This window comes from Balearica regulorum, chromosome 3, assembly GCF_011004875.1.
Source record: "Balearica regulorum gibbericeps isolate bBalReg1 chromosome 3, bBalReg1.pri, whole genome shotgun sequence".
Lineage (NCBI taxonomy): Eukaryota > Metazoa > Chordata > Aves > Gruiformes > Gruidae > Balearica > Balearica regulorum.
The window spans coordinates 104,375,456-104,519,634 of record NC_046186.1 but is presented as its reverse complement, the minus strand read 5'-3'; the positions used below and the strand labels follow the sequence as shown (position 1 = coordinate 104,519,634).

General features: G+C 42.1%; 2 protein-coding genes and 1 long non-coding RNA gene across 3 annotated transcripts in view; all 3 read right to left on the bottom strand.

Moving 5' to 3' along the window:
• Positions 1-10,883: 10,883 nt before the first annotated feature.
• Positions 10,884-27,828, bottom strand: LOC142601314 (uncharacterized). Its single transcript, XR_012834917.1, has 3 exons — positions 26,657-27,828; positions 13,022-13,183; positions 10,884-11,262 (listed from the first exon to the last, which is right to left on the bottom strand). It is a non-coding gene; the product is annotated as an uncharacterized LOC142601314 (long non-coding RNA).
• Positions 27,829-59,357: 31,529 nt separating this feature from the next.
• TGFB2 (transforming growth factor beta 2) lies at positions 59,358-123,523 on the bottom strand. Its single transcript, XM_010312837.2, has 7 exons — positions 122,624-123,523; positions 80,399-80,562; positions 65,988-66,120; positions 65,759-65,869; positions 63,212-63,386; positions 62,489-62,642; positions 59,358-60,573 (listed from the first exon to the last, which is right to left on the bottom strand). The coding sequence occupies exons 1-7, from the start codon at positions 122,964-122,966 to the stop codon at positions 60,415-60,417; spliced, it is 1,239 nt and encodes a 412-aa protein (XP_010311139.1). The 5' UTR covers positions 122,967-123,523; the 3' UTR covers positions 59,358-60,414.
• A 13,545-nt stretch (positions 123,524-137,068) lies between these two features.
• Positions 137,069-144,179, bottom strand: part of RRP15 (ribosomal RNA processing 15 homolog) — a 22,957-nt gene continuing 15,846 nt past the window's right edge. The window contains exon 5 of the mRNA XM_075749284.1: positions 137,069-137,662. Within this exon, the coding sequence (XP_075605399.1) occupies positions 137,510-137,662 (153 nt within the window). The 3' untranslated portion in view covers positions 137,069-137,509. The remainder of the gene's footprint in view (positions 137,663-144,179) is intronic.

Sequence of the window (144,179 nt, the reverse complement as noted above, 5' to 3'; positions counted from 1 at the left end):
TCCTAGCTCTGCTCCTTCAGCTTCTTCAGCTCTAGTGCTGCACAGGCGGGAGGGACTCGGTTCAGCTGGCTTCACACACCAATCAGCAAAAATGCATGAACTGTCCCTAAAGGCCTTAAACCACATTTCATTGAAGAAAACAGAAACACAAGATCTGGCCCTCTCCCTCTTAATGGTCCTTGGATTTTCAGTGATTACCTAATTTAAGTCTTCAACACTAAGATCATCCTCTGATACTCTGATTTAATAAAACCTTCCTCCGAGAACTGAATTAGAAGTGCCAAAAGGGACAGCTTATGAGGCAGAATGCTACTGACTATGAGTAAGGGTGTTAATATCTGGCATTATGCTGTTTGGGACACTTTCTCATCTATGACTTGTGCTGCTCTCTTCCTATACGTGCAGCGTTTGGCTCAGTTGTGGCTCTTGCGGTGCTAGGGAAAGTGGGTTTCTCTACTGCCTCTGGAGCATCCTTAAAGACAAAAGCATCCCAGAGTCAGTCGTGGTCCACTCATTGTGCTAGGAAAAAGGTTTGCTGGGCTACGACTAGCCTTGTCTCAGCATACACTTGCCCCAGGTGACCATTGCTGCCACAGCACAACCTGGAGCTCCATCTTCCCTGTCCCTTTTGCCCACCCGCCGCATGGAGGAGGTGATGCAGCTCTGCAGAAGCTGTGTCACCGCCTGCGTGGGGGGAGATGGCACAGGGAGAGGAAGGGCCAGATGTTTCCCCTTATAACTCCACCGCTTTGTGTGGTCTAGCTACGTTGCCATATGTGTATTAAACGTTAAGACTATGTGGCTGGTACACTTAAAAGCATTTAATCTGATTAAAAAATAGGGTCCTCCAAAGTCTTTGTAGCTGTACTAGTCTCTTTATAAAACGTCGACGTGCTTTAAAGTTTCGTCAGAGATGAAGAAAGAACCAGAAGGGTTTATGTCCACAAAGCAACCCTAACTTAGCTGTTATACATATCACAAACACGTAATATCTTTAAATAATTCGTGATACTTCCTTCATTCTGCATTTCAAAACAATGCTGTACATAGTGTTTGACTTAAGGAATAAAATAAAGTGCATTTATATACTAATAAAAGGCCAGAGAAGAATGCCTCCCATTTTTAATTTGACTTTCAAAAACCAGCTGTGATTCTTTTGCATTCCCTTGAATGATCAGTGTATAGCAAATGAATTAAATTCTTATTGATATGCTTTTAAGTATATGTCTAAAAGCATTTGCAAAGTGAAGGTAACTGCTGTCTAGGTCAATCCTTCACTGTTAAATGGCTATGTTTCCCAAAGGTATTGTCTGTTCAGATTATACCATCTTCCAAAAGGTGTTGACGTGAGGAATATGATTGTCTAATCCAGTAATGCCCTGCTTGAGGTAATTTTTGGTATTGCCATTAAAAATAACAGGAATCATATTGTGTCAACTCTAGAGCCCCCTGAAGAGGCTAGAAATTGTAGGGTGCAAAGGAAATTATAAAGTAAAATGAAGATAAAGTACAGAGAAAGCAGCTGACCAGCGCTCTTGCACCCCACTGGACTCCACCGACTGTCACACTCACACTGCCACACCGGTGAGTTTTTAGACAGTGCATCTGCCAGACAATTAATTTGTTAATTAACCAGTCTGATGTGCACGTTCAGGCTGAAATCAGAAAAACTGGATATGAACAGAACAGCAATGACATTTTTTTGAAAGCTGAAAATTACATTTGTGGGTTTTTTCAGTGGAGGTTTTCCATTTTTCATCCATCTAGAAGCTGGTGAGGGTGTCCTCGCCCTGGCGCCTGCCATGAGCTGATCTTGTCAAGGCTTACTGCAGCTGTTTGACTGCTGCCAGTTGCAGGTCAGGGCTAATAGTGCGATGTAGATCTGGCTCTTCTCCTTACCTGCCCTTCAGTCCAATGCAACAAATGCCCTCTGCTAGGATTTGGGGGCAGGAGAAAGGGAAACAGCTGGAGCAGGACCCAAAAACCAGCAGAAGATTATTTTACCCAAGACCTTTGCGATTTCAGAGGGAACTATTTCTTGTTGCTCACCTGGTCCTTAATAAGCTGCAACGTAAACCTACAGGAAAGGCTTTGTGGTTTTCAAAGTGACTATGCTGTACATCAAAAGTTCTTGATGAGACAGATGGTCTTGGGATAGATGGTCCAGAAGTGCTGGAAGCATGTAAAAGGTCTGTACATGTGTTTTATGGACCCTGAGCACACATACAACTAAATGTAAAGAGATGGTGTCAGTGAGTTATTGACCTCCATGGAGCAGCTAGGAGAAATCACACAGCAAAAGCAGATGTTCCATGCGTGCAAGTTCGTGGGCTGAACTATGACATTTTTCAAATTCTCTGATTTGTTTTGTAGGGCTTTTTTTTTTACTGCTCCTGCAACAATACCTTATGGAAATTTTTCTGCTCGACAGCTAAAGAAATATCTTTCCTTTGGTTTTCCACTTCTTGTGGTTAATAAAAATTTTGAGCTAAAAAGATTTTAATTTTCAAAGCCCTTCATGCTCATGAGTGTGTGTGCAGCAAAGCTGAAAAGCCTGCGGTAGCACAGTGAATGTTATGAAGGTCCCCCATTAACCATGTCTCCTAATTCTGTTGACTTTTACATATTTTAAAATGTTATAATTAATTTGTGACTGAATAAGTTCTTCTGCTCAAAACATCTGAATCTGAATCAAGCAGTACATTTAAAATGGGAAGATGTTTACAGTATAAATGGATGGTGCCTGGGGTCTCAGCATCTTGAACCTATGAATGCTAGTGATCCTCACAGCAACAAAGATTGAAAGACTAGATTTTCTCAGAAAAAAACTTTGGAAATTTTGCTTGTGATAAGAAATCTCTGTATCTCTTTCAGTGAAAATCAAGATTTTCTCACAATTCCCTTCATGGTCACATCACAATAGAAAAAAATTGCTGGAAGAGGTCAGCTGTAGGTAATACAGCCACCCTTTGGCCAGCACACAGAGAAGTGCAGAGAGCGTCTCCAGGACTACAGTACGGACGGCAGCGGGGGCTAACGAGCTATGGTTTTAAGGATCAGTGGGTCATTCACACCCCTCTGTGGGTATCAGCACAGATGGGGAGCTCTTTAAAATACACTCAGCTGTATAATGAAGGAGCAATGTCTTGACACGTTTCCCAGTAGCCCCATCCTGCCCTGGTCCTTGGCTGGGGGTGGTGGGACAGGCTGGCTGCAAGACCCTGCCCCATGGGAAGCCCCCCCGGTCCCTGTGCCCTGGCCCCAGGGAACCACTGGCCCACACTGTGCCTTGACAGCTTTAATCATAAATGATGCTTTTTTAATCCAAACTCATCTAAACCAGGGTGTCTCCACCCTTTCAAGGACCACACAGGCAGAGTGATTTGCCTTTTCCCCCTCTTTTCCCATCCCCAGAAAGCTCCCCCACCTCCCTGTCAGCTGCTCATTCTGAAATGTCTATGTGGAAAATGTATGGAAAAGGCAATACTGAAAGCACTTGCGTTAATTTAACCCGTCACGTCTTGTGATTTCACAGGTGGAAGTCAGCATTGGGCGATCAGGTAGCTTCAGGCACTTTTCAAGCTGTAGGTGCTTTTCAATCATTTAGGGAACAATTGCTGTCAAACAGCGGGAGGCAAGTGTGGGTTTACTAAGCGGAGCAATATGTGCTCCTCGTTGGAGGATCTCACAGCACGACGGCGAAAATATGAATATGTTTTAAGTATGATCATATAATTGATGTTACTCGTATATTATGTATGACAGCAGTAGTGCATAATGCTACTTAAGATCCATCCTAAGGTGGATTTTGAAGCCATCTCAAAGTATTTGAAGGTCATAAACACCACACAGGGAGACAAATTACCTAGGGCAGTGTAATACGATTATAACAAGGAGAACCACGATGCAATGGAACAAAGTAAAATTCAGGCTGCATATCAGGAAAATTTTCCTAACAGCAAAGTCTATTAGCCTGTGGAATAGCCTCCCAGGGGAAGCAGTGGAAGCCCCACAGCCTGAGTCATTTAAAGCTAGACTAGAAAACATTCGAGAATAATCCTGAATTGGCAGAGAATAATCCTACATTGGCAGGGAGATGGAAAAGATGACCTAATAGGTCTTTTCCATCTCTAGCTTCTATGATTCAACCAAGGTATGTTGCTCTGTGTTATGTATTGGGGCATGCCCAGCCCATTAACTCCAAGTTCCACTTCAAAGTGGAAATCTTGAAATTTTACTTTGGCTGCAACTAACTTTGCCATTTCAGCAGACAGTGAGAGCTTTGTGTTCCTAAAGCATTTGTTCATTTTTAAGGCCTACGTAGAGAATGAGAATATTAACAATAAATTTAGAACAAGCTGTGGTTTCTTTTAAATGAGAAGGATCTTTTCTTTTTCGTTTGATTTTTTTTTTTTTTTCTTTTCTGGCATGGTACTGTGAGAGGCAGCCCTCTGAGCAGGTTCCAATTTTATCTACATATTTCCACATCTGTTCCCATCATTATCATGTTTGAGTATCTTATGCTTATAGTGTTTCAGGGAGCCGCACTCAGTTCATGAGCAGGCCTGAATTTTGCAAATGGATGAGCGTTTATAGGCATATGAGTCCATATATAACATTGCTGTTCCCACAGCTGTGTCAGTTATATATATTGACTCAATGGACCAGACTCTCAACTTTGTGTAAATCACTGCAGCACTACCCACCAAGGAGCCGACTGGCATGTTTTATTGTAATAATGTGACTTTTGATGTGCTGCTGCTAAAATGCACTTGGAACAGATCCTCTAACTGGCCAGGTTTACCTTGCATCACTTGCACACTACAATGCGAATGCAATCTGCCCGGAAATGGCTTGTAGGGCATGATGTCCCCTGCCAGGCAAGTTCTGTGCTTCCAGAAAACTGGAAGATGCATCACAGCTGCTTCCCGAGCCCTCTGCAGAGTCAGGGAAGGACCAGGGCCAGGGCTGGCATCAGCCAGCAGAGCTCCACTCCAGTAACACTCACGTGGTGGCATGGCTCTCTGATGCGGAGCAGTGGGGCATGGAAGGGGCAGGGCACCTAGTCCATGGAGTCCCGCTGTTGAATGTACTCTGTGAGAAATCACCCCTTTAACATCTGTTCCTAAAGAGATGGGTCCAATGCCCAACCCGATTTCAGCTTCCTCTCACTATTGGAAGGTGACAGGAGAGATCCAGTCCCTCACAGACTTGACTGTATCAAGGTCTTCAGCTTGGCCTAGAAAGGAGAATAAGTTCTGATACTGATGCTCTGTACTAGCTATATTTGACTCAATAAAAGCCACTTGTTTTTTCTTGGTGAGGGAAACACTTATCCAAGACCGCTGTGGGTATTACTAAAAATTCCCAACGTCAAAACTGGATAGCTTCCTAGTTCAGAGTTACCTCAAAAGTGTGTCTACAAGGCTGCCTCATGCTCTAACCCTTGTGGAGTCCATGGGCTGCATGAGTGTGAGAGCACTTAGCAATTATTTACAAGACTGCATGTGTCATGCTGGAGGAGTGAATATCCTGATACTTCTCTAAGCATCCAGATCTTCATTTCACTCTTCTCAACCCATATGCTGAACAAGTGACATCTGGCTCCTCTTGTCTTTATAGCACTCATTTCTCTCTGTCCTTTTCCAAGAAGGCCCTTATTTTTTGGAATAGCTTTACTGAAATCACAAAATTTAAAGATCCAAAAATTTTTGCTTCTGATACTGCATGAGAGAAAAATGGATGAAAGGGAAGCTAGACTAAAATGAAATAACCTTCTCTTTCAGGAAACGTATGTATCAGTTCAGAGGTGTGGTGTGCTTAGGCAAACTACTGCATAATCTTTCTCTTTGCTCTTTCCCTGCTTCTTTCCTGTCACCATCCCTTCTTCTTGTCTGTCAACTTACATCAAATTTAGACTACTTTTCACAGTAGAGGTCTTCTTTTTTTATAGGATGCCTGACACAGTTGCAGATACTCAGTATCTAGAGGGAGAGGGAAATAACAACTGTCCCAGGGGTCTCCAGCTGAAAATGTGTGCTTTGCACCTGCTATTGCATGCTGGTTTCGACAGGGAGCCAGGTGAGAAGTCCAAGCTCATAAAGAAAATTTTAAAAGTCAGTGCATTTTCTAGGTAGCAACATAAACATTACATCTGGCTCCCTGTTTCTTCACTAGATATTTCAATGTCGAGTAAAGGTGGGATTTTTTTCAACCTCTTCTAGTTTTGGCAGTGACTTCAGTGGAAGAGGGGTTATTCCAGCACTGAGCCCATTTGGAAAATCTCACCTGAAATAATCAAATATAAATTAGATATCCAGGATATTATCTGCCACATTCAACATCAGTTGCAAGTGGATCAAATTTAAGTCCAAAATAGGAAATAGTAACCTGGAACACTGCTTGCTCTCAAAGCAAGCTTCAGTGCCAGGCCTTGCCTCAACTCCAATTGCCAGGTCAGGAGTGGTAACGCAATATCATTTAGGTCTCCGTGCTACAGAATAAAAGCTTCTCCATGTGTTAAACTTTTACTGTTTGACCGACTGATGCTGGAAATAAGCACTTGTTAATGTTAGAGTGATAACTTGCAGCTTTTGCATGCAAGGAAATTTAACAGCACTAACATTTAGACTTTAAACCATTTCTGTGAACCAACGATGCTTTTGGGTGTGAAAGAACTGCTTAAATTAATGCACTAACATATACTTTCAAAGTCTGGAAGTGAAAATTCTACATAGGACAGTCATCTTTCCTAAACCGGGAGTAGTTGCAATTACAGTGTTATGGAACCAGATTGGACTCTGATCACGCAACAGGGTAACGTCAATTGCTCATAAATAACTTTGGAAAAAACAAACTCGGAATGAGTGTCATACATTCCTGCTGCAATGTATCTCTGCAAAACTGTTGTTGTGCAGAGTGTTGTTATCTGACAAGAGAACTTAAAGAAGGAAGAACATAGAGTCTCCTCAGTTTTAACTGCAGCGCTTGCTGCTAATTAAAAACTGTGAATGGTGTTTGCCATAATACTAATTTACGATAGCAAGCCTTTATTAACATAAATATTTCATTGTTCAATGAGGACATAAAAAAAATAAATTGACATTTTGGCAGACATTCAATGTTTTTGGGATCTATTTTATAAGATATTTTACTGATGAAAATGTGTCTTAAAGCCTTAGCAATATGTTTGGCTTTGGTCTTTGGCAGCAGAAAAGCAAGAATCTGAAAGCCAGAAATGTCCCCAGAGCACACATCTATATTCCTGCTGTAGGTCTTTAGAGTTCTCCTTTTACAGACAATTGGAAAAATGTTTCAGTGGCTGTTTTCTGATACATTTTGATTTGTATATGAGTAAATCTCACGTTTCTTCTGTCAGACATTCCCATGTTTTATCATATTTTTCTTAAATAATTTTCAAGAAATTGCATTAACTCTTCAAGCTGACAAGAGTAAATATTGGTATGATAAAAGTTTAACACTGATTTCACAAATACCACCATCTATTAACTTTCTGGGGAATTTTGTGTTGAGTAATGAAAAAACAGAAGGGGAGAAACATCTATTCACAAAGAACATTCTACTTTGAAGGGAAGTTTATGGAAGGCATCATGTGTGGTTGCAGAGAATATTTGGCAATATGTACACATTAAACTTTCCCAGAACTTTCTATATCTGCATATGTCTAAAAATAAGGACACATTAGATAGCATCCTAATTAAGCAGATTATGAGTAGAGCTTAGCACTTTCTTAAAAGCTTAATATAATACAGTGCTAACTAATGAATGACAGAAGATTAATTCTATACACTGAATATATATTAGAAATTCTCTTCTCTGAGGCAGTTTTCCAGTGAGAGAGAATAGCTTTCTGTACTGCTGGTCAACACTTGTCCGAAAGTTGAGGTATATTTACTGTGGTATAAAAATCAAGAAAGGGAACTAGCACTCAAGAGTCATCAAAGCAAGTGCAGAAAGGGCAATGGGTCAAAAGTCAGGAGAGTTCATCCTGATTTTAACTTTGCGTTGATGTCGTGATTTGGATTCTCCATCAACAATATCAAAATTTGGTAGTCAGGTCCACAAAGAGCAGGTGAGTCAATTCTCAGCCTGGTAGGATCTGCTATATTTTCCTGAGCAAGCCCTACACCCATGTTGTAACTATTCTTTTTGTTTGCTTATTAGTTTAATTGTTAAATTTTGTGGCAGAAACAGTCTTCCACCATTACGTTCAAGTTTCTGGCGTCTAATTGCCTAATATATTTAGGCATTGTTATTCAAAATTCTGCTTTAAAACATTTTTTCATAATTTTTTTTCCCCCCTAAATAAAAATCTAACTAGCTAATGGCTTAAATGAAATCGTCTGGCTATTTTGTTTGGCTTTCTGATTTCTGCTCTCTGACTTCTGCTCTTTTGGGGACAGTAGTGCTGAGTAAATTATTGCAAGACCACCTTTCCAATCTCTTTTTCATACACAGTCATCCAGAGCATTAAAGCTTGTTCTGTAACAGGAAAGGAGCCTAGTGACATCTTTTTAATTAACAACAAACAATATTCTAACTAATAAGGCGTGTGCTTACTCTTGCCACTCTGTTTCCATGTTACACCCTTTCCTCTCACAGTTCTGTTTATTTCTTGGACAATATATTCTCTGCAGCACTGTCTTTTCCTGTGTTTTGAAAGAAACGATGCCAATTTTTCACTCTTGTAATTTAAAGAATGAATACTTTTTCAGAAGTAAGTAAAAAGAAGAGCATTGCGAAAGCAGGGAGGTGGAAGGGTTTTTCTTTGTGCTGAAGTGACTTGCAGCCTGTAACAGATGTTTTTGCAGCAGCTGAGAAGAAACCAAGAGCTAAACAAAGAGGTATTTAACTTCACACTACATATGCTTGGACAATAGGGCCTTAGGCTTCAAGTCTCCAGATACTTGCATGCATTTAAGCAAAACATTCCAAAGGATGCATTACATATAATTTGAATGCCAGGCAGAATGATATACAACCCCAGGCTCCCCTTTTCTAAAAGCTGAAGTAAATATTAATACTCAGGTGTTCATGCCAACAGTGCAGAGGTGAGAAATAGCAGGTGACTGGAGAGGCTACCTAGCACAATAAACCCCATTCTGAGCAGGAAATATTATAGCCCCCTGGAAAATACTAATCGTGCTAAAATCTGCTCGGCCAGCTTGCTATTGTTTGTTATGGTGGCTCATGCAGAACGTTACGATATTCTTTCTGTTCCGCTGGCAGCTTGGGACAGGAGAGTCTGAGCAGCATTCAGGTGGGCACAATCTATCCTTTACCTTTTGCAAACAGGTTGCAAAACTCTTAATGGAAACCTTCCTGTACAATAGGTGAATATGAAATTCCCCCTCAACCCCAAAGCAGACAGCGCCTGGGGCGCACGATGTCTGTTTTAGTGGGTGTGTGCACCAAATCTCACTCAAAGGTACTGTGCTCCTTGATAACATAGTTAGGGTGGCCTTTCAGAGTTGACATTTATCAGGTATTGGATCTCCTTAGCTCAGAAAAGGTTTTTTATCTAAGGGCTGTGCTGATTCTGAATTGGGTCACTTATTTTTATGACAAGCTGAAAGGATGAGGAAACTGTAACAACTGCAAGAAATGTTGCTTACACTATTCTGTGGTGTTCAGCACATTATTAAGATAGTTTCTGTTTGATATAGTCATGGAGCAGAAGCGAGGGTGAAAATGAAGGAGCAGAGTTGTGCGCCAAAAAAATCTTTAATATTCTTCAAACATATATGATCTGAAATATGTCATCATCATCTGTGTCATTAAGTGCTTGTGGGAGATTGCAAATCTTCAGGCAAGTGCTAAATGCCGTTTTCTGTTTTCTTCTAAGTCAGTTAAAGAATTCTCTCAAGTGTGGAAAATATAAATCTCATTTACGTATGGTAGGAAAATTTGTATTGGCTTCTTTTCCACAGAACCACAGAATTGCTGAGGCTGGAAGGAACCTCCAAGATCATCTAACCTACCCCCAGCTCCATCAGGATCCCCAGGAGCAGGTGGCCCAGGCACGTGTCCACTCAGGTTTGGAATATCTCCATGGAGATATTCATTTAAATAGGCTCAGCCATGAAATAAAACAAGCCTAAACCTGTGGAAAGCAAGACACCTGGCAGGAAGTATGGTGAACTAACAAAAGAGGGAAAACTACTGTGCGCAGAAAAAATGCGTATCCTGTTGTTGTCTGTAAGGACAAGGGGAGGCAAGTGCCTGAGAACCGCATCTATTTTGTATAGAAAACCTGCCAGAGATGTATCCTTCATCTCTCAGGTGCTCTTGAGATCCTCATGGAACGAGGTACGACATTCGAATGCAAGCACCCTGACACAAAGCCTGGAAATGCCCAAGATCGTGGTGAAGGCAGGAATATGCTCATCAGCGTTTCTCCTTAGGATGGCACGTTGCTATCAAGAGAGCTTGTATCGTGTCCGCCCCCTTCCAGAAGATGCTCCCGGTCACTTATCTTGCACCAACAGCGTGGGCTTTCCATAAACACAGAGCACGGTCATGGGCAGAGGAGGGGGACTGCAGCTGTGCAGAAGATAGCCTGGTGCTGACAAAGTCTGCAAGGTCTGTGCTCCGGCACGGGGCTGCGACATTGTCCATTGCTCCCTGCATGAAGATTTGGCTGCGTAGGAGTTTAGCTGTGCAAATGTGCATCTGTGCAATGCCCTTTGCAAGCAGCAGTCACAGAAATCCCACTGTGCCCTGAACAGGCTCTTCAAACAGGAGTAATCATGTGTTTGGGTGGTTTGTTTTGGGTTTGTTTTTTTTTTTTTCTGTTTGGTTTGTGGGTTTTTTTTTCACTCTGAATGTAAACCCCTTTTAGAAGTAATTCTCTGTGAAAGGCATTTTCTTAGGAGAAAAGTCTTCCTGTATTTTACTTTAATAGAAAACATATAAAGTACATGAGTTCACATTTCTGCAGAAAGTAGAATACAATGTTACAAATAACTTTATGGAAGCAATGCATCTGAAAGCAAAGTTTGAGTAAGGGCACATAAAGGGTTACAAGCACAGGTCTCTCATCATGTGAGTGAATAGCTTGTGACATTTGACTGTAAAAATGTGAGCTGACTAAATACCTAAATATCTTTATTGACTGAAGTCAATGAAATGATTGACTTTCAAAGTGTACAGGCTGGCAGATGGCATCTAAAGGGAGTCTCATTATGTCTGAAGAATATCTTCCAGCTGGAGTGATGGCATCCATGACATGATACTTTCTACCTGAAAGAAAAGAAAGAACTAAGAAAGGGGAAATAGGAAGGTCCTCTCTGTTGAAGCCATGAAAGAAGGGCAGTGTTACAATGGAAAATAACATCAAAATGGTTTAAAAAGCACTAAATTTTTTCCATCACACAGATTTCAGTAATCATGAATCAAACTGTTGTGCAAACATACATCTGGCATTATTTCTTTCAGTACTGAGTGCCTGCATATGTCTGAGTATATGACACTCCATGCTTGTCAAAGGTCCTCAAACTTTTTCTAACACATCAGTTCAGTGACAGCACAATTGGCTGAAGAATAAGCATAATTAACAATGGCATGTTTAATATTGTTTTATGATTGCCTTCTATTAAAACAGGTTCTTAAGAAAGCATGACAACACTAACAATCGTAATTACCAGCTTAGCTGGACATGCTACAAATGTTCGACCAGAAAGAGAGATCACTTCCAGGTGCGACAGGGGATTGCATTTCTTACTGATTCTGGGTGAAGAAAATTGAGGTTGCATGTGTGTCAGAAAGTTGCATACAAAACAATACTGAATTTTCAGAAATAATGATGAAACCAAATGTCTTTGCAAGTCTGTTTTTAACGAGTACGGGAAGGCAGCAGTGGTAATTTCTGTAAGCATATTGTGTTATTTATTCTCTACGCAATGACACAATAAAAAGATTGAACAGCTCCAGCCTTAGTGGAGGCAATATGCAATACTTCACTAAACTGGTTCCCTGGAAGTGTTCTGGAAACTTCGTCATTATAGACAGGGACAAGGGTAACTAAAGGACTTACAGCCTGTTTAAAGGATAATACACAGTTCCTCTATGCTAACAGCTAGTACAAGACTTCTGGGGATGAGGGACTACGGGGAAAATATAAACCTCATGACTGCACATCACAACAAATAGAAGTGTGTTAGAGGTGAAGGAGCAGGATGGAAATGATAAAGTGCTATTCATGACATTTTTTCTGTATGTATGTCTATCAAATACAAATTACGATATCAGTAGGGATGACTGGAGGTTTCTCAGTTGTATGAAGGCACCCAGGTTTCTGTTGGTGGCCCAGGGAGGATATGGGTGGGAGTGAGGACACTGAGGAGACAGCTGTGGTCCACAAAGGCGTGTGGGGATGTGGGTTGTGGAAGAGCTCTCTTTTTCTGGGATTTCCTCTTTTTTTTTCTCCTTGAACCTGCAGCACAGGCCCTTCAGTCTCAGTCTCCCTCTCTGTGTGGCCTCTTCCTTATCTCGTGACCTACCACCATCCCTGCCGTACTATCCCTTCCTGTGCGTTACCATTCTGCCTGGGCTTCCTATCCAGCTCACAGGACAAAGAGGGAAGGGGGAGAGGAAAGGGAAGAGAAACGGTGTCATCCTGCTGTGATGCCCGAACACTGTTTGGGTGAAGGAGAGGTGGAAGGAGTGTGGGTACAGAGAAAAAGATGGGAGAAGAGGAGGAAGCAGTTCCATGGGAGTTCAGCCGCTGTGGGTAGAAGCAGGGAGTGCCAAGCCACCATCCCTGCCCGCTTGCAGTGACCCCTCTTGCCCCCCATCCCTGTCCCCATCCCCCCTCTTGTGCAGAACAGCAGAGTTTGAGGGGAACACGCACACAGATACCATCATTCAGCGTAACCCTGTCTTCTTGGGTAGGCTCTATCAAGGTGCCACTAGTGAGGTTTCTTGCTGCCTGAAAGCCTTTTGGGATTATTGCACCACTCCATAGCTGAAGAACAGCAATCCAAAGGTCAGGGCCCTGTACCTGCCGAGGAGCCTGGGTATGAGCTGTGGCTTGTCTGCTGGGCAAGTCCCTTCAGTCTTCTGTTTGTTTCCTGCCTCAGTTTTCATCTGCCAAGTCTATTCAGACTGCTGTGCTCCTGAATCAGGGTTTGCATGCTAGCTGGCGCAGTCATCTCCATTCAGGCTAGGATAGAATTGGGGAAAAAAAAAAAGAAGAAAAAAATACATTATCCAGCCTGAATAAATTAATACATGCATAGCAAGTAGATGTGGTGGCCCTCTTCTTGCCACCAGTCAGAACTGGGGTTCATCAGCTGGAGTCCTTGCCAAGTTTAGGAAATATAGGTAGGAATCAGTTACTGAGAAAACGGGGATTTAGCCCATGCAGAGCTTAGCAGAAGAGGAAGAAGACTCTTGAAGTGGACCCTGATTGCCACAACAAGCAATATGGTGTGGGGAGCACACTTGTGTGTGACGAGTTCCTGTCAGAGCTCTGCTTCGCCCCTCACAGCTGCACTTGCAAGGCAAGATTGATCAGTGTCTGTATTTTACACATCAATACAATGCAAGCACAGCCTGTGTCATCTTCCAGTACCTCAGGAGATAAAAGATTACTGCTGCCAGATAATCAGATAAACCAGGATGCCTTAGGTAACAAAAGATAATTGTGTTATGCAGTAAATCAGGTAAAGTTAGATACCCATTAACAAGTGTATTTGGCATCAATTAGCCAATTTCATTTTTAACATATAGTGTTAACTTTAATTTACAGCCATAAAGTGTTATTTTCTTATCCAGTAGTTATATGCTGTCTGAGGTTTACTGACTGTGGACAGAGGAGGTGAATACACAAACTCATGCATGGTAAGCTACAGGATTTGTCCTGTGCATTGTCCCAAGAAAGTTTTAATACCTCCTCAGTTCTTATTTCTTTTAAATAAACACCAAAACAAAACAAACAAAAAACCAAACAAACAACACCCACCCCCCCCAAAAAAAAAACAAACCAAAAAACAAACCCCAACAACCAAAAACCCAAAACCCAACCTGTCACAAATTACCAAAAACCCTGTGCATTGCTGGAAATTCCTCACTTGCAAAACTTTCAAAAGTACACGCATGCCCACTGAAAGTCCTTCTGGGCTGAGGAAGATGGATTTCCCTGGAAGTGATCAGCGCTGGGCCAAAGTCTAATTCTACCAAAGAGACGTCGAGTTAACATAACTCTTTCAGAAATTTTTAAACGAAGTGTACCTGATGTGTGTATGTTGAGAAATTTGTGTTTAAAAAAAAAATAAAATTGAATTTGAAAACTTTTAAAACTATAAAAAGAAATTTCCAAAGAGTGAATTATAGTGTTGCAGGAAGGGGAATATCTGTGCATCAACCCCACTCTGCAGCACGCAGCCAGGAGTGCCCCACAGTGTCTTGTGAGGCCTGTGTTGTCAGCGGTTCCTGAACATTCCAGGTGGACAAGGCCCTTCATTTTCGGAGCAGAAGGATTCAAATTCTGTTGCATATATTACTGTGAAATGGCTCTTGCGTCCAGTGCAGTAATCATAGTTCCTTCAGAGCCAGTTTCATTAATTGGCTGCAGGCTTTTAGATTTTATTTGTAGAGTTTTTTAATGTTTTAATAAACCTTAAGGCCTGATTCTCATTGCTATAACAGCTCCAGTATTAAGCAGACACAAAGCCTGTCTGTGTACCTGCCGCAGAGGTAGCAACGACCCTGGTAACCTAGCTCTGAATTACAGCCACGCTAGCACATTAGTGTATATGCTAAGTTCTCCCCAGAGCCTTCTCTTCTCCAGGCTGAACAATCCCAACCTCTCAGCCTGTCCTCACAAGAGAAGTGCTCCAGCCCTCTGATCATCTCTGTGGCCCTCCTCTGGACTCGCTCCAGCAGATCCATGTCTTTCCTGTACTGGGGCCCCAGAGCTGGACGCAGTACTCCAAGTGGGGTCTCACGAGAGCAGAGCAGAGGGGCAGGATCACCTCCCTCAACCTGCTGGTCACACCTCTTTTGATGCAGCCCAGGACACGGTTGGCTTTCTGGGCTGCAAGCGCACACTGCCGGCTCACGTTGAGCTTCTCATCAATCGATATCCCCAAGTCCTTCTCCTCAGGGCTGATCTCAATCCATTCCTTGCCCAGCCTATAGTCGTGCTTGGGATTGCGCCGACCCACGTGCAGAACCTTGCACTTGGCCTTGTTGAACTTCAGGAGGTTCACATCAACCCACCTCTCAAGCCTACAAGGTCCCTCTGGATGGCATCCCTTCCCTCCAGCGTGTCAACTACACTACACAGCTTGGTGTTGTCGGCAAACTTGCTGAGGGTGCACTCAATCCCATTGTCCATGTCGCTGACAAAGATGTTGAACAGCACCAGCCCCAATACTGACCCCTGAGGAACGCCACTCATCACTGGGCTCCACTGGGACATTGACCACAATGAGCCGTTGACCACAACTCTTTGAGTGTGACCATGCAGCCAATTCTTTATCTGCCCAGTGGTCCATCTGTCAAATCCATGTCTCTCCAATTTAGAGACAATGAAGTCATGTGGGACAGTGTCAAATCTTTGCACAAGTCCAGGTAGATGATGTCATTTGCTCTTCCCTTGTCCACCAACACTGTAACCCTACTGTAGAAGGCCACCAAATTTGTCAGGCACAATTCGCCCTTAATACAGTTGTGTTGGCTGTCACCGATCACCTCCTTATATTCCGTGTGCCTGAGCATAGCACTGTGTGCTAACACCACTCTGGCACTCATTCATCAGTGTCTCCGGGAGGTGAATGCCGCTTCATGAATCACCGGCCGACCCGGCTTCCTGCAGCACCTTCCCCTCAGCTGCCTGGCCAAGCCCTGACCCAGCGCCTCCATCCCAGCTCACCAGCTGCTCTGGCTGGCGGCCACTCTGTTCCCTACAAAATGCAGTTTTGTTTTACGAGAGGTAGACAGCTGTCAGTCACTTTGTGACTTTAAACAGCCTCTTTAATACCTAAAATAGTCTGATAATGTGCAAACTAATTTGAGGACATCAATCTTTACGGCAAAAAATACTTACCTTAGCATTTAGAGAAAACTGTATGAACCATTAGCTTACCTCGTTTAAACAACCAACGAAGAAAGGGTTAATAGAACAAGCCAATAATTTATTGAATGTTTTTTTGCAAAAATTGTCTCTACAACTTGAGCAAGAATTCCAATTCTTCTGTTGCCTGGCAGAGACTAGACAGTTCCTTGTGTATATTGTTTTGTACTCTGAATATATTACAAATTAACTGTTAGGTGTTTGGAACTTGCAAAAAAATCTATTTGAAAGAGAGCCTGGCAACGTGAAATGTGATTGGGGGGGGGGGGGGGGGGGATAAAAAAAGTTATGAATATTATGTTTTTAAACCGGAATCTTGTTGGCTTTTCTTTAAAGTCAGATAGTCATAAATGACTTGACTGAAAGGATAAATAATGTTTGTACTGCACGTTTGGATACAGAATGCCACCCACAGATCAAAGATTATACTCACACAAATTTGCAAGCCTAAATGTGAAGTTATATTGTGGACTGAGAAGCCAATCTACTCACATGTGTGCAATCCATTTTTTGTAGATACCTAACATTATTTAGATGAGAAATTTTTTGGATGAAACCTTAAAGAAACAGCTAAAAGGCTGTGACTGCAATGAGTATTGATGCTGAGTTCTGGCTGTTGTTCAGAGACAGGACATTACAAGACCTTGAACATGCAGGACAAAAGAGTCCCTGTGCTGGGAGATGTTTAGCCTCTGGGAAGCTTTGTGAGTATGAGCAGATCGTGCTGTCCACTACGGGGATGCAACCGAGCTGGAAATAAAGATGGGATGACAACTTGCTATGCAGTCCTGTGATAATCAGAGGGGTTTAAAACTTCGCCTTACATATTATTCACAAATTAGTTGAAATGCATTTGCACTGAATGTTGAATTCTCACCACATATTCTTCCAATGTGGAAACATATAAGTGCCAATAATTGATGAAAACTAGAGATACACAAATACAAAAAGTGAAGGGAGATGATGTCCCAAAGACTAGACTGTGATGACTGGAAAAAAAAAAATTAAAAACAAGGGTATGGGATTCCCTTTCACATACAGTATGGATTCTTGAAGTACTCCCAAGCTGTCCAACTGGCTGAAGATTAAAGAAGACTGGATGGAAGCTCAGTCTCTGCAGAGTTCGCCCTGGGTATTGTTTACTTCTATCTGTGGGAGCTAAAGCCACAGCAGACACAGACACAACAGTGTCCAGTTCACTGGCGCCCATTAAATGGAATGTAATATGAAGGTGTGTACTACTGCTTGTCAGTTTTAGATTTGGATAAACCACATGATATGTGATGGCAGCAGGGAGTCTGTGTATATTTAACATATATATATATATTTAGATCATTACTACCAGAACCAAAGCTCCTTCTGGAATTGGCAGGAGAACAATGTAAAATGATTCACCTAAAACTCAAAATTCACTAAATCTCTTTTTTTCTTTCCTTTTTTTTTTTTGGCAACACTTCCCAAAACTAGAGGAAAAATTTTTCCAGTCATTTGAACCTTTTTTTTTTTTTAAAAGTAAAAACTTTCAAAAATTCTCAACATGGATAAAACTCCAACATTCCTTAGACTTGCAAAACTAAGGTGGAGGTTTCTTAAGAACTGTAAAAAAGTATTTCCAGGCTAGCTTTTCTTATGAAATTTCAGTAAATCTGTTCAATAGGACTTTTAACCCTAGCTAGAAACAGAGATTACAGACTTAAATGCCTCGGAATAGAATGACAAATAGTTTCAGGGAAAAGTATTCAATCATGCTTTAAATTTCTTGGAGGATAAAGGTGTGACGTATCAATACAGGATAGGAATGATCTATATAGCCTTCCATAATCTCTGTGCATTAAAAATCAATGCAAGAGTCTGCTGAGTGGCTACACCATGGCACCGCATAGCCAAAATAATTTCTGTGCATATCTGTTTACCTACATTAAAGTCTAACTTCCTTTCATGTAAAAAGTGAAGTATGTGGATACTTAGTGCATAGTGGATAAATTGCCATCCATGTCTAACAATTTTATTTACAACTTGAGTTCTTGGCATCCTTTTATTTATCAAGCATTAAAAAATCATTCTTCAGTCCCTTTTTAGTGAGCTACTCTCTGTTTATCTATGACCTTTGCAAAGGTTTACACCATAACCAAGTCACAGTGCCTGCTAGCTGCTGTTCTACGTGGTTTTCATCTTATCTTTTGGTTCTTGGGCAGAAAGAGTGATCCAGCAACAAGCCATTCAAATAATTAATTTAGTTTGTTTTCAACAGAGCTAGCTGCTTTGCCAGGTAGCTCTTAGGTTTCTTCACTGGAACTAAGAGCCTAAATAATTCTTGTTGTTTCATGATGATGAGAGTTGCAACACGTAAGGAGTGGTGGTGAAAGAAGTGTCTCCTTTTGGAAACACTACAAGGTCCAAACAGCAGCACAAACTAACAGAACCGGGATTTCTATGACATTAGAAGTTCCATGAACCTAAAAAAATTTAATTTCTTTTGGTGGCATTTATGGCTATCTATGGTCTCCAAATGCTATCCCAGAGCAAGGACAGGCCAGCATAAAGCTACTTACAAATTACTTAACCAGATCATTGCAGAGTGCTCTCCTTCTTGGGTAGTTACTTCTTAATTACTGGATCTAGAGCAGCTTGGGACAAAAGCCACCAGTACGTGGACTACCATGGAATTATACCTACTTCCCTTGAGTCCGAGTTTAACTCTCTCCTTTAAATGTGCAATGGATATTAAATAACTAGTAGCAATATGCTTTACTTGGGTGAACAGTGAGCCTTATAAAGGCATTATGAAGGCTTTGGTCTTCAGATACACACTTCAGTAATTGCAAATATGTAGCCTACCATATGCGCTACCTGGTGCGGAACAGGAAGGGAGATGTTTGCCCATGTGTGAAAGCAAACACATTTGCCTGTTCACGGCCACTGCAAACACTGAGAAGCTCACGCACATACACACATACACATGGCACTGATATAGGATTCAAAACTTTGCTTAAACATTACCAAAAGATAACACTTTAATGTATAATAGAATACAATATCCCATCAATATGGGGATATTAAAAACAAGTAGTGAATGAAGAAGATGATGTCTTATGAGTACAGTAAATTCCAGAGTTTTAAATATACATTGTATGAGCACTAGAAAAGCTGAGACCTAAACACGTTCCTTGTTGTTACTAAGAAAGAGACGGGAATTAGGTTGCGCACAGCCAAACAAATAAATAAATCTATAGCTTTTCACTGTGGTTCCTAACAAAAAGAATTGCTACTCCTACGTGTTCTGACAATCTGGTGCAGTGCCTCTAATGAGTCATTGGTATTAGCTCCACATTTGGAGACTATCCACACTGTCTACACCAGGGGACCGATCCTGCAATAGCACTGCACATCTGTGAGACATAGTGTGCCTTCCATTATCATGGTTTTAATTGGCAGTTGAAAGTACACAGTTCCTCACAGAACCAGACCCGAACAAGTGTTTATAATATAAAACATGGGAAAGCAATTTGCCTCCAAAACATTAGTATGAATTGCTAAGTGATCTATTACAGCAAAAAACACAGAACATTAGTGCATGTTGGAAGGAAGAAGCCAACTACACCGTACCTTTTAAATCAAAGCAATAGGTTCACAAGGAATGGTGTACACATGCAACAAGACTCATCACTTAAACCTGTCATCTCCCCAGACATATGGCTATCTATGTTTCAGGCTTACATGGTTCAGGCTGTGTCTCTTTAAATAGTATTATTTTGTGTGACTTTTTTTTTTTTTTTTTTAGGATACTGGACATACTAAGCCACTGGGGTGAAGCTATAATACAATACGGTGTTCATATACTGCTGACAGACAGTACGAATAGACCAGTCCAATTTGTTGTTGATGTTGTTATTGCCTCTTCTAACCATTGGCTAGGATATCAAGGTAGTGTTGCTCTAAGAGTAGACATATGTCCAGGGCTTGCTTGATGGGCTAGTGTCATTTCTCCATACCTGATCCAATCGTGACCCTGAAGAAGACATGCTCAAAAGTAAGGGCTGTGAAGACTGTTGGTCAAGTTGGTAATGAAGGGTAGAGAGAGGAATTCATACTTTCACAAGCTCCTCTTTCTCTCTTTCTTTTCTGCTCCATATTTGAAAGCTTGGGACTGTAATCAGTGTATTGGATTTGTTCTTGTACAAGCACCCAGGGGAATAACCCAGGGGAGAAAATGTCTGGGTACATAGTGAAAGAATATATGCTGTCAACTTTAAAAAAACCTGAAAATTATGAGTTAAGCCCAAAAAGTCATGAGATCAGTGTGGAAATTACATGGGCTTTTGTCTGTATGTTAATAATATGTTTGGGATCATTGCATTTGATGCCTTGTTTTTGAGATTTTAAAATGACTTTTTCAGACAACTCCTCTCCCCATGCCTCCCAAAATACTCAGCTCAATGTGTTTTTCTGCATATAACATCCTGAAGCAGAGCTCAAGACAACAAGTAGGTTGGTAAGGGACAAAGGCTATTGTTACAGTAAATCTTCACCCAAGCAGGCTGCTCAGGCATGCACTCCATCACAGCAGCCTCTGCTTTCCTTCCGTGGTTCCTGCTGCGTCATCACTGGAGATTGGTTACCCCTTCCACCCTCTTCTCTCTGGCAGGTACTGACTTTGCCAGGATGCTGGGAAGTGGGATTTCAAAGCAGAGATGAGAAGACAGATTCCCGTCTGCTTCAGCAGTTGGGCATGTGTGTGTAGAAGAGCTCCCAAAAAAGATGACAGAAACTGAGGCTTATTCCAGAAGTGTTTATGTTGCAAGAGGTGGTTCTAAGAGTCTCCCCTTAGGATACTTCATGTTTGTGATCCACACCCTTATTCAACGGCACAGTGCTTTGTATAGCCTACAGGTTATGAAAATGAATCTAGTGCTGTCCTTGAAATGAAAGCAAAGGTTTTCATGCAACACCATGATTCCAGCTCCTGGAAAGAGAGTCAGTATCATGAGAGTCCAGGTAAAACTGAGAGTAGGAAACAAAGCAATACAGGTGGGGATCGAACTTCATCATTATTCAGCCAGGGACAGAATAAATTTGTTAGGACTACACTGTGACAGCTAGGACTGCTGCAATAGCATACGTGAACTGCAGTCCCTAGGGACGCATGTAAAGAGGATATTTTTCTGAGGTGCCACTGGCATGTGCTGTTCTTTTCCTCCTCTGTAAGGGTGGCCCTTTAAAATCAACATATACTGGTAGTTCTTGACCTCTCTAGGATCAGCCACGATGGCCAGTTTGGGAGGGAGCCAAGCCTACACCCATTCCCTGACCTTCTTGCACATCTGCTGTGAGGAGAAGTCCGCTCCCAGCAATCAGGGTCCAAGGCCTGTTTAACACATACAGTGTAACAAGGAGATTTCCTAATTTTTCTTACTCCTGCAGTCCAAGTCACAACCGAGTCCCAAGAGTTGTCTTATTAGAAAGCCGAACTTATTACTGACATTCCTTTTACTTTAAAAGTTTAATTCAAATAGTTTTCTGCAAACAGCAAGTTTTCTCCCTTCAGTATAAAGATCATACAATGTGCTGCAGAACAAAAGAACTAATTTTACAAAATTAAACATAAGCAAAGACTCATCCACGTGACTTCTGCCTAATCCAGCACATCAGCATGTACTGATAAGCAGAGCTGTGATCTCAGGTTTTAGACCCATTCATTTTAAAGACTAAGCATTTGATTCCTTCTCGCTGAGCTCTGTGAAGAGATAACTGACATCGGTTTTCTTTGTGTCTTTGCAGTTGTTGTAACCTCATTATTCTTTGAATTATCTTGGCAGTTAGTCATTTTTTAGGTTTAGTTGGTGCCATCTCGTCTGTAGAGCTCTACGGTTGAAAGTACAACACAAAGAAAGGTCACAGCACAAAAGCAAGTCAGTCTCCATCTTCTAGCACTTGCAGGACTCCTCTTATTTCATAATTGTTCATTTTCTACTACTTGCTTTTGTTTCTTGGCAATTGCATGATTTCATCCTGCCCATGCAGCTCATGTGGATGTCCCGTGAATGCTAGAAAAGTTCCCTTTCTTCCTTCATGCTGCCTGTTTTTACCATTTCTACTAGAGCTCTGTAATAGGGGTGAGGTAACACACCCTCATGACTCAAAACCAGCTAATCTCCAAAAGCACAATAACCGAGAAGCCTAGCATATATTGGCTTGTCGCTAGAAGCTGATATTCAGCAATGAACTATGAGAGGATTTAAGCAAAAGATTTTGCCCTCCTCCCCCCACCCCTGTCTCTCTTTAGAAAATAAATGTCTGATTCATGCAAAAATAATGTATGAACCATTTGCACTGCATTAAAAAAAATCTGCTTGTTATTCTGAGACAATTCTGCCTTCTTCTGCCTGGAATCACACTGCTCTGCCTCAGATAACTTAGGGGTGAGCCAAAATATAGGGCGGTATTTGCCAAAATATAGAAGCTAAAATTACACAAATGTCAGGATAAAAATGGGGAAATGCAGTTTCTAATAGGCTTTAGAGCAACTGCGAGAGCAGGAGCAACATTCCTACAACAACTGCTTCCCAGTGGCAAGTATCATTTCTATACATGCAGTAATTGCCATTAAATGTTATGCTATCACTTGCCAACAGCATCTACAGAGCGGTATCAGCGTGACCGCAGCATTCCACTGCACTTAAAATAGAAATTAGCAGCGGTAGGTTCATTCTTATGGTCTAAGGGTGGGTAATAATTACCGGCCATGGCAAGGTCATTCCATGTGAGATGGCTTCTTTGTTCCATGTCCACTGTGAGAGGGAGGAGGTAGCTGCACTTACGCCATCTCAGAAATTCACACCCTTGCATCTCCTTTCGTAGCTCCATCTGCCTGTCAGATGGAAACTGTCCTACCAGAGGACTGCTGGGTCATCAATATTTGTGGAGCACTTTTTTCTCATGAGATGCAAGGAACTCCAGAAATATAAAGTATACATAATGCAAATTACTGAGTAGACATGCTCGACCTTCTATTGTTTTCTGTGTTTAATTTCCATCTCCAGCTGAATTCAGTGGGTTTTCAACATATGCTTAATGTTAAACAGGCTTAAAGGCCATTTCTGAATTGTGATGCTTTCTAAATTAGGAGCCCCATTAATTGCTCATCTTGCAGAATGGAATTTAATTTGTTTGGCATATTCTAAATCACTTTCCAGGAATATGTTAAATTCTGATTATGTGCATTCCCAACTTCTATAAAACTCTTTTTGCACAGATTGCTTTCTTCTTCGTAAATCCCTATTGGATTCATGAGTTCTTATTTCATTTCATTTCTCTTCATATATTTTTAAGCCTCTGAGGTCTAAGTTCACTTCTGAAGTCAAATAGATGAAATGCTGTTGTGAAATTTTGAAAGTGACAATTTTCTCTATCACATAAATGACCATATTTCCTGTTATTTATTTTATGATACTGGTATTTCACTCACACAATTTTTTCTGTACCCATAAAATTTTCCATCTGGGATATAATTTTCTAATCCTTCTGTAAACCCATGTATTTTGTTTCACCTCTTAAAGAAATTTAATATTGTCAATCTGCAATATTCTCTCTTGGAGACAGACGATCTAAAGTTTACTTCTCAGTAAGGAAATCATTGGCACACAACCCACCTGCACACATCCCACCTGAGAATGAGGAAGGTGTTACAGTTTAAGTTATTCTCATATGCAATCATCACCATATGCGTGAACTTCTTGTGGTTGAAAATAGTCTTTTTTTCCATTCAAAAGAAGAAAGTGTGGGTATCCCTGGAATTCTTTTGCATGGTTAAGAACAGAAGCCAGTCATGGCCTGACTGAGCAAAATAAGAAAAGTGAAGTAGTTTTTCTAATAGCTGAAAAAAGTACAAAGCTTGTACTTTTATTGTTTTGTCCCAGAGGAACAGTGAAATCTATATAGCCAGAGACCATGCAAGAACAAAAGCAGAGGCATCATGTGGATAAAGTTACATGCTGATAATAACTCATGTGATGTTATTTTATTATTGACAGAACAAAATGGGAATCATTTCTCTTTGTTACGTCAGTGTTTCCAGTGGCTTTATGATATAGGCCTTATTTTTCCCTGAAACAACTTTGCAGTTCAGTTCCTTCTGCATATAGTAGGACTCCATTTGAAATTTCCTTTTTTGTTTTTCCTAACAAAAAGTTTCTGGATCAATTTCTCTTTCTTTTTCCTCCTTTAGAAAATACTAGTTATTTTGCCACTAATCCTCAAGACTTTTATGTCATCCAGAGAAATGTTTGTTTGGAAAAGTCTCTTAGTGGTAGTAAATTTACTACCCTGATATTATAAAACTGTTTGAGAGCATTCGGTTAACAATGATCCAAACATGTTCTTTGTCGAGGCTACAACTCACTCCAACAGCTGAGGCAATGACGAGGGAAGGCAGGGAGAGTCAGGATTAGGGATGAAATGTGTTCTCGAAAGGGCTGCCTGCCTCCGCTGCCTCCTGGCATATTATTATAGGGAGCTGTGATCGAAGTGCTGAGTGCCACAGCGGTGATATATTTGCATTTCACCAAATAATATTAGATACATATGGTGCCCTTCACTGTGAAACTTTACCCAAAGACTTCAGAAACCTGAATTGACTTCAGTCAATTTTTTTCCTCAGAGAAGATACTGCACACTAGTTTTACTGTACTAATTTCAGTGGAAGAATTTCCAAATTGTTCCAGGAGTAAGAGACAAGGATTAGTTCTCAGCCTGCTCCGCAAATATTTTTGCTTGATGGACTATGGAGATACTTAAAGTAGCTTTAATTGAATTATCTCAGGTACCAGAAGTAGTCTAGCTGGAACAGCATGCAGCATGGTATAGGCTAATTCACATTTGCAGGAAGCTAGGGTTATTAACTTTTCTTTATTATTTGTTATCTGGTATGACAGAACATTTTGCAATTCCAATTAAATGGGGCGTTTTAAGATTATGCTAAATGTTTTGCTCACTTAGAACCTTGAAAACATCTTCCAGCTTTCAGCAGCTTATCTAAAGACAGCAGTGTGCAAAACAGAAAGGTAATAAAATACTGAGTTTCAGGGGATTCAAAATCACCTTCAAATTCGTGTTCCTGTTGATAAACAATTTTTAAAAAATAAACTGGGAAAGGAATTTTGAAAGATCCAAAATATTTCATTCTGGAATTTTTTAACTGAGTTTTTTTTAAACTTGTCATTTATTTACACTTTAAGAATCTGAAAATTCATTGGAACACTTAATTTCAAGTTACATAAAATATTTTCCAATGGACCACAAACACATTTCTTATTTTTGTGTGTGATTTGCACATCATCAAAAATACATCATCAGTAACAATGAATTCCTATTGTGGAGACACCCAGCTCAATCCAAAGCCTTTCTCACCTCCAGCAACTCTTTGAAGCCAGACAGAAAAGCAGAGGGATTTTACTGGAGAGTGGGAGGGATGCATATGGGACGGTGGAGGGTAGAGGTTCTGTAAGAGGAGGGTCAGCAAAAGTGGAATGATGAGGGTATCTCACTAGGTGAATATGAGAAGTGTCATGCTTCTCTCACTAATTCCTTAAGACAAGTACATAGTACTGAACATAAAAATTAAATAACAATGGTCACTGCTCTCTTAAACTGCTCAGAAGAGTCACTGAGTCAATTCAGTTGAGAAATGAAAAAAACCTTCTGAAACTGCAGCAAAGAAGCTAAATTCAGGAAATCTTCCCAAATTCTGTTCTTTATGGCAGGACTGTAGAAATATTTTTTTTTCCTCTGAGGCTTTAAATTGTCTTCTGAAGAATATTGTTAACAGAAGGAAATCATCCGTTGAATGACTTTTAACAAAGCACTATTTGGCTTGTGCAGTATTCTCAAAGACATGTAGAGTTTTCATTGTAGTCAGAATATTAATATATGAAATTGTAATAATGATTTATTAATTAGCTGAGACTGTCATCACACTTTTCTATAGCTAATTTAAATGGCAACCACATTGGAGTCTGTTTTGTCTCATGTTCTCCCTTTCAGAAAAATCAAGCAGAGACACTTAGTTGGCCATCCGAGATACTTTTATCTTTGCCTTCAAGGACCCTGGGGGAATGGAAACAGGGAAAGAATATGGAAAGAGGATTTGTACCTCATGACTTTGAAACTTTCCTTTAAGCTCTGCATTTTTCCCCCTCCTTTTTCCTGTTCAATAAGATATCAAGAGAGAAAGTGAGCAAGGGGGGTGGGAGGGGAGAGAGAAAGGAAAAAGCATTGATTTAAACTTTTTCCAATGTCTAAACACTCAAAACAAAAGAATTATCTTTTAAGTTTTTCTGAGCCAGGATTAGATATGGATTTTTCAAACTATAAAATGAAGAAAGAGAGTCTGGTTTTCATATATTTACAGCAATCATCTCCAATCAGTAATTAAAATAAAGCAGGGGAAGGAAGAAGTTTCAGTACACAGGGAAGCAGTGTCCCTAAAAACACCCAGCTGTATAGCAAAAAGTGTGTGCAGAAACAGATGCTGAGTCAATTAATTCAATTTCCTCCACTTACCATGCTTGCCAAGGTAGAAGACAGGGAGAGAGCTTATCATGTCACAGTTCATGCCTAAAATATATTTTTAAAATTTTCAAAGTGTTCCGTGGAGACTCAGTAGTGACTCTTGTTCTTAGGTAGTTACTGAAGATATATGGATGCAGTGAACGCTGAATTTCAAACAGGATCTACTAAAAGCTGGTCTATCTTGAAACAATAGTCTTTATTTAAATCCAAGTGCTCCTTTAATTTAACTCTGACAAAGATTAGCAGAGAACTGGAGAATGAAGCAAGTAGATGAGAGTAGATGAGTAGGATGAACAGGGAAAACACACATACGTTCATGAGTCACATCCAAATGCTCCTGCCTACAACGAAGGTGGCAGCTGGGCTACTGGAACTTGTTTTCAGTGCTTCGTCTAACCAAGGAACAGAAGACTCAAATATTAATTTTGAAAGAAGGTACTCAGCTTATTTTTCCCCACAGTCAAGCAACATTCAAAACTATGCTTACCTCTGACTACAATGAGGAACTCCACAAAGCATATGAGATCACCGAAGGCATTTTTAAATACATATATAGTTACTCAGCATTAATGAAATATCTTGAAGTATCAGGGAATGAACGGCACTGCACCATTGCATCCTCCCCCTGCTAGGAGCTATGGCCCTTGGGATCGGCTCTTTCCTATTACACAGTCTAGCAGACACAATCATAGATGGTTAAAGCATCCCACAGATTTGTACTTTGTCCATAACCTCTTCCCATGTTGTAACAATTTGTTACTCGAGTGTAAATCTGATACTTTTGGCTTGAAAACAAAGTGTTAGACAATCTGCAAACATGAGCTCATCACTTTGGGCAAGGTGAAAAGGGTCTCTGATGTGGTATACTCATTGTTGGCCCCCAGATATTAGTCAAAACTCTGAAAGGAAACCAGTTTTTAACGTGGTGTCTATTTTCCTTTTTGTTAGCCTTTTTTCTGTCTCTGACTCTTTCACACTTCAGTATGTAGCCACTCTTTTCTTTCTCTTTGGTTTGTGTGTGTGTTATGATTCAGTCTTCTAGCACGTATTATCAAGCAGCTGTGTCTTGTAGGGAGTCTGTGGTAAACTTGACCGAGGAGGGATCTTATTTCATCATTTCCCATACTCTACCCTTGCCTTTCCCTAGTTCAAGCAGTCTTCTCTAGGAGGAAACATTTACAGATGCTGGGGGGGGGAAAGTAGAAGAGCATTAGACAGCAGGAATTCCTTCCCATTCCTATACCCAGAGCAACTGCTTCATGCACTGCTGCAGTTTGTTGCATCAAGCAATCTATGTAATTGCTTTATATCACAACCCATGATCCGTCTGGAACCAGGCTTTCCCTTTGGCAGACACAAAGCCTTAGCTCTTCCTTACACTAGTAAGAGACTTGTAGTCTGCTCTCCGTACGGCTCTGATCAGCTAGCACAGAGCTCATGGTGTGCTAGCCACTGGCAGGAGGGAGCTGCTTCAGTTTTGCACTGCACATTTTAACTTGGAAATACTATTGTTATTCACCACCACACTTTTTCCTGAAAAGGATGACAAACTCACCCAAGCTAAAATTCATCACATCTGTAAAAATCCCGACATTTCCTGAACACATGATTTTTGGTGAAATCTGGTTAAATTCTCCTCAGGCGATCGACCAGAGCTCAAGGTTTTTTTCATACATCAGACTGTGCAAAGTGCAATATATTCCATCTCCAACTACAAACAGTACAAGCTTTTGTAAATCATGCTAAGGAGACACACAGATGCACAAAGTTCAGGTATCCAAATTTTGATGAAAATCCTAGAGCAAAAAAACCCCTCTTCTTTATACATGATGTCACCTGACTCTCAGTTTTGTTTTGTTTTGTTTTTTAAAAAAACACAAACAAGCAAGCAAGCAAACAAACAAAACCTTGACATGACCTTTGAGTTCGAAAATACATTAATTTTTTTTTTAGTTTAACTCAACTATTTCATTTTTCCCTATCTTGTACCTTTTTCCAGCCAAGTCTGCAAACTAAGATATCTGAGGATATTTTTTTCTTGGGAGAAGAAAGTCTAAACTCAGTACTGGAATCCTGTTAAACAGGACTACTGCCTCTCTGAAGACTTGTTACACTCGGGTTCTTCCTCACTAGATCCTGGGCTTATCAGTTAGAGAGGACAGCCACAGCTGGCCAGCCTTAGGTAAACCAGATAGCGTCAACAAAGCTCAGCTCTTACTATGACTGGAAAAGTCTGAGATGAACTGTAAGTCAGCAAAGCCTTAGGTGTCTTCCATGGAGACCTCTCAGTAAGGAAGATTGCTGAGACAGAACTACTGCAAGAGACATGAGTTCTCCTAACCGGTTTACTGAAAGCCAATAAACTTGGATCAGAAGCTGGCAATAGATACCCTTATACATTAATCATTTTCCAACACCTTGAAGCACAATAGCATGTCACTAATAGCATGCGTGTCCAATGTTTAGAAAAAATAGGAAACATCTGTGGTAATTCTGTGGGACTTGGCTCCTGTATGTGGACTGCTGTGATAAAAAGCATTGCACCTGTATAGCGGTTCTCTTTAAAGTCTGTGGGTCTGGAGGTCTGCTGTCTCTGTCTCAGAGTATCCCCTGCTTAAAAGCGTATAGTCCTGGGAAGAATAGGAAAGGGAACATAAAAGAGGGAGGACAGGAACTTGAGCTGTACAGCTACCTATAAACGACTATTAAAAAAAATGGTCTTATCATTGTCAAAGGAGGGGCTGAGATAGAGCGAAAACTATGATGAAGTGGAGATTTTTTCAAATCCAAGTACAGCTTCAAGAAGAAGAGTGTGGAGGCTCTGTGCCTGTGTGAGTAGGAAATGGCCTAAGGGATCAGGCTAGAAAGAGACTCGGAGAGAGGTCGTCTCTCTCAGGCTCAGGGTCTAGGCTGGGAATGTCATGGACTCCTGCTAAGAACTGGGGAAACAAAAAGAGAAACAGAATTCAAATGAAGCCCTAAACCCAGGAAAACCTGCAAATTATAGAAAGGAATCATCAAAGAAGTTATTGTGGGGGGGGGGGTTTGTGAGACCTTTATGAAAGCGTGTTGTTTTACAGCTGCTGTACCTGCAGAGGAGGAAGTGAAGGATGGTAGCAGTGCAGCACCACGCCACAAGATGGCAAGAACCAGAAGCTGACCTCAAACCAGAATTCAGCTAGCCCAATGCAATTATATTAAAATTTGAAGATCCAAACTACCAAAAATATAACGTTAATGAAACTGGAGGTTGTTTCAGTTTTCTGTTTTGTTTTTTTCTTTGTTCTTTGGCCTGTGGTTTTTCAGACAAAAATCTAATCTTTAGATGGAAGTCATGAATACCCTCTGCAGTGCAATCTCCTCTGTGTCCTCCTAATTATCTGTTTCTTTGTTTGAAGAAACATGGGAAAAATCTTGTTTTCTCTGTCACCTCTTCTTAGTTTCTTTCACCTCCACTTTCTTCTTTTTTTTTTTTTTTTTTATTTCATGCCATACTTTTTCTGGTTCTCTCCTGAACTGTAAATTTAATAAATTCTCATCCTTTTTAACAGCCTTCTCACGTCCATGAGCATATGTACTTGCTGTGTCCCAACATCTTCCTTTTTCTCTCCAGCACCAAGTGAAAGACCACTCCTTTGGTCTTTAGGGGATGCTGAGTCCCCAAGCTAAGAGCAATCATTCATTGTCAGATCAGAATCCAAGCTATGAAAGTTCCAGGAACATTATAAAAAGCCACAGCTCCATTCATGGTTTCAGTTTAGGTCTTTGGGGACAAATGTCTACATTGCAAACACAGCAAGTCCACATAGCATTAAGATTCTTGGTCCTGCCTCAATACAGCAGTTGCATTAGATCATCTCTTGCAGTCTTCTTCCAGTGGTATGGTCCTCTGATAATTAGCAAATGTGTTGATAGAGTCAATGCAGAGGCCAAACACCACAGAGGAGCTGCTCTCCTCCCCAAGGGTTGGATTGTGGCTGAAATGAATTGAGAGTGTTAGACAGTTTGCACAGTTGCATGTCTTCTATGAATAAAGACAAGAGATACTCTGCAGCTGGCAGGTTTTACCAGCTCCACATTTACATGCAAAATACTGTTCTCAATGAGGTTGGACTATATGACCTCCTGAGGTGTTTTCCAGTCTCATTTATTCTATGAGTCTATGAAAATTACATTAAAATTACATTAAAAAAACAAGGATACCATAGAAAGCTTTCATTTCATTCAAATGACCTGATTTCTTCTTAATAGCCTCACTAGGGAATTTCTGAAAATGTTGAGAACGAAATTTTCCCCATCTCTGCTTCGGCAGGTGACAAATTCTGGCAAAGTAACCCTCAAGCAGGAACCGGCTGCAGCTCTCACCGTGCCTGACTTTGCAACCCTGAGCTCACACTGAGCGGTGCTTGCTCCTCAGAGTCGTTCCATCGAAGCCGGGGCGAGTCCAAAGTACACTGCCCATGCTGTGTGTCAGGTCTGCGTGTGCGGTGTGTAAGGGCTGAGGAATCTGGCACCCAGCACACACGATCTGCTGTACGGTCAGTCCCAAGCCCAAAACAAATACAATTGGTGCACTTTAAACATCTCGCCCCCTTTGTGAGCATCTAGCGACTACAGCCTTTATTTGTGTGCCAGCCTTTTCACACCGCCTGAAAATTTCAAACAATTTCATAGCCATGGGAGTGCTAATTAAAACATTCAGCAGTTTTACTGTCTGAGCAGTGTAAATATGATGTAAAAAGAAAATTAAAGAGCATTTACACAGATGCATACTTGTTCATTGTAGCTATAAAATCTAGCTGCAGGGACCTGGCAAGAGCAAGGGTCTCTTATTCTTCAAAACAAGTTATTCAGCAAAAAATTAGACACCAAGCTTTAGCTTGGAAAAGTTATTCTTTGTTAGGTTCATTTTTTATTCATTCCTCCAAAGCCACATTTCTCCACTTTTTTCCTGGTTTATAATATTGGTCACTCGATTTACTGCTGAAACGGGTTAAGAGAGAATTTGAAATAAACTATTTGTTTCACACTCTTGAGGTCACAGTCCACACACAAAACTTTTTTCCCTTTCACTCATGCAACAGCCTCTTTTGGGCAGTGAATCCCCATCACAGGGAATAAAGTCCCCTGAAATATCAGTGACCCGCTATGCATAGGACAGGGAAGGCATTCTCAAGAATCTTATTTTCCAGTGCCGGTTGATGTTTCAGTCTGGGATTTCAAGAACACCAACTGCAGTTGTTTACACTGCAAAGAAAGGAGCTTTTTGATCAGGGGAAGCTGAGTCACTACTCCCTGTTAGTTTTATCATTTTGCAGAGAGCGAGAGCTGATGCCTGATCTTTCTCTGACCTTTTATTCAAACTTTTTTTATTACATTCCCAGGCTGTTATATTCTGTTTAATCATGTCTCTTTGATACTCAGAAGAATCAAATACTTTTTCGTTTGGTGTTACATGATGTCATAGGCAAAAGAAGCATAAATCGCATGAGGTTACCCTCCGGTCGAAACGGTTCACTGAGAGGATGAGACTCAGTCCTAGAGATTTTTTCTGGGTCCTGAGCTATTTTCGGGGGGGCGGGGGGAGGGTGAAGGGGGGAGCTGGCTTTTTGTTTTGTTTTGTTTTGTTTTCCCACAGACATTGTAAGACAAACAGACCATGGGTCAGGTAATATAAGCAACAGACTGCAAAACCATTGCCAAAAATTATAACCACCCAATCGTCTCTGATAAATGATAAAAAAAATCATTTAAGTGACACATATTAATAGTATTGAATTCAAAACACTTGTTTTGACATCCAGATGTTGGAAAGTGCCATATCCTGATTAACAAAAATATTTTCTGGTCTTTCAGATCTTCCTTCCTTATTTTGATCGCAATTCAAGTTTTGGAGAAATTCTTTCCCACTACTGTCCACTGATCACATCACTGAAGTATTTCAAAATTTTAACTCGTTTCCTATAAGGAAAAAATTGAAAGCATAACCACAAATATTTATGTTAGTGTCAGTGCTTATTATTGGAAGTTTAGTTCAGTCTGCTGCAGTGCCATTGCAAGAGCATACGGCATGTGGCATCCAGCTCCTCCAGGCATTTAAGAACAGCATCAACAAGCACGATCATTATAACCTGGGAAAGAGAGTATCCCAAACAGAAAGGTGTGAGCAACATGCAGAAATGTGCCCATGCAATTGCTTCCAATTGGAAAGCTTTGAAAAGGTATGGCAGTACTACCAACAGGAATGAACTCTAGGCATAAGCCGGCTTTGGAGTGCCTTGCTCATGGAAAAAAATGAGAGAGCAAGATTTCGATGTTTACTCCTTCAGAGCAGGCACTGCCACTCGTGATGCAGGTAGGTGGATGCTTAGCTGTCTGCTGTCTGCTACTACATCAGAACCCAGATTTTCCCTGTAAGATGGTGGTAAGGGAGGGGGGAATTTCAAGGAGAGGGAATTATGGCCACCATACAGTAAAGCCTGTTTGGATTTCAATACTTTCTGATGATAGAGCAGGTAAGTGGTGATATTCCCAAGTTTATAAAATTTTATTGACTGATAAGATGAGGGATGTCTTTTTAACATGAAAGCGTCACTGGTGATCATGATGTCAACTTGTGTTTCCCTAGCTGAATGCTGCGTGGCTCTTCTTGTGGTTTCCCATCCTTGTGGGGATGGCGTTACTCTTAATAGTGATAAGAAATGAAAGACTGCTACGCTACTGAATTCTACAGTAATAATGGGGAATATAATTATCTAACAGAAATAGGTTTGGGATAGAAGGCTTAGTAAGGTTTCCACTAGCCTGTCTACTTTTCTCTTCCTTTAAATATGGGAGCTTAGATCCCAATGTTATCCCTGTGACAAAAGATCCTCATTGTAATCTTACTGCTGTAGCTGTAGTCTTACTGCTAACTGTATTTGATAAATAAAGTGAGGGTTTATGCAATGTTCTAGCTTGCCTTTTATTCACTGTCTCTGGCTGCTTTACAACAAAGGCACACAATGCTCCCCTACTGCAGGAAAGCCTTCTCCCATTCCTCCTTCCCAGGTGGATAATCTCTTTTCAGATGGGAAAATAAAGGCCCTTCTTTTGCCAAAGGTTTTCAAATCTACCAACAAAGGGAGCTAACTGCCAGGAAGTTATTGAAATACAAGGGCAATAACAACAACACAGACAGCCAGCATCTCAGTAGCCTGACCAAAAGCCAAAAGAAGTTTAGGGCATTGTCAAGAACAGAATTCAAGTTCCCACCCATCCTCAGATCAGAGCCATAACCACAACTACATTCAATTTCCCTATTTAATATATTTTAATACATTTTCACCTATCAACCAAGCAGCCTCATTTTCTGGAATTTTAAGGTTTATGGCCCATTTCAGTTTCTTCCTTTACTTTATGGGAAAGACACATTGCAAATATTGGGCCACGACTCGCAAAGTCTTGTCCTAACCTAACATGACTGAGCAGTGTGGGAGGAGGAAGTAATGACTTCCCCCTGACCTGTGTAGCTGACATGAAGTCTGCCAAGAATCACAGCCTCTTTGCTCAAGGGAACACAGGAGCAACTCTTCAGAGAGGAGGCGGGGAAGGGGGGGGGGGCAGAAGGGGGGCAGAAGTATGTCTCTACCCCCTCCTGTGCTCCATGTGGCAGAAGAGAGTGGCTGCACCACTTAAAAAGAAGTAGTAAATTCCTCTCCACCTTTTCCCCCCATCAGTAGTTCGCTTCTGAAGGGTGGGGTGGTGTAGCTTTGCGCTGCTGCCGCTTCCCGGATTGGTACGGTTGCAGTGCCCACAACATGGGGTAGCGCATAAAATGCGGAGTCTAGCCCATTTGGAAAAGAAAATGGTTTTTCCTGCGTGGCCATAAAGACAGAGCTGTGCTGTAAGGATGGAATTTCACAACAGAACAAAAATAAAGCACAGTGCTGTTCCAGAATTTCTCCATTCTTATTCTAAACAGTAATAAACCCACCTCCCAAACCCCAGTCCGGACGAAATATTAGCATTCCCTCCACTCTGGTTACAGCTCACATCCCTCTTAATACCTCTTGCTCTGCCATGAACTATTTGTATAAGAAAGGCTTATGTTTGAACTGGAATTGGCACAAATAGTTACCCATTGGATATTCCTTTTCTGCAGAAATCTGATCTCTTTCAGTGCTTCACAAATCACAGAATCCACTGAGGAAGAAGCCTGTGTTTTCTTCTTCTCCAAAGAGAATAAAAAATCGTCAGTAACCCTGACAGCTTCCTGTAGTGTGGCTCTCACAGCTTATTCCAGATGAGCTGAACATTAAACTTGCCATAAAAATGTTATGGTGGGAGGATGTATCTCCCACAGTACTCAGAAATTATTTAGTGAGTTTTACCATCATCACCCTCAGGCTGTAACCATTTCCCAGCTCTTCTGAGAAGTGAAAACAGGAAGAATAAACTTAAAAACAGACCATAACAATGACAAATAATAGCAGCAATTACATAGGCAGCAAAAATGACCCAAACTGAATACAGAAATGCCCATTGCTTCTGTGTGCTTTGTGAACAACTTGACTTCACCTACTTGGGCACAGGGAAGCTACCGAGAGCAGTTTGCAAGGATTCACCCAAATCCGTGTGCCGGCAGGACTAAGCAGCGGCAGGGAGGCTGGCCCCGCGCTTTTAGCAGGAGGATATGTTTTATCCCTGCCTCCACCACATACTCGCTGTGAGATCTTAGTGACTCAGCTGGCCCCAGGTTCCTCGCTGTGTAAAGCAAGGCACGCTCTCTTTACCCGTTCTCAGCTCACTTTACAGTGGTGTGTACGAACTGCCCGGCAGAAAAACGAGTATTCATGGCCTTTATTGATCACTGTGAACGATCAGCTGCTGACATCTGTCAGGCTGCCTCTGATTTCGCCAGTGATTGCCAACTGAGGATCTGCCCCCTACGGTTTTCTTCTCACTGAGCAGCTGCTGCTCCTTTATAGTCTATTTGGTTATGTCATCATTAGCTTTTTAAATATGGGTAAGGAACCTTAAAAATGCTTTATGCTCTCAAGAGATCTGGAATTTCTCAAAAAAAAAAAAAAAAAGTTCTGATGTTTCTCAAGCCTCCCTCCCTTTCCCCTTCTGAAAAGGCTTTAAAAATGTGGAATGTTGTGGGAAATTACTCAGAATGTAATAAAAATGTACATGTAAAAAAAATAAAAATCTAACTCACAGCTTCCTTGGCTGGAGTGATGTCCCAGGGCTGGATCCAGCTCAGCAATGCTCTTTGGCCTTTCTCTAGTTTTCTCTTTCCAGGACCACATCCCTCATTTAGTCTCTGCTTCCAGGACCCTCTCTGTCACCCCCACGCACCACATAAATACACAGACACATACAGCTCTGACACACATTTCTTTCTATGGCACAGGATACCCCCAAAGCTTCTTTTCTCTTGTACAAAGTTCAAGCAGCCCCTGTGCAGAGCACCTCCCTTCTCTGCTCTCTGGTCTCCAGCTAGATACAAACAGTCCAAAACAGGCTTTATTTACTGGATCTGCTTTTTTAACCATTTGGTCACTGCGTCATTCATTTCTCCTCCAAGTATATCTTATAAAAAGTAACAAAAACACTTTTGGAAAGTACCTGCTGTTCAAGGGTTTTCTTGTATTTTACAATGTTAGTTTACACATACATGCTTATAGCTCACTGAAATCTGACAAATAATAATTGAAAATAATTTTTTTAAAATGTGGATGTTAACTTTACAAAAGGACTTAACTACAGATTAAAAAATATTTAAATATATAAAAGGGAGTTACTTCAAGGTTTTGCAAAATAAAAATAGCCCTGAATTTTATTGTTTTGGTAACAATTTTAACTTTCTTATCCAGAAGTCACTTCAAAAAGTGCAATGTTCAGAGCTATACATACATGAGTCATTCTCTCCACCTCTTTTATTCCCCTAAATACCTCTGCCATTACCATTTACCAAATAGCATGCTGTTTACGCCTTTTCCATAAAAAAGCAGAACATTTTTGTAATTGAAAGATCTACTGAAGATGATAATTACTATCCAAATGAATATTGCAGACTTAAGCTCGCTGACTTGAGGCTGGGGCTGAATTAAATGACTCACAGGCGGTTCAGCGGTGTAAAGATGGGCTTTCAAAGCCAGTTAAAAGCATGAATTGAGGAAAACATTTCATGATGAGTCTCAATTCTGAGCATGTAATAGGAAGTTGATTAGAATACTTGCATGCTTAAATACGGGCTTTAGTACCTTGCTTGGTCATGCCATAAATTAGTATAGCTTAGATACGTAAATAGTTTAGAAAACACTGTGTACTTAAAATAACTTTTTACCCTTTAAAAGCTCTTGTCCCTTTCAAATTTTCCATCTCTTAGGCGGTATTGCCATTGAAGGACACAGAGCCGAGTATGCTAAGCCCGTGGGGCTGCCCAGGTCCTGCAGTAACCCACTTCAAGCCGCTTGACGTGTCCCTTCCCACCATGACACGTGGCCTGGACTTGCTCTTAATGAGCAAAATTCCCACCACTCTCTAAGCACTGCTAAATTCCCACTCTACTCAGCTCTGGGAGATTTAAAGAGATGGTTAAGGAGGGACCTCCACAAAGGATGAGTTTCACCCACTAAGTGCTTCTGTTTTGCCACTGCTGTTGCAAAGCCCAGCTTGCCACCACACATGGCCTGCAGCCCAGGAAAGGGAGCTCCACAGCTGAATGCAGTAGCAAAGGCAGAAGGGGTCCCAGTGTTGTAAATCTTATAATTTGCAGTCATTTATTCAAATTTCAGAGCCACTGCTTTAGGGAACACAAACACTTCTGGATGCCCATATAAGTCCTCACAAGTCTCCCGTGCTGATGGGAACTGAAAAGGAGTCACGCTTTCTCTGCACTCCGCTAGTTTTTCCAGGTTGATGGCCAATGCTGACACTATCCTGTTTTCCAGGATAGGTGTTCTTTGGATGAACAGCTCCCCAATAACACTACGAAAGCAGTCGCAAAGAGAGAAAGCTGTAGTATGTCTCTGCTATTCTATCACATTTTGACACTGATGTATTTACGAAAGTATGGTGTTAAACTTAGACATGAGCCCAAAGTGCTGCTAGGCCTGCTACCAGGCTGAAGCAAACTATCTGCAGACAAAAAGGAGCCAGCAACTGCCTCGCGTGGCCTGGTTTCAGCAGAAACCCTCTCCTTGGCATGTGGAAGCTGGCTGGGGTCCAGAGCCAGGGACAAGGTGAGGCTGAGGAGGTCCAGTGTTGCTTCCTCCTCTGCCTCTCCTGCTCTTCATAGCCTGACGAGCTCTGTGCAGAAACATGATGATGGGGAAAATCTGTTCATCACTAATATGCAATCCACGACTTCTACAGAGGCTGTGTTTTTGTTGTGAAATGCAATAAGAAAAATGGAAAGAGGCTACTTTCAAAGCAAATCAATATTGTTTCCCCTCACTTTTAAATTGTCTGTCTAACTAGGTGTGTTTAGAGTCTCACTGGACACTTAGAGGAAGGGCGTTTTCACACAGGACCTTTACTTCGTGGCTGCATTGCTGGTGTGAGGGTTCATACCAGGTACGAAGTGCTTCCTAGCAGGGAAGAGTGACCTTCCTCTGTACTGTGGCAAGAAGTCTGTTGCAGATGCTGACATGACCGCGGTGGACTCAGAGCAGCTACACAGAGGCACCTTGTCAGCTGTGATCAAAGAAGCACTTGCCAGAGCTCAGCAGATAGGGATGTAAATGGCTCTTTCCAGTCCCCAGTTTTTGAACTGCCCCTCATAAGCCTTGATCTGGATGGATGCTGCAGCAGTGGAAGGTCACCAAGGTGATCAGAAACCCTCTATTTTTGCATCTGCTTTCCAAAAATTCCTCCAGCAGACAGACCTTCCCAAGACCAGAGTCACATAGGCTTGTAGTAAAGGTGAGAAATGGCAAGAGAAAAGTACAAGATCAGGTGTCCTGGTATCAGAGGAGTCATTTCAGATCTACTCATACATCTGAGAACAGCATTTCACCCACCGACTTCTCGATTAAAAATGCTTCAGTCACTTTCTGGAAAGACAGAGTTCCCTTAAAAGCTCCAGCCACAGAAGCCCTTTGTTAGTTCCTGGTGCCAGAGTAGGGCTGGAATTTGCAAAGTAGCTTTTAGGCACCCAGCTCCTACATGGCTTCTAGGGACTCTTGGAAACCAAACTCTTTGAGGCATTTCTTCTCTAAGACACTGTGGGGTAATTCAGCAGGCCATGTAAACCAAGTGGAACAAATTCTGACATCTCTGCTCCCTGTTGTAATAGTCCCTTCCTGTGTGCTGTGCCACTCTGACATCTAGAGTACTAGATGTCTACTAGTGCCATCACTAGGAAGATGTCTTTTTCTTCCAACTCTTTCTGAAATTCCTTGCAGGCTGAGAGCATGTGTGCTCTAGGGCCTCATCTGCACTGGAAGTAGTTTGCTGTTGTACAAGGTGCTGGCTATGCATATAAAAAATACAGGCTATTTCTGCCCCCAAATGACTACAGTCTGAGTGATAGCACTGTACAAAACCTATTTGTACTGATAAACTTTCTTGTTTGTGCAGCAAAATAATTCTCCAGGAAATTGTGTTGAGGTTTGACAGCAGCTGATAATTAAAAGCTAATCTAAATAGTATTTCCAGATGAGAAAACATGGAAGTATGCAAAGCAGTACCAATAGTCCACTACAGAGAATTCTCAGAGAAGCAACCCAAAATTATTATGATTTGCTGGTAATGCCACGCATGCTTTGGTAGTGTAAGTCTAAACATAATACTGGTGGGCATCGGTGGGCATTATTCATCTGCCACAGCTTGTCACTACCACGATACATGACACAGAAATCAAAACAACAACTCTGTACTGACATCCAAAAATCTCAGTGCTCTCTACAAATACCAGCTACATCTCAGCTACATAAAATGCTCGAAGTCTCCCAGAGAAGAGCCCAGAGTGGAGGACAGCTGTGCTTGTCTTTTTTAAAATTCTAAGTTCGGGTTTTTGAGTTCATCTGAAGAAATGATAGTAAACATTCAAAGAAAAAGATGGGTAATTCTATAGCTGATTGTACTGGAATGACTTGGAAAAAGAAACTTGTGGAATCACTAAAATGTCATTTTAGTGCCAGTGCAAAAATTACGTCCAGATTACTTCACTGGAACACTAATGACACTGGAGAGGCTGGCAACATTAATTGCAGTTTGTGCTATAACCTAAGAAATTAGTGAATGCACCTGCCTTGCATAAATTGCAGCCCTCTGCCTGCTATGAAATTACCTCTAAAACAAACACAGGCACAATTTACTGAGGCTGCCTGCATGTCAGAGAGGTCTGCTCCACACGGCAGAGGGAACTGAACTGCACAAGGTGGTTAGTACTACAGCTTGAACTTTATAGTGGATGGCAGACAGTCTAATGGGTAATTAAGAAAAAGGGCTGTTCTACTACTCAGCTTTAACGAGGACTGTATTCCAAAGGTTGAAAGTATGGAAAAGTATTTAGATAAAATTTGCTGAGAGAATTACAAGGAATCTCAGTGCACACATAAGGACGATGCTGAGATGGAAGAATAGCTGACCATTTCATCTGAGTAAACTATTACATAACAGCTAAGCTATAATAAAACCCCTATTCCAAATCAAATAAGTCTCCCAGACTGCTTAAAATGAGTCACCAACAGCTTTATAAACATACAAAATACTTGACAAGGAAGTCTCTGATAATTTTTTAGTAATTATGTCTGTGAATTGTTCTCTGTTGACATCACTATTAGAAATGGTTTCCCATAAGTTTGCACTGCCTGTTAACATCTGCTCATTAATCACTGAGGCTTTGAATATTTCTTTCATTACAAGTTTATTAGATCCTGAATCTGTTTGTTCAGAGAGATGTTTAATTAGCACAGAAACAATAGCTGAAGACAATGCAGTTTTATTTTCTATGGATTTTTATGGCTTCAAAAGCCTCTTAACAAGACGTGATTTCACAAGACAGTCACAGATGATGAAATATCTGTGCATCCCAGAAATTTGTAAGGAACAGAAAACCATTTTTTAGAGGCTTCAAGGACACTTTCAAGCCTTGTCTGTGGTCTGAACAAAACAATAAATGTTTTGCACTGAAGTATGATTTGGAAGCATAATGCGGAGCCAAAGCTAAGAGGTCAAGTAGTGTTTTCTTAAGACAGTCCTACAGGGCTGATACAGCGAACGGATAAAATTGGCCTAAAAATGAACATGAAAAGGGAAGGATATAATCCCGGCCTGAGGAAAGAAGCTCATCCCTGGGAATATGATTTTTGAGAGAGGAGAGTCTAACAGTTACAACACAGTGTTTTGGAGGCAGGAAGGTCCTAAGTTCAATGGCAGCTAAAGTATCACCACAGGCAGTTCACTTGACCTTTGTGGTACCTCAGTCAGCTAAGCTGTAAGACTGGCTTCCATGGAAATCCAGATGTTGCCTCTGTATTAAACTGTCCTGAGTAAATAAGTTACCAGAAGAACTGCATATCTGAAAAATGCCTTAGCCAGAGGTTACTAAAGGATATTACTAATGACAGACAAATGAGGAACATCAGAGACTGCCATATTTGTAGATACTTCAGTCAGGGATGCTACTTTATGTAACACTTGGAGGAAAATAAATAATGAGTTTCATTACACTTTTAAGAAAATAAAAGCCACAGTGCAAAGACAGATGCTACTGTCAAATGAAAGCTAAAAATGCTTTCAGAAACAGCAAACCTATAGTGGTAGCTCTCAGTCATTTTAATAGGCTATAAAAGTGCAAATGAAATCCCACGCAGTCTATCTTTCAAGACACAAAACTAGGGACACTCATGGGCAATGCTTCTGGAAAGCAAATGTTTCAGATGCCCAGTAAACTCTTGCTCTGGACTACCTACAAAGAGGCAGATGCCAGCCTGCTCTCACACAGACGGAGAAGAGCAATTGCTGGAAAGAGCCCACGAGGAGCCAGACAGGAAACGATGGTGACTGTGCCCAGCCCCTGACCCCAGCCTGGCCCAGCTTCGTGCTGGGAGGGTGTATGTGAAGCCCTCTAACAGGCAGGTCAAGTTGTGTGCAGATAACCCTGCTCAGTTTTGCATTGCATAGTCCACCTAGCATTTCAGCCTAGAAATTATGAGATGGCAGCAGCTATCTTTCGTCTAGTCCAGCAGGAAAACACAAAGAAGGTTTCAAGCAAGTGGGAAATTGGAGCTCTGTTTTCCTTCATTACCCGTAACCTGCTGGGTGGAACCAAACCCAGATCATGGCACAGTGGTGGCACCACTCTCCTCATTAGCACAATTAAGTACCAAGCTGAAATAGATTCCTAAATAAATAAAAGAAACACAAGCTACAGGACAGCAACCAAGGCTGTCAGAAGGAAATGTTCCTAGTGATAAGCTCTTCTTCCTGATGTGGACGCACTGGTTTGTGGCTCTGGTAAGGGGATGGGGCTGCCTGCCGTTTGCTTCCTCTGAAGAACAGTTTTGGAGGAAGGAGTGACAGTAGAGGGGAATGTGATGGTAGCTGGATGCAAGGTACAAGAGACAGGCTGTAATAAGCTATTTTTGTCTTCACCAGGACCAAACTCCTTAATACGATACTTTGCAAGAATAACTCCTATGACGGTCAATTTATGCACCGTCCACAGCTGAGGACTATATGTAACATCATAGCATGACATACATAGGACCCGCATCATGGACTAAACCACAGGAGGGAGAAGTGCAGTCAATGGTGATCATAAGCCCAAAGACAATGGGCAGATATCTGGGTTTTATCATTGTGTTTTTCAAGTCCTCATGCTTCCTTAATTTTTATTCTCCCTCTCTTTTTTTTTTCTTTTTTTTTTTTTTTTCTGTAACTCCTTCCTTCAACCAGCAGAGTCAGAGTGGCAAGAGCTCCACCTAGGATGGGTTGCTATATTGGAGTGGGATGGACTTTGGTGTTTACACCTTTCTTTGACACAAGCAGCTTTGGTTTGAAAATAGTGTCTAGAAACGAACAGGGATTTTGCCATTTTTTTTTATTACGTGCAAAATGCTAGGAATGTTTAAAAGTAACAGTAACCAAAGTAACAGGGAATAGGAAATAGGAGAGACATTTATCCCCTTAGAAACAGCTTTATTCCCCTTGCATTTCTACAGGAGCATAGACGTTTTCTGTCTGCTTTGGCACCAAAAGCAACTTTTTCAAACATCAGGAATTTTTCTGCCTTTTACAAGGGCTGCATATATTGGATGTGAGAGCAAGAAAATGGACTTCAGTTTTAAAACACTCTATCACTGCTACCAGCAGGACAGTGTAATGAATACGACATTCTCTTGAACGAGACAGGCTACTGAAGAAATATATAATTTCACAGCCCTCCAAAGTATTTTTTTTTCTTTGCAACTAATTCCTGCTTTGTCAGATCCTCTCATCTAATGACATCAAAGCAACTGAAAAATGTGGACTAGGTTAAGATTAATGTATGTGTCACTCGTATGCCTCTGGTTGGGAGGTAAGTACAGTTCAGCATTAGAAAATAGGCATTTTTATTGTGACAGTGATCCAGCAAAATCAGTCACAAGGGACCTGATCCAAAGTCCATTAACATCCATGGAAGATGGAAGTTTTTCCACTGATTTAATATGCTTTTAATCAGACCTACTGCCTCTTCTACAATATCCATCTACTCTGATCTTTCAAATAAAAGATTAGTACAAAGCAAAAGATGTACACGCTGCCATGAATGTCATATTCACTGATCGGCTATAGCATATGCTGTAGACAGAATTGCATGTACCTTGAGTTGACATCAGAGGCAATTTAGAGTTAGAGGAGTATTGAATAACAGGCTTTTAAATACAGTAATTATAAGGTCTTTGAAACAAATACTAGCATTGTGATTTGGGAAGCCTGAGGAATTTAATCAGCCATTCTTGATCTAATTGCCAGTGTGATTTTCACTCTATCAGATGTGAGTCGTAATCGGTTTTGAAAAGTTTGACATATGATAGGCTTCTGGGTTCTCCTTACTTAAATGTTTTATTTATTTTTATCAGACAACTTTCTAAGTACAGCAGGTAACCTGGTCTGAAACTCTTACCCTTTTTGCTAGGACACTGTGAAGTAGGTGCTGAAATGACCAGAAGAATGGCTCTGGAAAGCTATCACAGCTAGTAAGGGCTGAGGTTTTGACAGTTACAAAGGGCCAGAAATCACTTTCTGTTAGCATCCAGTATTTTAATTTTAATGGAGAGAAAAATGAATCTTTGTCTGAAATCCCACAGTACAAGGACAACTTCAGGAAAAGGAAAGGAAATGCTTCTTCCCAGAGAAGAACTCATTGCTGCAGGAAACACTGGAGTCAAATACTGTGTCTGGATTTCTACAGGACTGCAGTGGCGCTACTAATAACACCTGTAATTTCAATTTACAGGATCAATCCTACACAAATAGAGTCCTTGCAGGTTCTGGGCTTAGATCTGCAGATTTGCCAAGACAGGAATCTGTGTTCAGAATTACCCATGCAGACAACAGAAAGAGATAACTAAGGCTGAGCTGGCACAAGTGTTGTGGGAGGCTCCAGCAAAAGTTGATAACCCCCTTCAAAATATCAAGGGGCTTTGCTGCCTGGCTTAAGTAAAAACTCTCCTTTTTCAGGTGTGGAAATTGCAAGCATAGTTGCAATTCAGTGGTAATGCATCTCACAGTCTTCTCTCTCTCCTAAATTCAGCATGATGTAGGGACTTTGGAAAGAGCAGCAAACTGGTCCCATTATTTGGGTCTGATCATGTGTTGGTGCCTCTCCCTGTATGGCAGAAAATGGGCAAGTGCTTTCAGTCAATGGAGGAGCGCAGAGAGAGGAAGGTAAGGAGGCTGTAAAGAAATGTGATGCAACACAACCTGGGCCTGATCCAGAGCTCAGCAGAGCCGATGGAAAGATGCGTAATGAGCCTTGGATCCTGCTCTGGAGGGATTGTAACCATGCTCTGCGGGGAGCCTGGGACCCACCTTCACCGGCTGCACAGCATGCCCTTGTCTTCACGCCAGGCAGAGCTGAACTGTGCCGAACCGTTGTTTTTGTTATTGTTATTGTTATTATTGAAAGAAGTATTTTCACAGCAGTGAAGGTCAGCTACGAATGATGACTCACTTGCACCACAGATCTACACAAATAGCATGTGCTAAGATTACCATCTGGTATAACAATCTACATCACAAGACTCCACATTTCCTGTTACCCAGGGTAAGTAAATTTCAAGCATGAGGGAAAATTTTAGCAAGTTTCCCCAAGTACCTTTGCAGAAAGAATAATGTGGCTTACACAGAGGGGGAAAGAGAAAGGGAAATTATGAGGTAAACGCTATTCCCCTCCCTTCTGCCCCCTCATCTCCCAAGAAGAAAAACATATTATGTTTGCAGTTCTCATTTCTATCGTATTTAAAAAGTCAAATCTATGTAATGAATACCTGCCTGGAGGGAGTCCAGCGGGATGCTGACAGCCAGGATTTCTGGACACTGTGTGAAGTGGAGGGTGTACATTTCACTCTGTCCCTCTCTCTCCCTTTCTCCATTTGTTTTTTTTTTTTTTAATTATTATTATTATTTATTCAACATCAAGACAGTGCCATGCGTGCCGCCACTGTGAAGGGCGTTGGATCCCAGCGGCACCGAGGGCGGTCTCCTCTGCACCCCGCAGTGCTGATCTTGTGGCAGGAGCGCAGCCGGGCCTGCTCTGAGCGGGGCCACCCCCAACATGGAGGAAGGGCCCCGCCGCAGCCTGGCAGCAGGGGATGTGCATGCAGGCGGCCTGTCTCACTGGGGATGCGAGACGGGCAGCTTCCTAAGCAAGGCACAGATAAAAACATGGAGATGGAGCAAATGTGTATTTCCGTGGACGCCAGCGGCCCAGCTGTGAGGGCAGCTGAGGGTCTTGTCCCTGGCAGAATGGCACCCGCTAGCGCTGTGTCTGCCCAAGTGAGCAAGGGGGAAAGAGGCTTTCTGTGACGGTGCTTAGCTTATGCACGCAAGGTGCTGGGGGTCACATCTATTGCCTGGTAAAGATTCCCAGTGCCACTGAGCATCGCTTTTCCATCTCCCTCTGTCCCACCTGCCCTTCCCATCATGCTCATGTAAAAGGAGGCCATGTCCCTGCTGGTAGCACAGCCTGGGGGTGAAGCCACCTCCCAGGGTGAAGCTTCAACCCTACAGCCTTTGCAGGTTGCCAGACACCACAACTCCAACCTCCCAATCTTGCCCTCCAGCCGCAGCACTGCGTCCCTCTCCTCGTGGGTCCACGTCACCTCCGACAAGCCGGCTGCTGGCCGGCCGGCCAAGGGACGCGGGCCGGCTCCTCCTCCAAAGAGGCTCCCAAAACACGTGGCTCTGGGATTTGGCAGGAGCTGAAAGAAAGACCTGAGCCCTGGGAGGAGAAATAGATAAGTCTTTTCCAGACAAAACAGAGGTGAATAATACAAATAAATAAATAAATCTGGGCAAGACACCGGATGCCAGAGCCGCTGCTCATGAGTGAGGTGGCTGGGAATCCCCTTTGGGATGCTGGCAAGCATTTCTTTGGCCTTGAGGAGTTAATGATGTCTTTCACCGTGACTCAGTGCTGTTCAACATCAGCTGCAGAGAGACAGGCCTCTGCAAGGACGAGAGAGATTTCATCTCTTTGCTCACATTTCAGCCAAAATCTAGCACTTGGAGAGAAGGCTTCTTTCCTTCTGTTCATTTGCTTGCATGGTAAGGGCTGCAGCCTGCACCGTGGTGGAAATACCAGGAGGCAGGGAGACAGCAGGGCAAGAAACACAGAAACAAAATGCAGAAGCAGAAATGCCCTTCTTTCCCAGCCATGGGCACCCCTCCTGCCTGCCCTGCCCTGCCCTGGCACACCCCTTCCAAATTTCCCATTCAAAACTCTTCTTTCCATGACTCACACATGTTTTAAGCTGTCTCAAGGTCAGTGCTGATGCCCAGCCACAAACAGACCTGTGGCCGGGATAAACTGATGTAGCTGTCAAAGAAGCCTGAGATCAATGTCATCTGGGGAGAAAACCCTTCAAAGTGAGGAACTTTGTCTCCATTTCCTCCACAGCTTTAGCTGTCTATCTTGCAGTGAAAAGGAAAAGATCAGATCAGTGAAAGGGAAAAGGTCAGATCTTCCTCTATGCTTTGTGTAGGTCTATGACTACTGTCAATGCCTGCAAAATAACTGCTGCTTTCTGAATTAAAAAAAGCAGTAGGTAATGCAGAGATCATGAGTTGAAACTGCACGGCCTGCTTGCTCACCATTTTAATCTATGGCATCAACATAACTCTAACAAAACTGGCATCTATATATAATGTAAGCTGGCAGATCTTACTGTATCAGCTTCTGAATCTCTGGGAAAACTGCTGCCCAGTGGTGCTGAAAGGAGAGATCTCCCATTCTGCACTGGTCATTCAGTCCAAATAGCCTGCAAATGCAAGGGCTGCAGCTCAAAGTAAGAAATCAGCCACCGAACATAAGACTCAATTGTTATAAATTGGATTAGAGATGGCCATGTTTTTTTCCACCCTAAGGATCTAAGGAACCTTTAGAGAAGCTTCAAAGAATGAAATGCAAGAACATGTATTCACATTCAGTAATATACACAAAACACAGTAGTGTTCCCTGTGACATGCAACACCCATTGAATATGTAAGCCAGTACCACCCAAAGTCAGGCCAACACCACTTCAGTTTCTCATTCTGGTTTATCAAGGCCTGGCTCAGACTTGCACTGATGTAAATCAGACCTCCCTTGAAACCACTGGACTGAACTAATGCAGTAAGCAGAGACCCGGTGCAAAGGCTCAGTGTGCGTCAGGACCGTTTGAGGTGTGATACAGAGATGTGTAACTTCACGTCTTAGTGAAATAAAGCAAAAGCTCCCAAACCTCGTAATAAGTTTTATGTAATTTCTTTGAAGGATGATGTGCTGGACTCAACAGACGGGAAAAATTCAAAGCAGGGCAACTGTAGGGACGTTACACTTGACTTGAGGCTGAAAATTGGGGTGGCGGGGGGGACGCCTGCATTTTTAGCGGTATTTTCTTAGTTTGTAAAAACATTGCCTAAACCCATCTCTGAAACCTCAGTACAAAGAGTACAGATTTCATTAGCAACCCTGCAAGAATAAAACTGTGACTTCAGCACTTCTGAGTTATTCTTAACATATGAGCCATTTTCTGGAGAATCCAAAGCTTTGATCAACTTTATGAGAAATACCTGTGACAGAAAGAAAACATTTAATGAGCCAGAGATGTCAATTATGAGCTTTCAAGCAATTTTATACCCTATATAATGCATATAAACAATGTAGTTTAAAGGGTATTTTATCATTCTATAAATGTCTTAAACTATCTTTTTTAATATTTCAACTTTTTTTCATTCCTTTATTTCAAAGCATGAAAGATAAACCCTCTTTGCACGTTCATGGTCTTTCATGGCATAAGGCAAAACAAACTGGGATCAAACCAGCAGAACTGCACAGAGATTGTAAATGTCAAACAAATGAAACACTTCTGTACTTTTTATTTCAATGAAAATTTATTCAGATGGATAAGCAACTGATGTTGGTTTTGTTCTTTTTATGATTTGCTGCTTTTTTTATATTCTCCTTTTTCAACCATTGTGCTTCAGGACCTGACCCTGCATCACCGATATTAAGGAGAAACTTACCACTGACTTTGGAAAAAACATGTTCATTTGTCAACATCTTTGAAAGATGATTTTAGACATCTTGATTGTTGGTGTCTATTTTTAGATGTCTTACAGTGCCTTGGTTTTTAGAAAATGCTGAATTCCAGTCTTCTGAACTGCACAACCATTATGTGACTCGAAGACAGACATCCCAAGTATCTGTTTGCTTTGGTAAATCTTGCTCTTTAGACCTGGCGTTTTGCAAAGCTGTTCATCAGCTTGCTAAGAACCCCTGACTGTTGGTATTATAAGGAGTGATAAAATAATTCTACTTTAGCCATTCAAAGCTCATGTAGACCAAATTCTACTTTTTACCATTATCAGGACACTTTGACTGAGAAACAACAGGATGTTTCTCTTATGCAACTAGACAAATGTCCTGGACAGAGAATATGTTAAGACTTCCAAATTAACTTAGGTACTCGACCAGCAGACAGGCTAAATCTGGCTGCTTTAAAAGTGCTTTTATTCCTTAACAGTCTCTGGGCCTATCTGTAATACCTTATGCTTCCATTTTGTGAGGTTTCTTGCAAAACATATTAGCCTCAGTAAGAAATCTTCAATTCCCACGGAGAATTACATTTCAAAATGATGCTCTGTGCTAGTAAGTAATATTTTTCCTGGGCTTCCACATATGGCAATATTTATCTTCAAAGTTTTCCTCTTTGGCTCGTAGGCTGGTTTGTAAACCAGATGGTCTTGTGTGGCCTAATTGTAAGATGATTTGTTGTGTGATTCAGTAGCATTGTTTATTTGTACAGTGGTTTGATGGAATTTGTAAACTGCATAATATTGTTTTACTGTGTTTTCTTTTATGAAAGAGCCACATCTTGCTCTGGCATTTGTGGCAGCGATTATAATTAAATGTAGTTCTCAAGATACTTTGATCTCTGTTTGCTTGCTGCATTAAACTGGTAACATAAAAACACAATATTTCTCATTTAAGCAGGGAACCAGTGCTGGATTTGAAGGCTGAGTGAATGCACCAAATTTTATGTCAAAAAAACCACCCAGAAATACAATAATCAAACAAGTAAGATGTTCATTGAATGGTAGAAATTCAATGGCTTTTCAGCAGTGTCAACTTTATGATTTACTAATTTTTTTGTCCATCTTTTAACAAGCCTCTTTCATGTGGTTTCTGCAGAGATGTCTTGGGACAAGAATAGTTTTGCCCTACTTGATCGCTGCATATGGTTACTTGTATTCATATAAGTATTCCTTAGCTGTGAATATATTTAGGCTGCCAAGACTATAAAAAGATCTAAGAGCTTTCTGGCCTTCCCACTTTGTTTCCATCATGAAAGGTGCCTTCAGCAGTCTGTTTGGTTTCTGGTAGGCAGACTTGTGGAGGGCAGAGTTCTTGGGAACCAAGAAATACTTTGGAGAACAGGGGTCCAAGTTTAGGAGGCTGGGAGGCTTCTTTCACTTTGAGGAACCCAGCTTCAAGCCAACCCACTTTACTCAAAGTCACACATATGTCTCCTAGCTATCGATCGTCTCTATGGCAAACTGATGGACACAGTTCAATGCCATACTTCAAGAGATGCCCATGCCAGATACAAGAAAGTCAACACCATGCACTCATAGCATTGATACAGCCAAACCTCAGGAGATAGGCTGAAGAAGAGATACAAGAACCAGGTTTGTCCTTTAGCCTCTGGAAGCAGTTCCCTTAAAGCAGAGGCTGAGCACAATAACAGCACTTTCAGTAACGTATCCTGCTGTGTGCTGTGTATTACAGTATCACCAGGACTGCTGACCATAATTCTTCAAGTGTCTCTGCTTTTTTTTGGCAGTAGAAAGTAAAGGCCATTGTCCCCTCCTTCCCTGTAAGGTGTTTGGAAGAACTGGATGGGAACCAATAAATCAAAAATTTGTTAGTATGTAATTATTTTAGTACAAAGATGCTGAGCATGTAACCTCTAGTAAGTAATTTGCAACAAATTTGGAACAAAGCAGAAGAATCACAGTCTTCTAAACAAATGTTGTAATTATTCCAGCAGGAAATATGGGTGCAATGATGATTCACACAGAAAGAGTCTGACTGACTTTTAATTTTTAGTTGGACATTTGCTACTTTTCATCCCTTTATACAAACACATTCTGTGGTTGATTACTCTTAAAAAGATTTCAGATGAATAGACCTAGATTTCAAAGGAATAGATCAAGGTTCAGAGGCAAATGCATACCAGTGTGTAACCCAAGTTCATGATGAAGCTGAAACTAGACTGCAATGAAGCTTCTCCCACACAATACCTGGTTGGCCTAGGGATGCGTCATCGTGCTTTTAGCCTTTACAGAGGTAGTCACTGCCCTTGCACTTTCCTAAGCAGGTCTTTGCTTGGTATAAAACCTCATTCTGACTGTTTGTCTCTGGAGATAGGGCTTACAGTTCTTGTTCTTTGTGGTCATTTTTAGCTGAATGAGATTCCTTCACACTTAGATTTTCTTTTAGGTCAGGCAGTAGTTAAACATCAAGATGTGTCTGAACACAGTTTGTATTCTGCTGAGATCTACCTTATCTCAAAGAGCCATCATAATTTTATTCTCTTGTCAGGTTGCCACTACTTGGCAGTGAATAAAAGCCCAACTGAAAGTGAGAAGCACAGCTAAAAACTCCTTTAAGAGGGGTCTGCCTTCCTTTCCCAGTAGCTGGTGGAGAGTATTGGCACTGAGGTGCTTCCTCCTGTTATCACAGACAGGAGGAGACCGGGCTGTTTCCAGATGGGCTTCTCATTAGGACACTTACACACGTGGACAAGTTCATGCTACAAATACATTTTTTTTAAATTTCTGGAGAGAATATTGTCAAGGCTGAAAACAGTTCAGATGATTAGCTATTTCTTTTTCCTCAGGTTTTTGTTTGGTTTTTGGGTTTGGGGTTTTTGTTTTGTTTTGTGGTTTTTTTTCTCAACAAGAACCTGAAAACCTGTCCTTTTCATTGTTGTTTCTTAAGTACCAAAGAAAGAAAATGACAACTGTTTCACTTGGGAGACTTTTTTGTTGTATGCTAGAGGCGTGGGAGAGAGGCTGTCTCTCTGAGGAGAGCATATTCTCAACTGAAAAGTTGCAAGGAGCGCAACTTCACTCAGTGCTCCGTTCCAGTTATTCTGCAGACTCAAGTAGATGTCACCGTGTTACTTCAACACAGCTCATGGTTTCAAGCGTTTCTTTACACTCGGGAACACTGGCAACTTGCTTCCATGTTTGAAATGAAAACTGATATACTAATCTGACTACATGACCCCAACAACCTTGAGTGCGGATGCCTGAATCCTTTTCTCAAGCTGAGCTATGAGTGCATCGCATTTTTGATTGGAGAGTGAAAGACAAATATACTTACCTGCTCTCTCAGAAGTCAAAGATATCTCAACAAAGTCTGATAAAACTTTTCAGATAAATTTATCTCTGGGCTGAATTCCAATATCAAAAGTTCAGCCTGAAAATGATTTGAGAAAGCTATAAGCAACTGAAAAGGATAGTTTCCCCTAGCAATAGCCATATAATATACCCATGCAATAAATACAGCACAAGAATTGAATCCAGCATTGAAGAATGTTATTTTCAATACTGTTGGATGAGATAAAAATGACTGCAACACTTTGTAAAATATACCAGTTTAAGTGATAATAAGATCAATTTCCTTCTTCAGAAAATTGTCATATTCTTCATTTTTCTAGATTCCAAATATAAATTCAAATGTCTAATATATATGCTTTCATGTAGGCCACTGCGGCAATCAATGTTCAAACATTTTACAAACACACATGCTTTGTGTGAACCCACCAGTAAAATGGCAAGCTGAGCCTGACTGTTCTTAGCCAAATTACTTCAAAGCCTGTTTTGTCCCTTGTTGAAACAGATGCATTGGAGTAAAGGTAACGTAAGAGAGCTGGGAATAAGACCAGTCAGTTCAACTCAGTTGACTCCAAAAGACATTTCCTGCATTCAGCAACACAAGTTACAAAACCAACTCGCTATGGCTGGAGTAATCCAGAAGTGAAACAGTCTCTGAAATTTCCTTTTTTCCTCCCGGGGGCCATACAGTAAGACTGCTAAGACTGTAACTAGTGAAGTTGTCCAGAAAGTGCAAAGATACTTAACAAATAGAGGGAGAGGTTTAAGAATATAGAAAAAACCCTATATAAACATTGCAGTTCAATGCAGATTTTAAAGAGGTCTTTAAATTTATATGCACCACTTTAATCTGTGCATCCACAGAAACAGTTCAAGCATGAATTGATTCTTTCCTTCCTTGCTATGTGCATTCTTGCTTGCGGGTGTGTAGATGTGGTTTTCCTATCTGCAGCCTGTGACACTTTTTTTGCATCTACATATTTATCAGCTTCTGAGGATAGATTTCCCCTGGCGTGAGTCACTGGCTTGCTCCTACACTGCTTACAAGGCAGGAGGAGGTCTGATCAGTGAGACAGTTGTTTGAATGAGTCCATGAGGTTCTTGTGGAGACCAAGACACAATCTTTTTGCATTATTTACATGGATGGATGGCTGTTGATGATAGTGCGTTTGAGGTCCTGCTTTGTGCCCAGCCTGCAGGGCACCTGGTGTGTTACAGCACTGCTTTAAGGGACCTGGCACCAGAGAAACCCAGGAGTTTAATGCTCGAGATCTCTTCCTTGGCGCTTGGGATACTCCCTGAGATTTCAACTACCTGATAGACACCATCTGTTACCACAAAGCAGCGGAGGAACTTTTAATAATAAACTAAGAGATAGAGGCCAGGAGAGCAGTTAGGGGTGCTTAGCTACAGGAAAAGTTAGTTAAGGTCTTGTTAAGAGCTCATTTAAATTATGTCTCCTGACTGATAATAGTCTGAAAATATATTGGCAACTTTCAGTTCTTCCTAGGTAAATTCCTACCTCCCTAAAGACGCTCCTATTCCAAGACAAAGGATGAGAAATGGGAACAGCCCTTTGTGCTATGCAAGCACAGCCAAGTCCAAAGCAAAAAGTACAACAAAAACCAGTCCAGTTTTCCTGCAGCTTTATGTAGGGCCTATGCTTTATGCTGACATAAACCTTCTGTTGTGTTCATCTTTCCTGCTCCGCTTTCTGTGACCCGACTTTGCGTACACCAATTGGCTGTATTTGACACTCAAGATCTGCAGTGACTCACCTCCTGTGTTATCCATCATAGCTGGATATCAATGTGAAAAAAATAAAGTCAGCTCATACTCTTATTTACAGTCTTTTGGCTTTTTCGTAATTGAGTGTTTCATAGAATAAGTAGAGGAAACAATATATTTCAGAATATCTCCAAATCCAGCTTTCCCTCCCAAATGTTCACAAATTGATCCAGACCACCTCTTTGAGAACAGGTTACACACTGCAGAGGAATGCATAACTTGTCCATGAACTGCTGCATATTTTGTCCTTTGTATTTACATTTTTCCAAAGGAAAAAAAAAAAAAAAAACCCAACAGGTTTTTCCGGATAAAGATATTTTCTGCTTTTGATGGATGAAATTAGTCTGCATATCCTTGGAGACTGCCAACAAGTTTACACTAGGAACTGGAATGAAGCCATCAATTCGTTTCACATGCATTCCATCAGATGGCAAAAACCCCATCACATAGTCCTATAATACTGGTCTTTTAATCACTGAAGAACGAGGTGACCTATGGTGTGGTGTCCCACTACTGTTTCTCTGGGAACCACCTTGATGTGTGGGGACACTTTGACTGTCTCTGACTGCCATTACAATGAATGGCAATTAGATTTATACATCTTTGTGCTTGGGGAAAAAAAATACAAGACTATTCTGTGAGACTTGCCTCTGGCATGCTCAGAGCTATTCAAGTGCAAGAACTTCTGGCATCTTAAGCTAAAAGCCTTACACACCCCAGCAGTGAATTTGGTGATTAAAGTTTGGTTACAAACCAGCTGCAGGGATTGGACCTAACTGAATTTTCTAAAAGTGGTTCAGCTTTGAACACAACATCAGAACCCCAAACATCTGATTTTCAACTTTGGTTAAATGTGGACTCACGTGTTAAGGTTTTGGTTTGACCCATCTCTAATTAGCCGGATGACATAGTCTGTGAGAGCTGCTTTCTGAGCCTCGTGGTGTGCTTCACCGAACAAAAAAAGACTTGGGTCCCATTTGCCATTTGTGTCTTCCTTGTTCCCTTTCTTGTAGCAAATGTTTTTGGTATGAGTTCCGTGGATCTTTTAATCGGGACCTGCCTACAGTATGTGCAAACAGTGCTGAGACCCAGAGATCAGTGACCGCTGACCCTTCCTCCATTCCTGCCATCATCTTGGTTTGGCACTAAAACATTCAAAGGAAATACTTGTTTCTTGGACCACCATATGTTTTAAGAAAGGTTTATACCCCAGGGGTTCTGTATTAGATTCCAGCAGGTTACTTCATTAAATGAGCATATCAAATTTGATTGGAACTTCTCATCAGCTTTCTGTTCCATTTAATTTTATTTTTATACAGATGAAGAAATTACTGTTACACCCATACCCACTGACAAGCCAACTACATTACTTCACATCTACTTTATAACCACATATAATTACATAACCTCTCGGTTTATTTTCTTCCAGAACTCATGGCTCCTCATAGAATCTGCTCTGTCTGATCTAAGAGGCAGATTTTGGCCTAAAAAATGGTTTTCAAGACATTTACATGGTTTGGGTTTTTTCCTATATTGAATATTCCACATTTATTAACCACAATTTGATTGAAGCAGAGCAGCAAGGGCTTCACTGATACAGTCTGGAGAGGCTGTGTTAGTGAAAGGAAAAGACAAGCCCAGCTTCAAAATATTCTGCATAAATCTCATTATCGTGGGAGAGCTTCCATCTTTTCAGCCCCACGCTATAAAATCTCTCTTAGCACACTGTGTTCCCTCCACTGTGTTCCTCTTCAGTTATAGGCACCACAACCACTTTCCCATCTAAAATTTCCAATCAATATCCCTCCTCAAACCCTCCTGTCATTCGCCAATGTCAGAAATACAGCAGACAGAAAAGCAATGTATTCTCACCTTAGTGTGTGAGGGCTACCTTGGGTAAGAACGGGGCTGGCAGGTTACATTCATGTCAAAGCACATAGCTGGGTAACTAAAAATAGTTAGAATGAAAACCAGTATCTGGCAGTTTTTGCAGGACCATAGTTTTATGCTAGTATAAACTCACTGAAATCAATTAAGGCAGATCACTGTAAGGCTGGAGCGTAACTGTGGTGAAATGGCCCCTAAGATTGTTTTAAATGCTCATCCCAAGTTGCATTCTTAAACACATATTCACAGACCACAGGGTCCATTTGTTATAATTTATCACAACGACACTAAACAATCTGCCATAAACATATTCTTCCATTCATGCCAAGAAATGCTATGCACCCCTTAGATCCCAGAGAAGGCACCAGAAAGAGCAGACGTTCACCCCCTCTTGTCATCAGTCCCTGCCCTGGAAGTATTTTCATATATGATTTTATCAGCTTTAAAAGTAATGATTTAATCCTGCAGCCCTTCCTCCCATCAGTTTTATTTATTTAAGTGACTAGAGCTGCAGAAAGTCTGATAAAGAAAAGCTGCAACACCAGGCTCCTTAATTCTTATTTGCTTAGATAATGCAATTGTATATTGCAGACTGCATGGAGAGAGACTTATGACAAACTAGAGAATCCTATTTTCTGTCAAAAAAACCCCTGCTTCCACGTGGCCACGTGGCTGCCGCTGGCAAACTGAAGTAGCTGAGGCAGTTGAACACCAGCATTTCTTGCACTCTTTTAGCCAGTGACAGAAGTAAGTGGTTGGGTTGGACCATGACTGCACATCGTGAGGGTGGGAAAGGGCTCTGTGGGGTCTCCAGCCCAACTTCCTGCTCAGAACAGGCGCAGTGGGAGCAGGCTGCCCGGAGCCTTGCCTAGCCCATTTTGAGCATCTCCAAGGATGGACACGTCATGTCCTCTCCGGGCAACCTGTTCCACAGCTTGGTCGCCTCCACTGTAAAAGTATTTTCCTTTTCAGGAAGCCAGAATTTGCCATGTTCCGACTTGGGTCTGTTGCCTCTCCTCCCTATCCCATCTCATCCCCTTTTAGACTATTTTGTACGACATACAAAACCAACAGTTTCACTGAGGTCTACTGAAGGATGCAATAGCATTGGACCATTTACCATATGGGTATCATGAAACAGATCACTTTCTCCGCCCCCGCCAGCACTACAGAAAGGAAGAAGAAACTACTTTGAGATTGTCTACCAGAGGAAAGCCACCACAACTGGTGCCTGCAGTAAGAGGACTGCCAGGGCATGGTTCTGGTGAGGGATCAGGCACAGTGAGGCTGCAAGGAAACAATCCTGCCCAGGGCAGCACATGCACTGCACACACATGGGACAGAGCTGCTGCTCAGAGCCGTCAACCAGAAGCTACTTCTTGCCTATAGACCAAGACATACGGCTGAGGGGAAAGCAATCCTCAGAGCAGACATGATTCACGCTCAGCCTGGACGGTTGTTCTTCACCTCAGCCTGCACCGGACCACGTCAAGGTCACACACACTAAAATCACACACCTAATCAGGCTTTGTAGGGATTAAGCTGAGCCATGGCTGAGGAATCACCTATGCCAGAAGAACACTGCCATACGAAAGCAACACCAGCATATAATTGAAATAATTTATTTACCACTAGAGCACCACAAAAACAGACATACAATGTGTTAAAATACAGAGTAATCGATCACCAAAGTACAACACAGCTGTCCTTTAAGTTCCTTTTTTTTTTTTTTCTCCTTTAAACCATGCCAACCATACAATTGTACTGATGCTAAACACATAAAAAATGCTGTCCTACCCCACCCAGCTAAGTGCTCAGATTCCCCCTCAGCCCCAGCCAACCCCTTGGGTCTGATCTTTCAAGGTGCTGAACGTTTCCCACCAGTTCTCAGGGACTTTGCTCAGACAGTGGCAATTACCTCGGCATGATAAGGCCTCTGGCACAAAGTACTTGAGCTGTTGCAGACCCATCTAAATATCATTCCAGGGGGATTTGCATCAGACCTGAGTGGTGCTTAGGACTCACAGTACCCCACTTGTGAGAGGGGAATTTCACCCATGAGTTCTGCACATTGTAGGATCAGGCCTAACATCCTTGGTAATTAAAGGGAAATACATGCCTAATAAACAAACAAACAAACAAAATTGTAGGAGCTTTGTAATAGAGTATTTCAAATACTATCAGTGCATTTAGAGGAAAAAAAAAAGGTTTTTTTAAAAAAAGTATTTGATCTTGGGGTAATGATTTGCAGAAATAAGGTTTTATACTTAAATTTAGAGAAAAACTCCAAACCCAAACCAAAATTTTCAGCTGCGTCCAGCGCATAGTGAGTATAGTTGGACAACTATGCTATTTCCTATTCCACTTTTTCAAAGCTTCAAAACTGGTTTTGAGCTGCATTCCCATAGCAGAGAACTGCAAAAATGTTTTTAAGTTTTTTAAAATGTGTTCATCCTTGTCTCCTTTCCTGTCCAACAAAAACACAGTTCTCATACTGAACCTGATAAAACTAATTTTGCTGCTGTATACAACAAAATCCAGAGTATTTACTACCCTGAGGAGTTTCACTGAGTTCAGTGCATCTTCTCACTGGAGTAAGTCTGGCTCAAGCAAGTGTTAGCAGGACAGATTTTTCACTTGTTCATCTCAACTCACTAAATAAATCCAAAGTCTAACATACCTCCTCCTCTGCGCTGAGTCAACGGGTGGGATTAGACCATCTGTGGGGCTACGTTTCCATCTAGGCCATAAGCACAGGCTCTACCGAAGTCCCGAGGAGCTGCGTGTGCCAGCCGCTGCGGTACTTCAGTTTTGCATCACTGTTCTGCTGAAGCCAGAGAAATTGCACTTCTTAAAACTGGAGCTGACAACATCAAGCTCAGGAGTGTCCTCCCGACACCACTCGGGTCAGTGACAGAAAATGCCCTTCTCATCCAACGCAGTTGTCCAGCTTTGCCACACAAAACCATTCATCATGTGAAATGAACTGAACTGAATGCACCTTCTTCGTGATTTTTTCGCTAATTTAGGTTGGGGCTTTTTTTAAATGAAGAGTACGCCGTGGATTTTTTTTTTTTTTTTAATTCCCTCTACAACATTTAAAGATGCCTAACAACAACAAAATCCTAGGAACCCCCTGTTCCATTTTCCTTTTTTAAAAAGAAGCTGTAACGTGAACTCAATTGAAAAAAAATAAAAGGCAAACTCACAAAAATCAAGGGTCTGATCCTGCTAATCCTTCCACACGCACCAATAGCCTGAAGGGGCAGAAGTTAAAGGCAAACCTCTGTTACCTGCAGAAGGAGCAGGTTCCACAGACCAACTGCGGGGGCAAGTCCCTGCTGGGTGCGAAGCTGAGGCACGGCCTCTGACGGCAAAGCGATCCCGCTCACGTCCTGCTTCGGGGCATCGCCGCGGCAGATGCTTCCTACCAGCCTCCTGCACAGTGGTGAATGTCAGTCTCTGCAAGGGTTTGCCTCGCCTCAGCCAGGCCGGGACTCTCTTCTTGCAACACCTCGCTCCCTGCCCATCTGTTTGAATGTCTATAGCCGAAAGGAAATAAAAATGTCTAAGGAATCCGAACCGCTTCGCGATTCAAGTGTTACAAACGGGGATGACCGGGGCGGGGAGGGGCGGGAGGGGGGGAGAGATCGCTTTAATCCATCCTTTTTATAAAACAGAAAAACAAATGGAGTCAGGTAGCTTATGTCATAATGATGAACAATATACAAAGCACATGTATAGCAATTATTATAAAACATGTATTTGTAGTGCAAGTCAAAATATAGGGACTCTACTCATACTGGCCAGCTAGAGGGAAACACATGATTCTGAGTGATCAAAAAGAGCCCCAAATTCAAATTCAAAGTCATGAGAGCTGACAGTATTACAGAGTACAAAAATATGGTGAAAATTTACACATTACACATAAAGTACTTAATTTTTTAATAGTTTACAAATAGAGATCTACAGATATGTTTCCAATTAAGCTGGCTTTTACTACCCACCTATTGTAATACTCTAGGTATGGTTACATATACCAAAAGAACAAAAAAATCCCATAGCATAGCTATACAGCAACATATTAAGGTCTGAAGATTAGACCAGTACATGTTAAATATTTCACTGGTTTACTAAACTGACATTTTAAATCATTTACAGTAAAAAAAAAAATCTTATAGACTTGTCTTTGAGACTGAAACAGAGTGTCCTTTATTAGTAAATTATTCAGTATTTAAAACAAGGGTTTGAGACCTTACAAGAAGCCTCTCTAGGCAGCTCACATGAAAAATAAGGTATTTTAAAGGCAGAGTTTCTCAATAATGTAATAACTGATTTCTATTTTAATCAAACTAAACTAACCATTACTTTTCTGATTCTTTTGAGCTTGTGTTCCGTTAGGCTTTATATGTATTTCTGGCAGCTTATTTGGTCTCCACTTCGTCCACACTGGCTGGTTTTCTTTTTTTCCAATGGCGATACGGAAATGTTCATTTGATAGTTTTTACACACAAATAAATAATGCACTGTTAACTCTACAACTAAGAGGAATGGGTAGGATGCCTACTGCGTAACAATACAGAGAGATCAAGTAAGGCACGGGACAGATACAGCAACTCCACTTCATGGGATTTTCCTGTTTTTTTCCTTTCACATAGTAACACTAACAAATTTCTTCCAGTGTTTATTTTTTAAAAGGTTTTTTTTTCTTTAACTTTGCTTCTTGTCTATCTCACACTATGTGTAGGTGAAATGTAGGATAAAGGCCTTCAATGTTTTGCTTCAGATGCCAGTTTAAAAAAACAAAAAACAAAACTTTCAAACAGTTCAGACTAGTACCGCTTTTTTTTCTTCTTTTTTTTTTCTTTTAACACTGATGAACCTGGGTTTTCATTTTTCTTTCTTTCCTTCTCGCTCTCTCTTTCTTTTTTTCCTTGGTTATTTTTTTTTAATACACACACGTCATGCGGTTTCAGGGGTATCCTTTAGCTGCACTTGCAAGACTTTACGATCATGTTGGACAGCTGTTCGATTTTGGGTGTTTTGCCAATGTAGTAGAGGATGGTGAGAGGTTCCAAATCCTGGGACACGCAGCATGGAGAGGCAGAAGCTTCTGGATTTATGGTGTTATACAAGCTGAGTACCTAGAAGGAGAAAGGAAAAAAAGAGAGATTAAGTCAGCTACCTCTGCCTTCCTGCCACTGCAGAGCAAATTCCTTTCCGCATCATTTCCTCCCACAGTGCCTGAGAGAAAGCCCACTGAAAGCAGTATGAAGATTCTTTGATTTTAATATTTTTTATGCTTCCCCAGTTCAATTTAGTGTCACAATCTGCCTGAGTTTCCTAAGGTTTTATCCATATAGTCTTAACACTTGAAACAGGTACATGCCTGGAGCCTGCCTTGATTCAAAGCGTAGCCCTTTGAACCAAGACGCACACTGTATTGATACGGAAAGAAGAAACAGAAAGGCTTTTATCTGGGTCTTCAGATTGCTATTTGCAGTTATGGGATTTTGGCTTTACAAGTGCACCAAAAGCAGAAGAGAGTCCTTCAGTGCATAAGCCCTCCTCTGCTTTTCCTCTCTGGTTACGTTTTACTAAGGCCATTAATGCCACCCTGCAAGCACCAGGACTCAAGCTGCAGCTACGCCTGTTGAGAATCAGCTGCGGTGAAGTCAGCAGCGCTGGTGCTTTATGTCATATTGGATTCATATGCATGCTTCTCTGCAAGGGAAGTATGTAGGGTTACCCGCTGATGATGCATAGGTATTTCTGAGGATGCCATTAATGTGTTAGCCAAACACCAAGCGACCTTTTCCTAGAACTTCAACACAACATTTACAGCTTAGAGAGACAAAAGATCTGTTCAGGACAGCAACACTAACTACTTTATTAAGCAACTTCTGACTCCTTGGGCAACTATCCAAACCACATATTTGTGACCATGACAGTTATTCTTCCTCTTTCCTTTAAAAACAAGTGCTGCTCCAAAACGTGTACACTACTACTCCACACCAGCATGGAAACATACTTACCTTATTTATACCTCTGCCTGCTGACACTGCTAATACTACAATGGCACAGCCAGTGGGAGCTACAAAGGGTATCTGTACATGGGTCTGTAAGTTCAGGAAGAGCACGCTATCATGGCTTTACAGGTCAAAGGGAAAGCAAGCTGCCCTTTGGACACGAAGAGTTCTCCCTGCCGGCTGACGTTGATCTGGTATTTTAAGGGAAGCTTGAAAAAGGGGAGACATCATTCTTAGTATGGACCTGAGGGTAAAATTCTTACTTTATGACAACTGCGATGCAAATGTCTGCCTCCTGCATTTGCTGTCTAGACATCCTTATTGACAGTTGAGAGAAACAAGGACTTCACAGCAGAATACTACTCATCCTAAGGCAGTTGGCTAAAATACCATGTCTAATCCCTAAAATAAAAAGTCCCATCTCAGACAACTATAGATTCTTCAGCATCCCAGACGAAAGGTTCCTCCTTTGCATTTAAATTTTCGAAGTACAAGAACGAATGCATCTTTTGAAGTAAAAGCAGCACATCTATCAGTACGTTTTCAAAAAATTCAGCATGGTAGCATATCAGTAACAATGAAAAATGAAAAAAACGGCAGGGCATAAAAGTAGGTCATAATCAGGTGGTACAATTCAGCCCTTTTGTAGCTCTGATAGTGTCTCCCTCGGTGCCTTTGCTTACAGAATTCATTGTGCCATCTTCCACTCATGCTCTGTAAAGAAAGGTCCCTTCCCAGGCAGCCTCCCAAAGCTACACCAAGCTCTTACTCACAAAAAAGCATCCAAACCATCCATGTGTCGTATTGATGAACACATTAACAAAAAAATCTCTGGGCCAATACATTCCTACTGCTTCATCACTAGCTTGAGGCCATGTGCGAGTCCCTCTATAGGGCCACATTTCATCATCCTTAGTTATTGAGATAATAAATACAAGCTTTGGGCATTGGTGCTGATGTCCATCCTAGAAACGTATTTCACCCTGCAGTTATAAAATACAAGCTGAGAATTAGCAAAATCATTACTTACTCTGCTGTGCTGAGTATCTGAGCTCCATAAATATGGGCAGGCTCCTGCACAGAAATTAGCATGATACCCTTTAGGTTCATGAATCCACTTCCAGCCAAGATCCCTCTTGAAGTCAATATAAAGTGGACGAAGACAGCAATTATCCTGCACGTTCCTGGGAAATAAAATACAGACAAACACGTTGGTCATAACAAAGACAACATAGGGAATAAAAATATTCCAGTTGCTTGCTGCCTGAATGATGCTTTACAGGAGGTAAATCGAACTCCCAAAAATTCACAACCAAATCACATCAATAGTAGATTATACTGTAACTGAAATCAGATGCTTAGAGATGGCAGAACTTGCTTACACAAAGCTAATGGCTTCCCTGGAGGACCAGTAAGTATTTTTCTCCAGTTCCTACTAAGCAGCCTCTCTGAGTAGGTGAGTACAGTGGAGGGGATAATTAGGCTGCAGTTATAGGGCTGATGGGTCTGGGAATCATCCCAAATGGAAGTCAGCCTCTGCTTTCTAAGGCCATAACCTTCCTGATCTGCCACTGTCTCTGCAGGATTGGAGGCCACTGGGCAGATACCTGCGGCACACAGACCCCATGGGTCTGCAACCGAGGGCCCACGCTCTGTATAAATGCCAACCGTAAAGAAACATGATAAGCAACTGCATCACACCTCACAGGCTGGTACTACTATTTAAGTATACTGAATATGGATGCATAGTTACCTAAAACAATAGGCAGCATCTAGAGCACGCTTCTTCCGCCGACTGGGCTGTTGCGACTCAAGTCTGTAGGAGGGTAATAACATTAGCAGAAGATGTGGGGTCTTCCCACTGTATTTTTTCCTATTGGACTTTAAAGCTTTCACATCACCACTGGAATATGTGTAGTCATCAATACCTTCAAAAAATACATTTTGGTGATAAACATTGTGTTGCTTTTTCTTCACAAATTAAATAAACCATCTCTTTAAAAAAATTCTCTCAGAAACTAGGCAATGATGGTGTCAGTTGAGCATGTATACTGGGGAAGTGGGGGCAAATTTCAACCCAAGATCCCTAAGATATTCACAGTTCTCATGTTATCTATTGTATCAGCCCTCCCACATTCACAGCCATTTAATGGCATTTCAGTACATTTACCAGAACTGTTGAAATGACTAACAGCAAAGATTACTTCAGCTGCTGCCTCTGCATCCCTTAGCTTCAAGTGTCCCAAGCAGTGATGCTTTTGCCACTTCACTTAGGGCAATATACCCATCTTTTAACAGTTATGTACCTTTTAAAACTTTGTAACACCATTAAAGCTACTCTGGATACTTCACCTGCATTTCCCACTGCTTACTTCCATCCCATTAGTTTTTTTCTATCACATTTACCTCTTTCTAATGCTTGTAAATTCTCTGCCTCCCATTGCCAGCTTATTTAAATCTGCTGATTTTCCCCATAAAGTCAGTTATTCTAGCCCCTTCTTTTGTATGGGCATGGCAAGGACATTGATCAAAATATTTCTTCTTGAAGTGGCAATCAATGACTTCACATCTCGTATCTTCTCTTAAAATACTAACAACTGCCTTACTAGCTTCCTATCATGGCAATAGCACAGGCAAAAGACTCAAGGTATGACCCTTTCCTAGGAGTCCAAACAGCACATGTTATGCCTGTTGCTAAGACCCTTTTGAAAATTAACCTCCTGAACCAGATAATACTATCTAAAGAGGAAGAAAACACTTTTCTTTTTGTAACATTTGCAATTACAGCGACCAAATATCATACCAATAGTTTTTTAAATATACACAATGGCTTTAATCATATGTACAGTACATGTATTTACTTAGAGAAAAAAATTCCAACGCAGTGAAACAATGTTTAGAAAAACTTAATACTTAAGGAGGAATATAGCCAAATCCTCGGAAAACAAATGAACTAAATCATGATATACTTTAATAAATGAGAATTGTATAAACAGAATTTGGTTCTAATGGTTCTAATATAGCCATAGTTTTATACGTACTGGTGGATGATAACTATAGCACATTCCATTAAATAACATTTCCCTTTTTGAAACTGAAACTTGAATGGCTTAAAAACACAAGGGAGCTTATGTGACCTTGATATATTTACTCTCTATCACCTTGTCTGCTGTCCATAAGAAGCACATATATCCATAACCCTAACTACACACTGTTGTTTATTTTTTAATGCTCACTCAAGCCAATCTTTAAGTTTTAACCAAGCTAACTATCAGCATTAAAAATACTTTGTGTAGCTGATATACAAATATGTTACAATAAATTCTAGGTGCCAATGTAGATTATAGAGATAATCAATGTTAACTAATGTAGTTCTGTTGACTTCACCCGAGAATCAGCCTTCCGCTGCTGGAAGTAGGAGCACACAGACAGGCACATCATTTCTGTTTCTTCAACCCACAATGCACTGGCAGTAAAACACTGTAGGACATTTATACAAGTCTGGCACCTATTGTTCAGCTCTTCCCAAAGTGACTGATGTGATTGCTCAGAGTGATTTTAAAGTATTACTGATATGACCAGAAAAAAAAAAAAAAAAAAGAGTATCTGGAGATATTTAGTGTGCCTGAGGAGCTGTAAGTATGTGTGCAGGTCCTTACAAAGACTGGGACCCTCTGTACTCAGTGAGAACAAAGGAAGGTGCTTCCGTAAGCAAACCAGCCAACTGTTGCCTTATTATACTTTGGAAATTTGCCACAACAATTATCGTTTAACACTCATAAAATGCACCATGCTCACACACATACCTACTGCAAGCAGCTTATATTGCAAGCTAAACATCATCCTAATTCAACTTTCCAGCAGTAGCCTTTTCTACTAAGCCTGAACCGTTATCGTGCTAGGATGGACAGCAGTCAAAGGGTTTATTTGGAAAACATTCAGCAAGTTTTCTCATGACTATCCAACAGTGGATAGTCTACTGTGCAACAGTCTCCCATACATGCAAAATTGCATGTATATCCGGTGTGCATGCTGCAAATTGTAACACAGACACTTAAGGACATCGAAGCTGCATGCATGGAATGAGACAGCTTCTGGTTTTAAAATAGTTCAGCTGATACAGTTTTACCCTTGTGCCTCCAATACCATTTCCTATTAGCTGAGAACCAAGATTCTCAAATGAGCAAGTTTTCAATCAGCTGAATGCCATTTTAGAGGTGCAGTAACAGCTCGTTGTTTCTCTCCTTAATTAGTAAGTACCACAACATTTTAAAAAGTTGGGTTTTTTTTCTTTCGTTACCTGCAAATCTTGCTTCAAGCTCCTCACTTTTATTTGGGATGATATAATTATTGGAAGGCACGAAGGTGCAGCATGGACAATGTAAGCTTATCTTAAATCCAAGGTTCCTGTCTGCAAAACATAAAAGTAAGTGGAGTTGGTTTTCACACATGGAATAACCCTGAAATACTGCTGAATTAATGGAGGAGTAGCTGGGGCAGGAGTGAAGGCAAAGAGCACTTGTTATCACCTCTGTGATGGAGCCACTCATGTACAGCCTCAGTGACATCAAAAGACAACCACTCTCCTTCAGCTCTTGTTTTAACTACTTTGCTGTCAATGTAGCGCTGTCCTGGTGATGATAATTCTTTCGATTTTAGAACCTGCAAGAAACAACAAATACAATTGCTTACAGATTAACATTTACCTGTTTGGTTTTTTTATTAAAACGGACCACCAGCATTATAAAATAGCAGAAGAAGCTATTACAGCTCAAACCTTTATGCAGCAGATGTACATTCAGGCACATTTTCAGAAGAAATTTTCTTAGGGTGTGCAGGGAGAGGAAGGTGATACAAAAACACCCTAATGAAATCAGCTTATGCTCCCAAGCAAAACATGCCATCACATATTCCTTCCTAAGAGAAATCACACAGAAAGACTGCCCTGAAAACTTGTCTTGCAATGCAAGCAGTCAAGAGATCATAGTAACTGGAACATCAAAAGAGGCTATTTTACCTTCTTCAGTAATACTTACACTGTTCAAGAATAGTATCAGATGCTAAAGTAAAGCCTGCACAATGTAGTCTGTACGCTGAAGACACTATATTGCTCACCCATAACTAGTCTGTATGGTAATGTCTTACTCATGCTTCCAGCCTTCCCTCTGACTTCAGGTACCAGTCATACATTACACAGAAAAAACTTATTGTCCATACAGGTAACCTGGGGGCATGCAGAGACAGCCTGGTGTGAATCATGGCCACACATGGATTTGGGCAACAGGAGATGCTGCTTCCATCCAAACTTTGATGCCAGATGTATTTGTGTCAAAAGTTTCAGCAAAGCTTGCTATTGAGCATGCAATAAAAAAAATACCGGTACAAAAAACCCCAGCCCCTCCCTTTCAAGACACAGCACTGCATGCCTAGAATTTCCAGTGCCCACAGTCCTCCTGTCTAAACAATTCAGTGAGTTCTTTCCCACATACAAGCACAGCCTGCTAGTATTTACCCTAACTCTCGGATGAAAACAACTGGACTTTTGGCTGCTAACAGGTTTCTGGTTTCCCGGTTATTACTATGTTGATAGTTTTGCGATGCAGGAAGCTGGAATGCCATGCAACATTAAGTCAACTGCAATCAAGATACCACACGATAACATCACTTTGTAACTTTTCGCATGCCAGCTGTGTGACTTCGTATATTGTTTTGGGTTCTTCCTCTTTTTAACCATCCAAGTCCATCTCCAAATGAATAAGTGACAATGTCTCATTGTTTCCTCCTATTTTCTCAGCCCAGACCAATCTGACATCTAGCAAACGCTGCTGGAATAAAACAATGGTGAAACTGCATAATACATGTAAAGAAAAAGATTTCAAAAGAGGTGTGAAATTATGTCATCATGAGAAAATTAGGCTTTTCATAATTAAACAGAAAAGCAGGCTCGAAAAGGCCAGATTCTGTCCAATATGTAGAGTCTCCCTATTTATTTCAAGGGAGTGTTAGACCTCTCACAGGCCAACAGTGCAACCCCCACAGTAACACTTGTCTTATGAGAAGAACAGCAGCATGACAAGCTCTTTGCCTTCTTTCTGATCACATTTAGCAAAAAGACATGAGAAGATGTTGGTCCAAGTCCAGAAAATTAGTAAGTGCCCCTAGTAGGAGATGCTGAGTTCTCCAGTAGAAACTGAGGGCACTCAGACATTGAACATTGGGACTCCTTTTTATGAGGCAACCTTCAAAGTGTTTGAACAACTGTTTACAGAGAGTCTGGCAGCAGCAAGGGGACTACCATTGCTCAGAAGTGCCAGAGGGATGAGAGAATCAGTGATCAATGCTAGGAAAGTCCCAGAGAAGTACAAATATAACTTTGCCTTTCCTTTGGTCTTTATCAGGTCAACTCAAATGTTTCTGAGGATGTAATGCAGCTGTCATTATGCAAAGATATGTTGGGGCAGGGGTATGTGTGAGGCAAATGGGACACAAGAACTTGGCTCATTTCTCTTCCTTTCTGCACAGTCATATCTTTCCAAAGACTCCAGAAACTGCATACCTCAGTTCTGGCAGTGATGTAAGGATCTAAAAGTAAGTAATGTGCCAAAAGCAATCTCCTGATGTTAACTATAACTGATCTTAGATATGTTCTGAGGACTCAGCTGTGCCTTGGTATCCAAAATTAAATGCCTTTATCCCCATGCCATTGCTACCAAAAGACAAAGTCAAGGGCTGGCAGTGTGTACCTGGCATAAAAGGCATTTGTAAAAGTACAAGAAATCATCACTGCATGAATCCAATGGCACAAAGAACACCCATCCTCCCCTATGAAATGAATGACAAGAAAGCGTTTGCAGGTTTCAAAACTGTAGGACACTGTGGGTCAGGATGGATACTGTGTCTTAGAAGAGCTAGACATTATCCATACTACGGTATCTATGGTATCTGAAGTAAGTAGGGCTTGTCTCCATGTTGTTTATGCTACATGTTCAGGAAGAAAAATATGAAGAATGAGCTAAAAAGTCACAAACTAAGTATGGCATAATTTCCACAATTGACATCATTGGTTAAACAGGCGCTAGAGGTTCTTAAGCAAAAGGCTGTTAAGCGTAATGAGTGCCACGCTTAGTGAAATTAGCATGTCTGCCTCAATCTCCTTCTCCTGGGCTAAGTATCTTTGTAGTGTTAGGGTGATGCAAGATTTTTTAAGTTAGAATGATCTTCTAGCCTCACCTTTTCCATTTTTTCCTTCTTTTTCCATTACATCGTTGTAAGTGTGGAAAGCTAACGGGTGATAAAATCCTAGGCTGGATCCTCAGAGTCCATTTCCTCCCGCAAAATAACCTGATGAAGAACTCTTCACTTTTCCTACACTGCATTCCATCCACACTGAAGCAATTACACTCTACATAGTGGTAAACAAAGTGGCCTCTTTGTAGGAACCTGTCAGAAATTTTTACAGTTACAAAATGTTCTTCAAGCGGGTCTTCTAAAAATTATTACATGAAATAAGAATTTTGGGTTTTCTCTGCCATTTCCCCCCTTTGCATTGCTTCTTTGTACTTTGCACTACATTTCTAGTCTTACCTTCCCCATCAGCAACTCCTTTTTCTTCCAATACACCCTCAAGCCTATATTCCCATTGAAAACCTTCTCTTCCAGTATTTCCAATACATTCTTCCTACTAGATCAACTAGTTTAGTTGCAAAAAAGAAGAAAAGTGTTTACTGTGCCTTGCAGCTTTTGTACTTGAAAGCTTGTCTACTTCTTCCAACTATACGGATTGGTCTTAGAAGATATATTACCTTTACCTATAAACATTGCCTCGCCTTGCCTATAAACGCTGCCTTACCTTTATGCTTAGCCCATCACAACACATCAAACACTGTTATCAGAAATGTTGCTGCACAACTTGTACCTGCAGGAGCTAAGTGAAGGCCTAAAAAATAGGCCTTTGTGCAAAATAGTTTTCAATGAGCTAAAATATTAACAGAAGACAAGGGGGGGAAAAAACCCCACAGGAGAGAAGTAAGGCTAATCCTTTCTCATTTCCTTCTGGCACCTTGTCCAAATGCTCCCTATTAAAGAGGGAGAAAGAGTTAGGTATGTCTATGGGTCATGACGTGGATGGCAAGGGCTTTCAGCTTGGGGGAGTACTGTGCATCACCACCTGCACGTAGAGATGACAGATTCAATCACTTGCATGAGTAGGAGACAGAGTTTCCACACACTCAACCTCACCTCCCCCACTTACGAGCAACACATTTAAACACCTGCATGCACAAGCAGCTGATGATGCACAACAACTGCACGTGTGCAGGTGCGAGCATGCACACCTTCACATGCGTGATTGAAAGCTCAACATCAACAAACTCAAAATTCAGGTTGTGCAAAAATCTCTGCAGCTTCTGAACATGGGGATGTTCTTCCAGGTGTATCTGTTTATTTGGTCTTGCTTTCAACAGTGATAACGCAATGCTGCCTTTTCTAATAAAGGATTATGCAAGGAACATATGCATACGATCACATTATGTGGGGATGAGCTGAATAATAGGTAGAAGTGTTACCGAAAGGTCATCCACCAGACTTCTAGCCTGGTACACAGAGTAATTTTCATTCAGTGGCAATGCTCTAAATTCTAAGAACAATTTGGTTTTGTCTACCTTCTTTTTGTACACGATTCCTCTCTTTCACAGGAAATCAAATAGCCAAAATGCTTGCTAATCTCCTCTTGACAAAGTATCTTGTACACTTAAGCCCTTCCTTTGAGCTATCTTTTTCTACAGGCACTGCTAACTTTCCCCTCATCGATTTTTTTTCTATTCTGACCCTTCGTAAAAACACCTGAGGGAAAAATTATCTTACAAATACCCATGAAGAATCTCTAGATATCATATACATGCAGCTACTGCCAGCAGATAAGGCAAAACAAACACGTGAGTATACGAACTATGCAGTTAACTGCAGGAAAGGGCTCATGAAGCAGCCAGATGCAAACAAAGCATTGCTCTTGCTTGTACAGCTATACATGTTTAGGAAGCCCAGCTGGGAATCTCAGTGATGACAGCACTCACATGCCACCCTCATCAGGCCTGCCAGATTTCTGATATTTTATAAATCCTGTTGAAATCTGCTCTTCACTGGTTCTGCAAAGGCATTCTGCTCAGACTTCAGGGGGAGACCCTCTGCTCTGCTAGCAGGGATTTGTCTGTGCTCCTCCTCATCCATTAGAGGAGGCTGGACCATGATGCTATCTTAGGAGTGTATTCCAAATCAGCATCACGAGGGCTTTCAGCAGAGAAAAGCTTCAGTTTTGTCACAAACTGGTTTCAGAAGAATGACAAGCGAGTGTCCAGAAAATGCTGATCTCTACAGTACTTCTGCCACCTGGTATGCTTATTTTTCAGATCAACTGGAGAGCATTAACCGATACATTTTTTTAAAAATTTAAGTATCAAGTAGCTGAAATCTTCATTAACTTGCTGGAGGATGAAACTGTTTATTTATATGCGCACATGTTTATACTCTCAAGTACCTATCACACAGTTCTGAGTATAAAAATAAGGACAAGGGTTGCCTCTGTCTGTATTTTATAAACTGTAAAGTACACTGAGAACACTATATAATTCATAATAATAAACAAAGCAGAATGTTTGCAAACTTAGCAGAAACATGGCTTCTTTAAAAAATGGGGCATATCAGAGGCTGATATAAGCAGAGCAGCAGCATTTGGCACCAGTGTAATTATACTGGTTCAAAAATAAAACAAAAAAACCTCCAAAACCCAAGAGTTGGTTAATAGAAATGTAATTATTTTGCTCAAATTTTCCTTTGCCTACTCCCCTTCTCATACATACAGGCAGCTAAAGCAGGGGATATTTGAATGAACATATTAAAGTATGTATTCTAGACAATAACTACTGAGAGCAGATGCCAGAATAGCCTGTCTTCATGACTCATTACACACATAAAAGGAAAAAAATTGACAAAAAGACATACTGGTTCTTTCAAATAACTGGAGATCCAGAACAGCAACTTGCTTAGTTTATTTCAGATTTGCTGGTCTAGCCAATAACTACTTCTAGTCTTCTATAGCTACCACAATCAGATACAGAAGAACAGAAAAATTACAATTAAGTGTGATTTACAGTGGAAAAGTTTTGGCTAATAAATTCATCACTTCCCCAGCAAGCAAACAAACAAACAAAAAATTGAATGTGGTTCAGCAGTGATGATACACAGGCTGATGCATCATTGACATACATCTGCTGCAGCCAAGAAAATCCTAGGCACCCATCAAAGGCCAAGCTTTAGCAACAACAAGGGCATTTTGTAGCTGGGTTTGAGAATTACGGTCACCAACTATTAGGAAATATTTTTGTCGACTTACAGTTTCTTAAGTTGATGAACTTTGAAAACATAATGACAAAATCATATGGCCACTTAAAAATATCTGTCATGTCTGCTGCATTGCCCTGGAACTTGGGATGGTCACTGCTTGTCAGCCAGCGTGGGTTCTGCAATCACTGAATAGCAGTAAATATGGCATTATCTTGTAAAAACCTGCTATTAATCTGTTTTTCCTCTCCATTCATTCTGGACTGTCTGATCTCCTCCCTCCAGATGCTGTTGGCTCTCTGATAACTTCCTTCCTTCCCTTCTTTTCTCCGTCATTTCAGACTCCTGCAACGTTCTTGTGTATTACAACATCTTGGCAGGCTCACTAATCTTTCTCTTGCTTATCAGTCATTATCCATGGTTTCCATTGGAACTTCAAGGGCCTTTTAAAATAATGGAAATAACCTGACATATACTTGTAAGCTCAAAGTAAATAAGCGCAAACAATGAGATCCAGTGGTAAATGATGTGCTAATGCTGGTTAACATCAGAGCAGAGATAAATTCAGCTATGCACAACATCATGGCTGAAAACTGCCGTGTAGGATAACCTCTTCCAAACTAGAAGGAACCTGCAGGGCACTCCAGCCTAACCCTCTGCAGTGGAACAACTAGATGCCCATATGCATATGCAACTGCTTGTGGTTTCCAAATTCTTACATACTATTCACCCTACTGAAAGATTCACTGGCTGCCTGGTTCCAGATTTCAAAGGTCTCCTCAGACAGCTCTCAGGGACTCCATCCAGCCCTTTCTGAAGCTTAAAGTTAAAAAATGACCATGCTAATTCTCAACGCTTTCTCACTCCCTGGTTGAGTTTGAGGTCTTTGATCCTATCTTGGACAAAAGGATAAGCAAACCCTTAATTCTCTTGCAAACCTCTCCAGTTTCTTACTCATTACATGTGAAAACATATGTTGTAAAGTGCAAAGTCTCCATATAGTACCTTTTGACAGATAATTGGGAATCTACTGGCTATCAAAATCTTAGCTGCTTCTTATCATCACTAGTGCAAGACACTGACCGTGTATTTTTTCAAAAATTCTCAGTGCGAATTTTCAAGCTCTTCTTGTAACCACTTCTGCAGAAGAGTAATTCAGACTCTGCCTTCAGTGCTGTGGAGTTGAAAGGGCTTTACAGCTCCCCTGCTTATCAATGGAAGTCTTTCCATTGCTTGCAAATGTCTCCCAATCAGGCACAAACTGAGGGCAGAATCTTTAGAGACTAGTATATGAGATGCAGAGTTCCTGCCAAAATACAAAGGTATGGAGTGCTTGCCAAAGTTTAAAAAAAACCCCATAGCTCTCTGATCCATCTGCTCAGAACTTGCCAGACACGTTCTTCATGCAAACTTGCAAATAAAAAGAACATATTGCACACATAACCCAGCCCCTTTTATATCTGGATGGGCTACAGCTGCAGTAGGATTCTCTTACAGTGCTGGCTGCTACTTGCTTAAAGGTAAAAGAAGGTGAAGTGTGAGGGGGGTAAAGGGATGAGCGGCTAAAGCAGGTCAAAAAGGGAGGGGAAGTCAAGTATGCCATGGAATCACTGTGACTGACTCCTTGCATCACCCTGTGGTGAGAGGATGAGCTCCGGGAAGAGAACAGATCCTGAGAAGGGATTTCCTGTCCATTTGTTCCCCAAGCAGGGCCTTCCTCCTGCCACTGAAGATACATGTGCAGTGTAAGTTGGGGATACAGCCCTGAGGCCATTCAGTCTGATTTATGCTTAAGCAGGCAGGAAGACTCTGCATTGTATAAGCAATAAACAAGAACAGAGGGTCTGGGGTCCTTCTCCTGGAAGATTCTGAAATATTGAGTGCAATTTCCTGCCGTTTAGGAGATTTTAAGATAGCTCCAAAGAAAGATTTTATATAAAATGAAGCAAAACAAAAAAATCCTGTAAACTTATCTAGCATTTAGCTTTAACTTGCCAGAGGCACATTATGTTTTATTAAAATATCAACAAAGAAGAGCCAAAGTCAACAAAAACAGAGTGGGTTCTCCTGTCTTCTAGCCAAATCCCCTAGATCCTGCAGGGCACTCCTGCGTTCATCTCCTCTTTACGCACAGGTCTCCCAAGCCCTTCCTCTTCCTCAGTCCTGTCCCTGACAGCCGTATCTCATGTTCACATGCATTTTACTGCAACATTTTGGCATGCAATTTTCTTTGCTATCTGAATATTTGGACCTACCGCTTCTTCCAAAATGCTGTCTTCCACAAGTCACTCTCTTTCTTCCCTTCCTCTTGCCTGCATTGTTCTCCCTAAGTCACGATTCTCCTTGTGGTTTTCTCTTCCCACCACCTATAGGCTTCCACCCAAACCACTCCTGTCCTCCTCCATTTTCTTCCATTATCTGTTCTTCTTCGTATAGGCTTCTTTCCAATAAAGCTTCACATTGTTTCCTACATCTCCCCAAAACAGCAATATTACCTTGCCCCCACCAACGGGCTCTCCAGTTCAAGGCCAACCTGCAGTTCCTCAGCCCAGTAACTACCACGCTGTGGTGCTTGGTTAAAACTTGCTCATGTCACAGTGTAACGTGGGCTAGGCTACCCCACCAGACTGCAGCCCAAAGAGCAGGATCCCAAACCTGGTGGCTGATTTTTGACCCGTGTCCTGCATTCCTACACTCCCTATAACGTACACACACTGCAAACGGCAATAAATCTATCGGCTCAGTACCCCACATTTCTACGCACAGCAGTGTTGAGCTGGGAGGACATGCTGGCTCGTGCCAGTAGCTAATGGGGATGCTATATACTTCTTCAAGTCGTCTTTGATAACTACTCTGTTCCTGGCAAGAGGTGACTGCATCTGATATAAGCTCTCAAATTGCAGTCAATATGATGCAGCGATAAATACTTCCCCTCACCCATGCTCACAGATTATTTGCCAAAGGTATGCTAAACATGGTCTCCAGTGTACTGACATTTTTTTGTAGGGGATACAGTATTTTGAACCAAAAAAAAGGATTCTGGAACAAAGAGAAAGCAGCCATTTGACTGAAATATACTGCAAATTAACTTCCTCTGGTCCTGAGCTGTTGTTCAGGGAACCGGGGAAGGAGCAGGAGGAGGTTGGTAGATTAGAAAGTTATTAGGTCCACACTTTATACTTTGGCACTTCAAAGAGCACTGTACATTTGCCATTTAATATAACCTTGTAACCTTTCAGATCGCAAGAGTCTGGTTTCAGGACAACAATACATAAATTGTGAGATACAAATATACTACTTTACATGTGGGTCACAGCGACAGCAGTCAATTAAAATCAAATGCCCCAGGTGATATCTGTAATACAGACATCCTGCGCCAGCTCACAGCCACAAACCCTGCTTCCTGGTATTTTCTTCCATGGCATTAGAGACACCACTTTTTGGCAAGCAAAGAGAGCAAGGCCCCTCTGCTCCTGATTATATGGAGATCAGTCTGGAGCAGCTCTGCTGCAGTCAGTGTAAATTGCCTCAGATTTGCACCATGGAGATTTGGCCCAAATCTACAGTAGCTCTAAACGTATTCCCTAACTGAAAAACAAGACAAAACACTGTCTGAATTGAAAGTATTTGAACAACCGACTGTGGTTTAAATTTAAATCTGACTCATAATGGGGTAATATGTTCCACAGCATCTTCCTCCTCATACCTCCAAGCAGGGAGAGAGGCCCTTAAAGAAACGGGGGTTACCACTTTCTGGAGGGCAGATGGTTCTTCCTAGATCCCAGGCAAGCTCCACAGGAGCCCTCAGCACGGACTGGGCCCTCCCTGACATGGAAAGACCAAAGGTCTGCTCCTGCTTGCTTCAAATTCTTCATCGCGATTTGATGTCCCCCCGGGCTTTAACCTGGTGATGTTCGTTTGCTCCAACCCCGCACTCTGATACGGCCCCTGGTACATCTCCCCCCATCCGCGGTCTCTCAGTCACCCACACCCGCAGCAGCCTCAGATAATGACAACTATAAAACCCCAGCGCTTCGGCTGCATTTTTTGTGATGCTTTATGATGTGTTAACAAAACATGGCACCGCTTCCATAGGAAGTAATTATTACTTGTTATTGTTTGACCATCTGTACGTAATAAAACTACCTTAAAAACAATACCACAATGCTCTCTGAACAACGTCTTTTCGCCCTTCGAGGGTTTCCACTCGTCCTGCTTTGCGGTGGTGCCTATTTATTTTTTGGAATGCTTATTCATAAAAGACAAGCTTTTTTTTTGAAGGGTGCAGGACTTTATTCATAAATACAGAAGCACCTTAATAAAAGAAAGATGTGATGAAGTCTTCAAAGCAGGCAGGAAAACTGATGAACAAAGACATTCCCATAACAACTGAGCTTTATCTGATCAAATTCCAATAAAGCCTGCATTTGGCATAAATCTTTAAAAACATAGCAAGGGCCACTGGAGGATGCTAAAACTTGTTTATTTAATATTATTCCTCCTCCCTCCCCTAAAAGTACTTTATCCTCTTAATATTTTCTGAGGTCTCGGTGCACATTGAGAAGTGCATCGAGCAAACGCGGCGCAGTGGAAGGATGGGAGAAGCAGCGCAGGAGAGCACTCACTGCATCTGAGGTCGCGCCACTGCTTTCCCTCCTTGCCTCTGGCTTCCCACTCTCCAACGTGCTGATGATCAGCAGCACCACCAGCAGATTAACCCTCACTTTCAGGCAGAAGAAATAACAGAAAAGATAGTGCCTTTAAAGAATTTAATTCACTTAACCAGAGCCAAGAAGAGACAGAACCTTTTATACCAGTCTTATAAAAGAAACTTAATTCCTACTTCTACGAGTTTTATTATTTTCCATCCTAAGACTACTTAACATGTGAACTGCGCTTCCCATCTGTGCAGGAACACACAGATGTGGTTGACTAATCCTTAAATACCAAGAAAAGTATTCTGGGTGAAAACAGACGTTAAAGAAATTGCTTCTGCTCTCACGGATTACCACTCGCCCACTGGCTTTGTGGATGTATCCAGGGCACCTCCATATTAATCTCCAGGACCTACTGCCCAGGGAAACCAGGGGGCAGCAGTCCTGGAAAACACATCCACAACCACTCGCTCCCAGCACAAATACGACTGGGTGCTCTGACCTTGCCTCTGAGGTGGGAACAGGGTCCTGCTGCTGCTGTGCCGGAGGCCAGGAGCGAGGGACCACAGCACCGGCTCACCACGCCAAATGGCCCCAGACTGCCTTCCTGGAGTCAGTGCAAACAAGGGCTGCAGGAAAACACAAAGTCCTTTTCTGATGTGGTTTGGAAAAGGGAGCCAAGTATAGCCTGAGGAAAGCTTAGCTGAAAAGGTGCAGTCTTGCACTTATTTTTTTCATTTTAAGGGGTAGATCTGTAAGGTCAGAGGACCACACAAAGAAAGAATCAGGAGGAGAAACAAAATATTTATATTCTGCTTGCTTATTTTTTCCTTTACCCTGCACATCTGTCTCTAGCTGTTCCTAAAATAGTCCTTCAGAGTAGTATTGTCCCTTCTGTACTAGCAGTATATATACTACCACTGAACTGCCACTGGAGTAAATCAGAGAGCTCTAGGAGAGCAGTTAGGAGACTTGCATGCCTTCAGAGGCAGCCACTTTCCCAGTGAACCACAACAGGAGATCTCTGACTCTCCCCAGAACACATCTGCCCCTTTCTTCCTGCTTCACTGAGAAAGATGAGGGGACACAGGAACAACCATTCCCTAAAACTACAGGTATGAGAGGAATTTCAAAAACCCTCATCAAGAAGATGTCCTTCAACAAAGCAAAACACTAGAGAATCTGAAACTTGGTGGGAGGAAAAAAAAACCCCTAATAATTAAATGTTGCTTATGCAAGATGAAAAACCACATTGTTCCTTCTGGGCACAACAGCCCTGGCAAGCCCAGCACGTATCTCACAAGACAGGAAGCAGTGCTTATGTACAGAGGAGGAGCGGCAGCTGCACGTGCCAATTCTACCAGCAATCTCCTCTGCGAGGCTCTGTCTCCATGCATGGCTTTCCATGCTGGAAGCAAAGATACCTGAGAAAGTTTTCAGGCCTTACAGAACATCTTTGCCTCTCCCACTGTCACTGAAATGAGCATCTTCCTCATTCTCCTCTTTTATTTCCCATGTTTGTTCCTTCCTCCACTGCTAGACACCCCTATCAGTCTACTATTATGCAGCTCAGAAGCTCCTCTTGAGCATGACCCTGACACCAATGCCTCCTACCCATGCTTCCCCACCTTCAGCTCCTTAGATATTCCTCCTTCTTCTCTTTAAAATTAATATTCTAAGATTTAGGATGTTTTATATAGTGCTGTCCTACAATATATCCTCCTCTTCAACTTCTCCCTGCTTTTGCTTCTCCTGTTAAACACTGCATACTAATTTCATGCATTGTGATGGAGATTAGGTGCAGCAGTATTTAGGGACTCTGATGCTCCTGCAGTAGAGCTGCTGGTAAGGAACCCATGCAGTTCACATTAATCATCACAGAGCTAAGATAATACCTGCATACAAGGTTTTGGGGAGAGCTGCATACAAGACTGTAACAAGTAAATATAACCAACAAAGGGGAAAAACAACCAGCAGAAGAAGACTACAGGAGCTTGTAAGAAGTAAAGCAGAAAGAGAAACTAACAAGCAGCTTATATCATTTTAATAGGTGCTCTGAAAGGGAAATGCTCCAGAGACAGCTTGCCTCCCTACAGGCAAAGGAGAAAAGTAACATGCCTAAAATATGCCTGGCACAAACAAACACTCAGAGCTCACTGCCTTTGGCTTGCCTTACTTGGTGGAGAAAAGACCTAATCCTACAATAACCTGCACTCATTACTCACCTAACACTTCACTCAGCATGCCCCACCCAGTCTAGAAAAGAAATTGCCTTACTCACCAGCTATATATTTATATAAAGGACCAAGTACCTGCCCTGGATGCAGGTGTCAGTCATTTCCATGGGCACAGGCTTGCTGGAATCAGGCTCTCTTAAATAAGCTCCAGCTGTTTCTCATCACAAGGCAAATTCCCAGCCAAGCAAAGGCCCTTTCTTCCCTATCTCCGCTGAACCCTTTGTGTCCCACGTTCCTCAAACACAGAAAGGCAGTGAGCCGAGCTCAGGCAACTGCAGCTGTACTCCTTTCAGATGGCTAACAGCTCTCAAAAGTAGAACAACAGAAAGCCCAGAGATGCCATCAACTCCTTTTAGGATGTCTGAACAGTGAGGTCAAGCCAGAACATAACAATTGTTTCAACAGGCTGGTGTGGCAGCGTCACAGGGACTCATAGCATAATTCGCTGTGAAAGCTTATATATATAGATGACACCAGCAACTCTCATTAAAGATTCCTGTTAGCTTTCTCTTTTAACAAATGACACCATATTTACTCAAGTTTTCTGCCAGCCTGTCCTTGCGAAGGAAGGCAGCCAGGTCGCAGTCATGAAGCCAGGCACCCAGTGACCACCTGTGGACCTGAACCACGTTCAACTGGGAATCACACTTCTACATTTAAGCAGTATCTAAACAGTCCAGTGCACTTTTTCCTGCAGTCAGTCTCCAGCGTTGGCTTATACTGTCACTTCAGCAAGCATGTGAACCCAAAGTCCCTCCTCTCTGCTCCAAGTTTGGCTTGCACTTGACCACACCAGGCAGGAAAATGCGAACATTGAAAGTGAGGGAGAAGATTAACTTAAATTTGCACCCACCGGATACGAACCGGACTCCACAGTACTGCAAACCCAGGGCAGTGCTCAGGCACAGCTAATGAGGACAGCAAGAGTAGAGCCAAAGAGGGGCTCAATACACTTTGTTTTACAAGGTAATATCCTATCTGGCAGGGCTTTGAGCAGAACAAGTTCTGAGTTGCTGGAACAACCACAGGTTTTACTCAGTATAAAAATGCTGGGAGTGGAGCCCCTTTTTATTGCCATGTTTCTCAACAAAGTGAACTATGCTTTAGAGGAAATATGCTCTAGACAATATCTGCACAAATGCACAGGCTTCATATAAGTGACTTCAATGGCTTTAAAGATTAAATTACATCAATCTTATCAACACTCAGGAGTGAGAGTGTCATGGGGTCTTTTTCTTCCTCACTCCTCAGTCCCTGAATTGTCTGCTCCCTTGCCCTACCCCCTGGGCTACTATACAGAAGCCAGGTCTGCAACTGCGAAGCTTTGAAACTCAATTATTAACAACGCCATTTCTGCAAGGAATGGTTAACAGCCTTCTCCTGAATACAGGCCAGAGAAGAATTTGATTTCTTCTATGTAAACTACAATACAGGCCAGGTATTGGGAGACAGAGATCCTGGGGATGACTTGTTTGATGTCTTGTTCTATCACTTATCATTATATGCTGAAACTTTGGGAGTCCTGAGCCACAATTTCTAGAAGAAGTTTGCACATTTAAGGCCCTTCTAGGAGAGGCACAGGAAATAAGACACTGTTTTGGAAAGATGGGACTCAACTGCTTCTCCCCATGGTTTGTTCCACCTGCTAGATGGGTACAAGGCGTGTTTGCTGCAGAAAGACGGGGAGCTGACGCAGTCAAGGTGTCACCATACCTGGTACAGCTCTATCCGCTGCTCTGAGACCCGTGCCTTTGAGTTCTGCAGGCGGAAGACCCTGAACTCGGCCTTCACCAAGTTGGAGGCGTTCTTCTCCATTGCCGAGACATCAAATCTGACGATTCGGAAGTAAAGGCTGTAATAGCTCGGTGGGATGGCATCTGCAAGAAGGCAGTGTGATTTTATTATTTTTTTTAATGATAAAATACATTGTTTCTTCAAACAGTGTAATACAAGACAGCCTCAGTAAAGGAAATATCTGTAGCATGATTCAGTTTCCAATGGCCAATTTAATATTATTAGCAATTTAATAAAAAAACCCAAACCAACCCCACATGTGTTCGATTATAAGAATACCATATTAATAGAGATTAACAACCATTTCCAACTCTATTTCAGGTCATTCATTTAAACTCCACTCTTTCAACATATTGGTGGAAAATCCTGTATGCTTCTAAATTGGGAAAAAAAATCATAGCAGTTGGTATCCAGCAAATGCCTTCAGACTGGCACAGAGTTCACAGGAATCCGCTAAGATGGACCTGTATGTTCTCTGAAGCCCATTTACCCCCAGAACTTGGGAGTATAAAGTAGCCAGCTTCAGATTTTGTTTCCTATTCAGTTATTAGAGGATTTTATCAGAATAAAATAATAAGCCGGGTTACCCTAAAGGTCTTGGTGATCCCCTGAGGCATTCCCGCCTCACCCCGGCCAGCAGCAGGAAGCACGGTGCCCCCGACCACCCTCCTGCTGAGCGACTCCCTGCTGCCCGGCCAGGTCTCCTCAACTCCAGAGCCCAACTTGGAGGGGACTCCAAATGACTCAAAGGCCCTGATAACAATCTCTGTTCAAGCCAAGGCAGAGGTTTTCTTTTCTCTTACAGTGTGAAAACTGAAGTGTGTAAAGAAAAAGAAGGGGAAAATCGTCCTGGGGGGCCAGGGGAGGAAGGATTTTTCAGCTGAGGAACCAAGCCTCACAGGCCTACCTAGAGCCACGCCAGCAGGAAGACTTCAGATGATAATTACAAAACACGAAGTTTTCCCACTACTCCCATAGCTCGGGATTTGCCATGCAGTGCAGGAGATGACAGCCTCGATATTCAGGAGGTGAGCAGCTCAACTCCCGTGAAAGACCCGGGCCTTATCCGAAATCCCAGCAAGGCATCCTGCTCTGCTGCCTCCCTCGGCTATCCAGGCACCTATCGATTGAATAAACTACCTTCTTCTGGAAAATACCTAATTCTTAACAGATATAATAGACACAAGTTATCATTTCATAGAATCATAGAATATCCTGAGTTGGAAGGGACCCATAAGGATCATCGAGTCCAACTCCTGGCTCCACACAGACCAGCCGAATCAGAGCATATGACTGAGAGCGTTATCCAGACGCTTCTTGAACTCAGTCAAGCTCAGTGCTGTGACCACTTCCCTGGAGACCCTGTTGCAGTGCCCGACCACCCTCTCAGTGAAGAACCTTTTCCTGATATCCGACCTAAACCTCCCCCGTCGCAGCTTCATTCCGTTCCCTCGGGTTCTATCACTGGTCACCAGAGGGAAAAGATCAGCGCCTGCCCCTTTGCTCCCCCTCGTGAGGAAGCTGTAGGCTGTGATGAAGTCTCCCCTCAGTCTCCTCTTCCCTAGGCTGAACAAACCAAGGGACTTCAGCCTCTCCTCATACGTCTTCCCCTCTAGACCTTTCACCATCTTTGTTGCCCTCCTTTGGACACCCTCCAATAGTTTTATGTCCTTTTTCTACCGTGGCACCCAAAACTGCACGCAGTACTCGAGGTGAGGCCGCACCAGCACAGTGTAGAGTGGGACAATCACTTCCCTAGACCGGCTAGCAATGCTGTGCGTGATGCACCCCAGGACATGGCTGGCCTTCCTGGCAGCCTGGGCACACTGCTGACTCATGTTCAACTTGCTGTTGACCAAGACCCCCAAGTCCCTTTCAGCATGGCTGGTCTCCAGTGTCTATGTAAAGAGATGGGAGAAGCCAAGTCCAGTACACTTACCTTTATTTCTAAGCATGAAAGATTAAGATAGTTGGAATAAATCCTTAATAACACTTATTCATATTAATAAGACACATTAATAACTTAAAGACCTTCTTCCAAATATTTAGTGTTTCTAGACTGGCTGCTATTACCAAAACTTCTGAGAAACACAGCAGCTCCTGGCGACATGAGGCAACACCACTCACAGTTACACATTTAATAACCCGTTTGCTGTAGCTCTTGGAATAATTCTAAGTTCAGACTGACTACAGAATAAATACCAAGTACAACTCAGTCACAAGAGGAATAAAGCAAATCTTCACAATATTCACAAGCACACTTTCTCCGTATTTGAGCCAAAATCTCTTTAAATGATCAGAGGTGAAAACTAAAAATAATCCTGGCTATGAGAAAATCTTTGACAATAAAGGAAGAGTCTTGGCTTCAACTGTAGATGCATGGTAAGTGAGATATGGCAAGTTCTCAAAATGCTGAAAAAAAATCCTCTGAAAGATACTTCCCAAAGGAGACCCTCTGTATGGTCAATGGGTCAATATGTATAAATACGAACAGGAAGGCTTCCTTATGATCCAATTTAATTAAAGAAACAAACAAACAAAAGGTTCTCCAATTTTCACATCTGCAGTGCTCTAAAATAAACCCCAATGCATCATGATTGGTAGTCTTTCCTGCCAGGCTTATTGACAAAAAAACCTGCTACAATCTCATAATGAGATCTCAAAAGAAAAAGGGATACAAGTTACCCCCTCACCAGAACAGCTCCTCTCTCCATGAGCATCATATTAGTGCTGGTCTCTCTCAAAATACCAAATGAAGGTCTTCTGAGAAAAGCTTAACTTTATGCAATGATGATCTTAATTTTGATACATTTTGCAAACTCTTATAACAGCCACTCAGTTCAGAGATTATATCCTGATTTAAGAGAGAAATAATCTCTTCAATTTATTTTTCTGCTATAGAAAACTCCTAGACTACTACTTGTTCTTCAGCCAAACCTAATCCTACTAGGAATATAATTTGGCATAATAATATGTATATGTAAGATTGATGCTTCAAGGATGAGTTGTAAGTTGTCCTTCCCTGTCATTTATTTGAGGCATCAACCTACCATTTCACTCCCTGTGGAAAAGCCAAACTAGCAGCCAGCCATTTGCCCTGGTGGAGACAAACCCTGTCCATCTTGACTTTATTTCAGATTGAAAAGCCCTATTTGACTGTCTGTTTGATTTATATTTAGCTTCTAACTTATTTCTATAACTTTCTTGTGCTATATTAGTAGTCTTTCTTTTCAGTTTCTGTATTTTATATGCTGTATATTACAAATCTGTGAAAATGTATCTAAACAGATTTTCCTAAACCATCCCTGCATTTATGTTTTTTCTCTCTTTCATATATAAAGAAGATAGAGAAGGAATACTCTTTCTGTGTGCATGTTTTTGTGTTTGCGTGTTTGTATACACAGCAAATGAGTATCTACCTTCTGCTCACAATGAATGAATAAGAATGAATTCTTGTCTTAGAGAATTTTCATCTCCCTGACAAGATAGTTTTATATCTTGCAAAAACCCACATAAAAAATTTTATTTCTTTATTCTACCATTCATGACAGTATCCACAGGAAGTCAGTTCAGGAAAAGGCATTATTTGTGGACAGCTGAAAAAAAAAAATAGGGTTTTTTACTAGCTGGAACCCTTCCTCTGAAAAAGAATGGCTGACTGCAGAATTGTGGTTTACACGAAAATTAATCAACATTAAGACTGAGAATTGAGACTTGCAACTCTCCTTAAGGGAATGGGAAGAACCCTATGGAGTCTACAAGGTTTTGGATTAGCCTTTAAGTGATCTCAGATGCTGCAATTTATATCTCTTTGTGACTCCACCTTAACCTGACAGTCGTATCAATTCAGTCTCAGCTGGATACCTCTGGACTCCCCTCTGGTTTTGGCCCAATGACTCCAGTCAATGCCAGTATGATTCTGACAAAGTTAGTCTGCAAACACAGTTACCCTGCTGTAGACTAGACTCCATAAGTATTCTTTGAACCATTATCATTAATGAGTGGAATTAAATCAATATGTTTCCTGTAGCTAGGAAAACACAGATTTCTTTTGTTTTGGAGAGAGGGAATAGTAAATGCAATGAAAGATTCCATTTTTATCATCTTTAAATTATTCATTAATTCAACCCTCAAAAAACTGAAGACTTCCAGCTGTAATAATCATAATCACAATCACTGCAGTACAATTGAGACAAGAGTTATAAAACACAGTTGGAGAAGATGAAGGCAGCATCCCTCCTCTTCCCTTTAGCCTGCTGAACACCGAGCACCACAAGTTTAGCTTTTTATTCTTTTTTTTTTTTTCCTCCCCCTTGAATGAGCTGAAACTTCATCAGCTGCTTTACACAGGACAGTCCAAACTGCCAGGCTAAAACATATTCCGGTATGTGAGTGTTTAAGTGCATAAGGACACTGTGGTTTCTGTGCTTCTTACTGACTTTGTTCAACATCCAGCATCCTCTAAGCTCCTGTGCCAGCAAGGAGGACAGAAAGCAGCCCTGCTCTGACAGAGCAGAAAAGCACTGATGGGAGGGGTGCAGGAGACCTATCCCAAAATACTCTACTGTCGTGCTCCAGGTTGGAGCATTTCCAACAGCAGAGACTGAACACATCATCTGACAGACCATCCAAAACAGCACGTAGACCCTCAGGCGTAGGTCCTTGGAGGAGACCGAAATGGAGTCAAGCTCCCTTAAACCAAAAGTGGGAACGGACAGAGTTTGTTTCATGCTGGAGACACTCCCCAAGTCAGGAATCTCCTGCATAAAAGGATGACACTTCTGCATTTCCACAGCTTCCCGCACAAGTCCTGCGTATACTGACATTTCAGGAGAAACAAAACACTCTGCTTGACACAGCTCTTTCGAGAGTTGGGCTTTCATTCTGGCGAGAAAAAGACCTAAATTCAATTGTATCCAAACGAGGCTTTCCCTCCCCACACCTCTGAATTTTCATTTCTGCTATTGAAACAAAAAAATCAATTATACGTACAGCCCAAGTTAGGAAATGTAAACAACTTTTCTTTTCTTGTTGGAAGAGGCCAGACAGGCCGACTTCACACATACACCCACAGTGGAAAGGCTGAGAGCTTCAATCTAATCCTTCCATCAAGGGTTTGTAATAAATGCTCCAAAGATTTATTTTTATTCCCTTTTGTGTTTATTAAACTTTGGAGGGTTTCTTTTCCTTTTTCTTTTCTTTCTGGTGCTTTGCCCATTCTTTATTACGGCAGCTACGAAACATGGAGTGCCCTTTTCTTCTCGCCCGCTTTTTTTTTTTTCCCCCTCCTCGTCTTTCTAACTGCAGTACATGAATGACCATGTAGTAGGCTTTGAAGCAGCACATGCAAATATTTATAAGAGTAGCTTGATTGTTATTAAATGCAGTTGTTATGCTTTCCACGCTCTGGCAAGCTTCCCTAACCTCTCTAACTATTAGGACCATTTACGCTGTTCAGATTTCAGCTCACTGATAGCAAATCCTACTTTTTCTTTTTTTTGTAACAAGCAGCAGCCACCCTGCATAATGTGACATCGTTTGTCTCCGTGTATGAATTTTACTCTCAACATACGGGTCCCTGCAACAAGCTGGACCAGGCTGCCTTTAAGGACATACAGACTGCTGGAAGGACGGGTGGCTCGTCAGCTGTACCGGCACATCTTTCCAGCAGGATCCCGTCCTCCCCGTCAGGCACATGCAGGTCACAAATTCTCTACTCTTTTCCAGGGAAAGTCTCTCCAAGAAATTAGAAACTTGTTTAATGCATCTGGGCTCCCAAAGCCCACGGATAATTACTCTGCTCACCCCTGCTGACCCTGACGTGACTGTAGAATCCTGCTGGAAACCGCCTCTCTGCAATGAAAGGGGATATATAAATACAGTGAACCAAAATACGGAGGCCTACAGGTTATATTTGGGAACTGGGATTGGCCCTCAGAGGTAAATCAGTTGTACATCAGCTTTCCATTAGCTCTGAAACTCTATCCTGCTGTGACATTAAGTTCTGAGCACATCCATTAGCTAATCAGTGCTCTTGGACAGAAACACTTGCGCCACTCTCCGTTCAGACATCGTCTCCAGCCTCTTGCAGCACGGCTTCAAAGTCAGACAGTACAAAAGCTGTATAAGAGACTTACTTCAATATTCCAGTTTTTACCTATGCAGCTGCCAAAGAGCTATTACCTTTACCTGTCATCAACCATTTGCTATTGAGGAGGTACACTGCACTGAAAGTCAGAATACAAATGCTGGGAACTCAGTGGATAAGGCTTTCAGCTGAGGCCCAATGGCTCTGGAGCAGCTCTTCTCACAGAAGAGGGTATTGCAGCACCATGCAAGACACGACATACGTGTTCGGTTATTGCATGTGTTTTTGGTGAAGAACCCATGCCAGAAACTGGCAGCCGGGCATCTTCCACTGAATGATCCCTAGATACGTAATTTATCCACGTCACAGGGAAGCGGATGGTTCACAACTTCACATTCCCCGATACCTTCAATCTTGGTATTTACTGCACATGGATAGGCCAACGCTTAGCAAGAGAGACAGACAGGCATACATAAAGGAAGACAGAGCTTTCTTTGTCAGAAAGGCAGAAAGAGAACAGGTTGGGGATCCAAACACTGGATGACCCTTTCGAACATCAGAACAACTGAAGACAAACTACTTCCTTCTTTTACCACCAATTTTGACCCCTAGACCTGTGCCTGCAGTCACACGAGGGAGGCTCAATACCAATTCACTAAGACAATGGATTTTAGAGTCCTGAGGTGATTCCCCTTGGAGAAAAAAAACAAAGAAAGAAAACCTCACTCCTGCTGCAGTTCTTTCACCAGTTACGCTAACAGAAGCCAGTCCTGAAGATGTTTTCTTATTTCAGTAACTTCTTCCTATGTTAACTAACTTTTTCTTTGTAATGAAGACACACTGAGCTCCTGATATGCAGCAGCAATCCATACATGTAATTATTATGCCATAAACTGCCTACAAAGACTCAATAAATGTCACTAGCAGACTCTAGAGGGCTCAAAGACACTTGGCAGTGCTCACATAGCACAAATACGTGGTTTACTTTTTCTGCCTACACTGTCTCTGTCAAGCCCCATACATCCAAAAAATACACACCAGTGAAGGTCTAGGTGGGCATGCATTTAGAACAGAATAATGACCAGATTTTGTGATGTACTTCCCATTATTGAACCACTTACTGTTCCTCTACTAAAACGCACTGAGATCTATGACAACATATGAGAAGTAAGCAACCCCAGGATGTTCTCCAGATTGAAGAGTTAAGTACAATGAGGCAAAGATGGATTTTTTCTGAAGATGTGTTTGTGAAATTATATGTTCCTTACTTAAAATCTCACCAGGACCTTCTGGTTCTGGTGCTACTTCCTGATTGCTTCACCAAGTCCGAATCAAAAGACAACTAGCCAAAGCTATGACCTCAATAGCACAGTAATCTGGTGGTCTGATGTCCAGTTACCCAAATAATTATTTCCTGTAAGGCACTCCCATTGCTCTGGAGTTTGATAGATTTTGACAGTCTTATGTAATTGTCTTTTGTACTCTTGATTTCTATAACAGCGAAAAACATCCTGTTGTTGTCTTTGGGTCAAAATGCAACTAGCATAGTAAGGACACTGAGATAGAGTCATTAGCCATTGGAGAATCATAATTAAGTTAAGGTTTAGGTTAAGTTCTCACAAACACAACCAGTAAAATGAAACTCAAATCATTGATGTTGTCCTAGCAAAGCTGCTGCATGGGATTCTTGCTACAAAATGGGTTAAGTCCTGGCTTTGTGGGTCACTTTGAAGATGCAAAGAGAAGCACATCTTGTTACATATTCCCTATTTTGTGTCTTCATCTTTACTAGCACACTGGAGCTGGATGAGTTCTATGGTGGACATCAAACCCTGCCAAGAAGGTAGCCAAAGCTACCATTGCCTCTTTAAGGCTGAAACAATACAAGCCATTTTAGACCTATGTATTTTTTGTAATTGTTCTCCCTGAGCTGGGCCAAATTACAACTGTATTTACGTGCTGCAGCTAAAACTGACTTGGGATGTTCCTTAATTTGGTCTGGAGACCACTGCAAAAAAGGCTGTAATTTTCCTGTATCACAGAACTATCTGATTCAACTGAATCTTATCAGCCAGAAAGCCCTTATTTAAATCCTTTTTTCCCCATTGCACTTTCTCACTCTGCCACCCTTTCACAATTATTCTCACAAAGGTACTAATCTTTGTAGGCTCAGTCCTAAACACCATTTAGCCTGAAGAAATCCATACTACCCACACTAGGTAGAAAGAAGAAAGACAAAATATCTATTCTGCACAATCAGCTACGGCTGCTTCTCTGCTCCCTCTCCTACAGGTACCATATATAGAACAACTGCTGGGCCAACATGACATATGTTTGTCCGCCTACTAAGAGGTGCAACACCAATAGCCAAGAAGTCTGGGCTATGGCAGACCCCCCAAAAAAGGTTCACAGCTATTCCATCACCCAAAATGCAGAGAGGAGTCAAATTCAATACCAAAGAGAAAAACTGCAGGAGCACTCTGCTTTAACTAAGATGACTAAAAACCTCACACAGAGACCACGTGGTCACTCTGTGAATGACACAGAGGCATTGCTGCCTGACACACTGCTGTGGCAAGGGGACAGTGAGTTAATATGGGCACAGGCTTGCGCAGAAAGACCCCGCTTCTCTTCCCAGATCCCTTGTCCTATCACTACGTGCCCTTGTAAACAGCCCCTCTCCATCTTTCCTGTAGGCCCCTTCAGGTACTGGAAGGCTGCAATAAGGTCTCCCTGGAGCCTTCTCTTCTCCAACTCTCTCAGCCTGTCCTCATAGGAGAGGTGCTCCAGCCCTCTGATCATCTCCGTGGCCCTCCTCTGGACTTGCTCCAACAGCTCCATGTCTCTCCTGTACTGGGGACCCCAGAGCTGGATGCAGTACTCCAGGTGGAGTCTCACAAGAGTGGAGTAGAGGGGGAGAATCACCTCCCTCGACCTACTGGTCATGCTTCTTTAGATGCAGCCCAGGATACAGCTGGCCTTCTGGGCTGCAAGTGTGCATTGCCAGCTCATGTTGAGCTTTTCATCAACCAATACTTCCAAGTCCTTCTCCTCAAACCATTCTCCACCCAGCCTGCAGTCATGTTTGGGATTGCCCATGGACCCACAGGTCCCCAAGTGCAGGACCTTGCACTTGGCCTTGCTGAACTTCATGAGGCATGCACAGGCTCACCACTCAAGCCTGTCAAGGTCCCTCTGGATGGCATCCCTTCCCCTCAGCATGCCAACCACAACACACAGCTTGGTGTTGTCAGCAAACTTGCTGGATAAGTATCTGCAGGATTAGAGGCCAAATCACTGGGCTACCCAGAAAAAAAACCTACCAAAAAAGCCAAAAAGTCAGAAAAAAACCCTGTGCATCTTTCCTCTCCCTCCCTTTCTTTTGATATCAGGTATCATCTCAAGCCTTCATCTAGCTGACCAATACAGTACCGGTCCACTGGTCCATGTTGAGTTTCAGTGTGATCAGCTCCTGTTTTCCTTGACTGGACCATTAAAGAACAAATGCCCCATCACAGCGATGTGGTGTCAGAGCAGAGGCAGCAAGAATTGACCAGTTTATCGAAAGAGACACTGTGTGCGATCAAAAAAATGATGCTCATAGAATAACCCATTTCGTACTGAGGCTGTAAGCACTGTGGTGCATGTCCTGAGAGATGCCACTCTAACCTCTCTGTGCCTCCTCTGTTCCCCATTGCTGCTCATTTGCAAATAAGATTAGAAAATCTGCATGTGTTTTGGGATTGGGAAGTACTCAGGAAACACTGACCTCAATGCACTGTCCTTCCACACAATCTACACAATTTATTTTGGAGGAAATCAGTTGCCTATGCAGACTGTCCTGAACAAAAAGGAAACAAATAGGAAGACACTTCGAAGTAAGGCCTACAGATTGCATGCATGAGTTTACATCTTCAAATGTATGCCAAGGTAAATCAGCACAGATATTGCAAAAACTTGTGTTATTACTACTTTACGACCACAGGGCAGTCATGAGGCAATTACAAGCCACAATTGTGGTCCTTTACAAACTCTCCTGTTCTGTTGAGTAAGACTGAATTCTTCTAAGAAAGCGCACTTTTCTTCTGCAACTCTGAAGAAAGTGAGAACTGCCCAGAAGATTGCTTCTGCTATAAAACAAAACTCTAAGTATTAACTTATGGAAGAGTCAGACTAAGCACTGAGACTCGAATCAACTGCCTGGATCCAAACTTCTGAAGCTGGACGAAGATCAAAAGCCACTGGAAATCGCTGAAACCTCTGGCTAAAATGAAAGGGGAAACTGTCCGGTCCCTTTCAGGAAAACAAAAACAAAACTCCAACCCAGGCAGACTTGGTGTGACCACTGCCAAATACTCCTATTTCTTAAAAAGGAGCATGGAGTCCCTCCCAGGGGATGGCCCGTCTTGGGACAAAGCAGCACGTGTAGCACAGCCTCACGCCTGATCTTTCTCTCCCTGCAAGAAAGGCTATTTGCCTATTTGCAAAAGCTGGAGCAGCTGGAAATGGGGGTAAACTACCACCTCACATGGCAATACCTGCAAGTCCCCCTCAGGCGCCTGCTGCTCAGTGGACACTTTCTGCCCTTGCCTTTACGAAAATGAATCTCCTGAAAAAAATTCCCTCATATGAACTCACCAGACCCTCCTCTCTGCTTGCCTTTAAAGCTTTCCAGGCTGTTGGCTTGTTTTCCCTTGTCCATGCTGAAATGCAGGGGCTGGGTAATGCAAACAACACTGATGCATCACGAGAGCTATTTGTAGGTCTAAATTTTGAGCTGTTGAGCAATGCTTAATTGAGGTAACCTAATTACTTGCGAGTATTCTGGAAAGTGGCAAATGACGATTTTTCCATTCCAGATCATCTTTCAGCAAATATAAATCTCCACAGATTTCAGAAAGTCTGAAAGGTCTGACCTCAATTCTCCTCTTCTGAAAGTCCTATTTACACATCACCTGTCATGCAAAGGAGCCGAGAGGGAATGTAAACACAAACCATACTGCTATCTTTGTTTCTCAACAAAGAAACGTTAATCTTGTGGCAGGTTAAAACATATGGGGTAAAGAAACAGCACAAGAGCTCGCTCTTTCAAACATAATCCCCCTATAATCTCACCGCTGCTTACACAACACTACAGTTTGAAAAGTGAGAGAGAAAAACCACATCTTCAGACCTGTCCCTCGCTCCTGGGTCAGATGCCATCATAGTCAGCCCGACCGTGCATTCCCCAGAAGAGGTGACAGATCCTTTTCTGCCAGGAAGATGCACGACAAGCTAACAGGAAAGCTCCTGCGTCTGTCAACAGGTGTTACAACAAGCATTAGAGTTACCAACGTCTCTCCGAAACCTGAGTGAAGTTTTGGTCCCATTGAAGTCACTGACAAAATATTCCCATCACTTTCAAAAGGGCCAGGAATTTACCCCCACACTTGTAAGCACAGAGGATTTTCAGCACAAGAAAACTGTCTCCAGCCTTTCTGCCTCCTGTTCTCCGTGAATTTAGTTTGCCAACAAAAGGTCCTTCAGCTTTCAGCAGTTATTTTGTGAACATTCAGGGAAGAACAACTCCTTTCAAATCCCCATCAGGATCCTTTGAATGAAATCCCAGGTTATCATGTATCACCACTGAAATCAAATATGTAAATAGATGTGTGTTGTGTTTGGAAACTTCTCAGGTAGGTACTTTGCTATTCTGCTTACACTGGAATGTAAGAAAAATACTCCTAGTGTCTTTCATCTCTCTCCATGAAGGGCTGCTCCTCTTTCAGCTAGGAATCATAAGCAAGAATTGCAAGTACAATTGCCTATCTTCTCTTAAAAAAAAAAAAAAATAAAAGGGGGCAAAAAGAAGAAACTCACCAATAACACTAGTGACTTAAACCTTTCACCACTTACAAGACTGACCAACAGTCTTCCTCCTAACAAAGACCTTTTTTCTCTTTCATTTCCCAGCCTTCTTCTGGTTGCATGCTACTGAAGTGCTGTCTTCAGAAGCAATGTGTAACAAGAGATGTCTCCCTCCGTGGCCTGAAGAGGCAGACATCATCACAAGTCCAGCTGCTTGTTGCTTTACACAGAGACATTGGGATGCTGACTGCAGTGCCTAAAAACCCCTAAGCAGCCATCATACCTCCAAAACCCAAGTTAGCTTGAATAATTTTTATGTAAGAAAACATTTTACCTTCTCTTCTCAACAGCAGATTAGGTGTAAGGTTAGATGTATGTGCGTTTGAGAAAGTCTATGTTTACTATTTTTTTTTTTAAATCCCAGTCCTGCAGGGACAACCCAGGTCAGGTCCCCCACACCTGGGGACCAGGGTGGTCTTTTTGGGACCCCAGAAGGAAGGCGATCCTCCTCACTGGAGCTGTGATGAAGCCTGATCTTTGTACAGAAGCACAGGCATACACTTTCAATGCTAGAAATCAGCTAGTATGTTTATAAGGCTAACCTCTCCAAGGAAATGGACTTAACACTTCTTTTAAGGTAAGCTGTGGTTCCCCATCATATGCCTATGACTGTAAAATGAGGCCATTCACTAAATGTCAGTTTGGTACAGCTTGCACTCTGACAGCAAACATGCTCATCACAGGCTCCGACTTGTGCCTTTAGTGCTGGATGACTTGAGCCGTGTTTTAAGCCCGTGAATACGCATCTGCGTTTTAATTTTCTGTGTAGAAGGGCTTCTAATTGCAAGTATTGTTATGAAATCCAAGAGGATGGCTGGAAATCCCTTGGATATATCCTGAGGATTATACACTGCCACGGCGACACAACACTATACAAAAATCCACTTCACAAAAAATGTACCACTGCAGAACAAAGCTGCTCTGGAGAGAAAAAAAACACAACTGGAAAACATTTTGAATTATTTAAAGAACTAAGAAAACTTTCCCCAAATCCAATTTTCTCCAACAGTGTCACAACAACCACAAAGCCGTCATATATGACAAACTCAGTGGTGTTGAAATCAAGGAAATGGCAGTGAAAAGACATTCTCAGGCTATTTCACAATTAAGTTTAAACTGTTCGTACTGCTGTGTTTATGTCTCTCCACCTTAGCACAGAATAATCCAAATATCGTTTCTCTTGTTTTCAAGTCAAACGTTTTATTTCCCTTTGCATTCATCTGCAGAGTGGTTCAACCAACTGGAAGTGAATGTGTGCGAGATAAGTGGTAAAATCAGTCCGGATATTTAGTGGAGTAACAGGGCAAGAAGCCTATCACTCTGCTTCAGAGAAAGAGTGCAGGCATTGGCTTCACTTTAAACACAGTCCTGCTGAAGACATCCTATGAGATTTCCTATACAGCCATCTGCTTAAAAGCTTTCTTGCCTCAGAGCCACTAGCAGCGAGGGAGAACGGGGTGAACTCAGTCCTCATGAAGCTCCTCAGACTGAGGAGAGCTCACAGGACCAAATCCTTCATGTACCTCACACTTGCAATATGATTTTTGTTGCTGCTTTCCCAGCCTACCCTCTGTGCAGGAGCAATAGTGGATGATAGCTTTCATGCCTATGCTGTTAGTGGCCTTCCAGTTCAAAATTCTGGGGAGAGAGACAAAAACGAGCATCAACTTTCCATGAGCATGCAGAGATTTACCTGCCAGGCTGAGGTCATCCCACTCATTTAAAGCTGGCCAATGGACTACTACTAACACTCTCCAGGCCTCTACAGTCTGGATTAAATTTTGGTCTAGATAGAGCCATCCAGTCTCTCCCAAAAAATTTCTTTTTAAAATGGGAAGAGATGACAGTTTTAACTGACAGAAGTTGGTTAACGTAGATCCCTCGCACAGAGATCAAATTAAACATTGCATCCAACAGAACCCAGTAGGGCACTGGTCTTTGCTCCGTCATGGATGACTGTACTGAGTCAGAGTGTGCTACAAACCATGTCCTAAGTTGCTCTTCCTGTTAACATGGATCTAGAAGGGGTAATGTCCTACTGCCATAGATCAGGAGCACAAAGTACTGCCTGTTACCTACAGCTGGAGACTACCGCATAAGGCAGTGTACCTTTGAACTGCTGTCTCCTGAACAAACCGTGAACTATCCTTTTCCTCCCTCTATCTGCATACTTACACAGCCCCACGACCACAGTTTTTAAGTGCCTGTCTATCATTCATCGCAGTTGGTGGTAGTCTCTTACTTTTGCTGCCTCATCTCACTTGGAGCTCTCCCATCATTTCATTCCTTTAAACCACTCAGCCATTTCCCCTCTTCAATTAGTCCCTTAAAACTTTCCTTCCTGTTTAAGCTTATGATTATTCTTTCATTAGAGCATTTTGTGGTGCCCTCTAAGGAGAACAAAATGAAATAAAAAAACCCAACCACAATTACACTGTCATGTTCTGTACAATGGAATAATGTACAACTTGTAAGAAACCTAGCCAATGCACAGATTGATAATGAAGGTAACACCATCAAGTTTCACTCTCTTCTGGAAGGGGAAGAGAGTAAAATTGAATACACAGTCATAAAATATATGACATTAAATATGCCTCTACAAATGAAAGTTGTCTGTGAAAATAGTTTCCAGGTCTATGGTTTTAATTACTACATAAATGAATGGAAAACAGGATAAAGGCATTTGCACAATTGTCACACATCATATTTGGAATCGTAGCATTTTTTTTTCAGCTACAATAGCATGAAGGCCTAACCCAATAAGGTCCAACTGAACTGGATCCAGCTTCTGATATTTTGGTTTGGTAGACAAGAATTCAGATTCTCCAGCAGCACTCACATGGGACTGAAACATGCAATATTAGGGTGATTTTGCAAATCTTCCTCATTTCTTCTCAGGCTTTGGCTTTTATGATTTGCACAGATTAAAAATGTTTATGACTACCAGTCATTCAGCTTTGCTCATTTACCAGCTCTGTCTATAAACAAGATTTTGAACTGTGGGCCACAATCTCCTTGAAAGGAGAAGTCCTCTCAGTAGACAAAACCATCTGGGTACAAAAGCAAAGTGCACACAGGAGCAAAATTGTTAAACTGCTCTTGTGCCCTTGTGAGAATCCATTTATGTTTGCAAGCACAATACCCCCTGCAAAGTTTGGGGCTTTTTGGCCACGGCTAGTGTAGACCTTTCCTCCCCCCGCCCCTTCCCATTTCTGTTTTTCTTCTACTGCCACGCATATTGATTTTAGCCTGAATAAAGAGCCCATGTTCTTTACACGTCTTCATGTAAGTCAATTACCCAGGAAGAATTTAGCATACTGTACCAGCTCATTCAAGCCTTTCTTCCTCAAGCTTAAAATCTCCCTAAGTCCCCTCTCCTTCACAGGCCTGCTCTTCATCTCCAGCTGGACTGAAATCCTGTAAATATTACACTTACAAGGTAACAGGTCTGGAATGTGAAGCATCTAGAGCTCAGCAGAGTCTCTTCTTGGCATCTCAACATACGTACTTTGTTGCCTAGTGCCAAACAGTATTTGACTGGCTTTATTCAATTCAAATGAAGATATTAAATGCCAGGACTGTATAAACATCGTTTACCAATCAAAACCATAGTTAAGAGAAATGCCTTCCTAAGAGAAGAGACAAATGCTACTTGCCTTTTTAAAGTCCTCAAAAAGCACAGTGACACTAATAAACCTTTCGATCTGGAATATATGTTTACTTTTTTGTTATCATCCTTCATAAATACGAGAAAGAAGATAAAAACTGGTTTGTCATGCTTTGTCCTATAGGAGCCTTCCCTGTGACATAATTTGCACAACAGCAAGGACCAACATCTGCAAACATGGTTTACAGAATAGCACTGAGAGCCAGCTGAAGGCCTTTCCCGGATGGAGGGTCTGGCACACATTTGACCGCTGTCCTGCTCATACACAATTAGCTTTACCATTGAATGAATTAGGGAAGCCAGACTGAAGGCATCTGCTCAAAGGTATCTTCCACAGCTATGAAGGCAGAAGAGGATGCATTTAGCTGGCCTGTTCCTTATATGCAAAAGATACTGCTGATATTGAAGAGTAAGAACAGAGTAGTAAAGCAACAATTAAGTTCAAATTTTCTTTATAATCAAGCATTATTGAATGGCACCACACAGCATGGCTTGGGAAGGAAAACTCCAAGCATTTCTCACCTGCTAACCTAAGGCTGTGTCCATACAGGCTCAATCTTGACAAATGCTAACTTCCAAGTACTCCGTTCAGAACAGCAAGATCCCTAAGGCTGGAACAGCTCTTCTGAATTTAATGTTTGCTGTACTAACTTAACTGTATGGATTAAACACTTCATGTCCAGCACAACGAGTTAGGAAGAGACAGAATTCTCCGCTTAAAAACTTCTCTCCCATGTGAACGCAATGGCTGGCCATACCAACACGTATTTATCTCTGAACGGTATATCTGGCTACATTGTAAAGACTTCTTTAGTTGAGATGCTCTGACTTCTCTAAGAAGTTTTGATAGATCAGGATGGGGAAAAACGATAATACAGCGTGTAGAATTCAAAATGCAGGTAAGAAATAAACCCATCTTTTTCAGAGCAGTCAGCGGTCTCAGAGCTTTCTCAGAGGCACTGTAACTAAATGTAAATGGATTTTCCTGTTATTGCAGAACTGTCTACCTAAATGGCTTACCTGGCTGAAGCCATAACACTGCAAAATTAGTAGTGTCTGTGAAAGCAGCAAAGACGACCCAACTAAGACATCTACACAACACACAGAAAGTAGAGGTGTCCAATATTTCCTCTGAGAGGTGGTATTAATAACAAAAGTCATTTTACTCAGTGATAGAAAGTTTACCTCCAGTATAACTTTACTGATCTACATACAGGTGCTATATGGTGCTCACATACCTTGAGGCAGAAAGTTATGCCTTGCTAACCTAATCCTCAGAAGCATGAAAGCCCACTCTCCTCCTCACGTGTGAGGAGTGCATTTCCCTACAGAAGCTAAGGAAAGAGGACTACTCCATAATGACATGCCTGTAGGCCAGCTGCAGTCAGGCTAAACAGAATACTAAGAAACCCCCACACATTAATCCGCCAGCTGAAGAATCCTTTTACCATTAAGCCTGGCCACTCAAATCGTTCACAGGTATCGAGACCCTACTGGCAGGTAAAGAGAGATTGCCATGTGTGCAAAGGACAGTATCTTGCCATGGTCTGCCACAGCCACCAGCAGGGAAGGGCGAAAGGATTCCCATCTTCTCCTGTTGTGAAGGAGAGATGGCCAAGGCAATCAATAGATCTCGGGTCAATATTAGAGAGACAGAGTATTAGAAACACCGAGTATTGTTAACTAACGGCTCCACTTCAGTCTCTCCTTGTTGATGCCAGATCTGGAACTGTGTTACCCTGGACGAAAATGCAGGTTTTACCTCTCAAAATACAAAGTAGAAACAAGCAAAATCCCTTTGAATTTGAAGAGACACCCATACTCAGCACAGATGCTTATGCAAGAAACTCTGACTAGTGGCAAGATGTGGGAAGACCATTGCTTCTCAAGCCCTGTTGATCCATTTGAACATTTTTTTTTTACCCCAGTATCTAGAAATGTTCTAGATACTGAAGACTGGAAGTGATTTATTCCAACAGTCTACTTTTTGTTCAAAATCACCCTTTTCCGGTCTGATCTAAATTGTGGTCTCCAACCTTTACTGGTGCAGGCATATTAAAAGTAAGTAAATAATGCCACTGTGAGCAAATTAGGGCCTCCCCAGTTTGCTCCAGAGCAGAAATACGATTAAAAAAAAAAAAAAATTATTTCCAAAAAAACTATAGTCAGGAGTTTGAGCTCTTCAAGTTCTAATATTTGTTATTGCTATTACAAAACTTTGCTATTTCTGATATTCTTAAAAAAGAAAAAAAAGACCAAAAAAGGACAAAAAAAGAAGATCGTTTTTCTTAAATCTTTCAGGCTAACATACTAAGATGTCCTAGACAGCTTTCTGAGTTTTAAAACCATCCCATTTCAAATACTGGTTAATGTAAATCTGGAAAGTTGCCTTGTCTGGCGTAAAATCATATACAGATTGAAAAAGGATTAAGTTTTTTGTTACAATATATGCACTTTTTATATTTCAACCTTCTAGTGTCTGGAATGGTAGAGGAGAGTTAGGGAATAAGGAGAACAAACAGAGAATAGTAGGACAGCGGCTGCTGCAGGTACGTACTCTCTTTTCACAATCCACAAGGTAACACAGGGCATTACAGACACTCGACTTATTTTATAGTGCAGCCCCTCCCTGTGACAGGTTAACACATGAGAAAATGGCACAAGTTCCTACCATAGTGGGCACTCAGTTCTTGTCTGAGCTATTCATAGCTGAGTGTTCAGGTTTACAAGGCTAGACTAGTTTTCCTGCGTCCAAATAAAACAACTAGATGGATGCAGTTGGATTTTCCAAAGTGCAAGATAAACGTCTTTCCCCGAGACACTATGAGTGTCAATCACTCCGAGTGTGGCCACCTGCTTCAGATTCATCTGCAGAGGACTGGCTTATAGACATACATCACCAAGACCAAGTTTCTGATTCCTTTTTACTGGTAAGTTTTATCACACATCAAAGGAGACAACACGGTAACAAAACCGTGGTGCAGGACAGCTCTGCACCACAGGTACCTGAGCAACAGGGGTACAGACACGCACCACGAGTGGGCTCACAGTACTGCCGAGACAACGGAACTACACCCAAGCTTAACAACAGATGACTTTTTGCCTGCTATTTTTAATGGTGATTTTTGCTCAATTAATTTCAACCTTTTACCTCTACCTGAAGTTTCACCTACTTTCTTCTTTGCACAAAAAAAAAAAAAAATTGGCTTCATATTTGCAAACAACTTACTTTCAGCTTTTTTAGGCACGCATAAATATTTGAGACAAACTTTGCTAAAGAAAGAGGCATGCATACAAACACACACACATACATGCACACAAAGAAACCAAAAATATAAAAGAATATGTATTTCAGACTAACAAGACGATATCCAACTAAATATTAGAAAAAGATGTTCTGACCATTTATGATTCAGAAGGATCCAAAACTAACGCAGACTCCAGACAGAGATCACATTCAGTGAAAGAGCTCCACAAATTGCATCATACAACACCCTGACCATGATAATGAATATGGATAGCAATTAGAGAGTCAACGTCTGCATTTCTTAAAGATCAAAACAGACTAGGAATGCATCAGTGGCTTCTCAGAATAACCTAAAGAATGATTTGAAAACACATTAGTTCAAAGGAGCACGAAAACTATGGTGGCTCTTCAGAGCAAGTTTTAAATTTTCTGCTCTACATGCATTATTAGTCATAGTTCCTACTGGTGGGGCTCTGCAGGTATTTAACTGACCTCTGCCTACAGAAGTAGGGCTCCAAAAAATAGTTTTTACTTCTTCAGTCATATGACACTGGCACAAATTACACAGGATACTCAAGCTTCTTGAGAACCATGTTCAGAGGGAACATCACACTGGAAAACAGGTTGTGAAACAGGGAACTGTCCAGAGAGTTTGTTGTTGAGTTGGGTGTTTTGTTTGAAGTACTGGTTGTAGACCCTGGAGGTAGAGTCCCTCTAAACACTAATACAAAAGAACACGTGATAGTGAAATATCATACGTATTTACACAAAACTCAGCATGCTTCAGGACTATTCTAGCTCTACCCAACCCAAGGCTGATCTACTATCAAAAGGAAAAGCTCCACATTTCAGAGGTGGAACTTCAGAATTCACAATGAAGGTGTCTTCAAAATGCACACGCGAATTATTACACCTATAATGAGGAAGTGATGCCTTTTTCATGGCTTTGTATATTTGATACACACATACTATAACACTATAGGATCACACATTCAAATGAGAAGTTTGGGACACCAGCTAACCACCCTGTAGTCATGCCAAGCAACAAAGAACAAATATTTGCCATTTTCAAATTGACACAATGACAAAAGTTATTTTATGTACACAAAAGCTTTACTGGAACCTAAAAGGCGTAAAACCATAATAAGAATAATTGCAAATATTAAAATGAGAAAATAATTCAAATCACAAGAATAATTGCAAATATTAAAATGAGAAAATAAATCCAAAATACTGGTTCAACTGCAAGGACATTGCCAGACAACAAGGGTTGATAGCGTATGGCAGATAAATAGGTTCTCACTGCAACACTGCAGAAAAGCACTCCCAGACTGCAAAGAAAGGTAAAAATAAGTCTTTTACTACAGAAATTAACTGGCATCATGGAAAAAAAAAAATTCTTCCTTTCAGTGCTGGACATCTCTTTCTACTAGGATAGCATCAAAATAGAAAGAAGTCAGAGCTAAGAAAGGAGACCTAGCAGCTCCAGAGTCTGATGAAAGACAACAAAGACTGAATACCTATCGGAAAAGTAATGGAAAACAATTGAGCAGACCAGAAAGAGTACAGTGAAGAACTGAAAAAACCCACCCCCCCCCTCAAAAAAAGAAAAATTAATTAGCATTCTTTTCGACTGTGATATTCAGTGTACTTGTCTATTTGGTTTGACATGGTTCCATATTTCACCTAACTGTAGCTGGCAGTTAAGTGTCTATTTTAAACCACTAGCCAGGTGGCCTCTAAAAGTGATGTAAATGACAACTTCTAAAAACTTGCACGCTTGGCCTGTAAAAGTAGACTAAATGAAAAAGGATACACCAGCAATGGTGGGGCAACAGACCTCATCTTCTACCCAACCATGTGTACAGCTGAACTCCTAATTATACTGTCTACAAGGAAGGAGTGATCAGTGACTTCTCACGCAGAAACATCAACAAGTTTCGGGGAGATTAACTATGGCACAACTACCCTCCATGTTTGCCACTTATAAAAATTAAAACTTTGCACTCGACTTCAAAAAGGAATTAAAAGAAATACAATGCAAGCACATCAGAAGCAGACTTTGCTCTCAGCTCAGCTGGAATAAATCAGGGCAGTTCCCCCTGCAGCGGACACAACTGCTTGAAGTTTTGGCAGCTAAGGATCCAGTTCATGAACACATAGTTCATTTTGAAAAGAAGTTACCAAAGTGCTAACGATTAGGTGAACAGCACCTACTTATGATAAACCACATCTCCGGTTAAACTGTGGCATCACGTGCCTAAAGCACTGCAAACACATAACGCCCCCTTCTCCCTTGCCAGCTACCCAAGAGTGGAGGAAAGGATGCCTGCATACAGCAAGGGAGCTGCTGAGACTTGAAGCAAAAGGGAAGAGAGAGGAAAGGTGAAAAAAGATGAGCTCATGTGCAAAGTAACATAATCCATGGGATCAAATATAGGCCACTGGAAAAAATGATGCTCGGAAATCACTAATAATCAGAGAAGATGAAGCACCGCTGTCCTAGAGACCTGGACCAGGTGCTGTGCTGGCATGAAACTCGAGTAGTCCCTATCCAAAGAAAGAAAGCCCCAAGAACCTGGAATATTATGTTTCCCATAAATATCAATTGTACGTTCTGGAATAGCAAACCTAGCCAATGTTGTATACTCAGTCAGAAAGATGATACAGCTTTGTTTTGATTTCTTGAAAAGAGTATGAAAAAATTACTTTCTTAATTCATTTGGTTATTTCAAAATAGACGCCTGAGAGAAAATACTTAGAAGTTATTTCTCCATTCTTTTCACAGATCCATTTTTTAAAAGGACATCAAAACCTAATTCCATCTGAAAAAAGGAACAAAAATAATAATGCAAGATGGGGAGGGAGATTAGAGCTGAGCTCTACTCTTCTCATATGATAGCCTCCTGTAGGTATCTGTGGAGACCTCTGAGTAAAAGATACTACAGAATGCTACTCATCATCCCTCAGATTGATTTTTTTAAACAAAAAAAGGTATAATTGTGACACTGTTCAAATTTGAGAAGTAACTTTCACACACAGCCATCAACTCCCTTCGCTGTTCGCAATATATTTCCACAAAAGGGATTCCCAAGGTCTGTCTCACTCCTCCAAGTACACAGCAAGCTACAAACCTATTAATTGAGTAGCTGGTGAACGAAGGCCACAGCACAATGTAAAAAACCCTAGACACAGACCATGACCAGAGGCAGAGACCCAGGGACAGATGCATTCAGTCCCTCTGTCCATTCTTTTACCTTTCTTATACAAGCAATGAAGGTCTGATGTACAGCCTTGGATGCAAAGGATACCTGCATATTTTTCTACACTTACATAAACTTTTAAAAAGATCTCCACAAATTAATACATTACTCCTTATTCATTTTACTCTTCCTTATTGCTTCTAGCAGCAATTACACTTACATATAAGAAAAGATACATTTAAATAGAATATAGTGTCAAGTATGTAGTACCAGAAGGCTGGAATAGAGCAATCGATGCTATGTATTTAAAAAAAAAAAGGGGGGTGCGTGGAGGGGGCGCAGAGGGAATAAGTAGCAGTGAGGAATTAAAGACAGAACAAGAGTGGAAAAATATTCAAACAAACTATTTGTTAGCACCTGGAAGAAAGGAGTTAAGTAACACCTCACATGGACTTGTCATAAGCAATTAGTGTCCAAACAACCTGAAGTACCTTCAGGACTAGATAAAAAGCTTTGCAAATAGAGGAGAAACCACAGATGACATTTATCTTGACTTCAGTAAGTTTGGACACTGACACGCCCATTAGCAAATGAAGGAGATGTGGTCTAGACAAAAAAACCACAGTAGGTAGGCTGCAAGACTGGAAAAATACACCGAGAAAGTAGTTATCAGTGGTTCCTAGTCAAAATAGAAGCATTTACCCAACCAGGTGCCACAGAGCAATGAGATTACTACAGAGCCCCAGACTAACGAGTAAATTTGGGTTGCTCAGCCAAAATAGACTACTGAAGGTGTTACATAAAACCAGCCTTCAGGTATGTAAACAGCTGCCACAAAAAGCAGGGGAATGATCCATTTTCCATGTTTATGATGAAGGAGGAGTTCCGAGCTGCAGCAAGGAAGGTTTGTGCTAGATATCACAAAAACTTTTAGACATCAAGGATAATGAAGCACTAGAATGTTGTGGTGAATGGAAGTCTTTAAGAAAAGGTTACACAAATACCTATCTGGAATATCACGGCTACAGTCTACACCCTCTTCTAATGCAGGACCAACGGAGCAGCCTCTTGAGGTCTCTCCAGCTCTGCGTCTTCTGTGATAACTGGCTGCTGGCAAACAGCTCGCATTCCTGAACGAGCTTTATGGATGCGTCTACCCATACCTCTATGTGTCAGATATATTTATACAAAGTAGTTCTGGAACGTATGTCATTAGTTCAGGTCCCAGAGGGTGCGGATCAATACATGAACTCTACTAACATCAACAGACCTGCCCTCCAGGCAGCCAGAGCCGTGCCCAGTATGCAGCAAGGCAGCAACCGCTGGGACCGTGGAGCTGAAGCTGCCATCACAGAAAGCTCCCGCGGCAGCCAGAGTGAGCTACAGGCTCCTGAAACTCTTCCTGTGGGAAGGATTTCTACATGCTATTAGTTACAGATACACAGACACACTAACTTCAAAACTTAACAATGTTGCTTCGAAGCACTCTGTTTCCTGGGTAATGCACTTGGAAGTCTGCTGCAACTAGCTAATAACAGCTCCTTAAGTTAAAGAGATAAGCCTTGTGTTAAGGGAATTTATACCAGCATATTTGAAATGTATAATAATGCAAGTATAATGAGTAAATTCTCTGTGGTATTAATATCAAGTTCATGCTTAAAACAACATAGTGAATGATTATAACTGACACTCCATCCCCTGGTCTTGAATTCCCCAAACTAGGATGCTATATTGCACAGTGCTTTCCTCCACTGGTGATTCATTATCTTGGGATTGCTTGCGATATTGCTTGAAAAGTTATATTCAGCGTGAAGACTGATGGCAAAGGTTTAGTAAAATTACTATGATATGCTTTTTTTTCCTTAGTCTTTGGCATTATTTCATCCTAAACTTTGAACTTGCTGCTTTTTTGCTGATGTGCATTTCAAGTTTAAAGCGAAACAGTCCAATAGCTGAAGCCAAAAGTTTGACCTCCATTACAACTGTTGTAATCTTCTGGGAAAATATCCTCTTGACTCTAATTTCTCTTTTCAGACTCACCATGCTGCTGATGAGAAATAATAGTTACTGGGGCTGTAAGGCCAAGATTAATGTCTGGCCCTGCAAAACAAAAACCCAACCCAAACCAAAAAAACCCCCCAAAACCACCAGTAGCACTGAATAACACATGAAGTTTCTCCATTTCTCATGTATGACCACTTCCTAGATAAGCATGCTGGACTAGCATAGCCGCAAGATGATGAACGCTATCACATGAAGAAACATTTAAGCTCACATCGAAGTCTCTGGTTTTGAGCACGCACGCCTTTTGCAGTGTAACCGATTATACCATGGAGCATCATTATCTGACTTGTCAGTTTAGACGGGAAGGTCTCTAGGGCTGGGCAAGGTACTGCGAGATCAACAGCGCCGCAAGCAACAAGGTCCTGATCTCTCACTGGGGCTTGAGCAACTACTGTAATACAAATATTACGGCATTCTTCACTTCGCCTCAACTGGATAATGTTGTTAGATGGATGCAGCATGTTTCTATCACAAAATATTTGGCCATGCTTCTACTGGAGTGAAATGATCCCTGTAAATACATGGACAAATTGTGGTTGGCCCTTGGCTCCACACATCAGAAAACCTCTCTGTCAGCAGCTGCAGTACGGGGTGAAAGTTGGCTGATGCACTAGCAGGACCAGAATGGGAGCAAAGAAAAGGATCTCTGTTACAGGAGCTGTGGAGAGCCCTGACTCACTAAACGTGGGCAGTTACAGCCTCCCCAGCTGGACTGTTCCTACCCATGGATGTTTTACTTAGCGCCTCTCAATAAGATGAAGGGGAAAAAAAAAAAAAGAAAAGGAATATCCAGAGTGAACTTTCTCTTTTTTTAAATTTTTCCAGCATAGAAGAACAAATCTGCTTTCACATAGATTTTTTTTCTTTGGTAACATCAATAGAAGCTTAAAGTTCCTTGTCAAAAGTGATGAAAAAAATTATAAACAACATGGAATAGCTGCCAAAGCCCTTGAAGTAAAAGAGCGCATGCCTACCTGCTTAGCTGTCTTTACCCAAAAATGGTACCACTGATTCATAACGCTAAAGGTAAGATGGGTATTTTTGGTATTTACTTGAGGTTAAAGTCTCGAAGGGCGAAGGATCCCAGTCACTCACAGGCTTTCCAACTTCCCGTCAGAAACATGAATTCTTACCAGAAAGACTCTAAAGGAGCAAATGCCATTTGTGCAGCACACGCGATATATTTGCTCTTGGTGGTATTGGCCACTTTTAGCCGAGTCAGCCACCAGCAATTTTTGCATCCAACCCGAGGAGCATGAATTGCAACAATCCAAACCAGAAGTTTATAAAGTTCATCTCACCATACCCAGACTTTCACAAAAGCAGATAAAACAAAGCCTCTTCCATATGTCAAAGTGTTTCTTCCACCTTGGAAAACTGCACGGAAGGATGAGAGAAGTTTCATCATGACACTGAGGCTACATACTGCTTTGAGGTTTCCCACCACTGTTGAAGCAAGTGTAGCAATCAGCTCCTCAGATGAGTTACCTTTTGTCACCAGTGCTTCTGTCAGTTGTGACTTTAGGTCAAGCCAAGAACCCATCATGATTTGCTGAATTCACTCAAGGTTCATGGTAAAAGCTGAACCAGTACAGATACAGAGAAATATATCACTCATGAAGGTGGCATGAGAATCCATGGCGTTTCCAGATAGCACTGAAATGCCTTAGGGCGAAGGTAAGAGAAAACTGACAGATTTAGGCATGACACACTTGGAGGCAAGTAACAGAAAGCCGTCTCCCTGGGAGCTACTTTCACAACGGGACCTGTTCTGAAACATGTCTGTGATGAAACCATGAAAGAGGATAGATGCTTCCAAACTTCTTCTCGGAGGCTTAGAAGAGGTCATCTCACTCGTGCATTTCTGATAAAGGCCTCAACAATGGAGACCAAGGAATTAAGTTTAATAAGGTTTTACCAGGACACCTGCAAAATTCCATTTCACAGAGTACTCCACAAAGTAGAGCATTTGCAGTGTTGCTGACAGCAACTTGTCTGCAGGCCCCCAAAGCCAGAATGCAGTGCTGAAGCAGCCCAACACCCCACCTCAGCAACAGGGCTCAAGTACTCTGCAATGCTCAGGGCGCCAAAACCAAACCCACAAATCTAAACGTCCCCAGAACTCTGGAAAAGAGATACGGGAATCAGAACATTTCAGCATGCATTCAACCCTAAATATGCTAAATATAATGGAACAGGATAAATCATAGACCTAGATCCTATGTGGACGATTATACAAAAAGGATATCGTACAAAGGGATTTATACATATGTGGACGATTATACAAGGTGATAGTGAAGGTGGCCAGGCACATGGGAGCACCCTTCTTCTTTTACTGGGTATTCAAAATCACACACAGAGAAACTTGCACTGGATCACTCAGCACAGATCAGTATTTTTAACCTATTGCTATTTATAAGAGCAAGTTGCTCTTTTTTTTTTTTTTTTTTTTTTTTTTTTTTTAAAAAAGTGGGCCTCACTGCTCAGCTATTCTAACTGGAAGATTTAAAAGCGGTCAGGAAATTTCAGGACTGCCTTGCAGAGAGTGGAGGAGATGAAAGAGAGTCCCACGGCACAGGCTCCGTTCCTCTCGCCCCACCTCTGCCAGGAAGCGCTCCTGTTCCCCTGGCAAGCGGCGCAGCTGGCTGCCTTCTGCTCGGCCAAGGGTCCAGAGAACAGCTTTTCCAAACTATTCCCTGGCTGAAGGAGGAAATGAAAGCAAGTCATTTTCAAGAAAAGCAGGTTGGATTGTCCAACCCTTTCACTCTGGGGAGAAAAAAAAAGAAAACGAGAAAGAAAAAGGAATTATACAAGAAGTAAAAGTGTAACGGAGAAGGAAAGGCAAAAGAAAACTGTGCATTTTTTTGTGTTGCAGAGAAGTCAAGATTAACAGACTCAAAGCAGAGGGAACACATCTTTAAATGATTAAGATAAAGACAGGGGGTAATAGATGAATGTTAAGAGACAGAGGGAATGAAAGTTTTTAAGCACATTCAAATCATCCAATCTTTCCTGCTTCATTAAAATTATTTACACCCTGGTTCAGTGTGTATCAGGATAGAAAAGCACAGAGAGGGAAAACTCTCCAGCCAGAAGTTGGTGCCACCGGCTGCCTGGATGCAGGAAACACATACCTGCCTGCCTATGTGGAGGTGCTCGGCTTTCAACTCCTTCCTCTACTTTTACCCCAAGTGACTTAGGAAGCTCCCAGGAAACTCACTTCTGAAGATCCCTAAAACACTTCACGGACTGCATGGGAAACATGGCTGTTTACCGAGCCCAGAGACTACTGTGGAGATGGACGTGGAAGGATGAGGAGTTGCAGAACAAACAGGACAGTACAACAAAGCCTGGAGGAGCTCATCTGCAGAGCTTCATGCACAGCTAGCCCCAAATCATGCTATCAAATCATGGCTATCAGAAGATTAATGTTCAATATCTGGTCATACTCCTATAAAGTAACTTGTCAAAACCAGGTTGTTCCCTGTAGATACCTGCGAGAGTTAGCTCCAGTTTAGCGTTAAGAGGATGGACTTAGTGAGAGTATCAACTCCTATTATTTAGGTACAGATACTCCTAATTCCAAGGTCCTTTTACTAAGTCCTAATTACTAGGATGAGTTATGATCCACTGTGCTTTCTATGCTATTTTTAACACAATTTCTTTATAGATTAAGGGCTCAGACCTCTGAGTGGGGTAGAAAGAACACCTCCACCAACTACTTTGCACCACGGAGTCACCAACTGAGGCAGTGACTTGGAGGTGTTCCATGTCTTGTGCTATTGAACACAGAAAAGAAACCCCAAAACATTATTTGCCTTCCAAAATTAAGGTTTCTGGCAACAGAACTAACCTCACACAACTGGAATGTCTGGCCCCTTGCTTCTCTGAGGGAAGAGCTGCCCAACTGTACGAGCACTGGATAACTCATCACCACCTACTTCCTCCTCTGTAGTTAGGAGCTATGGGTGGCACTGCTCCCGTCAGCGTGAGGGCAACCAACTCAGGCTGGCCACATCTTTCTGTCTGGTTTCTAGTGAGATATGGTAACTGTCTGATCAGCTGGCTTCTAGAGACCCCTTATTTTAGGTCCTTGGCACTTCAACAACTAAGCACCTTCAAGGAGCCAGAGGTAGGTACCGGTTTACTTTGAAGATGGAACTGAGGTGCTGTAGTTACCCTGATGTGACAGAAAAGATTCATAGTTTAGGTAGAGTGATTACCTCATGTTCTGCACAAAATCAAGATGTCCCAAAGAATTGCACCTATTCAGGTTTCATATTATGAAGGAGAGAATCATACAAAGATGAATACAATGATAAGCTGAATTGATTGGACAGAAGCGTTTACAGAGAAAACCAGAAAGGATAATGGACACACAGTTTGCTGGTTAGGTACAAATGACACAGTTCCACAATCAACAAATAAGACCACTCAGGTCAGAAAACTGTCTGTGGCAGAAACTGAATGCAACCATAAAAAGATAAAGTTAAAAAATGCAACTATATATTATAAACAAAAGTAAAAGTAGTAGCTGTTGAGAACTACTGTACATCAGAAAATAAGAACTGCAAATAACATATAAGAAAAGTCAAATGGGTGTACCAGCTTCATGGCCAAAAAACTTAAAGATGAGATTTACTTAAGTACTAAGGAAGCTTAACAGTGATATTCGTCCATTACAAGATAAAAATTGTTGAAATAATAATAAACAAATATGAAATACACTTCTGTAGATAAAGCCAAGCAATCATAAAATGAAAAGATGATTATTTTTTTATTATTATTTCAGCAGCAACTCAGAAGGTCTTAAAACAATAGCTACTACAATCAGACATTGTAAAACAAGCAAGACCAGGTAACTTGCATCAAGACTTTTTAAACAGCTGCCCAAAAGAACTATCTAAATTATCAAAACTGGCTTTCAATAAATCCCAAGCACTGGAAAATATCTTTAGGACTTGAGGCAGAACATACCTGCTAATATACAATGCCTAAACAGGGCAACCCAAGCTATTTCACATACACAGTCAGCCTCATATTGATCTCAGAACAAATATGTGAAGTGCAGGAATGAAAATAAACTCAGAGGAGCTAAATGGAATATAACCAACTTCAGTTCAAGAAAAACAGGTCACACTGGTCCAGGATCTTAGTGAACGAGACCAGTAGTCCTTTTGTTAAGACAACTGTGTTAACATGATGTACTTGGGTAGCTGCAAGACATTTAAGCTGGTTCTACATAATGATTTCACTAGGAAACATGAGCAACAGGACACCAACACGGCCATGCAGTAATCAAAGCCTTGCGTTTATATGAGACTCAAAATACAATGGTAGACAGGAAACCGTTATTGAGATACAAGCTTCTAACAAGGTCCCATAAGGCTCGTTTTACTGTACTCTACTATCTAACATTTTTATCCATCATGTGGAAGGAAACTAAACCATTATTAACCAACTGCAGGTGAAATAACGGTATGGATATGACAAATAGTTAAGATGCATCATGAACACAGTGACTTGAATTATTGAGATGTAAATGTCAGTAGAATCAGTATGAAAGTACAACTCTAGGACAGAGAAACCAGACCATACTTACAGAGTAGAGGACTCCATCCTGAGAGTCAGCACCTCTGAAAAGCACTTAGGGAGGAGGGGATCATTACTCAAGTATGAATTTTTACTTCTCCTTGTAGAGCTCCTGGCAAAGTTACTGCCAAAATCAGCTGCAAAAACTGTGCAATATTGAATTAGAGCACAGCCTGCAACACGTATGTCCTTGATAATGGCACAGCCACTGTTGAAATGAAGTGTCCACTACTGTTGTCAACAATCTCAGCAGTATGTGAATAAAGCAGCGGAGTTTCAGAGGGAAACCGTGAGAATAGCTGAAAAGGCTAGGAAGTATCTCAAGGACCACAGCATATTAAAAAGAGCTGTGGCTCAATCACAGTCTACGGATCTGAAACATGCTCAAAATCAGGTAAAGCGGCCCATGCTGACCTCCTGGCTGCCTCATAGCAGGGTTTTCCAGCATCCACACCAGCTTGCTCTTGGCCAGATCAGTTCCTGTCTGCAAAACTTCCTTCTTCTGCAGATGCCTACACGATACCCACAAATTTGATAACAGGTCTTCGAAATAGCAAATGAAGGTTTAAACCAGATTCAAATGGTAGAACTTGAACCTAAATGACTTAAACCACAAAGATGCTTGTTTCTAGTGAATTAAATTAATCACTAGAATAATTTACCAAGTGTGGTGTGAACTCCCTCTCAAAAAGGAATTACTTCATCAAAAACTCAATGGCCTGGAAAATGCAGGTAGGCAGACCAGAAGACCATCATGATGGCTTCCACCTTTTTTAATCTGTAAGTGTCCATTCTACCATAACCTAAAGCCTCCTAAAGCGACATCGGTCTTGTCCTTTCTAAAGTACAGTATGGTATCAATTAGTCATTAGCTATGAGTGTGAACAGACCTTGAACGTTATACCCTGAGAAGAACACCTCATCCTTGCTGAGATGAGTATCTCCTTTAGTTGTAAGGCAACATTCATGGTCAATCAGAAACCTGCTTGCAGGTCTGGCTGTTGTTACATTAAGGCACTTCATAGTCTGTGACACTGTAATCTTGCCTTACATTAAACAAGAACCAAGCCCATTGGTTTCATATCCTGCATCAAATGGCTTGGGATCAAATCTCAGCCCAACAGGACATAGGAAGTATCACACTGATAAAACAGAAACCCAGCTTTTTTTTATTTTTTTTAAACAAACAAACAAAACCCAAACAGCCTGTGGCGGATGTTGAGTCCTCCCAGGCTTTGAAAAGTGTATAGTAGTACAGACATGATACAAAACAGCCTTCAGGACATTTCTAATCAGCAAAGCAGATTTACCTGACTCAGGCTTCATCTGAATAAAAGGCTGGGATTCTCAAAGGCTTCAAAGGAACCAACAGGATTAAAATTTCTAACTCCTTTAGGTGCTGCTTAAAACCCCGGCCGCAATAACTGTTCTGCTTGCCTAAACAACCACTGCACAGACTCCAGTTTCAACACCACAAGGAAAAATCTGGACTGGCTTTACTGACTCAAATTAAATTGCTCCAACTTTTCATCCATGCAAAAAAAGTACCTCAAAAGTTAACTTGTTATTTCATAAGCCACTTTGAGACATATCAAGTCAGAAAGGCTTTACGTAAAACCACATGCACCTTCATGCTATAAGCACAGCTTCTGCTCCCGAACTACTTGGCTTTCCAGCCTGTAAACTCAGCATATATCATGCAGCAAATTGACTTTCAGAAGTTGTTCTCCCAGCTCCAGCTCTATTCAGAACTGACTTTTAAGATTTTATTGATAATATAAAAACACCTTGTTGGCTTAGCCCTGACCTTTCTTTACAGTCCACTGCACAGGGATTTGCCACATTCTTATTCACAGCCTTTAGATTCTTCCCTGCTCTGGGCGCTGAGGTCTGATTTTGCACGTGTTTGTAAGAAGCCTCTGGACGCAGAGTGATGAGCTTCTAGACAAAAACTTGCTGTAGGGAAGATGATAGAGATATATTATGGCATGTTTATTTGCCAAGACCTTTGCAGTCAGATGGTCATTTATTTTAGACAGAGGGAGGTGTGGAATACCTAAGTAGTACAGGACATGAACTCATGCCTCCTCTGCATTCTGCAGTTCTTGCCATATTGCTGCCATATGCTGTTCCCAGATGACATCTGCCATCAAATGCTTCTATCAATAAGCTACTAAGGTGCTTATTTTTAAAAGTGATTTTTTTTTCTTTGCAAAGCCTTATGCATCTCCAGTGGCAACTCAATAAAAGGGAAAGCACCATATTACAGTAATACATCCCGCTATATCTTGAAGATGTGGCCATTCCCTGAAACAAAGGAATGGCACTTAATACCTGATCCAAAGACTTTTGCAGTCAATGGAAAGACTTCCAGTGTTTTCAGCAGGCTTTGGCCCAGGGCCCTTAATCTGGGGAACATACTCTCAAAAGGCAGAGAAATGGAAAGGTTTGGCCGTATCACATGTATAGCTGGCCTTGTGGCAAGTGTGCATGAGGCAGATTCCTTTCCAGACTCTACCTCAACAAATACACTTCCAGCCAGATAAAATTAAGTCTCCCAATAAACTGGGTAAATAATAGGACTCCAACTTGGAAGGAGGTAAGTTCCTTCAGACACATGATATTGTTGTAACTCAGTCTCTGGCCACCTTTATAAAGATCTCTTTTTCTAGATCCTTTTGGGGCTCTTTTCCTCTCTGATTAGCAAGTGGAATGTGAAATTTCCAAATACATGCCTCCTAGCATCAGGAAGAAATGCAAGCTGGGATGGGAGAATCCAGATTCAAAGAGGGAGAGAAAGCTCAGACCCCCAACAATCTGTTCTGAGTCCATCCTAACTGGGACGAAGCTGCTTGCTCAGCTCCCTTGTTTTCCAAACTGTATATCCTGGCAGAGAGCCTCTCAGTTCCTATCACACCACCAGATCAGAACAGCAGATTTATTTTCACGAAAGCTGGAACTTGTTCCTCGCTCACATACCTAGATGTATGTATGTATGTCTGCTGCAATAGCCTGCCATTATACGCTAGGTAAACACGCAACAAGCACAACAAATGAAAGGTACAGACATCTTTCAGCGTACCTCTATGTTGAAATGTGGCTACTTCACTTCCAAAACGTGCATCAGGAAAAATTTAAGTATAGAGCAGTGATTGGCACAAGACACATACAGCCCTTGCTCTGCCAGGGAGGCCCAGAGCCAACTACAACAGCCAAGAAAACTGGGCTGGATCTCTCAGACGTTGGGCGAGAATGAGAACACCAAGGATCTGCATGGATCCAACACATCTCCAGGCAGTTTAAAATGTCCTATTATGTTGGAGATAACAATACATCACTTATCCTTCCCTGAGGGCAAACATCCCCTATACCCCCTGTAGGCATTTAGATGAAGAAATGAACTGCCAGTACCGCATGTGTCAGTGGACCTGACCCCAGTATCCATAAACTTTGCGTACTAGGTATTCGTTAAGTGCTCTGTTTTGGTATTATCCAGTCAACTGGATTGAGTCCTGCAACAAACCCTCGAAGCATGAAAGCCAGAAACTGTGATGCAAAGGGCAGAGCACTGTCATGTTCATGGGGGGAGCAAAGCTTTGCTAACCTGGGCCACCGCTGGGAACAAGCGGAGGTGGGACAAGGAGCAGCAGCCTGCTGTAGGCTCTGGTGAACGCTGGACCTGCTGTGCCTGCAGCCACTTCTGCCATTATTTCAACCCACTGCTGTATCCGAAGAGGGTAAATTTGCTGCATCGTTTTTACATGTCACTTGGAAGACAGAAAGTTCTGTAGGTGTTCTTCTTCCTAGCCTGCATCTTGGCAGTCCTAGAGAAGATCTTTATGACTGTATGCCCAAAGCCCCAAAAAAGTCATTTTATACATATTGGACAACACCCACTTAAATAAGCAAGGACTCCTACTCTCTGTTCAATCTGGGGTATTGGAGATCATCTGTAAACACAACTGTGGGCTCAGGATTAATAAGTATTATTGCGCAGAAGCCTTCATCAAGTATGGGATTGCTAGGTACTCTCTGACCACTTCAAGAGAGTCAGTGCTGCTGAGACCTGTTAGTTTTTCAGCCTCCTGAGTACAAAGTCCACCCACAGGGCTGGGGTTTTTTGTGGGTTGGTTTTCTTTTTCCACCCCAAGGAATGAAAACCAACATGTTCTGATTCCTATCTTTCAATCATCACTACGGTAAAGATAAGTCACCATCGCTGTTTCAGCTGAGCTAGCTCCTGAATTGCAAATGCTCTCCGTAAACAAAAACAAGCAAGAGAAGGAACTTCAGCAGGCTTAGCTCGCCTTTTAAAATTCAAGGCAGGGGTTTAAAAAAGATGAAGCCAGGGAAAACACTGGATACTAACACCAGCCAAACAGGGAAAAATAACGAAGTTGTAAGCCTGAAAAACTGAAATGGAAAGAATGACAGATTTACTGCTGCATTTGATGCACATAACCACTGATAGACTCTCCCCAGGAAGTGTTGAAATTACCATCACTGAAATGAATCCAGAAGCTAAAAATTAAATTATCTTTCCCAGAACATTCCAATTTGGGCTTTGGCAACAACAGATGTTTTAATGCTCTTAAATATATGCACGCGCGTGTGTGCGCGCATGCACACACGCACACATGTACTTAAGTACAGTATCCTCTTTCACGCAAGACCTCCCTCTTAGTTTTCACAAAGTCGGACTGAACTTACGGTCACTCTGCAAAGTCTTTTCTTCAAAGTCCCTGCTCAAATGCACAACTGTCAGATTAAGCAACCCATAAGGAGTCTTACAGCAGCTCCAAGTTATGAATGAATGGTTATTTGTGAACTCGCCTGTCAAGACAGATGCGGTATCTGTCAGGGCAGTGTGGGTTAGATACGGTGGGAAGGAGCCAAACAAAGTGAAAGGTCAGTATCAAAACGTCTCCCTCCTCCCTCCCCACCTCAGTTTGCCTAAACGACGCCACGGCTTTTGCTGAAGTGCAATGAAGTAGACTATTTTCATGGAACCTAGCGTGCTTATTTGAAAAGCAATATTCACACAAGAGAAGTAAAAGAAAAATGGGTGCAGAGGGGGAAAACAGGAACATTTTGGTGCAAGAAAGCTACAACAGATGGACAAATCCAAGACTGACAGAAAACAACATATCTTTATAAATTTCATCCAACTTGAATCAAGACCACCCTATGGAAGCTGAAACACAATGCATTATTTTTCTTGTATTAAAATGTAGTATTACAAGGTTCACAGGTTAATTCATGTTGGAAGGGACATCTAGTCCAACCTCCAGCTCAAAGAAGGGTCAGCTATGAGGTCAACTTATACTTTATACAATTATTTATAATAACCTGAAGTCAGCATCCCACTGTGCTAGGTCTTATATAACAACAAAAAGAGGCTCCTGCCCTCAGGGGGTTTCAGTGGGAAGAAACTCATCTCTACAGTGAAGATCCTGAATATGTCAATGAGCATCAAACATGAAATTAAAAGGAACCCTCGCTCATTGTCCAAATTAAAACCCGCATGAGAGAGAGATGCTATCCACACTCTCAGCCATAAATCTGCTGCAGGGATGCTTGCGAGGTTTAGCATCTCCTGGAAACCAAACATGGATGCCAGAGAACCCAAACAGCAACTCATGATGTATTCAAATGGAGCCCGTCTTTTCACAGTGAATGAGCAGTCTCTCTGCACTGCTGTCTAAACTCATCCCACCTGACCTCCTCCGCAAAGAGCCAGGAGCTTTCCAAGCAGCATGCATGAACTGCCGTGCTTTTCCCTTTGGAAAACCTGGCTGGTTTAGAGAATGCTATGCTACCCAAAGAGGCCACTTCCCTACTCTGCACCAAGTTGCAGAGCACCAAAAAACATGTAAAAACCTGCTCACCAGACAGGTCTAACGAAGCCAGGTCTAGCACTTCACTTCTCCAGGGCCGATCCTGTGCCATTTGAGTTAAGAGAACCACAGTACCGAACAGGCTCATGAGTCACTCAAATTCAAAAACAACTGGTCACACTGGAATGAGAGAAAACACAACCCTTCACGCTAAGTTTTTTTTCAACTCCTCATCCTCTTGTCACAGACAAATCTCGGCCCATCTCCTCTATACCTTGCAGTTGTGTGTCTTGTACAGTTGGGTGCCCAGCTGCAATCACTTAACAGCAGCAAGGACAAGCGTGGGGGATCTTCTTAAAAAGAAGAAACATAGCTGCTTCAGATCGACTACTACAGGAAGCCAACCGACAGCGATGCTGGAGCTAGGCACCTACTAGTCCACATCACAGATTGAAAGGGAAACAAGCAATGGCCTGTGGTTGAAAGCAGGATGTAAACTTTCCCTAAACAGATGACCAAAACAAACTTTTTAGTCTAAATGAATCAGCAGAAACATCTGTAACACAGTATTACATTAAATAATACCCGGGGAGGGTATCATCCTTAAGCTAGAAACTGCCTGCTTGAAAAGGTGCAGCCTGTGGTTTCGCAACAGGAATGGAAACATTTGTGTGTCTTCACTCATGACTTGTTTTGTCACCATACCCTGGGCTTCCTCTCTTTAGCTGTAATACAGGAGCAGTCTAGCACTGACACTGCAAAGGCAATAGCAGCCAGCTGCCCAACGGGGTCAGGATCATGGGAGTCCCGAAGAGCCTCTTCCTTCCTCCCTAAAAAATCCTGTAAAGCATTTCCTTCTCACTGGGCTCCGATGCCCAAATGACAGATTTCAATGCAGCGAGAGGGATTTGAACTGTCTGGCTTTGTTCATCCCTGCAAATGCGCCATAAACTGGGCCCCAATTCAGGAAGCTAATTAGGCATACAAAGAGCCTTAACATTAATGAGTCCATTCATGTGTGTGAAGCTCCGTGCATGTTTCAGCACCGTGCTGAAGAAGTTCACTGATGACAGTGGCCAGGAGCCCTCATTAATCTTTTTGCTCAGCTCTGGTGCAGGCAAGAATCTCAAACTGACAGCAAAATGCTGGAAGTAGTAACTTCAAAGTAACACAGCCACCCTGAGGACCACTACTGTTCTCACACAGTGCACCAAGGATGAGTCAGGCTAAAACCAGCAGCTAATGAAGATGATGCTCTGTCTTCTTCACACTATCATCTACTCACACCCAGTCCTGCAATTAAGTGAAAGCAGCAAGAGTGGTGTAAGCTCTGGGCACTCCCAGCAAATCTCCAGCCATGAGCAAAAGACAAGGGCACACTTTCAGATAGGTCTCTGGGACTGTAAAACATTCACACTGCCAATGGGCTAAGGGGTGAGGAGTGGCAGGGGCAGTGATGCACACCCAACCTTTTCACTTGCCAAATTAGAGTGAAAGCACCCCAGACACCAGAGATAAACTGAAGGAGGGTTATGGAAAGGACTTGGGAATATTGCCCTATGTTTCTGTCTTGCAGCTCTTCCAACCTTGCAGTGTTCAAGAGGGCGGTCACGGGTCTTTTGCTTTTCACAGAATCACAGGATGGTTTGGGTTGGAAGGGACCTCAAAGATCATCTAGTTCCAACCCCCCTGCTGCGAGCAGGGACACCCTCCACTAGAACATGTTGCCCAAAGCCTCATCCAACCTGGTTTTAAACACTTCCAGGGATGGAGTATCCACAACCTCTCTGGGCAACCTGTTCCAGTACCTCACCACCCTCACAGTAAAGAATTTCTTTCTAACATCTAATCTAAATCAACCCTCTTTCAGCTTAAACCCATTACCCCTTGTCTTGTCACTACACTCCCTGATAAACAGTCCCTCTCCAGCTTCAGAAACTGGTAAGCCCCAATTAGATCTCCCTGGAGATCTCTAGACTGTAGACTTCATCCTCTGGAAGAAATGGAGGGACCATGTACCATGCCAGACCGGCTTGTGGACCTTCCCGTCTCCCAGCTTGGCACCCTGCTTACAGCAAGTTGCTGGTGATTCCGAAGGCAGGCAGGAAACATGTGGTGCACCCCACTATCTGCTCCACATGAGTGGGAGTGGAAGAAGAGAGCTCCCTTTGATTTCAGCTGCCCTGGGTTAGTGCATGAGAGCATGTTATTTTACTGTCCCTCTTAGTATGTAGAGGACTACTGTCCAGACGATTGACTTGCTCTTTTTTAAAGCCATTTGCAATTTCCTGTTTTTTTCATCACCCCCTAGGAAGACTGCAATAAGAGCCATTCATGAAGAAGGAGGAAGGAACTGTTCCTCCCATGTCTCTCCTTGGGGAAGCCTTCACATTGGTTCAGGTCCCCTCTGCAAACCGGAGAGCAAGCCTGGCAAATGCCTCTACAAGAGGTGCTCCAGAGCATGACCACAGGGCCAGCGGAGCTAGAAGGTTTTAAAATAAGGTATTCCTCCTGAGACGGTTTCCATATCATTAACAACATAGGAAATCCTGAAAGATTAAGTTCTGTGTTCTGCTAAATGCAAACACGTGAGTCGCACAGCCGTAGCTGTTAACATCGTGGTAATGATGCAGTCAGTGCCGGAAGACGTGGAGCACGGCTGCTCCTGCGCGAATAATTCTGGTACCCTGAAGACAAGGAGCCCACATACGTATAATTGCTGGTAAATCGAGACCTTGTTGATAAAGTAGAAGCATGTCATTGTGCCCAGCCAGTTTATAATGTTGTCTTTCATGAGGCAAATATACAGCAGAACGACGGTCTATGTAAAACAACGTTCCTGGTACAGAGCTCCTGAGAAGACTAATCCTACCACACAGCCCAGGCTTGTGGAGGCTCCTTTGTGCTAAAGTAGTTTAAAATCCATGCAAAACCAGGACCAAACCCAGAAGAACTGTGATTTCTTAGGCTACTGAGTACTTACAGATCTATCTCCAAGTAAACAGAAAACTTAAAAATGTACCTGCATTAGCCTTAAGCCATCAGTACTGACCAGCTCCTTGGCTGTGATAAAAATCACGCTGAATGAAGATGACAGAATTGGGCCCCAGCCCCTGCACACACATTGCCTGGTTTTCTTGAGTATCCCAGTTTTGCATTAGCATTACAATTTGCAATCCACAACTGTGCTGGCATTATATTTCTGCTTATTATCAGTGCAACAGTGATTATCACTCAGCCTCAAATCAGTAATTAGCTCAACTATCAGGCCCCAGACAATCAATGAATTACTGATAAACAATAAACTTCTAACGTGATCCATTTTTCGCAGAAATTGGTATCAAGCACCTACTCAGGTAACTCTGCCTAGGCACAAAACTTGTAGGAACTCTCTCACATTGTGCTCAGTTCCTATATCCCGCCTCCCTCTATAAACCGCTCTGTGAAACAACTCGATTCCCGACTGACAACCGGACTTAGGAGAGATTCAAACCTGCAGTATCCAATCCGAGCTGTCATGAGCAAAATACAGGCAGGCATGCTTCATGGACAAAAGTTTTTTTGGTTTTTCCAAACCTCTTTGTAGTATTTTTTTTCCGCTACTACTTTTCACGTCTGTTGTTTTTGGGTCCGGCCAGTCCCCGACTTGCTGTATTTCCACATATATTCTGACTAGATGTGCCTTTAACCTCAAGTGGACTGTCAAGCCAGATGCCAGATGCCCCCTTACTTCCTCAGTGCAAACTATCAGTAAACCTTAGCATAACTTTACTTTGAGCCTTAAACTAACAGCATGTGAAAAGATTAATATGAATAAATTCAAAACTAATCAGATCCCTTCTTTAAATGTTGACACAGTATTATTTATATCCCATAAATACCTTCTTGACTAAAATTCATCCCAGGAGATTGGCATCTTGCCAGTTCTATTCATATTTACTGTATTTATACAGTACAGTTGGCCAAGGATAATATTTAAGACAAAATATGCCTTAGGGTATATACAATATCTCTTATAGTTTTCCTTTTAAATCTCCTCATTGCTAAAAATATTTAGTCTGAACTTTACAAAATGCCCCACAAAGACCTATCAGCGATCTGTAGTGATATATTGCTGACTATGAGTATAATTAGAGCATATTTGTAATACTTGGGTTGTAGTCAGTTACTGAATGCTAACAACTTGTGGTAAAAACCGAACCACTGATCTTTCCCATGCCTTCCTTCCAGCAGCTTTTGACCTCCAGTGCGTTCACACTGATTCCCTTCTCCCTCCTGCCTCCCTCCGACGCAGCAGAAACTGTAGAGTTAAAAAAAAAATTCACTCCGACACGTCTAGGAGAAAGTGCCCGTGGCCGCCTGAGCTGCACTTTCAATTTCTTCCTTTAAAATATGGTGGAGCGATTTCTTCCTTTCTGTCTTTTTTGGAAAGGTTCGCTCCATCCAGCATAACTAGAGAGCAGTGGAAAAACAGTTAACCTACTTACTCTGATGTTAGCGACAGCCCTCGCACAGTAGTACTGGATCTGCTGCTAACTGGCCCTCCGATCCCAAACGTCTGATGCACTCTGTTGGTAGATACCTGCAATCTCTTTTGCTCTTCCACAACCTCTATTGATACTTCAGTACAAGTCTGGCCTCTGACAACATTTTAAAAATAGATCCTCTTTTGTCAACACCATCCAAGTCACACACACCACGGATATTTTAATTTTCTGTAAAGTACGTGGCTGCGTTTTGGACTATCGGTTCTTTGGAGCTTGCTGACGCGAGGGAAAAGGACAGGTGTGCTCAGGATGGATGCATTTTACAACTCCCAGAGACTCTCTGTTATAGGGTCAACTCCACAAGCCAAGGCACTGCTACTGGTCTGCCTAACCTCTGCCCGTAGGTACTCACTCCTCTGCTCAGGGCATGACCTGATGGGTCTCAAAACGAAGTGCTGACTTCCATCAAAAACACCAGCAAAATACTACAGCATGATTTCTGTGTTCTCACTACTGGTATGAATTACACTGAACCCATACCCATACCCATTGCTCATACCCACTTGGCTTCAAATATACTTTAAAAAAAAATAAAAAAATAGTATTTCTTCCCCGAGGGTAACAAGGGTGGAATGTATTATCACGGCTATTATGGATGGTGCCATAATTACAATAATAAAATGGCTCTGACTGTCAGGATGTCCTGTACCTGATGCTGTCATTTCAGAATAAAGGAAGAAAGGGAGGCAGCTGCACCGAGCGTGGGGTTCAGATACCTTGGCTGGCATCCTAGGACTATCACATGCAAGACGAAGCAAGCCCCAAAGCTACAACTTGCTAAACTAAAAATAAATAAGAGGAAAACGCAATTAGAAACTCTGGGATAAAGTTACCAAGATGGCTGCATTATCTATTTAAGCAAGAGGTATGCGCTTTTCAAAAACAGACAGCAAGTATATAGGGCATCAAGTGGCGGGGGGGAGGGAAGAGAGAGAAAAGCGAGCTAAATGAAAAGAGTAGGGACTAGGTTTTGGAAATGCGAACGGTGAAGTTATTTTCTGCTTCTGGTATTTCACTTTCCTCGGTATGATGATGATCTAGATTCTTTTAAGGGAGTACGGTGCTTTTTCTTTCTCTTTTTTTTTTTTTCCTCTATACACTTAAACTTCACTACCAAAACAAGAAGGCATGTCATTATGATTATTAATCATTCTAAATGGATTTGGTCAGCACAGAGCATTCATATCCCCCTCGCCTTTTTTTTTTTAATGTACAAAACGTGGCGTGGATCACCAGAAGGTCGTTAAAAACAGCAAAAGGCAGACGGGCTGAGACAGGTTCCAAGAACCAAGGCTACCCAGAAGGGAAAACTTTTTCTGTACCTGTAACGAGAGTGCCCATGAACTGAAACGAGAGGCTAGCTAAAGTGGCAAGAGGAGGGAGGATGTCTATGCCTCCGTCCTCTCTGAGCACCAATCTGGATAGCGGTCTGCGGCACAATGTTCTGGAGGGGCGCAGACAGAAGAGGAACCAGTGACCTTTTTTTTTTTTTTTTTTATTTTTCCCTAAAGACCTCCTTTTCTTTTCAGTTATGGAGAGATGGAAACCTGCCCGATCCAGACACTCCAAGGGAAAGAACAGCAGTGGAAAGATAGTGGCTCTTTCTGGAGGCTGTACACGGGGCTGCGGGGGAGCTAAACGCAGCGCTGGGGGAGCAGGATCCTGGGCGGGGGGAGCTTTGCTCAGGTACACGGTGGTGGAAAGCAGAGGCACCTTTAGGGACTCCAGGGTGACTTCAAAGGGGAACCAAAACCCCGTGAGTCTGGGGGAACAGCCGACCCCCTGAACCCACCCACGCACCCTCCCAGGCATATGTACACACCACCACCCGAACAAAACCTCAGAAGCCACCACCTAAAAGATGCCGAGGATAATAGTGAACTGAGCAAAGGCGGCAGATTATGATGCATGGGGCTGGTATTTGAAGGTGCCGGACGCTGCCAAGCCTCGGGGGCGAAATTACACACACATGCACAAACACAGAGGACTTACTTTCGGGATAAAAAGGCTGCATGTCTATTTTGTAAACTTCTTTGGCATAATACTCCTCGTCGCTCCTCTCCCTTTCGCAAGTGGCGGCTCTATGGTTGGCTTTTTCTTGCAGCAGGTCCCTGGTGCTGTTGTAGATGGAGATGACCTCCGGGGGCACCTCCTCGGGTTCGGGGTACTCGTCCGGGGGGCTGGTGAGCTTCAGTTTGCTCAAGATCTGCCCCCGGATCGCCTCGATCCTCTTGCGCATAAACTGATCCATGTCGAGGGTGCTGCAGGTAGACAGGCTGAAAGCCACGGTGGCCAGATCCACGGTGAGAAACACGCTCAGGAGATAGCAGTGCATTTTAAGTGTTTAAATACAGCGCCCCCCAAAAAAAGAGTGACTTTAACAACGAACAACAACAACGGGAAAAAAAAATTAAAAAATAAAAAGGGGATGTGTGCAAACAAAGGGAAGATCTGCAGACAAAATGCAGTTAAAAACCGGACTGCAAGGAGGACTTGCAATCGAAAAACGCACGGGAGGCGTCAGTGAAAAAAAATACCAGTAATAATAAAAAAAAAAAAAAAAAAAAGCAGCAAGTAGCTACAACTAGATAAAATTCGGGGCTGGAGTCAGCGGGACAGCAAAAATAGGGGAGGAAAAAAACCCCAAACTGATAAACAAACCTGCGAATCAAGTAAATGGAAGAGAGACTGTTCTCAGCGCGCTGGAGGAGCAGGCTGCAAAACAAAAAATTGAAGGGGAAAAAAAAAAAGGGAAAAAAAAAAAGGAGGGGGGGGAAAAGCAGTGATGGGTATTAAAGGGCGCTGCCGCAGCCGGCGGGGGAGAGGGTGCCGGCGCGGCGCTGAGCCCCGCCGTGCGCCCGCGGCGCCCGGCGGCTCCCGGCGGGCAGCGGCACCGCCCCGCGCCCGGCGGCGCTCAGCCCCCGCGGCGGCGCCGGCAGAGGCGCGCACGTGTGCGCCCGGCTGCACCGAGCCCCGGCCCCCGCGGCCGGGCGGAGCGGCAGGCGGCGGCGGCGGCTCGGCCCCGCGGCAGCGAGCGGCGGCGGCGGTAGTGATCCTCCGTCCGGCCGCGTCCCGCAGGCTGCTGCGTGCGCCCCGCGCTGCATGCACCGACCCACCCCCGCCCGGGCCGCTGCGCGCTGCAGAGCTTTTTTTTTTTTTTTTTTTTTTTCAGCTCCCTCCTCTTCCTCCTCCTTCCGAAACGCCAACCCCACGCCGCAGTCAGCGAGGCAGCGCCGCCGCCGCCGCCGCCCCGACAGCCTCCCGCGGATCGCAGGCGCGGAGCGGCCGCCCGGGGCTGGCCGCAGCGCAGCGCCGCTCTTCCCCCCCCCCCACCCCGGCCTTCCCCCCGCGGGGCTGGGGCTGGCCCCGGCGGCGCGGCGCAGCGCGCAGCTCCCGGCGGATCTAGCGCTCCGCCCGGCGCCCCCCGCCCGCCTCCCCCGGCCCCACGGCTCTCCCTGCGAGGAGGGGACGGGTGCCAGCAGATAACATCACGGCCGCGCAGGGAGAGGGAGATTTATAAGGTCTCCCCGCCCCACGTGCTCGCCTCGCCGCGAAGTGACGTGGAGGGGCTGCGGGGAGCGGAGGGCTCCGCCGGCCGCGCCGCCGCCCGGCTATTTATTCCCCTCCGCGCAACCGGCGAGGGACTTGCCGCAGCCCGGCCGCCGCCTGCCGAGGTGCCTTCGCCCCCGGGGAGGGGACAGAGGAGAGGGGAAGGCAGCCCGCAGCCGAGAAGAAGAAAAGCAACTGCGGCCAGGGTTTTTGGTTGTGTTTTTTAACCTTTAAAGCTTTTTTTTTTTTTCTTCTTTAATGTTGCTTGCACCTATTATTAAAGTAATTAGGCCAAATACCACCCCTGCTATAGAGGAAGAATTTTGCGCATCTTGGAACACACTTGTATGCGTTTCTGGTAAAGGTTGCAGGGGCACCGTCAGCCACAGGTGGTCAGCCTTTGCGCTGCCCCTCGCCTCCCTCCTAGGTTTTACTTCCAAGTGGGTTTGGGCAATTCTCATTGCTCCCCCCCCCCCCCCCCCAGACTGCTTGGTAACCGGTGCCAGTCGCTGAGCAGGGACGGGATGAGAGACAAGGAGGATTTGCCTCTTCTCCTGTCAGAAGTGTGCAAATACATCCTCATCTGCACTCAACAAACTCTCCAGCCCCAAATGCTTAGGCTACGCCTGTAATTCAATTTTTCCGCTGCCTCTCTTGGCCACAGCAAACATCACAGGCTCCATCCACGCCTGCTCCAGCGCGTGTGTATGGGGAATGTCGCGTGCTTTAACCTCAGGACAACAGCTGCCCTCCTCTGCCCTAGGGAAATGATAGCATCCCGCAACGTTACGCCATGAGGCTTTTCTTTCACCGTCCATTTATCACCCCGGTACATCAACATTATAAAGTGATCAAGTAGCCTTTTTCTTTACCCTATATTCCCTTCTGAATTCCAGTGTCACAGGTTTCACTTCCCAGGAGTTTCCAATCACACACTCTGGGTGGGACAAAGGCTGTTTCTGAAGAACCTCTGCTTTGTTTCCAGAGATGAAGACACAGAAGAGGTACTTGAAGGGCCACCGGCATTCAGAAGCACAGCTGGGCCAGCCCCCGCAGTTTTACAGGTAAACACACTTAACAAGTGAGATGGGATGACCGGCACCTAGCTGAAAGCACAATGAGAATCGTGCAAGGCATAAACCGGCCAAACACCACCAAAGACTTTCCCCGGCTGACCATGTCTCAGGAACCATCTTCCTTCTGCAAAGTGTTCAAATGTTTTCTGAAGCTCAAGAACAGCAGCCCCAAAATTAAACGTGAGCTTTTCCTTCCCCGCGTGCCTGCGAGGAAAAGCGCTTCCTCCGAGCAGCTGTGGCTGCGCGCTGGGGCGATGGAGGTGCCCAGCAGCACGGAGACGCTGCACGCTGTTTGCGTCGGCAGGGCTCTGCCCAAGGGGAATCGTGCACCGACGTGGCCAGCCAAGCTAGCGCTGCTGTGGGTACCAGCGGAGATGAGATTCTCCAAGAGATGAAGGAGCTAAAAAAAAATTACAGTATTTACAGATACGGAGATGCACACACAGACTCTGGAAGTAAACTTACTCTTCATTCTTTATTAAAAGTGCGTGGGTATATACAGCACCGCAGAGACGCCGAGACTGCATCCGCCCAATGCAACAGTTCATGGTGCTTTCCACTTAAATCTATGAATTCCTGCAAGGCCAGATTTAAATGACTCCACCACAACATCATGCTTTCACTGCTGTACATGTCAATGTCCTGCTCCTGCTGACCTCAAAAACACAGCTGCAGGGTCAGGAATGGCAACATTTCCCAAATTACTCAAATAAACAAGCAAGCTCAACATGTAGACTCAGCTGGTTTCACTTCTGCAACACACCTGTACAAAACCAAGGGGACAGTTCCTCGAGCTGTTACATCTCACAGCTCCGCTGCTGCTGCTGCTAACCAGCTGAGGAACCAGCTCTGTTACACGAGGTACCTCAACCGCAAATACTTCTAAAGAAAAGGGTTATTAAATTATTTCCTCCAAAAGCTACAGCTAAACCATGGAGAAATTCCTTACACAGCATCTATGGCCCTGTAACACTTGGCTGCTGTAAACGTACCGCCCATCGCTTGCCTCGGGGGCTTCACAGCAGCCGTGGGGACAGTGCTCCGCACCATCCTTTTGTAGGAAACTTCCCGTCGTCTCTCAGGAGACCTCCGCAGACACAGCTCTGCCGGATCACAAAGTACTTTGATTCTTACAAGTTTATTTTTATTCTAATTTGGAAGAAAAAAAACCAACAAAACAACCCAAAGGTTGAAGTGCCTTTCACAAATCCTGGAGCCTTAACGTCCAGTCAGGCATCTCTATCAGCAAACCCTCACGTGCCCGGTGCCCGGCCGGCCAGGCTGCCCACGCAGCCGCAGGTGCTGGAGGTCCAAGCTCCAGAGGACCCCCCCGTGTAACCGACCAGAGATGCAGCCAAGCTGACAGCAAACCAGTCCGACTAGATTTTGAAAGCTGCCGGGATTTTTTCTGATTTGGCAATGTTTTCTCTAGGAAAAAAATAAAAATAAGATCTTGGTTTTGTTCTCATTCGAGACAACCTGTTTGCTTCTTTTCTGACCCTTTTAGTATGACACAGGGTGCAGGTCTCTGGCCTCACCACTGCAACAAAGCTCGATTCCCTAAAACTTTCTGGTATCACCGTGGTGATGCTTTTTGCCAGGCAGAACTTCCCAGGTGGAGCAGCAGCAGCAGCAGCAGCAAGGCTTCAGCTTCTCCATTCCAAAAGCCCCGGCCACTTGGGCTAAATCCCCAGCAGCTGCAGAAGGCCCATCACACATGTCCCCCCAGGAAGGGACACCTACGCGCCAGCCAAATCATTCAAATACACATCCACATTCATAAACACCGACTTTCCATTTTGTAAATGGAAAATAGCTGGAACATACACATCATTATATACCTGATCTTATGTCTAAAATCTCTCCTCTGCATTTGTTTTTTTTTGCCCTGGAAGTCCACCAAACTTGACTCTAAACAGGTGCCGTTTCTACCTTGCGAAAGTGAGCAATGCACAGAAGAGGCAATCAAGAAGTGTGAGAAATGACAGAGCCAAGCTGTGTGCGTTCTCCAAAGCTGGCTAAAGAATATCATCATCAGAATTCAATAACCGCACACCCTTCTGCACAGGTAATCCAGCTCCCGCATCCTACCTTTAATTTTCAGGACTGACATCTGTCAAAATCATCCCCATTATGGCTTTCTATTTTAGCCTGAAAAGCTTTTTATTTTTATTCATTCTAAAATAGTTTGCATTTAATGATTACCTGTTAGTTTCAAAAGCTGCTGGGATTATCGGGCACTAAAGTTTAGCTCAGCTTACACTTACCTGTTCCCTGTGCCTTTATGAATGGGACTTATCCTGTGGGGCTGCTGTCAGTAGAAGCTTTGTAAGTCAAAAAGCAGGAACGGGTCCTTAGCATGCACAGAGGGAAAGAACAGAACTTATCTGTTTTGGAGCTTTTAATTCAATACAATACTGTCTTTTTATATATTGATTTTTTTTTTAATAAACAGTAACTGTTTATTAGAAAAACAGGGACACCTGGAAAGTTACTTCACTAAATGTAAAGGTTTCATGTTTCCTATTAACTTAAAAATTATGTGGTCAGGATTTTACAATTTGTGGTTTCTTTTTAGATTGTTTTGGTTATACGCAAATGTGCTGTGCGAAATACAAAGGCAATAATCTTTCTAAAACTGCTGACGACCGGGTCATTAAGTAAGGTGGCTGGCCACATTTCATAAACTAAAGAACATTGTTGGAAGAGGAATAACTTTTAAAAGTTAAGAGGTGACTTTTGTAAACTCTCACACCGATGACGAGTGCGGGATGATTGCACAATTAATTCTTTGTGGCACGCACAGAAATCTGCAGCCCTAACTGTGGTCGTGTAGAATCTCAGTTATTCTGATGCAGGGTGCTAGGGAAAAAAACCTTTTGAATTCTCCTTTTTATAAAAATACACGTACGAAGGTTCAACTCACAGAACTGAGGTGGCACCTAATAAAGGTGAGGCAAAGAGGAGATGACAAATAATGGAAAATTGTAATATATACCATAATAAAACCTTAGATTTTACTGTTTATTATCCTTAGTGAAGTAGAAGTCCATACTTCTGTGCTGCACATTTCATTAGTGTGCACAGTAATGCCTGGATGAATTTGACAGCAAATCCTGCTGACCTTACTAATACAAGCAGCCCCACTGCCCCTAGGATTGCGTTTCACACAGCCACAGCTCACTCCTGCAACGCTCACGTTCCCAAAGATAAAGGCTACTTTATAGAACAGGCTGTTTGACACGCAAGACTGCTCTCCCTATATACATATACATATGTAACTACTTGTCAACTTGCAAATCAAAGGTATGTTTCTGATACATACATATAGAGAGAACCTATTTGTAGGAACAAGAACTATTATATATATATAGGAACAAAATATGTATTATATATAAAAGTTCTTATTCCTACTGTATGAAGCCGAACACACACACATGTTTTATAAATATATTTTTATACACACATACATGTAAACCCCTGAAAGTTCTCGTTTCTACAAATAGATTTAGTAACTTCAATGGAAACAATCACAAGAGATTAGCCAACAGGATCTGGTCCAAAAAGCCATTCAGGTGCCACCTCTGTGATCTTACGGAATGGCACCACCTCCACCATCAAGTGAGAAAACAGTATTACAGCAAGCTAATATCCACACAGCAGTGTATAGTCTGTTTAAAACTGTATCTTAAGATATCTAGAATACAATTGGGGGGAAAAAAAAAAAGGAACTTCCCTTAGAATAACTCCCCCCCTCCAAAACAACAACAACGAAAAAGTCTTCTGGACAAGAGGAAAAAGGGAACAGAAAGGAACGTGACCATTAGTCTGCATTTCAGTGCTAGGGCTATCATCCCCATCTTACACGGCTTGGATGTGACAGCCCAGAAAATAGCTCCCCTGCAGTAAAGTTGCCCTCTCTCCAAAAAGCGCAGCTGGACATTAGGGGGTGTAGGGAAGGCATGCAGCGATCAGTGGTCTAAACCGCCCATCCTAAAAATATACACGTTTTCTATAAAGACTGCACGCAATGCCGCATCCAAAGAGGTTTCTGTTTCCAACAGCCAATTCCCATCTTTAAATCATCTCTAAGTCTTGATAAAAATTTTGTGAATGCCAGAGAAGTTCTATCCCCCCCCGGTTACACCTCCCAGAGTTTGATCCCCTCATGTGCTCTTCCAAATCTGCCTGTCAGTCCTGAGGATGCCACGCTAATCTTCTCTGTATTGTTCCAGTTTTAGTCTATGTACCACCACCAAAAAAAAGGGCCTGCCTTAATCCTAACACCTGTGGTTTTAATCACCACAGGAAATCCTGGTTCCACTAAAGTCAGTAAGACTTAAATATCTGCAGAGGAAAGTGATCAGATTCACGAACTAAAAATAAAAATAATAAAACAAACAAAAAAAAAGGGATAAATATAAGTGTGGTGGTTTATATACCAGAAGGTCTTGACATCTACTTATAGCAAGCATGACAAAGTAAAGACAGTAAATTCAGCCTTTTAATCTCAATGTTTGAACTCCTGACCTGCATCTTTCTCAGTATTACAGCTGTTCCCTTCTACTTCTGAACTGCTCAGTGATGATTTGGGTTATACCTCATCAAGTAACACACAAATGATATCTATAAACATTGTATTCCTAACAGAGCATCCACAGGAGTTTATCCAACAAATTAAAATTACGTAACAAGTTGGAATATGCACCCAGATTGCACTGCGGGAGATTTAAGAAGATTCCATACAGAGCAAGATGAACTGGCAGCAACTTCTGAAATGGGCCAGCCAGTAATGCAGGATTTTATGTCATATTCGGCAGCTACAAAAACCAAACAGCCTTGGGTCTGGGATCCTGTCCTCTTCACAAACTCCTGGTTACAGTCTGCACAGAAGAAAAGCTCTAAGCAGCTAATACAGCTTCATAAATGTAATGGCTTTTAAGCAACACATGTTCAAGATGACTCTAGCCAGTTTAGAGAAAGCAATGCTTTGCTTTGTATTACTTCAGGGAAGAAAAACCAAAACCACTCATGCAATATTAAGGTTTTGTGCCGCACTCACAAAACCAGCTCTGGAGAAGGTCTTTGTATCGCCACTCTCCCTTCTCCTCCCAGCCTTACACAGTTTTTAAACCTGTTTTCTATGCCTGGCTACTGAAATCAATGAAAGCAGTATTCTCGAGTGGCCGATGGACCTACACCCTTCCAGCGAGATGGTTTGAGCTTGGTGACTCAATCTAGAAATGGAACAGAAAGATCCATTTCAGTTCAGCCAGGATTCGTCTCCCTGTAGCAGAACGTGATGTAAAGCCCACGCCGTTGTGTCATCCCGAAGGCTGCTCTGTACAACGGCACTGAACGCTGGGGGAACTGGCATCCTTAGCCTGTCCATGCAGAGGTGAAACACTGCTCAGCACGTGGCTGGGAATATAGGGAGGAATTTTACACTTGGTCATAACGGAATGCTTTTTGATTCTGTGCCAATTTTAGAGCTGGATCTAGATTATTTAGAGCTAGATCCAGGTTATTTAGAGCCAGATCTAGAACAAGCCACTGGCTTGGGTCTGTCCTGCGCTTGGGAAGCTGAGGAGCAGCACCACCTGCACATCCCCAGGCCCAGCCCGGGGCTGAGTGCGGTGCCCCGTCCGGCCGCGCGCCTCCCGAGGAGGGGTTTGTGCAGCAACCCTTTTTAGGGGGAGCCTCTAACAGCAGGGTGATCCCCCAGCTGGGTGTTTGCATCGGGAGCATGCTCGGTGAGGCGCTCTGCAGGAGGAGAACCTGAGAGCAATTACTTCCCTTCTGTTCAAGGAGGGCCGTGGCTTAAGGATAAAGATCTTTATAAGATCAAAAGAACTGATGTGTTTTTCCACAAATTTAAGAGGCGTGTATTTTCTAGAAAAAAAGAGAGAAAGGTATTGCACAAACAAAAATTTAAAGAACACCACATACCAAGAATGGGAGAACTATCTTCATTAAACATATCAAAGCAGAATTGGTATTTTGGACATTAACTTCTAAATTTCTCCATCCTGAATATAGACTGACAGCTGAAATTCCCACTCTCACAAATTTATGCGTCATTTGAACATCCACCTCATCACCAGGTAAGTCAGAGCTTAGAAGAGCCCGCACACTGACTGACAATGCAGACGTCAGACCCAGTACCATCTCACAGAAAGGGCCCGACCCATCACTCCAGTCTCTTAAGACATTAAAAGAAATTAATTTGTCACAGGGCAGATGGTCCAGCAATGTGCTTCAACAGTTACTGAAGTGAATGAGACAACAAACAGTCTGCCTCTGGTAACCATAATATTGACAATATAGAAAGACATAAATAATTCGTTTCCCTTCTTACTTGAACTATCTTCTTTACAAAAAAATGTATTTCACTTCCACTTTAATTCTACGCAATGACACCATAACTTTAAATAAAAGAATGCTCCAGCAGTTTAAAAAAGGACGAATAAAAGTAGCTAACACAGCTGATGAAGAGAATAGCAGTGGCACTGGCAATCCTGATCTGACCTGCTGATTGTGCTTGTACGACGTCAGAAAGGTGCTCAACATCTTGCAAGGCCTGACTGGTCCCATTGCTTACACAGTCTGCAAGAATGAATGGCACTGTATCATCTCAAAGCTGGATTTGTCTGATCAATATTTTAACTGGAAGTGTATTTATACTTGGGTCTAACGCATTGCTTTGGCAGAGTAACAAGCCCTTAAATTGAGGATCTTGCCTGAAGATTCTCAGAAATCTTCATAGTCTTTTTCTGTTACCACGAAGTGACACCCACTTCAGAATTTTATAAAGTCTTTTTTCAATTAAAGAAATTCATAGGCACGTAACAGGGTTTCAGCAGGTACTGCCAAGTATTTCACGCACCTAAAACCCAACAGCATACAAACCCACACTGTTGTTACCAACACGTAGCCGTGCAACATCCTTTACTTATGAACCTTAAGGTCTTTTGAAAGTCACTGGGATTGTAAACAAGGAAGCAGACCTACAGAATGGTGGAAAGCTAACAGGGTGGGTTTGATCCCCCCTCATCTGTAAGGGGCACCGCAAGGTGGTGACTGTATGGATGCTCAGGGCAGGTACGTCAGAGCCGCAGTGACAAAGAGCGGTGAGCTCAGGTGCTCAGCCCTCTAGCAACAGCTTTCATTCGGCTGCCTGACTTTGGGCACCCTTCCTGAAAGGGATCCACACCAATATCTGTCCCTGGACATAGGATGCCCTAAGTATAAGACTGCTTAAAAGCATACTCTTGGAAATCTCTGCTGGTGGCAGAGCAGGAATGAAGCCCAGGATTGTTGATACCTGTGTTTCTAACCACAACTTCCTAGTCTTCCAAAACATCACAGCCCACTAACTTTGCAATTTATGGATCACTTGAAAAACAAAGAAAATCCTCTTTAGATAAACCGTACACAACCTGAAAGTCAATGCAGTAAGTACACAAGATAATAATCAAAACCAAATATCCACATAATCAAGAAAGGTTTTCACTACCATTTTGCTTGGATGAAGCAACACTTGTATGCATTTCTGTTTTGAACGAGAATGGGAATGTCCGTAACTGGGAGAGAAAGACAAAGTTAAAAGCAACAAAGTCATTGAATAGCCAAGGGCCCTCATTCATAATATCCAAGATTATATTCATAAAGCAGTTTATAAAGATCTCGCAAATGGCTAGTACAATCTTCAAGTACTTCAATATTGAGCCAGGTTTTAAAACTATGGCAAACAACCCTCTGCTACCTTCTACTTACGATCATATGTGCCTGTAACAGACATTACTTAAAGACCTGATTCATACATAACATCAGCAGGTTGCATATTTAACTATTTCTAAACTATGCATTAAGTTTCTGGTAAGTGTAACCAGTGTCTCTTAAGTGAACTATTCCTATTAATTGTTTAGGCACTTCTGAGAACACTGTTGTTTGCAGGAAATCCTAGTGCTATCAAATGCCAATGCAAGTCTGATCCTGGTTAGCAGTTCACAATTAACAACACATATACTGAAAACAGAATTAAGAAACACTAAGAACGCATTGCAAAATAATGCTCAAAAAGTTCACTCACTGGCATGAGAGAATGGGCTATTGAAACGACCGAGGCACTGTGAAGAAATAACGCTTTTTACAAGTATTCCTAAAGTCACCTTCCAAAGTGCCTCTTGGAAGCCATTTATGCTCATGAGGTCATATCTGAAGGCTTGACGAAAGTGTCCTAATTCATACTAGTTGATATCCAACAGATTAAACACATGGATTTAAACAAAAAGAAATAGTTTCAGAGGATGAAGCATTACACAAACACAAGCATCTTTGGCGTTGAAGCTATGCAGTTTGATTGGAGTTTTATTGCAACATATCCCTAAAGACAGAAAAGCAATTAAAAAGATGCATTTGAAAACAAAATGCTTTGTCTAAGAAATATCAGCCACCCCTATCTGTCTGAAAAAGAATGATTAAGGAAAAGCCCTCATCTGCTAGATCATCTACAGAGGTGAAACCTTTGAGGTTTACATACGGACAAGAGGTTAAAAGCCACTGCTTTAGAGTAACGGTAAAGGAAATGGACAGTTTTCCACCATCTGTTAACCAAGAACTTGCCCAGTCTCCAGTGTCTATCACTGAGGCCCTAGAGTCTAAGTTTAATGTCTTATTTAGCACTAGGATTCTATTTAACAGGATCCTAAGAGTCTTTGCTACTTCAGGCCTTCTCCTGGCCCTCTTACTCCTTACCTCAGCAAGTCTTGAAGGAATCATTGAGCAATTAGCAGGGGCTGGAAGCGAACAACATTGATGACTGTTCTGTGTGGATATTAACCATGCCAGGACTCATTTCATAAGAATGAGTTTGTCATTTTAAGTTGCGCAGAGCGTTGTGTGCCAGATGACTTCTGCCTTCCTCCCTGGAGACGGCTACCGAGCCAGCTCTGAACAGATGCGGCTTTACAGACCACCACCTTCTGGAAGCATCAGAAAGTCAAAACACTGTTATGGCCTCCAAACAATTTGTTTCTCTCTTTAAAACAACACACACACACACACAAGCCCTATCTCCACTAGGAAGCTGCAGAGGCCCTAAGCAGCAGCTTCCAGCTCCTTTGTTCTGCTCAACTTGTGAGCCCAGGAGAACTTGCCTCCCAGCTGCAGAAGTGGGAGCTCTTCCCTCCCTTTTTTAGCAGGGAAGAAAGATGCCGTGGTGCAGTAGCATCAGGCACAACAAGGATATTCCACCATCACTTCCCAAGTGTTTCCCTAACAGCAGGCTGAAGAAAAGTGCCTTTTCCCCCCCCCCCCTCATAGGCCAACTCATGCTTTCCTTGCTGAAAAAAAAGTTAGCACAATTAATGTGAAGAGAAATTAGACCAGAGGATGGGAGATACGGGAAGAGCTGACCCCGTGCCTTCTCTTATTAAACTAAACTTTGTTGCTTTGCATACAATCCATAGAATATTAAACTCTACATACTCTGGAGCTGGCCTGAAGCCTAACAAAACTGGAACCACCCCATCCTTATTGGCTTTATATAGATAGGTACAGAAATATACAAAGTTGAGATGATTCATGCTCTCTGGAATGAAGGGCAGCGGCACAGCTTTGCTTAAGCAGAGATATTCATGGGAGCAGGCAAAACAGACCGAGCACTCTGATGGCTGGGAAAAGCCGCTGGACGTTGTTCTTGGTAGCTATCAAAAAGGAAGAGCATTACTGGAAAAGCGGGTAGGGCAGCCGATCCCACCGCTCACAGAGGAGACTGGAAGGTGCCTGGACCCAACAGGGTCAAGCTCTTCCTTTGAATTGCTAGTCAATTAAAACAAAGCTTGTGAAATAAATGGGCCATCAAATCCCTAAAATTAAAATATACTGTTCCCACCCACCATAAGAGTTGTGAGCTTATTTCTCTTTTGGAGGTAATTACCAATTCAAGTTATTCTAGGAGCTTCTCTGCATATGACACAACCACAGGACAAGGCAAAGGCAAGGTACAGTGTCAAAATTTAAAAAAAAAATCCAAACCACATAAAAATATGAGTATTATGCTTCTTAAAAGGCAAGAAATGCTCTCCACTTATAGACAAAAAGTACTGCTGCTCACTCTGAAATGGAAACTCAAGATATTTTTAGCAATTTTGCTACATTCCACTTTTTTTTTTAAATACAGAAGTGACACTTCAGTGCTTTAATCAAAACATTGCTTCAAAAATGCACAAATAAAACTCAAGTGCCCAAGTATTCTAGAAGTATTCTGAAAGTATTTTGAAATTTTTAATAATCACCTCAGGATGTCATAGTTCCTAAGAAAAAACTAGATTATTTTCCAAAAATTTGATCTCAGACAGAGACTGGTGATACCAAACTAGAGAACGACTGTAGATTTAAGGGTGCTGATGTAATTTTTGAACACAGAGAGAGAAAGCAGTGTCAGATGAGACTATTACGCTACTTCATAGACTCAAAATTCATTGTAGTGTATTTTTGTGTTGCACTAATGAGATGCCACTCTCACTGAACAGCTATACAGACGTCTAACCTCCAGAAGCTGGGATAACCATATGACAAACTTCTGTGGTTTTGCCACTTGATATTTTGGGTGTATGCCTTCATTTGTGATAATAAATATCAGGCCACAAACTAATGTCTCCTCAGATATCTAATACGTTTAACACTCAAAACAGCTTGAAAATCTAAACATTTCTGCTGTTAGCTTTGAGTTCTCCTCAAAGAATTATGCTACAATATATACCAGATGAATAGGCTAGGGATAACACAACCGTTGCCAGTTGTTAGGATGGGTTTCTCTGCCATTCTGTGTCTATATTTTTTTTATCCTGCAGTGTACACAAAGTTCAAATCCCCTCCCCTCCTCAACACCTTCATCAGGAAAATCTAAATCCACTGTCCTACCACACATTTCAATATTGAAAATTTGAAAGTCGCTCCTAATCCTATCTTGCATATAAGTAGGTACAAAGAAAGGCTTGTACGTACGACATCTGCAGAAACAGACAGACTAGTACTATGTATTTTAAGTATCAATTAATAGGCCCCAAGGCATTTTCTTCACATTGCTAAGTTAAACAAATGACACAGCATCAGCCAGCCAGTCTGGAACAGTGAAGGCAGCACAATGCAACCCCAGCTTCTCATTTAGAGAAGCACCTTAATCACAGCACACTTCCTTCTGTATATAGAACGTATTTGTATTATGTACATTAGCTTCTGCACCTTCACAGCCAAACAACTAATCTGGAGAAATTCCTGTAGCTTAAACAAAGCCAACGGTGTTACAGATGTCTTCCAAAATTTGGTACCGTTACAGTACGCATCTAAGAGGAAGGGCTTTTGTGGGACCCTTTACAGACCTGGGGAGTTAGCATTATGGCTGACTAAACCCACAGGATGTATCTCGGAGGTCCGGCTCCATTCTGAAAAAGGCCAGAACACCAGAACTGCAAATGAAGCAACGCTGAATACAATTTTATGTGGTATTGCTAGAAAAGCCCTCCCTCCTCCAACAAAAACAACAGCAACCGCTATCCTTTCCTCTCTTTCCAGTCTCTCAGCTTATACAACTTCAGACTTGCAATGGAAAAAACATACGTACGTATATCTACATAAATATAAAAGCCAATCAGTAGGGTCAAGTGTCTCTCTTTACAATTATGTTTCCAGAGTTGTCTCCAATCAAACTAAAGCTCCAAAACCAGAACTATCACATTAATGGTTACTTTTCTTTATTATCTACAAAACCTTTCCTGGCCAAAGTAGTAAAGACTCTATAGGAGTCCGATAACTTTACAAGGTGACGGCATTTCTGTGTTTATTGTAAGCCATTTCTATTGCGAATTGCTAACAATTTTTCAAAGTGCAACACTGATTTGGAAATGCAGGCACACTAATACATCAATTGCCATGACTAATGTATAAACTTTTAATGACCTTGGCAAAATCTTTCTTTCATTGGGCAGGTGCCACTATTTTGACTGTACAAAATGTTTTGGAAATATGTTGAAAATTATACATGTTTTGGAAAATATTTCAGGATTTCAGTATAGCAAATGAAGCTATATTAAATAAAAGTTTGGCATGGAGGAGAAAACACTCCAAAGTTGTGCAAGTCCTTTTTTTTAAAAAAGGAGACATCCTCCAAGTGTTGTACATTCACAGAATGTCGACTTTTTAACCAAAGTTAAGAAGATAAAACATTATCTTGAATGGTTTTCAGTTTCATTCAGTCACTCTCATCATCTTGTTTCAGACCACCTCCTTGTTCAGTATTGCCATCTTCATCGCTTTCCTTGTCCCAGTCTTTCATAGATGCTCCCATCATGAAGTCATCACGCAGTATATTCCATTCTGGCCCCTCTTCAGACTTCACTTCACCCTGAATGTTTGAGGAGAGGAGAAGAGGGAACAGAGGATGAGATGAATATGAAAGGCAGTAGAAGATGGGAGCTCTTCATGCAATCAAAATAATACCTCTCACACTCTTAAAATTTGCATCAGCAGACCTAGTGAGGGCTAGCTCTTCATGCAAATGGTACACAAAAATATGCAGGACAATCATAAAGGACTTGATGCTCATAAGCAAACTTGTTTTAACCAACCAATAAAATAAATATGGAAACAAAACAATTATTCCTCATGGATGAAACGGTCAATCCTGGGCATGGCTTCCTTTATTAAAATCTTTCTTGGCAATCAGAATGGATTCATGATATCATTTATTAACCCCCAGGTGCTGCTTCATTAGAACGCTTCTTGGCACATTTCTAAAACACAAATATGGATTTAATAAAGACTTAAAAACCCCCAAATTTAATATTTAACATATTCTGTGATACGTGAACCAAATCCCCTTTATGTGGATTATTACCTCACTACCTGGGCTTGTCATATGGTGCAAAGCTGCCTTTTCTAAAAGAAACAAAGTTGATCTACACTCAGCAAGCCAACAACACCTTACTCCAAATTTCCTACCTCTTGAAAGTGGATAAACTGAGGCCATACTACATGGACTGGTGAATAATAAAGAAAAGTGACCGGAGTGTAGTTTTAAGGTTAGCACTGAAAACAGTGCTTGGTTGCAGTTCTTCTAAGTGACAGATCATATTTGGGCAGTGCAACAGCCCCATCCTGTGGCAACAGTTTCACAGAACAGCTTGAAGCTATTCTTACTGAAGGAAAATACTAAAAACTGTTCAGCAAAGGATTACAGTGGTTTAAATCTTCACAGCAAAACGCTTCTGAGGAACAACGTGGCTCAGTGTCCAGCAGGCAAGCAAAAAAAACTGTCCTACCAAAGTGGAATCAGAGGCACTGAAAAAAGTAATTTACTTCTGCAGGGTCTTCGAAACAAAGTTTATAATACAGGCATCTCGGGTGTGCTTGTCCCACTCCCCTGCTCAAAAGGGCAGATCTCAACTGAATACCCATCACCTCCTGATACTGTACAGTGGATGGGCGTCATCTGTTTGTTACAGCATCCTCTGCAGACGCAGCGTTGCCTACTAGATGCAAAACCTGAAGTAAATGTATGATCGCTCTAGACATTTGTTCATGACTCTTCTTTGTCATGCATCTAGGAATATGCAATACATAGAACCATAGCGTATTTAACTCATGTCCATGCAATCTTTGGGAGAGAGCAGCTTAAACAATTTAACAGCAGGAGAAAGGAGGATTAGAGAATGTGGGTCCATTGCTGTAAATCTAACACATCGTATCACACCAACAAGAGTTATTTGAGTGCAAAAAGTCTGCCAAACAAGATATGTTTTTTAATAGCAGAAATGCTAAATGTGACTTCTCCAGTTTTTTGAAACATTACTCGCACAAAAATAGGATAACATGTCTTAACACTTTCCTTCCCAAAAGGAATCCCCCAGGGTACAGTTCAAAAAATAGAGAAACTATAACTGTTCCTCAAGATGCTTACACTGTGTGTTGTTTTGCAGTGGTATTTTTTGTCTTTGCAGCTGCTCTCATTAATGCCTACTCCTAAGAGTAACTCTCCCATCCCAACAACCCCTTTTTCCCCCAGGGTAGCGCCTCCTAACCACCTTCCACTCTTGCAGCAATTCACTACAAATGCTGTACCCAGGTAAAGCCTGAAATCATCTCAGACAGGGTAATCAGTTACCTGGAATTTAAGAGTTACAGATAAGGTAGCTGCCTAGGTAGACCTTAAGATGTTCACATGGGAATAATCTGCATTAGTGCAAACACAGGTACTCTCTTCTGGGACACAAGGAGAGGGTAGCTTTCCCGCTCTCACCCCCCGCCCCCCTTTTTAACCAGATTTCAGTTGGTTTATGTTTACCTTTGCAGAGTAGAGAAAGGTCGAAAAGATTAGAAAAGTCACCAAGCTTTTTCTTTTTTAATCCCAGACTCTTTATAAATCACTCTTTGAACATGCCACAGAGTAAAATTTGAAATATCTAAATGGAAAAATCCCATCTTCCTTACAAAACAATTCAATTTTGGGTTTTTTTTTTTTCCCCAATAATAAAAAAACCAACAGAGATTCCTTTTTTTTTTTCTTCCCCCAGAGAACAGGGTTGTTATTTCTTTTTAAATCTATTTCTTTTTTAACCAGCACAGCAGCAGTAGATTATTGTCAGCAATGACAGTGAAAGGCTCAGAATTGGAAAAGCCCAATGCTCAAATTCATCACAAGCCACTATTCAGCAACCATTAGCCCTTCTTTCTGGCTATATCAAGTGAACAACAGGACAAAAGCAGGACCTCAACAAAAGAGGGATGCTGATCCTCCATAGCATTACCCGCTATGTAGGGCACCAAAAAGGTTTGAATAGAGTTTTACAACAAGCCCTAAGGAGAAAGACAGTTAGCATGTCCATGCCTTAAAGACGAAGATTAAATGCCTGAAAGCAAATATTTAATCAATTTTAAGCATGCTCCCAAGTGAAGAAACCCCCATGTTTAGTATCTTCATTCCTACCTCATTTACTGCTCTATTTCCCCCCTCAGAATAAAAATTACCTAAATCTATTGTATCACAAAGCATTCCTGGAGTCTTAAAAAACATGCGGGAAAACTATTTATATAATTAACAATTAGTTCAACTGTAACATTGCTTCCCAACTTGCTTCATGTAAGAATGTTAATACACTTGGGTTTTCAATGCCATAATCTGGTTTCATCTAAATAAAACAAAACCGATTCTTGGCACATGGAAAATAAACCAGCTTTCATTCTATACAACTGCTTTTGAACTTCCAGTCAGCTGTTCATCCACATGTCTCACATTTCACTACAACACTGAAGTCCCCTTTGAACATCCCCAAACAAAAACAAAGCAGGCTATATAAACATCAGTGTGTAATGCTACATAAAGTGGATCCTTCAGTAAAGCAAGGAGTGAAAAATTCTGGTGTTGCTTTTTTTTTCCCCCCCTTCTTTTTTTTTATATATATATTTGAATGGGTTTGTTCTTTGCCTGAAGGTGTGGCAGACCTTCAAAAGGTCTGAGAGGCAACAGTTAGGAAAATATCTCAAGGAGTGCATGGTACATGGTGATACACTTGTTACCATGAGCTGAAATAAGACAGACCAAAATGCACACTGTGGTTACTCTAATGCAGATACTTACTTGCTGGGACAGATCGATAGTCCAGTTGAAAAGAGATCATGTAAATAAACCAAACAGCACCTTGTCTGCTTGGTGGGCCACCTAAGCTATCACAGCATTAGCTCAAGTCCGATACAAGTACGGCTCTGCAGTGGGGACATCCTTCCCAAACTAATTCTGGTTTGGAGACATAGCCTCTAAAGTCTGCACCAGGACAAGATGAACTGAGATTCTTAACCAAATCCTAATAAAACCACCCACCCACCCATCCAACAAAGCTTAGGTCCGTCAGCTGGAACAAACAGCTGTCCCTTGCATGATCCAGGCTGGAATTACCTCCTGGATGCTTCTGGAGGAACTGGTCTATGAAAGGCCTGTGGCATGAGCAGCAGCAGCAGCTATATGATCAAGATCAAGTTAGAAGTCTCCCTGGTTTAGTTCATTTCTTTAACACTACAAAAATCTGGAGCTACGTAATTCACTCTTGGTAAATGACATTACAGTAAGTATCTTCAACTGAGACCTGCCAAACTCAACACTGGAGTTGTGGCAGACTGCACGGCCACTCAGGCGGAAGATCAAGCCTCTCTACCCCTTCCGAAGCTGTCAGAAGCAGCAGCAAGATACTTGTAACTGCACATAGCTGCTTCAGCCTGCAAACGAGCACCTTAGCTCAAAGCCTGCTTCCTTTGAAAGCTTAAGGGAATTAAGTTCAGTCTAAGTCACGGGACATTGTCATTTTCATCTGTTGCTTTACTGGCACAGCAACATACTAAAAACAGAGCAGGAAAGTTTACCAGAGCTTTTCAGAACCCTACACATAAGCAGATCAAAGTCCCATAATACTTATTGGTAAGTAATGGCATTAAAAGACATGTCTGTAAATCAGAGCGCACAGATTAAAGACAGTATTTCACTCTGCTACCCACCAGCTTGTGTCACTTTAACGTACCCCAGTTTCTGCATCTGCAAAACAGCAAACATACCTGCATCACCACAGAGATTCCCCTCCAGCCTGCGTCCAGAAGACGCTAACTGCAGGGTATCAACAAATGAACATTTTTCAGACCTAGGAATTATAATCAGCATATTGGACTCCCACGCCTTTGCTCCGTGTACAAGATGAAATGCCAGAGCTTGCAGGGGCATCTCTCTCTACCATCACATCCAATAAACGTTTATTTGTACCTGTCAGGGAAGGAATTTCTAACACAAATATCTCAAGCAACAACTTTAAGCCCTAAGAAAACAATTCTAACTTGTCTAATTAATTTGAACTGCCTCCCCAGGTTCCTCTGTTTTGCTCAATACAAACATCTAAGACCTTGAAATACAGGGAGGCTTTTGTCATGACAAAAGTTAAAAAGTGTAACTGCCAAAATGCGCTCTCACATACATCAGCTACCTTCCCTGCCAGCCTGCATCTTGCTCAGAATGACTGCTGCTGTTCTGGTTCTCATCCTCAAGTTAGTTGGTTTAAACCTAGCTCAAAAATAAAAAAACCAGCATAGGCATACACTGAGGTGTGTTAAATCTCAAAAAAAAAAAAAAAAATTAGTTGATAGAAGGGCGAAAGAAATGGAAGACAAAGAACACCAGCATAATCATTTTTCCTCAATTTGTTTTTGGGAATATTCAAGCTTACAGGCTAAGAAAACAAGTTTCCTCTAGGCTGGGAAGAAATAAAGAAAACTGCATCTCAAGTATATAAAGTGGCAATATAAGCAGAAAACAAAATGTAATGATTTTTAACAGAAAAATTATACTTGGGTTTAATCATCAGTGATGCTTGCAACTTTATCTAATTTGAATTACATTGAGATCCTGACTGTAAGAAAGGTTCCTATGTATGCCTGATCCCAAACAGACAAAAACCCACAGACCTGGAAACTGAGAATATATCCTGTACCACTACTATCTTGAACTTTGGAGCTTAAGTCTCATAGCAACTTACTTTAGGAAGCATTTTCAAGCTTGCAGAACATGTAAGCTGCACAACAGAAGTCTATTCTGCTGCAGCATAGTTCTGCACAATCATTTATTCCTTAGGGTGAAACTCATTCAACACCCATTTGCATCCCCTCTGGGAACGATGTATTAGAGCGACTGAACTAAATTGCCTCTGTATATCTGAAGTGACACTACACTGCGGATATCAACAGTGGCACAGGAGATTTACTCAGACCACAAGGTCTCTTGTGCACACCAGAATCTCCACTGGCATTTCTAGTAAATAAATTAAACAATGAAATGTTTTTTACAGTGTGTTTTGAAGCCTGCTGTTCCTGCTCAAACTTCTCTGCAAGTGAATTCACTGGAATTATTACTACAAGCACAACAAATACTGATTTTCCTTTTGAGCACAGCCAGAAGACCACCCAGAGCTTAATGACCTGCACGAGGAATCTCCCCATCCTCACATCCTCCTCTAGGGTTTACTACAACTGGGGATGCATGAATGAGAAGGAATGCTTTGGGTTGGCTCGCAGAGGCTTAAACATGCCCCAACCTTGGAGGGGTCAGAACTGAATTAGAGAATTTCTAAAAACAAGCATTCATCCAGACTTAAGTAAAGAAAAAAAATCATTAGCATCATTATTAAATGCTTGGTTGCAAAGAAGAATCACAGAAAGAGCTTAGGAGAGAACAGATTGCCTCAGCCTTAGTTCATCAAAAACCTTTTAAATCAGTATTTGTGTTAGAAAAAGCAAAAATATTTTAAGAATTCAAGTGTAGCGCAGGGCTCTTCTGCATACAGGACGTTCTGGAACTCCTCAGCCCATGCTGTGCTCCAGCTCCGATAGCAGCCGTCTTGGAAATCCTTCCACTGCACAAGGAATTTTACCACATGCTGCTGCAAGACAATGTCTGGCCATAGTGGCATTGAGATTCCCTTTACATGTTTTAATGAGATGATGAACAGCATGGGCATGCTATACTCAGGAGTTACTCACAGCAAATAAAAACCTCATCAAATAAAATTCACCTCACGATAAGCCTCACCTAGTAAAACAACCTTATAGTTCAGCTGCAACACAGGTAGGTACTGTTACCTTTACCCATATAACAGTTCCTCTTGTGGAATATATTCTGTAATTTTTAACTCATGTTCTGTAAAACACAAGGCAAAAATGACAGTGTCGTCAATATCAAATGATTACATCACTGTCTTTCCAACTGTCAGGCCAAAACACTCCACTGACATAAAAAAAAAGCAAAAAAAGGTCCACAAGTGAGCATTTTTAAGGAGGTGCCAAATAAAAGTTAGCTCAAAGTAGACTACAAATTATTATAGAGAAGATACCCG

Bases quoted from the DNA above. Each gene is read 5' to 3' on its own strand.
- TGFB2 (XM_010312837.2), bottom strand. From the start codon at position 122,966: ATGCACTGCTATCTCCTGAGCGTGTTTCTCACCGTGGATCTGGCCACC. The intron at 80,563-122,623 runs GTAAGTCCTCTG...GCCTTCTTGCAG, and splicing joins GCAGCCTTTTTATCCCGAAA to ATGCCATCCCACCGAGCTAT. The intron at 66,121-80,398 runs GTATGGTGACAC...TGTTTCTTGCAG, and splicing joins AGCGGATAGAGCTGTACCAG to GTTCTAAAATCGAAAGAATT.